We start from the raw sequence: 121,896 nt of genomic DNA on the forward strand, positions 1-121,896 counted from the left end.
GACATCAGAAACACAGGGCAACCGCAAGATCACCCACAGCATGCGTTTCTCAGGACACACGGCCACTGTCACAGCATGCGTGCAGTGCTCACCTGCAACCCGAATTCAGACCCAAATACAAAGAAAGGCTCTTTCACCCTCAGATCCAGGTCTTACTATAGAGAGGCTGTCACAATGAAAGTTTCACGAGATTTTATCTTGGAATTTTCTGCCTATAAATAATCTCTCGGCCACACGCTCAGAATCCTGGCAGTCATGTTGCCCCTGTCCCTACGTGTCTTTGCTTGCTCAGTCTCTCTCAGGCTCGTTTGCCCTCAGATCCCGGGTCTTACTATAAAGAGGCTGTCACAATGAAAGTTTCACGAGATTTTATCTTGGAATTTTCTGCCTATAAATAATCCCATGAGGGGGCTGGAGAGATGGCTCGGCGGTTAAGAGCATGGCCTGCTCTTCTAAAGGTCCAAAGGTTCCCAGCAACCACATGGTGGCTCACAACCATCTCTAATGAGGACTGGTGCCCTCTTCTGGCCTGCAGGCATACACACAGACAGAATATTGTATACATAATAAATAAATATTTAAAAAAATAATCCCACGAGCACGTACATGGTTTCCCTCAGCCACACGCTCAGAATCCTGGCGGTCATGTTGCCCCTGTCCCTACGTGTCTTTGCTTGCTCAGTCTCTCTCAGGCATCTCTCCTCTTCACTCTACATGTTCCAGTGTCTGTGTGGTGGTCCATGTGGCTGTCTCACATACCCTGGCCATTTCTGACTTCCTCACCACCGGGGGCTCTCCTGTACGATGAGGTACCATCCTGTGTCTGCAGGAACATCCCTGGAAGGGGGCTTGCTGCCTAAATCACTGTGTGTCTTGTAAACACATGTAGAGATTGACAAACACCCTTCCTAGAAGAGTACAGCTGGTTTAATTTCCCAACAAGAATAAGGGGAGTCTGGGTCTAGGGGTAGCGCTGTCAGAAGGCTCATGCAGTGTTTCACATGGCTAATACGTCCTGAGAATTTCCTTCCTGTGTACATGCCTGTTGTTCTTCACGCCGATGTGTGGATGAGAACAGTAAAGTCCCCATTACTTAGAAGTCCTTGTGTGACTGAGTGCGTGTGTGTGTGTGTGTGTGTGTGTGTGTGTGTGTGTTATGATTTGTTTTGAGAGCAGGTCTAGCTATATAACTCAGGCTGGCCTCAAGTTCAAGTTCCCCCTGCTTTTGTCCCCAAGCGACAGGATTCCAGGTCCATTTCACAGACATTCTGCATAAAAATTCAACAAAGCATGCCTTTACTCTCATAAGAGACAGAGGTAGATGGATCTCTGTGAATTCAAGGCCAGCCTTGATGTGGGAGTGATTTCTTATTAATAAAGAAACTGCCTAGACCCATTTGATAGGCCAACCCTTAGGTAGGCGGAGTAAACAGAACGGAATGCTGGGAGAAAGAAGCTGAGTCAGGGAGTCGCCATGATTCTCCCACTCCAGACAGACACAGGTTAAGATCATTCCTGGTAAGCCAACTCATGGGCTACACAGATTAATAGAAATGGGTTAAATCAATATGTAAAAGCTAGCCAATAAGAAACTAAAACTAATGGGTCAGGCAGTGTTTAAAAGAATACAGTTTCCGTGTAATTATTTCGGGTAAAGCTAGCCGGGTGGCAGGACACAGCCCGCCGCTCCGTATTTCAACAGAATGGCGCCCAACGTGGGGCTAAATCCACTTAAAAACCTGAGAGGGCTTAAAAATAAGGGAGAGAAACTTTAACACAGATTTTTGCTGTTTGTTGGTGGCGTGCTGTAGAGAGATTTCCTGATTCGGCAACAGCAGCAGAAAAAAAAGCTGTGTCATTTTAAAGTGCGGCTTCTTGGGACTGTGCTGCCAATGCAAACTCTGGCTTTAAAGCATTTCAATGGATTTTATGGGACTGGATGTTTGTGTTCCCGCTTGGGATCGGAAGGAGATTGCTCTCAGCGCTCCCCGCCTACACCTGGTTGTTTTGAGAGCAGGTCTAGCTATATAACTCAGGCTGGCCTCAAGTTCAAGTTCCCCCTGCTTTTGTCCCCAAGCGACAGGATTCCAGGTCCATTTCACAGACATTCTGCATAAAAATTCAACAAAGCATGCCTTTACTCTCATAAGAGACAGAGGTAGATGGATCTCTGTGAATTCAAGGCCAGCCTTGTCTATATAGGGGCTCCAGTCTAGCCAGAACTACATTAGTAAGACCCTGTCTTAAAACAACAAAATATAATAACAAAAAAAAAAAGAAAAACACGGACTAGCCGATAACACCGGGGGCTGGAGGCAGGAATGATACTTACATTCAGAGTGGTCTGCGCTTTCAGTGCAGGACCCACGACAGGCTTGTCCTCAGCCTGCACTGTCACCTGGTATGTGCCTTGGAGAGTGGAATCAAGGTTGGTCACCAGCCTGTGAGAGGTGGCAAGACACAGCTTTATTCTGTAACCCAGCATGGGTCCTCACGCTCTCTGGAAATCAACCCGTACACTAGGGTGGAGACCCGGCCTGAGGCTGCGCTCCCCACTCCTCCCCTCCCAACCCACCCAGGGATCCATCACCACATTACTGGATGTTGCCGGTGTACAGGTCCGCTTCCACTGAGCGAGTAATCCGGAAGACCTGGACAGGGCTGGTGACCCCGTTCTTGGAGACAAAATCTGCACTCGGGATGGAGAATTCGATGATCTTATTGTCTTGTGAGTCCTCATCTCTGGCCTGGGAGCAAGAGTGAATATCGGAGTAAGGCTGGGAAAGGCCTCTCCATTCCCACAGTGACCGGAAGCCACAGCCGCCACTCAAAGCACAGGATTTTTTATTTTTTTAATAGGGTCTCACTACGTAGTCCTGACTGTCCTGGAACTCACTATTTAAGCCAAAATGGCCTTGAACCTTCTGTGATCCTCCTGCCTCTGCCTCAGAAGTGCTGGGACTACAGAAGTCTACACCACACCTGGCTAAGCTTTTAAAAGACAAAGTTCACTGTACATCCACATTTGCCCAAAGACCTTCTCATGCACCCCAACATAACTGCTCACCACCAAAAGTCCTCCTATACTGAAACCTGCCTCACTCTTCTCTACCTGACTGCCAAGCATCTACACACCTACTCCCAAACACAGCCACGCTCAGCTTCTGAGCTCCTATCATGTATATCCTCTTTAAAGCCCTCGTTTGGGGCTGATTAATATGAGCCTACATTCCCTAGTGGACCAAATCTGAACAAAGAAGAGAGACAAACATTCTAATTCCTTTAAAAAGAAAGCAACAGAGAGCTGGGTGTGGTGGCGCACGCTTTTAATCCCTGCACTCAGAAGGCAGAGGCAGGTAGATCTCTATGAGTTTGAGGCCAGCCAAGACTGTTACACAGAGAAACCCTGTCTCAAACACACCACACACACACACACACACACACACACACACACACACACGAATGCAATAGGTCCATAGGGCTTCAGGCTATGAAAAGGAGTTAGTTTTAAAAAACACCAGTTTGACCAAGAAGAGATTCAGTCAGTAAATCGCTCGCCCTGCAGGCACAAGGCCTGACCTACTTTTGTGAACCAGAACCCTCATAACAGACCAGATACCATGGGATGTGCTTGTAATCCCAGCACTGGGGAGGTGGGGATGGGTGCATCCCTGGGGCCTGTCAACCTACTAGGCAAGCTCTAGGCCACTCAGAGATCCTATCTCAAAAAAAAAAAAAAAAGAGTAGCTCCTAAGGAACAATGTCCTACATTGTTTTTAGCACACACACACACACACACTACCCATATCACATACATGCATATGTTTATATACACAGATACACATATATGTATACACACATGTATACATGCATACCCACGCACACTACCCATAACACATACATGCAAATATGCATATACACAGATACAAACACACACACGTATACACACATTCATACCCACACACACATACACAAGCATGTACACCCACCCACACATGTGTACCTGCACACACACACACACACACACACACACACACACACACACAAGAAAACAATTCAAAACCATGACTAAATCAGGACATTGGCAAACAGTTGACTAAGGACTGGAGATTAACTGTGGTTTTTCTTTTAACAATCTTTTTTTTTAATTTTACATACCAATCCCAGTTCTCTCTCTCTCCCCTACTCCTGCTCCCCCCACCCTGTGTTAAATTTTGAAAGAACCTAGAAGGAAAAATTGCTGTCCCAGGAGAAGCGCTGTCCTGAGGACACCCTCAGCTCTGCACGGGAAAGGCCAGGTCATTCCAAGCCTGGGGTACATCATCCATGTAGTGTTAGCCAGGAGCCACCAGCCTCGTATCAAAGAGGGAAACTGAGCTGGGCACAGTGGCTTATTCGCTTAATCTCAGTACCACAGAAGCAGAGGCAGGCAGATTTGGGCCAAGCCTGGTCTACATAGTGAGATCCAAAATAGCCAAGGCTGCAAAGCCAGACCCTGTCTCGAAACACACACCACACACACACACACACACACACACACACACACACACAGGAAACTTAATCCCAGAGAAGCAAGGCAGTTCCAGCCCCAGGGCTTCACCCCACATGGCCTAGCCACCTTCTAGTCACGGCTGACATCCATCACCGTAACAAATTGAAAGCATTGCTATAATTGTGCTCAGGAAGCTATTTAAGCAGAAGAAACCCTTTTAATTTACAGTCGGCTATGGGTTCTCGATCGCACTCGAGAATTCTGGCGTCGTCAGGAAATCTAGCTTACAAATGGCATTTCTGGTCATGAAATTTTTATGACTACTAAATTGAACAATTAGCAGAATGGAGGCGCATCGACTGGGCCAGCACTGCTACAGCTCAGGTTTTGTGTCAGCCGGTGCTGAGCCCATCAGATCTAGGGCTGAGACACCTTAGGGGCAGGTGAGAGTCCCGAAGGCCTTAGTCCTCTCTGCTGCAGTTACTGTGGCCGGTACGACTAGACCTGGCAACTCACCTGGACATAAGCCACCGTCTGGCTGGGCAGCACGAGCTCCGGGATGATCACTGCAAATGTGAGCAGGAACAGGTCAGCACGGCGGGGACAGCGCCACCTGGCCCTGCACTGCTGAGTCCACACCACAAGCCCGGCCCCAATCCCTCTACAACAGTGGCCATTGCCACTGTTCCTGAGGCTGTTGTAGGCAAGGCATCCGTCCCCATTGTACATATAGGGAGATCGAGGCTCGGAGAGGAAAGGCCTGCCTTAGAGCCAGCCAACAGCTGATCCAGAACTGTAATGAAGACTCAGATGTCCCTTCTAGCCTCAAGCTGGGGCAGAAGTGGGCTGGACCCCATTGTCGCCTAGAGAGCTTTTCTTGGGGAGAGAGAGGGAGGGTATCTAAGGGTAATCCCAAGTAAGGAGGTGCGTGGATGTAGGACAGGGTGAAGATGGTGGCTTCACTCATTCACCAAAGGTCTGATGGTCAGGCAGGAAATAGGGAGCGTTGTCGTTCTTGTCCTCGATGTTGATGAGGAGGCTTCCTGAGGAGGATGAGATCATGTGGGTCAGAGTTCTGAGCAAAGTCCTCACCCAAAGAGCCTGGGTCTCAGCAGGCTTTCTCTGCCCCTGCTCTTCCTGTCCCATTGCACATCCTTGCTCCTCACCCAGGTGTCTCCACAGTCTCCTCTAGATCTCCTGTCCATTAATGTGGTCCCCACCCTCATGGAGGACAAACAACGGGTCAGAGCTATGCAAGAGTGGCAATCCAGGAGTGGTCTTGGTCTTCCCCAGCTGACCAAGGCATTTTATACATGGATGGGTGTCATTCAGTAGCAGCATAACTTAGCTGGTATAAGAAAGACCCGGGGCTCCATTCTCAACACACCTAAAAGTAAGTGTGGGGTGGGTGGAGGTGTGAGGGGGGGGTGTATGTGGTGGAAATATTATGCATGTTTTTCTATATTAATATCTAAGTGTGATGCACAATTTTAATGTCAGTCATTTAAACACTCACTCTGACACACAACTATAAATCTCAGCACTTGAGAGACTGATGCAGGAGGATTATAAATTTGAGGCCAGCCCGGGCCACAGAGTGAGACCCTGTCTCAACACACAAAATAAAAAAACTCCTACCCACTCTTTGCCTTGGCTGCTCCATCTTTAAGATGCCTGGGCATGACTAGCTCATGAACTGTACAGGAATGAAATGAGCAAATTCCCTAAGGTGTCTGGCACAGTTCCGTGCTGTGCTCACTGTTAACATGGCCCTTGTGCCCGTGTGGAGGTAGATGCGGCTGCAGCTGGCTCCGGGGTGCTGTCTCCTGTGTACTGTTTCACCAATGGCAGCCTTCAGCCGGTGCTTCCAGGCACCCCACTAAACACTCTCCACAACCTGCCTCTTGGCCACCCCTCCCCCGAACAGATGGAGAACAGAATCCCCAAGAGCACATGGCCAGTGACACAGCTGACAAGAGTTGATGTGGGTCCCTGCACCCTAAGCTGCAGCCCTGCAGGCCCTCTCACCATTGCTGCTGTATGCTTCAAAGCCGGAATCTGTGGTGAGGTCATGTGCCCGCACGACCAGTGTGACCAGATGACAAGCCTCATAATCGATGGCCTCACTCTGATTGACGTACACGGAGCCGTTGGAATCCACAGAGAACCAGCCGTGGCACACGCTGCCCACGTCAACGTTATCCTTGGTGCAGAGGACGTCCACTAGCTCTATGCTCAGCAAGGCCGCAGTGTCCACATCCTGGGCTTTCACCTGAGCTACCTGGCCATACTGGGAGCCATTCTCAGCCACAGATATGGCCTGGAGTGAGGCTGCAACCAGCGTAGGTGGTTCATCATTCACATCCACCACAGTTACCATGACATTTGCTGTGGAATTGAAGTCCTGGGGGCCTGGGTTCTCGGCGCTCACTGTCAGATTGAAGAATTTCTGTGCTTCGTAATCGAGGCTCACATCAGGGAGCAGCCAGATGGACCCCTCGGCACACCCTTGAGCCAGCACATTGCCTCGGACAATAAAGTTGCTGACACCAGTCCCAGACAGGCTGAAGCTGATGCGGTTGTTGGCTTCGGTCTGGTCAGCATCGCAGGCTTTCACAGTGCCCACAAACTCTCCTGTGTACGAAGGACAGAACTTGGAGGACCAGTCGTGCAAGTTTGGGCACTCCGGCTAGCCCTGTAATGGAGCTGTTAGCATGAGCCTTACTATTTGGTGTCAGAGATGGGATGTAAAGAGGCTCTGCTCTGGTGTACCCTTCCCCAAGGGTTGCTTCACAAAAGGATGACACCTGCATGTACCCAAGGTGCTAGGATACGTAATCCCCTGCCATCTGTACAGCCAGCCCATTGCTCAACTCCCTGGGCCCAAACCAGCCCAGAGGGCACATACCTGGATCCCTCTCCTTCACAAAGAATTCATAGGAGGACTGATTGAATATAGGCGGGTTGTCATTGATGTCCTAAAGGGAGAGGCAGATCTGAGTCCTAGGGACCTCGTAGCCCCAGGTTCACCCTCCCCAGAGCCATCTGAGAAGCCAGTAATGCCTCTATACAGATAGAGCCATCAATTCTGTGACCCTCAGTCTCCAGATTTGTCGACAGCCTTCAGAGAAGGTCAAGAAGTGGTCCTTCCGTTTGTCTGACTTCAGCCCAGAACCATAGTTACACCTCCCAGAACTATTACAGGTCCCTGGCTGTGTCCCCATCTGGTTTATCCTGAGGTCCCCTTTCTCAGTCCTGTGACATCAGCTCTGTGCCCAGTCTGAACTGGAATCTGAAGCCCTGGACACCTGATGCTTTCTGACCTTGCCTACCATGTACTGCCGGAGCCCTGCATCCCATCTTCTCCCTGTGTTGTCCTGTACTGGGGAGATGCTCTGGGTGCTCCAGCCCTTCTTAATTGCTGGCATACATGCAAGCTTTGATGGTCAGTTTTCTCTGCATAACCACAGAATGCAGACCTGGGAACAGAACCTAGTCCTTCGATAAGGTGCGCCTTCCCTACTCTTCCTCCCCGATCTTTCCCTTCCTTTTGTCTTTCTCTATCCCCTCTCTCCTCCTTCTCTCCTTCTTGCCATCCTTCTCCTTTGTCTTTTTCTGAGATAGAGCTATCATCATGTAATCCAAATCCTTCTGGAAGTGCAGAAGGGGCCTCTGCTGGCTGAGGTGCTTGGTCTGATGGGGACTCCTCAGACACACATCACTGATTTCTTGCACAAGGTTGCTGAATTCTCATGGTCATCCTGACTCACACGGAAGTGGCTAAGACATCAGCTCTGAGTCTATTCCTGCTCTGCCTCTCCTGTGGCTCTGGCTTCAGTGTCCTCGTCTGAAAGCAGGGGCAGCCTCTGACACAACAAGAATATGACGCTCTCCGGGGCAAAGGAACCCCTCCACTTCAGGAGGTGAAATTCTTCATTTTTCCTTTAGTGTTCTACAATGTCCTCAGGATGCCAGCAAGTCTTAAATCTATTCCGTGTCTTCACTGAGGTGACAAGGTCCACTGTGTATCCCAAGATGGACTAAAACCTCAGTTACCCTGCCTTAGTCTCTCAGGTATTGAGATCATAGGTGTGCACCACCATGCTTGGCCCCTGCTTTCTTAATAAAATGGTTGTCATCATCCCTATCTCTTGTGGAGGAGACACAGTTGGAGCCTGCTTCATCTGCCTTTAGTCTTGGCTTGGTGTTAGTCAGGAGGGTTCCAGGCAAGACTGGGCATTGAGCAACCTCCCTGGGTGACGACCCCTTCAGAACGTCTCCCTTCATTCATGTTGATTTCACCCCTCGTCTTTCTGACTTAAGGGCTAGGATTGGCAAGGTCTGCCCGGCTGAGTTCTCAGCCTCTCATTTACCATGCTGTACAAGGCAGGAAGTGTGATGTGTGCTAGAACCAGGGAGCTAGGCTGGGTGAGAGCACACTGCCTTACCTCCACAGTGATGGTGACATTGACATCAGTGCTGCGGGGAGGTTCGCCGCAGTCAGCCACACGCACAGTTAGTACAATTTGACCCTCCAGGGCAGGGTCAATGTCCTCTCGATCCAGGGGCTCCAGATTCCTGAGGACTCCTGTGTCAGGGTCTATGGAGAAGTTCTGGCTATAGGGCCCAGGCAGCAGGCTGAAGAGCAGGCGGCTGTTGTTAGTATCTGGCTGGTCATCATCATAGGCCTGTGAACACAGTTGGTCGTGAATCAGGTATCTCGGGCTCAGGCTCACCCCTCTCTCCCACCCTGGCCTAAGTTGCCATTGGCTGGAACCAGGGGGAGACAGGCCATGGCACCCTGCTGAGATATGGGATACAGCCAGCAGGAGCTCTCAGCCTCAGCCTTGAGCGTGTTCCATCTCCCAGATTACTGCTACATGTATGTTGCAAATCTGGGCCTGAGCTAGACCCTGGGAAGAGATCTGAAGAGGAGGTTCCCATAAAGCTGACGCTACAGAAAGGGGAATGGGGGCATATACAGAGACTTGACATTTCTTTTTAAATGTAAAAGTGTGAAACCAAGCCGGGCGGTGGTGGCGCATGCCTTTAATCCCAGCACTCGGGAGGCAGAGGCAGGCGAATCTCTGTGAGTTCGAGACCAGCCTGGTCTACAAGAGATAGTTCCAGGACAGGCTCCAAAACCACAGAGAAACCCTGTCTCGAAAAACCAAAAAACCAAAAAAAAAAAAAAAAAAAAGTGTGAAACCAAAAAAATGGCTGATTTCCCATGATTGCTGCAGCATGTATTATTTCTATTTCTCTCTGTGTGTCTGTCTTTCTATTCACACACACATACACACACACACATACACATACACACACACACAGTGTGTTATTTATTTTGAGACATGGTCTTATGTAGCCCAAGCTGACCTCACACTCAGTATGTAGCCAAGGATGACTTCAAGCTTCTGATCCTCCTGCCTCCACACTCAGAGGCCTGGGACTTCAGGCATGCACTGACGCACCATCCTGTCTATGTGGTATCAGGAACAGAACCCAGTGCTTTTGCGCAGGCTAGGCAAGCCCCCACCAACTGAATTACATCCCTAGCCCAGTACTATATATATTTCATTTTTAAAGATGAAAATATTTTTTTTATTTTATATGTGTGAATGTTTTGCCTCCACATATGTAAGTGTAGCATTTAGGTACAGTGCTCACAGAAGCCAAAAAAGGGCATCAGACCCCTGAAACTGGAGTAAAAAACAGTTGTGAGCCACCATGGGGATACTGGGTCCTCTCCAAGAGCAGACAGTGCACTTAACTGCTGAACCAACCCTCCCGCTCCCCACCCAAAATTTTTGAAACAGGGTCTCATTATGTATCCCTGACTGGCCTGGAACTCACAGAGATCTGCCTGCCGCTGCTTTTCAAAGGTGAAATCAAAATCAAAGTGTGCATTACCACATCTGGCTACAGTGCTGTACTTTTTCCACAGCTCATTCTTCATACCAAGGGTGTGTGTGTGTGTGTACAAATGCATGCTTGTCTTGTCCGGGCCCCAAGCATGCGGAACTACACTGGAATGAGCCTGCACAGAGGGCGCATGCTCTTCGTGACCCAATCTTGACCTGAGGTCTTCCACCTGACTCCCAGCCACGCTGTCACCCCTGCTCCCTTTGACAGCACAGACAACACCATCAGCAAAGGTCTGTGACTTGCTTAGCAGGAGGCCCAGGAACAGAGGACAGAGCGGATTTGCCTCTGAGCATTGGGGTTCAGCAGAGGACTCAGCAGGGGCTGGGATGGGAGCTATTCCTTGTCTTTCCGCCCTGCTCACCCTACATCATTGCCTTCGCTTCGGCTCTGTTGGGTCTCGCTCAGTAAATGCATCCTTCGTAAGCAGCCAGAGATGGCTCTTCCAAAGGCACAGCCTATCTGTCCCCATGAAGGGCCTCCGGACTTGGCCACTTAATCGGCCAAGCACTCCTCTGCCTCTATAAAGGTGCCACAGTTCTGGCAATCACAAATGTTTCTCCCACGAGACTCTTAAAGGCCAGGGCCAGAAGGAGCAAGTCCACTGAGATCAGGACTCGGGCCCGCCCCGCTGGCCAACTGTGCAACCACAGAAAGGCTTGACCTCGGAACATCTGCAGGGAGCCTCAGTCCCTGAGCGATAGAGGGACTAAGGCCGAGAGATGGCCTTCTGAGGAGCCTTCTCACAAGGGTCCATCTGGGTCATCCTGATGGAGAGATTCTCAGTCTCGCACCATGTAGGGTGGAGGGCTCCCCGTGCATCTCTGGAGCCATGACTGGGGTTTTACCATGTGACCCTGATAAGCTGGCCGCTGAGATGTCTGCTTTCAGCTTCGGCTCCCAGGGGCTGTGTTCCAACTGTGTTCTTTGGGTTCTGGGTCTTTTTTTGTTTTTTCTTTGTTTGTTTGTTTGTTTTTCAAGACAGGGTTTCTCTGTGGCTTTGGAGCCTGTCCTGGAACTAGCTCTGTAGACCATGCTGGTCTCGAACTCACAGAGATCCACCTGCCTCTGCCTCCCGAGTGCTGGGATTAAAGGCGTGCGCCACCACTGCCCGGCTGGGTTCTGGATCTTATTGCTGCCTTTGGACCTTTAATAACACCACCCATTTTTTTATTATTCGTTCTCTGTTTGGATCTTGGGCTTTGTGTTTGTTTTGTTTTTCTCAAAATAGGCTTTGTCTTTGTAGCCCTGACTATCTTGGAACTCGCTCTGTGGACCAGGCTGGCCTCAAACTCAGAGATCCCTCTGCCTTTGCCTCTGCCTCCTGAATGCTGGGGTATGCCCCACCATGCTGGCTTGGATCTTACCTTTTATGTAAGCCACATCAAATCTATTTGGGATGAGTGGGGAATTAAAGGGCAATTAGTCTGTGAGGCCTATTCCATGCCAGGCCTCTGCAGAGTTCCTCAGGCCCATTATCTCACGCCCCGCTGACCCTGTGAATAAGGACTATGACCTTTCATTTTCTAAGAGGAAATAGGAGCCCAGAGAGACTGAGTAACTTCCTCAGAGCCACACAGTAGAGCTCAGACTTCATACAGGGCCAGCACGGACCCCTCCCCCACTTCCCCACCAGGTCCAAGGTGGCTCTCACCTGGATGGTCACAGAGACATCGCTGTCCCCCTCTGGCACAAAGACGTTGTAGGAGCCTCGGACCACAGGTGTGTTGTCATTAATATCCAGCAGGGTGATCTGTAGTGTGGTAGTGCCAGACTGGTTCCCGCCGTCCGTGGCCTGCAGTGTGAGGTAGTACACCGCCTGCTTCTCCCGGTCCAGCCCCGTGCCATTTTTCACGGTCACGTTGCCTGAGTTTGGATCCACCTCAAACAGGTCATCTCTGCTCAGAGTGACCGGATTTAGCCAATAAAAAGACAGGTCATGCACTTACATTTGAACTTCAGATAAATGATAACACAGCCTTGAATGAATCTTGTGCCGTATTTCCAAGGGACTTCTGACTGTGGGCTGGTCACGCTGTGAGTACCCCAAAGCCTCCAGGTGTGGGACACTTGGTCCACGGTGTGGAATGATGTTAGGAGGTATAGGGGCCTCTGTGAGATGGGGCCTTTTGGGAGGTTGACCCTAGCCCCTTCCCTTCCTCTGAGTTCCTTTCTTGTCATATGAACTTTCCACCCCATACAGGGTCCCACCACATGATTTAAGATACTATGAAGTCCTCACATGGCACAGTGGATGGCATCCCATGCCTCTGGGCCTCCGGAACTAAATAAAACTTTCTCTTTATAAAGTACCCTGCCTCGGGCATTTTATTATAGTCACAGAAAATGAACCATTTTTTTAAAATAATTTTTCTGGAATGGACACACAACCAAGCACTTTGTGCTTTTGTGGGCTGCTCTGCTCTGCACTCTGCAGCTCTAGCCCCATGGGGAGGTAGAGAAGAGCCCCACCCTCCCATACCCCCCCCCCCCCGCACGTCTTGAGAGCTTACCCATTTCCAGCAAGCAGACTGTAGGTGATCCGACCCCATTCACCCATATCTGGGTCTGTAGCCTGTGGGGCAAAGATGGCAGGACACTGGAGACAGGGCCCTCTGTGGCAGCACACAGCTCATTCGCTAAGGCTGTTTGTTGTGCGCCCTGACTCCAAAGGCTCACTGCACATCTGCATTCACACCAGACACTCCACACACCCAGGTACACTCGTACATGTACGTGTGCTTGCCGGGACCCAATGGCATTGAATGGAACAGAGTCTGGGACGGTCTTAGATTGGCCTTTTTCATCATCTTCCTCCCAGCATGGTCCACCCAGTATCACTCACCTTGATACTGCTGGTGACCACATAACCTGTTGGACTGTGCTCTGGCACGGTGAGTTTGTACAAGTTCTGAGAGAACGTGGGCCTGTGGTCATTAATGTCTCTAAGATGGATGGTCACCGTGGCAACAGAGGAGTTATTGCTGACTGAGTCAGTGGCCACAACCTGCAGACAGGAGAACAAGTGGCAATACGGGGGCCTGATCGCTATGGCCTCTGAGCCCCACAACATCTTGGTGAGCCATACCTGCACCTCCATCACTTTCTTCTTCTCATAGTCCACCAGCGCTGAGTTTCTCACCACTACCTGCACACTGACAGACCCCGCTGCTCGCTCTGGGGACACGCTGAAGGCTTCAGCATCTTCGCCCTCCACTGACAGCAGGAAGGTACCATTATCGCCCTGTAAAGGAGGGTGGTACAGTAAAGATTGACCCCTTGCAACTGCTTACCCAACCTCCAAGCTCAGGCCTTCTGCAGAAACTCTGCCTCAGTGAGACCCACAAGGGGAGTCAGAAAAGGCAGAGACAATAATCCAGGCAAGAGAAGTTGGACCGGCTATTCAGCTCTATGGACGCAGTCTCAGAGGACTGCCCTGGGCACTGTGGGTCTCCAGGGCTGGAAGGAAAAGCCACACTCACCCCGCACCCATAATCAACCATCAACCTTCCTTACCCACCATCACTCGCCACCCACACCCGTCCAGGCCTGTTCCCTCCAGCACTGGCCACCGGCTTCACACCCCCACCAGCCTCATGTCACCACCTGGCCAACTCCACTCAACTCCACATCACCCAATCCCGTCAAGCCATGGTCTCACCCATCACTAGGACCACCTCTGTGGTGGTCCCTTCCCAGTTAATCACTCGGACCCCTTTAAACGTTCCAGCCACCCTTGCCTACCGCTCCCTTCTTCCCCAAACCACAGGCTGCCCAGAGCCGCCCACTGTTGCCTAGCACCTAACACCAACCTCCACTCCATGCTGCTTCTGCTCATGCCACCCAGCATTCCCCTGAACCCTGCCAAACAGTGCGCAACAGCCTCCGCTTTGCACACACACGGACTGGGGCCACCGTCATTACCACCACGTTTCTGCCTTCGTTCCCCGTGAACCCCACTCATCACCCTGCCACGTGCTCTGCAATCCACTGCTCATCTGGGTTCCACTCATCACCCACTCTCTTTCCCCCTCTGCCACTCCCTTCTCCCATCTGTGAGCCCCCCATCCTTCCTCCACCAGTGCCCCTCCCCCGCCCTGTGCACCTGCCTGGTCTGGGTCGTAGGCCACCATGGTCAGGTCATCAATGGGGATTCGGGCAGAGGTATGCTCATCCACGTAGCCTACAAAGTTGACTTGAGCCTCTTGGGGGCTAAAGGAGCAGTCGGGGAGGCTGCAGTTGTAAAATTCTGGCTTGTGGTCATTGACATCGGTCACCCTTATTGTGACCCATATGCTTGCGCTGGCCTCTTGCTCATGGATGTTAAGATTCTTCTCGGTGGCCTGAGGTACAAAACAGAAGCCAGAGGGTAGAACAGTGCTTAGAGAGTGAGCTCAAAGGTCAAGGGCCAGAGAAGAGGAGCCGTACTCACCGTCACTTGTATCTGTACCTCTTCGTTTTCATTCAGCAGCTGCTCTCTGTCCAGGGGTCCGCTGACCTTGATGACCCCATCTTCCCCAATGCTGAACCACCCGGACCTTGTGGAATCTAATAGGGAAGCACTTGCAGCAGCTGCTCCAGGGGATCTGATCACCCCACCCTCACCCCAGCCCTCTCTGGGGGATACCCCGGTTCTCACTGGTGATGTTGTAGGTCACAATGTCATTGATGCCTTTGTCGCCATCCACTGCCTCCACCTTCAGCACCGAGGTTCCCTGGAAGGAGGCTTGATGAAAGCCTGTGACCCTTTGCTTAGACACTCACCACTACCCAGCCCCCTCCCAGCCCCAGCACATACCAAGACCGCATCCTCAGCCACAGAGGCTGAGTAAAATTCCCGGACAAACTGGGGATCCAGGTCTGGTTCATCAAGCACTGAAATGGACAGGAAGACTGGCTGGGAGCATTGGATCTTTTGTTCATCATTCAACATGCCACCTGAGTCCTGTGGGCAAGAAGAGGCCTCCCGCGAGTCTGTGCCACAACCCTGAGACCCCCAGCTCTGCCTACACCCCAGAGGCTCCTAGCTCTGCCCACACTCCCTGGGCCCCCAGCTCTGCCTCCGGCCCCACTCACACAGGCCTTCAGCTGCAGCTGGTAGAAGGCACTCTTGCTGTTGTAGTTGAGGCTGCCATTCAACACAATGGAGCCATTGTCCAGGATACGGAAAAGATTCTTGCTGTCGTCGGTGCTGGGAATGACCTGTGACAGAGAACATTCAGGTGAGGCCAGCTCTGGATACCACTGCCCCTCACTCCTCACGAATCCTACACTGAGAGACAGAGGGTCAAAGCCTGGCTCTACCATTGGCCAGGAATGCATATGTTTCAGGGTCATGTAATCGCTGAGCCCCGGTTTCTCCCCTTGGCTGGTATGATCACTTCGGTGGGTTGGAAGTAAGTTTTTTGTTGGCATTCAGGAATGGTGGGGTCACTAGCAAACTGGCCTTCACAGAACACATGTGCTTCTATTGTCTGGGTGAGCTTGGGCTAGACCCAGGCCCTCTCTGTCTTGAGCTCTCCCGGAGCTGTGAATGCTTCAGCCTGTGAGAGGTCTTGACCGGGCTGTTGAAGGGGGTGGGAGCAAGGATTGGACCCTTCTTCGGCAGCAACTGGACAAAGTGAGACTTTCCTGAGGTGGTGGTGGGTGAGGTGGGCTGGAGGAGTGGAGGGGGTTAGGGAAGCAAGCCGAGGGTGGTCAGAGAAAAGCCCGGGAAACCAGAGCTATGATTGCCTGTGAAGATGCTGCCCCCTGGTGGACATGAGGCTCGGTGAGGCCAGCTCCCACCTGGATTCCCCGGGGACTCTCACACTCACCTTCTCTATGAAGTACCTCACTATACCGGCGGTCCCGGAGTCCTCGTCCTTAGCCACCACAGAGAATACCACAGAGCCGACTGGCAGGGTCTGTAAAAAGGGACTTTTCACCTGTGTGTCCATCCTATACCAACCCCGGGTTGGGCCTTCAGGGGGACATCAGACAGTTCAAATGGAACAGGCAGCACATGTCTTTAATCCCAGTACTCAGAAGGCAGAGGCAGGCAGATCTCTGAGTTTGAGGCTAGCCTGGTCTACAGAGTCAGTTCCAAGAAAGCCAGGGCTACACAGAGAAACTTTTTCTCGAGAAAAAAAAAAAGATGGGGCAGGCAACAGGACCCCCTTCTCCCAAATAACCCTGCCCTGCCCTGGAAAACCCTCCCCTACACAGCCTCATATCCCCAGAGCTGGTTTATACAGACTCTCAAGACCATAAGTAAAAAACCATTCTAGAACCCAGCCTGACTGCACAGTATCCCATGTGCTCCCTTTAGCCACAGCCTGAATCAAACTTCCTCACTCTTGGCTTCTGAAAGTTCCCCCATTCTTCCCAGAATGTGGTCCAAACTGTTTCGGTGGCCCTCAAAAGTCAGGTGGCTACCTGTCTCTGCCCCTCCCCGGCCTCTGCCTTCCAGCCTCTGAGGTCAGCCAGCCTTATCACTACCTGAGGACCTTTGCACGTGCTGTTTCCCAACCTGGAACATCTCTTCCCTGGAGATCCCCTGGTAGGCCCCTTGGTATCCAGGTCTCTCTCTGGAAGTCGCCTACTCGAAGCCAGAAGCAGCCCCTCCTGTGGGGAACTTTCTTCCACTCTTCCCTGTCTTGTCATTTTTGGAGTTTCACGTCTCTGAACTGTCCCTTGCAGTTTGTTTTCCCCACCTGTGCTCTAGACTGTGACACCTGGCGCATCACACCCAGGGGAGGCTTGCTCACCAGGTGGGGTGAGGACCCAGAACAGCGCCCAGCACGTGGGTGCTGGGTGGGGCCTGTCAGGCGGATCCTATGCCTGACCCCACTTTAAAGGTCTTCCCAACCACGTGGTCTGGGGATTCGGAGACAACACTTTGTTAGTAAAGGCGGTCCTGGGAACCTCCAGTGAAAACAGTTAAAGTGAAGGAGTCTGGCTGAGGAAAGGGCCACAGCACAGAGCAGCCGTTCCAGACCTCCGAACTGCTTCTAGGAGGAACACTTGGCACAGAGAGAGTAGCTGAAAGTCAGGTCTGTGCCTGTGGAAACAGAAATGGCTGGTCTTCCTGTTGAAGCCGCAGAGGTGGTGAGGTGTTAGCTTGGAGCCGGAGCTGCCCCTCCACACCTCAGGACAGAGGCAGCAAGGGAAGTAGAGACGACAGAGAGAGGGTGACCATCTAACCAGCTGACCCCTAGTTTTCCAGAACCATGAGAAACATGGCTCCCTCTGCTTCCTTTTCCGACTGAAAGAATCCGAGATGCTTGTAAACTGTGTCCCCATCACTCGGCCTCACACACATGTCATTCACGGAGCTCCCGAGACGGATGCTACACTCCCAGATGCCCTCCCCATGCCCTGTCCCACAAAGACTGTGAATACCTCATTGATGCTGGTGGAGAATTCAGAACCCTGAAAAACAGGTACGTTATCATTTCTGTCATCCACAATCACGCGTAGCTCCTTAGTCACCTGCAGATGAGAAAGCCCAGGTGAGGCCAGAAAATGGGGTTTAAGATGCCAGAAGACTGCTGGGGGGACACCATGCAGAACTCTGCTACCTCTCTCCTGGATGTACACTCCTCCCCATCCTCCCTCTACCACCTTCATGTATGGGCATGTGCACTAGAGTATATTTGTGTGTTCTAAATTAGTCAAATGTGAAGCTGCAGGCATGCTCCATATGACTGCTAACGAGATGTCCATCACAAGATGCAGCCCTTGGCACTGAGCCAAACTGTGAACTGACAACAGCTCTCCTCTTTTTACGTCGTTTAGACACAGCCTCGCCTAGCCTTAGACACACTATGTAGCCAAAGATGGACTTGAACTCTGGATCCTCCTGCCTCCACCTCCCAAACACTAAGAGTACAGATATGCACCACTACGCCTGACTTTAACAAGAAGAAGAAGAAGGGGGAGGAAGAGGAGGGCTGGGGGTGCCATTCAGAGAAAGAAAGAAAAAAGGGGTATATAGAGATTTGGAAAGACAATAGACACGTAGCCTAGAGGGATAACTCAGAGGTTAAGACCACTGTTGCTCCTCTAGAGGACCAGGGTCAGTACCCAGCACCCTGGTTCTCTGGTCCCCGAGGACCCAATTCCCTCTTCTGACCTCTGCAGGCAGCAGGCATGCACACGGTGACAGGCTTATACTCAAACAAAGCATTCACACACATAGAATAAAAACAAAACATTTTAAATCACTACTTATATTAATATAAACCCACACTGTAATTTTATAAATTGACAAGGTGAACACACAATTTTGAAAGTAATCAACACTGAAGTATTATCAGCTGGGGTACTCTCTGCTTGCCTGAAACAGACACATGATCAGAAGTGGACACTTGAGACCTTGTTTGTCCCACCCTCCGACCACCCCCTCCCCTCTCTCCTTTCAACTCACTGCAGTGTTGTGATTGTCATTTACGGAGATGGTGATCTGGAAGGAACGGAGAGTCTGGAGCAGCAAGGAGAAGAGGCTGCTGTCAGTGTGAGATCCCAGCCGTGCTCCCAGGACTCTGGCTCTAAGGACCGCCCTGCCCACTCCCTCTCTCCAGGCTTTCCCCACCCACCACTCTTTACCTCGAAGTCCAAAGGGCTGGCCAGCTTCACTTCCCCAGTGCTTGAGTTGACAGAGAAGAAATAGGCATAGGGGCCACTGATCCCATAGGTCAGCGGATCATTATCACTGTCAGTAGCCACCAACCAGAAGACCACGTCACCTGCAAATGAACACGGCTGCCCCAGGTCCATGGCCACCTCTGTTAAGGTGGTCTGGTCCAGCTGCCCACCGGGCAGAGATGCAGGTGCAACTTGAATCTGGGATTCTGATCCCACCCCCAATCACCATCCAGCCTCCCTTCCTGCCTCTGGGCACTGGGCTTTAGTGAGACCAGAAATACTGTGTAGTGTTCTGTGGAAGGAACACTGCACATTAAATGACTGCTTTTGAATTTTCTTCCTAAGGAAAGCAAAGAATTGTGTTTAATGACCATCTCCATGAGAAGAGAGACACTCTCTGGTTAGGAGATGCAGAGATGTTGAGAGATGGTTCTGCTGCCTAAGGAAAACATGGGAGGCAAGCCAGTGGGTGGGAATCTTGTCTGAGCGCCTCTGTCCTCCATAGCCTCGGAGTCAACCAATCACAGATGGGCTAGAACCCTCCTCAGAGGCCCAGATTGGTGGGTACTCAGGTCCCTCATGTAAGTGATGGAGCATTTGTGTCGAACCCAAGCCTGTCTCCCTGATTTCAATCGCCTCTAGATAACACCGGATATGGTGGCAGGGGTTGGGTTATAAAGTAAGGACAAGAACAAAAGCTACAACTATTTTAGCCTGTGGGGGCCAAAGCTGCAATGTGAAACTTCAGGTGCAGAGGGCTGACTGTCCATGTGATCAGACGTGGGTGGGGAGCCTCAGTCCCAGCACAGGGACCATTACTCACCCACTGGTAAGTCCTCTGATAGCAAAACTGATGTCATATTGCTCGCGAACCGTGGTGGCGTGTTGGCTGTCACTGTAGGGACACACAGCAGGGGACGTCTGTACACCTGCACCGCACCACCAGCTGGTCCTCTGCATGTCCACCCTTACCCTTACCGCCAGCCTTCAGCCCAGCCCACCCACATAGAACAAGACTCCTCTATAGCCCTCCCAGGGCCTATCTAGGATGGGCCATTCAAGCTGGGCACTTACTAGTGAGGGCTGGCCCCCACAAGGTGCTGCTGGGGTCCCCAATTTTTGATACTGCTCTCGTAGGGGAGGGAGGCACTCACCAGACAGCATGAAGGCAGGAAACAGGACACAGAGTGGCCACAGCCAGGCCATCTTGGAGGGACCTAAGAAAAAAATGTGTCAAGGAAAGGTGCCTGGGCACAGCCCGCCCTCCTGGTAAAGTCTGCTCGCCTAGGTCCAACCCTGAGCTATCAACGGCCTTCACTCTGAACATACACTTCACCCCAGAATTCAGCACCCACTGAGTGCCCGGCACAGTACTAAGTGCCTTGGGTGTGTGGTGGCCTTGTTTCTGTAAGCACAGGGTAGCTGCTAAGCACCGAGCTAAGTCAGTGGCATGCTTCAGGCCACACAGGACACTGACAAGACTTGCTTTGAACGCAGGTCTTTTTCACTCTGAAGTCTCAACTCTACCTCCCCTGACTCACACACAATGGCACCGTTCAGGATCAAGGGTTCAGAGGGCCAGGTGGGTAGAGAGAGGAGGAGGCAGGGGAAAGAAAGGCCAACTTGGCCATGAATCACATAGCTGATGTCTCTATCACACACTGGGGGAAACACCCCTTCATATCTCGGCTCTAGAACGGTCACATCCAATTTGTTCCTCCTCCATTCCACTCCACTGTGTCATATAGGCCACCTTCCCCTCCCGTACTCAGTGTCATTGGCCTCCTTTGATTCCCTCCAACTCAAACCTCCTCCCTGCTCTCAAGCAATCTCACCATACCCCGTGGCGGCTCCTGGTTACCAGAGTACAAATTCCATAACAGCGTCCAAGACTTCAGTAACCTCTTCAGGTTCATGACTAACATTCCCACAAGCCATGCTGGCCTACCATCCCTCTCCAGAGACATCGCCAACGCTGCTGCATGCTGCTCCATCCCCTGCATACGAAGCTTCTGCTTTCCCAGTCACTCGCCTGCTGGCCTCAAGGGTCACTTTCTGTCCCCACACCTCAGTGCTTTCAGAAGGAACTGACTCCTCCTCCCATCTGTGCTGACATAAGTGAATGAGCCCACCAATCCCAAGCTCCCTAAGGCTAACAGGGAACACTAGAAACTCAGCAGGGTTGTCAGTGCACCCCAGGACCTGAGTACAGCCCCTCTGGCCCTGGTTCCCTTGGGGGAGAAGGTTCAATGGCCTCTACACTGCAGGGCCAGCTCCCAGTAAGCACAGAATAAATGATAATGATTATTATTATGAAAGGAACTCATCTCTTGCCCCTTCACGATTGATATCACCACTCCTGGTCCCTTTCTTCCCCAAACTCTGCCATGGCACTTGGTGTCCACTCAACAGTCAAGTCTGGTCGCCACCTCTTTGTTGTCCACCAGTTCTGAAGCCCAGCACAAGCCTTCTATTTTGACTCAGATCCATCTTGCCTCAGTGTGGTGGTTTGCATAAGAATACCCCCCATAGCCAGGTGGTGGTGGCACAGGCCTTTAATCCCAGCACCCAGGAGGCAGAGACAGGCAGATTTCTGTGAGTTCAAGGCCAGCCTGGTCTACAAAGTGAGTTCCCAGGACATCCAGGACTACACAGAGAAACCCTGTCTCAAAAACAAAATTAAACAAAAAATAATAATAATAACAATAATAATGATAACCTCCATAGGCTCAGCTCTTTGAACGTTTAGTCACCAAAGAGTGGAACTATTTAAAAGGATTATAAAGATTAGGAGTAGGTGTAGCCTTGCTGGAGGAAGTGTGTCATTGGGAGTCAGCTTCAGGGTTACAGAAGTCCAAGCAGGCCCAGTGTCTTTCTTTTTCTGCCGACTGTGGATCAGGATGTAGAATTCTCCAGCACCTCGTCTGCCTGAGTGCCACCCTGCTCCCCACCATGATGACAATGAACTAAACTTCTGAAACTGTGAGCGAGCCCCCAATTAAATGTTTTCCTTTATAAGATTTGCCATGGTCATGGCATCTCTTCACAGCAATAGAACACTGACTAAGACACACAGTTTCCCCCAAACTGACAGAAGACACCGAAGTGTGGAGAAGTGGTGTCGGGGGCTGGGTCCTGGCATTTTAAATGCCTGCTGACATGTTCTGAGTGCCTGCGACATGAGCAGTGTCCCTACTTACTCCCTCAACAGGTACTGGCTGCCATCTACAGCCACCAGCTGCCAGACCTATTACAGCCCTGGCAGTACACAGCGAACAGGCAGGCAGGGGCTGGCCTTGCTCGGCTGAGGGCTGCCCAGACGTCTGCTCATCACCCACCATGAAGGAAGACAGCATGGGGGGCAGGTCAGGAGCAAAAGAAAGAGAAATTACTTTAGGTGATATGACAGACAAGCAGTTTTACTCATTTTTTTTTTTTGGCATTTCTCTCTGCAAGGAATGGAAACTGTATCTGCTTCCCTATCACCCTGGCTGGCCTGGAACTTGGTCTGTAGAGCAGCCTGGCTGTGAACTTGGAGCAATCCTCCTGCCTCTGTCTCCTGTGTACTGGCTGAATCGGGCGTGCTTTTCTGGAGTTTATGATGTTCTGACGTGTTTGGGGTGTGACCGGCTGGAAGAGACTGGAGCTAACTCCGGAGACAGCAAACAAGGCCTTCAGGCACGCCTTCCCGTACAAACCGAAGAATTCAGAGCCAGAGCCCCAAGCACCCGTCACTGTCTCACACTCACACCAAATCCAGGGCCATGTAACAAGCAGCTACGTGGTTATCCGTACATCCCAGAGTGCCCAGAGGTCACCGGCACACCCAGTCCTGACTGGCTGCACTCTGCCAGGCCTTCCTCCCGCCCCCTGCTTTCTGGCCCACCTGGGCACTACGGCAAGCTCCTCCTTTTTGGAACAGTGAGTGACCACATTTGCTTTCAACATTCTTGCTGTCTGCGTCATCACTCAGTCACCTCTTTATTGAGCTGTTAACATCCTGTGCTGCATACTTTTATGTCAACCTGACACCGGCTAAAGTCATCTGAGAGAAGAGAACCTCCCCTGAGAAAGTGTTTCCATAAGATTGACCTGTAGGGGACCTATGTGAGTTCGAGGCCAGTCTGGTCTACAAGAGCTAGTTCCAGGACAGCTACAGAGAAACCCTGTCTGGGGGTGGGGGGAGATTGGACTGTAGGGCATTTTCTTATTTTCTTAATTAGTGATTGATAGGGGAGGGCCCAGCCCATTGTGAGTGGTGTTATCCCTAAACTGGTGACCTTGGGTTCTATAAAAAACAGGCTGAGCAAGCCATGATAAGCAAGCCATTAAGCTGCACTCCTGCCGTTGAGTTCCTGTCCTGACTTCCTTCAATGATGAACAATGATTTGGAAGCATAAGCCAAATAGCATAAAAACCTTTCCTCCCAACTTGATTTTGGTCATGGTGTTTCATCACGGCAGCAGTAACCCTGACTCAGACACATCCCATGAGAACAATGACAACACCAGACAAGAGTGAGATCATCAGAACATGGCGCCAGTGATGCCTTCTGCTAAGGCTGCGAGACTGGCAGACTCCCCTTCTTGTCTTTCGAGCCAGGAATGAGCAGCTGTGCTGGAAGGGAGCCTGAGACAGCTCTGAGCAGTCTGTGAGAGAGGGGAGCAAGCCTCCAATGGCACTCCTGGGGGCACAGAGAAGGCACGGCTTGTTTGATAGTCAACACTCAGTAACCAGAAGCACAAGGAAACCATATTGAAACAGGCCTATTATGCCTGGGGATGCAAACCCACGCAGAGCCCTGCCCAGACTCAAGTTTGCTAAGCAGGATGATATGGTTGGGATTTTGTCATTAGTTGTGCTTTGTTTTGATAGCCTCTGTCTCTGGAGTTCTGGCGGGCTTGAAACTCTCTCTGTAGACCAGGCTAGCCTTGAACTCAGATCTACCTGCCCTGCCTCCGAAGTGCTGGGATTGAAGGTTGTTTTTAGATGTGAGGGTTTTTTATTTGTTTGTTTTGGGTTTTGGGGTTTTGTTGTTGCTGTTGAGACAGAGTCTCTACGCAGCTCTGGCTCCTGGAACTCTCTATGTAGACTATAATGGTCTCAAACTTATAGAGATCCACCTCCTCTAACCTCCCAAGTTCTGGGTGTGTGTGTGTGTGTGTGTGTGTGTGTGTGTGTATGTGTGTGTGTGTGTGTTTATGTGTATGTATGTTTCATGGGAGTCTCACCATGCTTCCCAGGCTGGGATCTTCCAGTCTCAGCCTCCCAAGTGCTGGGATTACAAGCATGTTTCATAACACATGGTCTTGATATTGCTCTTTGCTAGTAATCTCTGTGGCAGTGAGTCTTGCAGCCATAGATAGCCAGAATAGGAAGGGGAGAGCCCCAAGCAGGTGAAGAGTGGGCAGAGACCTGAGGGATCAGGGAGGCCTGTGTGAAGAGTGGAAGAGCCTTCTGCTTCGTGGGATGGCCCTGCTTTGGGTGGCCACTCCTCTGCCACCCTGGAACCCCACTGCAATGGCAGCAGGAATACTGGAAGCTAGCAAGCTGTTGGCATCATGTCACCTTATCAAGCCGGTGACACTTGAAACAGAGTAGGGGTTGGAGTGGAGTGCACCCCAGAAAGAAGACTCGAACCCCAGCAAGGCTGAAAGTTCCAGAGTTCCCTGAAAACAGAGGCACGGAGTGGTCTGAGAGAAGGGACATTTTGAGAGAGGCAATTGGACTTCCAGACTCCACTGCCTGCGCCAGCCTCTGCCCCAGGGAATGTGGTCCACTTCCACTGAGGTTGATCAGACAAGCTGGACCTGGGGACACTACAGAGGAGGGGGACCCATAGTGCAGAGGTGTGACAGGAAAGATTGCACCTTTAACAATGATGAAGTGACATTTCCACCAACAACCAGAAACTGACAGCTGAGAACATGGTGGGGACATGCGTCAGCTCAGTGACAGAGCTTGCCTAACTCGTATGAGGCCCTGGGTTTGCTCCAGCACAGCAAACAAAATAATAATGTAAAATTTTAAATGGCCTACCTAAAATGAAAAAAAAAATAAAACAAACACTAGATTCTAAAACGCATACAAGAGGGTCTCCATAGGATCACCTCATAGTGTGGCCTCCAGGTGACAGGTGTCACCCACAACCAGGGTTACCTAGATTCAGCCATAGTCACAGTGGTAGAGAAGCAGTCAAGCACAATAAAACACAGCTTCCCTGTCCCCCAGACTCCACAGTCACACACAGAACTGCAAACTCAAGCCAACAAGAGCATGGACCACCAACTCTGAAGACACAGAAAATGCAAGAGACCCAGGAAAATAATAATAATGGGTACCCCAACAGAGATACAAGAGGCTCTGTGAGGACCAACATCCAAGAAAGAAATATCTCAAAATTTGGGGCTCGCTTCTGGCATTTAGGATGTCGAGACTTTACCGCACAGGCCTGCTCCCACAGAGAATTACCCAGCCCCAGTTCAATAGTGCTGGAGTCATGAGCCCCTGAGGCTGCCAAGCTGTGAGCAAGAGGTGCACTCAATCCCATTATGACACACAAACTCCTAGATGAAGCCCCAAATACCATGAGCAGAGCTGAATCCTTGCTATACCTAATCTAAACTCCTACAGAATCATGAACATTAATAATAATAGATTGTTGTTTAAAGCCCTGTGCTCTGGAATGATTTATTATACAGTAGTGAGTGGCCAGAACACTATTTCTGCAAAATGCTGAAAACAAGTGATTTCCAACCTAGAATTCTGTCTATACCCACGAAAATCATTGGTCACACAGTCTTAGACTGAGCCCAGATTTTTACCTCTCCAGAATCAAGTAGAGGAGTCAGTCAGAGTCAGGAAACAGGGTGCTGGCCACAAGTGGGGAGGTAGCTGGTCATCAGTGCACCCTGAAGACTAGGGGCTCCCACATCCTGTGGGAGGGAGGGGTGCACCTCTGGCAGAGGGAAAGCATGGGCTTGTAATGCTAAGGAAACCAAGCAAACAAGACCAGTGAAGGGCCGGGCGGTGGTGGCGCACGCCTTTAATCCCAGCACTCGGGAGGCAGAGGCAGGCGGATCTCTGTGAGTTCGAGGCCAGCCTGGACTACAAGAGCTAGTTCCAGGACAGGAAAAGCTACAGAGAAACCCTGTCTCGAAAAACAAACAAACTAAATAAATAAATAAATAAAAAAGACCAGTGAAGGTGGGAGTGGAAGTCAGCCCTGGTGGGTGACTCGCTGCGCTGCTCTCCAGTGAGCCTGTGCTCTGCCCGGCTCTGCTCTGGGGCTGGTGTGATGCCAGCTCACATGCCCGCAGCTCTCAGGTGCTCCACAGATTTGGGTGCCTTCCTTTTGTGCCGGAGCTTGCACCCTCACCTCGCCTTTGCACTCTCACTGAAGTCACCATGGAGCTTGCGCTTGCTCCAGGACTCCATCCCCCATGCTCTGAGATTGAATGTAGAGACCAGAGCATAGCAACCAGGGCAGGGGCAAGGCTTGCTACAAATGAAGGCGAGGTCTGGGTTTGGGGCGATGGTGCGGGGTGGAGATGGCAGTGAGTGGATGGGAGTGGGGTCTAGGTGGAACGGATGGAGGTGGTGGTGTGATCATGGAGGTGGTGATGGTGGCAGGTGGATGGGAATGGCGGGCAGCAGGGGGTGAGGTATGTGCCCTGTGAAGAAGGTCCTGGAGCTTTCTTGCTGGCTGGGCACATGAAGACCTGACATCTCCATGGGGCTATCATCACCTTGAGCCTAACTCCTCTGTCTTTTCTTCAGTTCCTTTCCTTCTACTGGGAGTAAAGAAACAGCCACAGGCTGATCAGTCGCCAATGCAGGCATGCGCAGTTCATCCCGGCCACAAAGGTCATCTCAGCCAATCTCCCAAGAAGGAAGTTTCTCCACCCAGCTCAGCACAGGGAAGGGAGTTGGCGGTGAAGGGCAGTGCTGGGCTGGCCCTTTGCACCCGCTATCTTGTCCTTAGCAAAGAAGTTTGGAAGGAACCCACTACCATCCATACTAGGACCCAATCCAGTGGGGTAAGGAGTGTGTGCCCATAACTCCAGCTACTTGAAGGGCGAGGCACGAGGGTTGAGAGTCCAAGTTAGCCTGGAAACACGGGAGGACTGCACCTCAAGACAAAGTTTAAAAGGTCTGGAGCCACACATTAGTGGCATGCACAGGGCCCGGGGTTCCAAGCTCAGCAGGGGACAAATTTTCGTGCTCCCTTTTCAGGGCTTCGAGTGTCCCCTCTTCCTCCTTCCTCTTCTTTCTTCTTCCTCCTCCCCCCTCCTGTTCTGATGTACCACATTTTCCCCTAGGCTCTGCAGTAGCCCCAGAGAGGTGAAGCTGATGAAAAGAAACCAAGCTGGAACCTTCCTTCCTTCTCCATGGCCACCAAAGTCCACTCACAGCCCCACTCCTGTTCACTGTTCATCCAAGTTGCTCCCCCCTCCTCCCATCCCGTTCCCATAGTGTAACTCGGATGGTAGGGACCCACGTCTGCACACTTGCATGACATCTCCCCTGCCTGGTCACTAGCTCCTGGGAGGGAGTGCTGGCTCAGACACACCTATTTGCCCCTTGGAAATCTTAAACCTCTAGGGAAACTGGGTCTCCTGCCCAGCAATCCATAGCAGTCAGAGGCCATGCCCAGAGCTCCTTTGGGTCCTGCTCCCCACACTGCCTGAGTTGACCCTAGGTCTCATGGTCTCATCCCTATCTTTGTCACTATGACTTTTCACAGCCATAGTCATTGATCATAATGAGGCCAAAGTTCTGCAGTTTGCAGCATCCTCTCCTGGATTCTGTCACTTAAGAAAGATGTGTCATGAGATCAGTACCAAGTACCAGATGACCTGCGTCACCTCGATGGACATAGTCACTCCCAAGACCCGCCTGTCCAAGGCTCATACTGGCTATGGGACACGCTTCCTACCCTTGGCAAGCCAAGTCCTTAGAGGACCTGGGTCTCTTCCACAGGTGGCTTATGGTGTCCTGTCCACAGTCCACACCCTGCATGCTCACTCTAGATTTGCATGTGTCTCCTCTGCCCCCAAAGGCCCTCTGGTGTCCCTCACCACTGTGCAAGTTCCGTCTACCCTTCAAGGCTCAGGTCACAAATGGAGCCTCTGGGCCCCAGTCAGCGGACATTTGTTCCAGGACAGAAGGGAGAAGAAAGGGAGGGGAGGGGAGGTGCCTGCAGACTGGGACTAGGGAAATCTCCCTCCTTTTCTCTTGTGGAAAACCACACATCAGACTTGGGTGTGAAGTGAGACCCCTTTGATGTCACTATGCACCTGATACAGTCTGCTTCTCTAGATGGGAGGCTGGGCCTGGAACACAGCCAGTATCCCGTTACTCAGGAGGTGGGAGGCTCTCCAGTTCTACGCTAGCCTGAGCTACAAAGAACAAAACTGTAAAAGAGAAAATCAGGGAGGGAGAAGAAGATGGGGATGATGGAGATAGGGAGAGGAAGAAAGAACAGATCTAGACCCCAGAAATGCCAGGTTCTTGCTCCCATCTAGACCCCAGAAATCCCAGGTCCTTGTTCTCAATCTAGACCCCAGAAATCCCAGGTCCTTGCTCCCAAACTCCGTCCCACTCACTTGGGGCTGAGTAGGAGGCTCTCTACCACAGCAGGGTAGCTCTACGGTACAAACACTTCAAAGGAGCCAGTGGGGAAGCTTGCTCACTGCCATCATGAAGATGTGAGACCTGTCTAGGGTGAGAAGTGGGCCAAGTACCCTGATCTAATTATTATGAATTAATATGGATGTAGAAATGCTAAGCTGTACTTCATCAATCTATTCAATTAATTTGTGTCAGTTAAAAATATACAACTATCCATACTGTAAAGTGTCTGAGAAAAGGTCAGGAGCATTAGGGGCTCCCAGTCACCCTATGACCCTCAGAGCCAGGCCTGACCCGGCACGGGCTGCTCAGAGGGCGCTTTGGCCACACCTCACAAGACTCCAGGAAACCAAATGCTCTAGAATTCGATCCAGTGGGAGTGAGAACCTCATACCTACCGAGGACTTCTGGGAGGACTACAGGAGAACAGACCCCCTCCCCTGCTAAAAGCCCAGCCATGTTTCCCTACCCTACAGCTGCCCGACTCCTCCTCATCCCCAGCACAGCTCCCTAAGCCCTTTCACTTCCGCTTTCTCTCACTCCTTCCCACAGCTGCTCCCCAGGAAACAGCTATTGTTTAGTTATTGTTCACAACCCTAAAAAGAAATGCCAGTTCAGAGGGACAGCCAAGAACAAAGGAAAGAGGGTTAAATCCCAGCTGCAGGCAAGGTTGGACCCAGGTGCCCCTCTGATGACCCCACAAGGGTCACTCCTGATCCCACCAGCCCAGGCAAGTGGCCCAGCTGCAAAGATAGGGACCCAAGGATATTCTAACTTCCATTCCCCGGGGATACAGGCTTTCTGTAGCACCCGCCCCCGCCCCCCAGCTGCTTCTTCTGGAAGACAGGAATGGATCAGGTCCCAGGTCTGAATCCAGCATTTCATACACTGTCCAGCACCAGGCAAGCCTCCCTCTCCCTCAGCTTTGGTTCCCCTGCTAAGGAACAAGGTGAGGGTCAGGCTATGGCCTATGCTGATCAGAACATCAGTGTTCTCCGAAATTCTGCCTCAAGTCAGCCAGCAGGTAAGTCCTGTCTGAACAAGGGCTGGTGTGGCTGGGTCTCTACCCTGTTAACCAGCTACGGTTGGGGATAGTATGGTCAGTACTCCCAGAGGTGACCCAGCACTCGATGCCTGAATCTGTGAGGGACAGCCTCTATACTGCTGCCCTGCCTGCTTCATGAGCCCTTCAGGGGCTACTAGTAGTACCACGCCCACTCTACAGATGCAGAAACTGAGGCCCAAAAGCAGTCAGCAGCCCACTCAGAGAATGAATGGAACTGAGAGAAGATCTAGCCCAGCAGAACGGAGGCCGGCTCTCCCACTCAGGTCCAGAACCAGACTCAGCCCCTTCCTCCCTCCTTCTAGATAGCAGATGAGGTGGCTAATTCCCTTCCTAGGGGGATCCTTCCCCTCTGTCTTGAAGGATCCCTTTGGCTGCTCCAAATACCCCCAGTTACTTGGGAAGGCAGAACCGGGGGCTGCCACGGCCTGAAGAGGAGATCTCAGCCTTACACACTAGAAGAAACAGGCTGCGCAGGTGAGCTCACTGATTCAAGCCCATTTCTGCCCAACCCAGTAAAGTGGCTAGCGCCACAGTTAGCTCTGCCCGCTGGTGTTCCCCCACCCTCTGCCCTGTGCCAGATGGCCAGCGAATGATTCTGAAGCATCCAAGGCTTGCCTCAATCCCAAGGACCCCAGCTTACCCCTGGCTATGAGTCCCCGAAGCAGCTGAGCTGGATGGCCCCTACCTGTGCCCTGGAAGGGGCACACAGGCAGTGATGTGCACCAGTCACAGGTGGGCACCGTCTGGAGCCAGCAGCCACACAGCTGCAGACTTTGGCACCATCTCCACCTCCTCTGAACAATTATTAACCATGCAGAGACCACACCTCCTCAGAAGGCACTGGCTACAGCTGGAGCAGGCAAGGCCCCAGGACTGCAGTACTGGAGGGACAGGCAAGCCAACTGCTAGAGAAGGGGAACAGGCAGGTGCCCAGTCCAGGGTCCTGCTGCAAGCTGGAGATGGGGATGGGGATAGCCAAAGGGCCACCAGGACCTCCTGTTCTCTCCTGGCTGATCTTCAGTGGATGGAACCTGTGGAGAAGGTAGGTGGGGAGATGGGGGGGGGGGGGTGAGGGAACTTGTAATGATTCAACTATCAAGCACTGAGCCTCCAGGCCAACCCCTGAGGCTGGCATGAGGAGGCACCCTGCGGCTTGAATGAGGCTCTTCCAGCCTGGTATCTGTCCCTGCTAAGAAGGCCCTCATAGGGCAGGGCCAACACCGGGTGTAGTGGCCTATGCTCTTAATCCCAGTACTTAGAAGACCGAGGCAGGTAGATCCCTCTGAGTACTAGGCCAGGCTGGTCTACATAACAAGTTCCAGACCAAATATAGTAACATATCATCTCAAAGAAACAAAAACAAAGAAAAGAAAATTGAAGGACATTATCCAGGGGCTCCACCCACTCACAATGGTGGCCTCTGATAGTGGAACAGGTCCCCAAGTTCATTTCATCCTACTGCGCAACAGAAAGAGGCCTGCATCCCAGATCCCCAGCCTGCGTACCTCTTCCTAGCTGAGCAGCCTGGGGAAGCTCTGCTCCCTCTGGATCCTGCTGTGTCCGCTTTGAGAGTCCAGTCTGTGAGTGCCACGCTTCAGAGAGCACCAGATACACCAAAGGCTCATGGTTCTTTAAAGTCCTGGTGAAGGCTGTCCTCATGTCTCTGGGGAGAAGCTAGAATCTGCATTTATTGAGCACCTACTGTGTGCTTTACATTGTGTCTCATAGATGCTGGATGCCACAAGAATTAAGGGCCATGGCTGGGCATGGTGGTCGTGCCTTTAATCCCAGCAGTTGGGAGGCAGGAGAATTCAGTGACTTTGTGGCCAGCCTGGTCTACAAAGAAAGTTCCAGGACAGTCATAGCTCCTAGACAGAGAAACCCTGCCTTGAAAAACAAAACCAAAACAAAACAAATTAACAAAAAAAAAAAAAAAAAAAAAGAATTAAGGACCATGTTTGTGGTGTCCATCCCCAGAGGGAGCCTGAAGCCATGCCTGCTTCCCTTGACTGCTAGTGGCTGTGGGGAGCCCCCTGAGTCACAGGACAGAAAGTGCTACCCTATCTCTCCTGATTACTCCCCTTGGGCATCCTCCTCTATGCTTCTCCCTGCCCATGAAGCATCCTCATCTCCCAGTCATGGCTACCAATGTCCAAAGAGCCCAAGAGCCCTTGCCCAGGTAATAGTCCTCTAGTTTCCTGTAGGAAACACACTCCTCCATTCCATGCTGGGCATGTGGCTAAGGTCTAGGCAATCAGACTTAGAACCACAGCAAATGGACAGGTTCGCTTATAAGAATCAATGAGAAGCCGGGCGGTGGTGGCGCACGCCTTTAACCCCAGCACTTGGGAGGCAGAGGCAGATGGATCTCTGTGAGTTCCAGGCTAGCCTGGTCTACAAAAGATAGTTCCAAGCCGGGCGGTGGTGGCGCACGCCTTTAATCCCAGCACTCGGGAGGCAGAGGCAGGCGGATCGCTGTGAGTTCGAGGCCAGGCCAGCCTGGTCTACAAGAGCTAGTTCCAGGACAGGCTCCAAAATCACAGAGAAACCCTGTCTCGAAAAACCAAAAAAAAAAAAAAGATAGTTCCAGGACAGGCTCCAAAGCTACTGAGAAATCCTGTCTCAAAACAAACAAACAAAAAACCCTAATGATTGGTCTCAAACAAAAGACTTTGTTTGGCATGGTGGAAAGGATAGCGCCCCACACCCCCATGTTTGGAGTCTGGACTGTAAGAAAGTGACTAGGACACCATACAGCTGTTTTAATGTCAGCAGAGCAAGTAAAAGAGAATAACCCAAGACTAAGGAAAGCAGAGCTAAGAAACAAAAACACAGGCATGGTGGCAAAAGCCTTTAATCCCATTGCTCTGGAGACAGAGAACAAACAAACAGAAAGGAAATAGAAACAATGTATTCGTGACTTTGTGTTAGCCCTGGAGGCAGCCATGTCCCAAGTCATCCACTATAGGGTTCTTAACCTAACCCAAAGCATTGACTTTTTTCTTTGCTTTTGTTGATTTCATTCCTGCTCTGATTATATTCCCCTTAGAGGTTAGACGTCCTCTGTCCTTCCAACACCCCACCAGATGCAAGGGAAGGGTTAAGAGGCCAGAATTTGACTGCTAATCCTCTGGGAGAACTCCTCCTCCTGGTGACCTTAGCCCAGCCTACATGAAACCAGGAGAGAAATTACCCTGCCTGCTTTATAGGATGCTTTTGTTGTTGCTGTTGTCGTTTGTTTTTTTTTTTTTTGTTTTGTTTTGTTTTTTGTTTTTTTGAGTCAGGGGTTCTTTGTGTAGTCCTGGCTGTCCTAGAACTTGCTCAGTAGACTAGGCTGGCCTTGAATTTACAGAGATCCGCCTGTCTCTGCCTCCTGAGTGCTGGGATTAAAGGCATGCGCCACCACCACCTGGCACTAAGATTCTTCAGTGGTATCTCCCATAGGCAGGGAGGGCTCAGCAGATAAAGGAGCCTGCCACCAAGCCTGACAACCTGAATCTGATCCCTAGAGGCACATGAAGAAGGTACCACACTAAGAGAGACTTACATAGATATAATCTACATGGGAAGTAGAAAGTAGAAAAAGACAAAATCTCCTAAGTAAATTAGGAGCATGGGGACCTTGGGGGAGGATTGAAGAGGGGAGGGGAGAGGCAGGGAGGAGAGCAGAGAAAAATGTAGAGCTCAATAAATATCAATAAAATAAGATAAATTAAAAAAAGAAAGAGATCACACTCCTGTTATCTTCTGACCTCCACATATAAACTGTGGCACATGCGTGCGCCCCAAAGATATTAAAATAAAAATGTTTAAAAGAGTAAAGAGCTAAGACAGTACTGCTGGAGTGGGGCCTGGGGACTTTACAGACTCCCACTGCCTCCACTCACTGGGGCTCCGCAGCCTGAGCCAGAGTTTCCTGTCTTCTTACTACCAGTCAGTAGCCTGTTGCTGTAGGCAGAGCCCTGTCTGCTTCACATTCAATGGGGATGTGTCATGACCTTAGTGTAGGTGGACATTTTGACAGGGAAGTTTGATTCCCTAACCCTCTTCCCCAAATGTAAAACAAATTAAGATATATGCAGCTGTTTGTGCTGGCACGCAACCTTTAATCTCAGAACTTGGGAGGAAGAAACAGGCAGATCTCTTAGTTCAAGGCTAGCCTGGTCTACATAGTGAGTTCCAGGATAGCCAGGTTGACACGGAGAAACCTTATCTCTAAAAACAAACAAAAAGATGTGTATGCTATATAGTTGGATGAGGGAAGGGGGATCTATAATTGAATCTTGTCTACAAAATATGTCTTGAGGTTCTGGATAAAAGTAGTTCATAGCCTGGCAGTGGTGGCGCAAGCCTTTAATTCCAGCACTTGGGAGGCAGAGGTAGGTGGATCCCTGTGAGTTCAAGACCAGCCTGATCTATAGAGTGAGTTCCAGGATAGGCTCCAAAGCTACAGAGAAACACTGTCTCAAAACACCCCTGAAGAAGAGGAAGAGGAAGAGGAAGGAGGAGGAGGAGTCCATAAAAGAGGCTTCTGAGAGTCTTGGTAGACAAGACAAAAATAAAAACAGGATCCATCTATTTAAAAACATTTCTAAGGCCAGGCGTGATGACACACACTTTTAATCCAGGCATTAGAGGAAGGGAACAGAGGCAGGTAGAGCTCTGAGTCCTGGGTTAGCCTGGTCTAGAAACGGAGTTCCAAGCCAGCCAAGGCTCCGTAGTGAGACCATCTCAAACAACCAAACGTAAACATTTCTAAACCAGTAGTGCTGCAATCCTAGAATTCAGGAGACAGGGACAGGAGGATCTGGAGTTCAAAGTTATCCCTGACTACAGTCTGGTCTACACAGAGAGAATCTACAGACCGGCTCTGGAGCTACGCTGTGACTACAAGGTTCAGTACCCAGGAGGAGTTTTCTCTCTGAAGTGCTCCTGAGGACGCTGGGCAGGGCTGCACACCCCTGATAGGCTCTCTCCATGTGACATATCTAGACATCGGGCACCAGGCTATAGAGTCCATTAGGGTGGGGAAGCTAAATCACCTGGTCTGAACCGTGCTGATGTACATATGACTCTGCCTCGGCGGGCGCCAAGAACGACAGGGAAGCCACAGAGTGCAGCAGTGTCTAGGACTCAGTGAACACTGGCTTTCGTTGTGGTATGAGGCTGGTGGTTTTGTTATTGTTACAAGTGAAATCTCTTTTCCACAGCTCTAGGATAGCCCTTTCTTTTATTCCAGGTGGAAAGACAGAGATCCAAGGCCAGACTATCAGCCGAGGGTCATGTGGACATGCTAACACTATCAAGTCAACTATTGCCTAATTCTCTGACCACAGCTGGTGGATTCTGCACTGGGAATAAAAGAGACTAATTGTGGGCTGGTGGCCTGGGTGGTGGGAGGAAAGGCAGGTGACGTCACCAGAGGCCCCAGCTGTGCCTTAGACCTTGGGTCCAAGTACACCAGTCTGGTCTCTGTGCCCAACCCAACAGGGTGGACCTGGGACTCCTTCCTTGCTCTACAGCGGGGACAGCAGCTCTGAGTCATTACTCTGGCTGCCAGAAAGTGGACAAAGGCTAGATCTTTGCATAGCATCTGCATAAACCTGATAGGTCAATGGTACCCTTCCTATCTGTCACAAAGGCAGCCTGAGAATTTCACTGGGTTGTGGGCTGTGATGATCCAGGTTTGAATAACAGAGTCATGTCCAATGTCAGTGTCAGGGAATGGGAAGTATTAAGTGGGGCTAAGAGTCAATGATGACCAGGTCCTAAAGCCTTCTGGAAACTTACCATCTTAAGTTCTAGGGTCCTCCCTCAAGCCTTCGTCTGTAAACTGCAAATAAAGCCTGGCTCCAATACATGGCAATGTTGTAGGGACTAATAGTGTAATGTTTGAGAGCTCCAAACACAGCAAGTCACAGAGCAATGTTCACATGGGTAACGAGTATACACGAAGGTCCTTTGTAGCCACTGCGTTAGGGTTAGCTTTGAAAAAAAAATTGGGCATTGTGGAGCATGGCTTTAATCCCAGCACCAGGGAAGCAGAGGCAGATGGGTATCTGTGAGTTTGAGGCCAACCTGGTATACACTGCGAGTTCTGAAACAGAAAAAGCTATATAGAGACCCTGTCTCAAAACACAAAGCAAAATTAAAAAAGCTTCCTGTGGTCTCTCTTCCGTTGCACCCACCCTCTGTGCGCAGAAACTGGTCAAGGTGAAATCTAGTGGCCGCTTGTCCCAGATCAGCTGTAAGACACTGACTACAGTCAGTTTTCCTCTCAGTACTGCCTCAGGGGTGACTCAAAGGGCCACAGCAGACAAGAGGCTCCTTGGTGGAATGTGTTCACGCTTCCATGCCCCATCCTCCTAGATCGTTGCACTTTGCACGTACAAAGTTCCTTCGGTGCCTGTATGAGGGCACCAGCTCAGGTCACCCCCAGAATCAGCTTTCCAAACCACTCCTGGCCTCAGACCCTGGGTCCCTTCGAAGGAATACCTTCCCTTTAAAGCTCTCTCGTCAGGAGGAGGCCAACAAACAAGGCTTTTAAAGCCCCAGTTAACCCCGAGGAAAACCAACTGCACAGAGTCAACCAAGTCTTGGGCTGAGCTCCTAGAGCCTGTCCTGGCAACCCCCAGAGCGCAGTCTGCAGGAACTGCAACTTCCGACATGTTCGGCCGTACGGCCCGCTGGGAGTTGTAGTCCTTACGACCCTCTCCCCGTGCGCCTAAGGAACTGCTCCGGCACGATCTACTGCCGTATCTGGCGTCTTTGTCCTCTAAAGTGCCCTTGAAAGACCATAGAGTCGTATTTAACTTATTTTACAGGAAAGGAAATAGAGACCGCTCTAAAGCAGGGTCACAAAGGCACCAAGAGCGCGAACCTTCCCAATGCTTCGCCCGGGCCGCACGCCCCGCCTCCCCCCCTTCGTCCGCGATGGTGCGGCCCGGTAGGCCCATTGTTCTCCGCAGGGGGAACCGACGATCAGTTTGAGCGGTTCGCCCGCGCTGAGGGGCGTGTCCAGATTCCCCGGGCCGGTCCTCCCCCGCTCCGCGTTGGTGAGGCCCGACCAGCCCAGTGCGCCACCAAGCAGGGAGTTCACCGAGGGGGCGTGTCCGGACGCCCCGTCCAAGTCCTCCCCCTCGCCGCGATGGTACGGCCCGACGGGCCCATCGCCTGCGAGTGAGGCGGGGCGTGACAGTCTACTCGCTCGCGTTGTACCTGCGATCCCGGGAACACGCGTACCCAGACGCTCCGCCCCTGTCCCCCCTGTTCGCGATGGTGCGACCCGACAAGCCCATCGCGAGCTCTAGGGAGGGGGAGACGGCGAGCAGGGTCCACTGCGGGAGCAGGGGGAGGGCCGCGGCCGGCGGCTTGCGAGCCGCAGCCGGAGCGGGACCGGGCTTCTCCGGGAGCGACGCGCCGCCGCCTAGTGGGGGTGGAGCCCAGCCGTGGCCCCAGGTAACGCCCGGGCGCGGGCCGCTGTGGATGCGGCGGGAGGTGCGGTCCCTTCGGTGAGGCCTCGCCGGCCCCAGTCGCCGCTGCGGCCGGTCCGCTCGGTCCAAGTGCTAGGGCGCCCGGCTGGAGGAGTTTCTCCGAGCTCTGCGCTCGCCTGGTGGGGCTCCAGCGCGGATCCTGTGTCTTGTGGCCCCGTATGGGACCCTAACATTTCCCCCTTTGGCAGCCAGAGTGGCTGGAGGTCCAAGAAACAGCACTAACCCGGGCCCATCGCTGTATTAGTGATGTTCGAACCCCGAGAGGTCGAGAGTCGGTTTGCATCTTGCCCAGTCGAAAAGCGTTTCCTGTCCGAGCCCCACTAGGCTTGAGTGGAGCTGGTGCTGGGGGCCAGGGAGGAAAGGAATTGGGGGTGAGGGTACGAAACGTAAGGAAATGGGGTATTGGTCCTTATAGGCTCTGCACTCCTGTAGCCCCAAGTTTTCTTCTCAGTAGTGTAATGCTTTCGTTCCGACTGCAGATTGAGCGATTCCAGTGGTGAGATGTACGCAGTGTAGGGAGGGGTGAATGAGTTAAAAAAAAAAAAACCAACCAGCATACACCCAAAGTTCGCACATCCCACTGCAGACACAACCAGGGAATCACACCGTCAGTTGCATATCCACCGCGAGCCACCTAGGGAGGTAGGTACAGGTACTCTCGTCCTGTGGTTACCTCTGGACAAACAGCCTCTCACGGAGGTTAGGGAAGCCCGCAAGGTCACAGAGCCCCTAAGAGCCAGAGGAGCCTGCATCCAGCCATTAGTATAGTCCTGTCTTCTTTACATTCAGCAGGTGAACAGTGCCACAGTTATTGGCGTTGTCATTGACCCCATTTTACAGATGAGAGCCTAAGATGCAGAGAAGAGAAGTCACCCTGAGTGGTGCTCTCATGAGCACAAGACCCAGAATACATCTGCACGGACCCACACACTCTGCTCCTTGCCCATCTGCACAAATAATCGGTTATTTGGAGAGGCAAAGCTTGGGGTTAATCCTTGCCCCAACAGAGAGGATGTAAAACAGGCCTCTCAAAACTCTCCCTGGTGTACTAGGCTCTGGGCTCTAGTCTGATGCTTGGTGATACTTTGAGACGTCTGAGTCCCAAGCTGGCCATGGTGTGCTATGTGTCCCAAGGTCCCAATTGCGTGTTCCCTTAGTTTTGGGAAGGTTGTATCCTGCCTCTATGAATGAAGATTCTAGGAGCCAAGAAAGAAAGCAATGGAAGAAAGCCTCACTCAGAAGGGAGGCAGCCAGTCTTCTGGCTCTGATAGGAGGTGGGAACCCTGGCTTGGCAAGGCCCTCTTAGGAAAGAGTACTAGCACCTTCTTCCTGTTTCAGCTTGTCAGAGTACAGCTGGCATGCAGGAGAGGCTGAGGAGGAAGCTGGAATGCAACAGCAAGTGCTTGGCACTTGGATCCTGCTGCCCTCTCCCGCTCTCGTCTGCCACCTCAGGCACTTGCTAGGTCCTGAGCTGTGCTCTTCTTTTGCCCCAGGAACATCTGTACTTTTGATCATTGCAAAGTCTCGGGGATGTGTAAGGGTCATCTTTCACCTCGGTTGCCTCTTCTGTGCAGTGGGGCATTTGCTCTTCGCTCACAGAGATGATGAGGGTGAGCCGCCTGAGGACTGTGTACAGAGCCCCTTAGTGCTCACTGGAACTGAGGCAGCTTTCTGCAACCCACTGGGCCAGCCTTCCTGGTTCTGCGGTGAGTGCAGTTACTTCCTCTCTCTGAGAGTAAGCAATACCTAACTACTGGGGGATAGGCTGTCATAAGAGGCACACAATAGGTATGAGGGCCACACCCCACAGGGGATTGAGCTCTGATGAGGAAGAGGCACACAGAGGGCCACACTGGGATCCCAAGGCATAGGATTTTGAAGACTAGTCCAGATTGCTGTCTTCTATTGAAAATTTAGGAAACTTGGTAAAATTCTTCTCTCTTCTGCTGATACGATTTTGCGTATGGCCAAGAAAGATCTTCAGGTTTGGAGGTGTCTGGGGCATCTGTTCCTGGGGAGAGATTGACTGTGGGCTTCTAGGGCCAGGCCCAGACTGAGTAGATCAACAAAGAGGGTCCTGTATTGGGAAAGTGATTGCCTGGCCAAGTAGGGACAACCCAGAGTATCTTTGGCCATTTGTGGCTCACTGGGAGCCAGGTCACAGATGAATCTGAACCCTGCAGGAACTGCAGGATGGTCTCATGGAGATAGCCCTATCCACAGCATGATCATGGTTCTGTTGGGTCTGGGAAGCCAGAATAGACCTAACAGGCTAGGAAAGGCACAGGGGAGCTGTCTGGCTGTGTCTAGAGCTGTAAAGAATCTGCCAGACGTGGGTAGGTGATGTTGAAGACATACTAGGAAAAGAAAATGATACATGGGCCAGACTTGGGTTTAAAAGCCCATAACTGGATTGTGAATGGAGGGTAGATTTTTTTTTTTTTTGTTTCTGTGTATGAGCATGCACGCTCGCTGTCTGTTTGGTGAGTGCGTATGTGTGCTGATGTGTGAGGGTATGAGTTCAATCCTGGATGGCATTCGTCTGGCACTGTCCATCCTTTGTAAGACAGGGTTTGGAGCTAACCAGCTAGTCTTGGCTGGCTGGCTGGCTGGCTGGGTGCTGTCCAGAAAGCCCTGGGGAATCCACCTGTCTCCGTGTTTCTTTATGTGTATTGTGTGGATGGAACTCAGGTTCTCAAACTTGCCTGGCAAGTACTTTAGTGACAACTATCTCTGTAAGTCTCTGAGGGAAGAAAATAGTAATCTCTGCTCAGGCAAGTCAGTTCACTTCTAGGACCCTCAGCTCCTCACCCATACATCGAGGCAAAGGCATTCCTGTGGTGCCACATTCCTAGTAAAGGCTGGATTTCAGTACACTGCAAACAATGCCCCCTTTAGCCAGGAGGGGATTGTTGAATGAGACGGTGACTGTGACAGGGTTTTGTCTGATTCAATGATGCAGAGTAAAGGTCAGGGTCAGTTCAGCTCCTGTAACAGAGGAGGTGGGAGTGGAACCCTGAAAAGCAGGAAGGAGGAATTGATTTCTAGAAAAGGAAAGGCTCCTACAGCAGAAGGGGGCCAGGCACAGCTAGCCAGAAGGAAGACCATTGTGGTGCAGGAATGGTTAGAAGAGGGTAAGCCCAAGAGACTGATGGGGGGAGCTTACTAAGGTTGCCTCCAAGGCCAGTGTGCACTCGGTGGCAGAAGAGCCACTGCAGGCTCCTCCCATAGAAGCATCAGTCAGGGTACAGATGGAAGCATCTTTGAGCACGGGCAGGATTTCTAGCTGCTTGTGATTGATGGAGACAAGAATTGATAGGAGCAAACAGAGAACATCACTTTGCATGTCCACGCCTAAGTTCACGCGTATTTGTAGACAGCGTAGAATTCCAAGTTACATCTGTGCCACTGCGCCATTAACTTGATCTCCTGTTGCTTAGAGATCTGCAAATTGCCCCCAGGTGCCATCTTGTCATCATGCTGCTGGCTGCACATCCACAGTGTGATTAGTTGGTCTGAAGGACTTTCTAAGCCAAAGATTATTCCCCAGTTTCCTTCTGGAGTCTTTCCATTGGCTGCTTTTCCTGAGGAGAGATTTTCATTCTAAGGGAATGAAAATTTTAATGCCTTAAAATCGGGCTTATAAAGTACTAGAGAGGTAGCTCAGCAGTTAAGAGCACTCGCTGCTCTTACAGAAGACCAGGGTTCAGTTCCCAGCACCCACAGCAGTTGACTCACAACTACCTGTAACTCCAGTTCCAAGGAGTCCAATGACCTCCTCTGGACTCTACAGACAATGCCTGAACTGGGTGCACAAACATACACTTAGGTATACACTCATACATACACATAAAATAATAAAATCTTAAAAAAAAATAGACCTAAGATTTATTTTATGATTTTCAGCAAATTTTTCAATAGGTTGTTCTGCCTAGAATTTGTGTTTTGAGACAGGATTCCTGTGTAACCCTAGCTGTCCTGGAACTCAGTCCATAGACCAGGCTCAGAGATCCACCTGCCTCTGGCTCCCAAGTGCTGGAATTAAAAGAGTGCACCACCATCGCCCCGGCTCTGACTAGAATCTTTTAAAGCAATTATATAGTTATCAAGATTTAAAAATCTGGGGCTGGAGAGATAGATGGCTCAGAGGTTAAAAGCACTGGCTGCTCTCCCTGAGATCCTGAATTTAATTCCCACAACTGTCTGTAATGGGATCTTGCGCCCTCTTCTGGCCTGCAGGCATACATGCAGACGGAACACTGTAACACTGTATACATACTAATAAATCAATCTTTTTAAAAAATTAAAAATCTGAACCAGGAGAAGTAATGTATGCCTATAATTCCAGTACTTGGGAGGTAGATGCAAGAGGATCAGGAGTTTGAGGGTAGGCTGAGACATAAGACTGTCTAAAAACTAATAACAGAAAATTAAAATCTGCCCTCCTGAACAGATGCACCTTGTTAATTCCCGTATGCTTTCACAAATACTATATGCAGATACAATGGCCCACGAAACTAATGATACTGTTACATCTTGTTCAGCAAAATGGTTTCATTTTTTAAATACTTATGGGATGTATCCACTAAGTATAAAGTGAGTGCACCTGATCCTAGAGCCTGCTGCATAGGTTTAACAAATGTTGCCATTTTGTCCCGACATCTTGTTCTGGGTTGGTGGGCGTTGGAGGAGTCCAGTTCCTACAGACCATCCTTGTAGACACGTGCATTAGGTAATTCTGGTGTTCTGCAAACCCCGTCCCCACTTTGTCTGCCTGGGAGACATCCAAGGAGACTGAGCCACTACTTCAGCTTGGGTCCATGTCTCTGTTCTCTCGCGCTTCAGTTGTTAACTGGGTGTGTGACACGTTTGTTGTTTGGCTTTTGAAGACAAGGTCTTAGTACCCTTGGCTGGCCTGGAACTCGCTTTGTAGACCAGGCTGGCTTCGAAAGCTCGTCTCTGGTACCGCTTGTCAAACTGTTGGTAGGCCTAGAAAACTAACTTCCCTGGGTTGCTACAGCCAGCTCTTCCGACTTCAGCTCAACTAGAGCCTCCCCAATCCCTTTCCACCGCATCCCTCTCACCCCCAACCCCCACCCGACCCCCGGCTGCCCTGGGGACGGGGTTGCAAAGTGTTTCTATGACGTCAACATGCGCAGGGCCAATCCCCCCCCCGCCCGCCCAGGAAACGTTTAGTCGTTTGCATGGGGCGTCAGTCATTGGTCTCTTGGGCCTTCTGGGCTGTCGCAGCTTTTTAAAGGCACTGCATAACGGAACAGAAAGCGGGAGAGGCAGAGGCGCGGTGGGCTATGAGGTCATCGCCGGCCTGCGGGGCTCGGGAGTGACGTCACCTCCGGGAAGCGTGCCGGCCGGGGCTGAGGGCGGTCCTCTAACCGAGGCTGCGTGAGAGGCTGCGGGCCCCTCAGAGGCCGCGGCCCTAAGAAGGTAACTATGACAGTTTAGTGCGCGCCGTGGCCCCGAACTCGGGGGTGCCCCGTCCTTCACCTGCGACCTGGCCGTGGGGGCTTTCAACTATATGAGGTGGGGGCGAGGAGGCTTTTTTAACCCGGTTTTCAAGATGGCGACCCGCTAGTCACGTGCCGCTCGCAGAACGCGATTGGCCGGCGCGGTGTCGAGGGGCGGGGCCTGAGGCGGGGCGGGCACGGGCTCCTGCCGCTGCTGTTTGCTTGAGCGTCCTGGCGCGCCCCCGCGCTGCGCGTCCTCGCCGCTCTGAATGTTGTGAATCAAACGTGGGGCTGGTTCCATCCGGCCGCCGCGGACAGTTCTTAAAGGGCCAGCCCGCCGGATCGCACAGCTGCGTCCTGCGCCGCCCTCCTCTCGGGTCCGGGCCGGGGAAGCGGAAGACAGAGCAGGTTCGGGAAGGAGCCGGCGCTCCACCATCCGCACCCCGCATCGCGAACAAAGGAGCCCGCGTGTTGTGGGACGGCTGCCGGTGAGTCGGGCCAGGCCCCTAACTTCGGACCCGCACCCCGGAACTCTGACTCCCTCGGGGGCTCGCTGTGGTTTGCCGGCTTCGTGGGCGTCGATCCTGGGCTGTCGGGGTCTGCGCGACGACGGTGAGGCCCCCGGGCCAGGTGCTGCCTGGGGCTGCCTAGACTCGGCCAGGCCACCCCTCTGCGGAGCGCTGCGGTGGAGGGGAAGGAGTCACCCCCTCCCCCTGCAGCCGCCACTTCCTTTGTTGTTGCTTTTGTCTCACGCCGAGCACATGGTCCGGGATCCTCGGTTCTTAAAGTCACAGCGCTCTAGTCCTTGTGCTCCTGCCTGGCCTCGTCCCTCGGTGTTCCTCCGAGTGAGGCACTAAGGAGTAAGAGGGGGTCAGCGGAGTCTCTCCTGGGACAGGTGTGCATGCCTCGACCCCGGTCCCCAGGGAGGGACGGCTTTGGAAGCTTACTGGAACCCCACTGCCTGCGTCTGGCCTGTTTTAGGGAGGAGCTTGAACCTCGGGGACTTAGTTTTCCTCCCCCACTAATGTGAACATCTGGTTTCTCTGGCATTTTAGGGGCGCTCTGGGGGGATTTCGATCCCGGTTTTTATTTGTTGCAACTGAGACTTAGCGAAAACTAAAGGAGTTCTTTAACCAAGGTCACCCAGGGAGTCTAAACTGGCCAAGGTGTGGTGGTCCCACTCCAATGCCTCCGCGGTTTTCCTGCGAGTTGGGAAGCTCCTGCTTTAGAGTTGGGCCAGCGGGTCAGGGAGGGGGAGGTTGTCTTCCCGCCTAAGCCTAGTCTTGGTCTTGGGGGTCTAGCTTTGCTGGTCTGCTAGAAGAGAGCGTCTTTTTTGCAAACAGACTCCACGCCGGGGTCAAATATGTGCTTGGAACATTGTATTCGGCTGACAGGGTTGTGGACTCATGGGGGCAGGATCAGACTTAGGGGAGTTTACACAACTTCTTAAAGAGAACAGTGAAAGAGGTGTGGAAAGTAGTGTTGCTGGTTGACCTTGACTGTGTCACTAGGTCCAGCTCAGTCTCTTGCGCGGCTCCAGAACAGCTACTCACAGGTACTGAAAGAGACTGTGTCTGTGTGCCTCTAGAAGGAGTCTGGTTTTTCCTCTGGCCACTGTCATCTTGAGTGGACTAGGTCTGGGTCTAGGGAGCCAGCCAGGACCAGTTCTGTTCCCTGTGGTCCAGAGCAACTCTAACCGAAATGGGTGTGTCCCCTCTTTACCACTTTTGTTCCTGATAGGAATTACAGAATCCCCTTCCCTCCTGGGGCACGCGGCTGGAGCAGCGTGCTTCTGCATCTTCCAGCCCTTCCGGTACCTCGTGTTTGCCTAGGGTGGGAGTGCAGGGCAGTGTGTCTTTCTTTCTAGAAATGATTATTTACCCTACAGCTGGCATTCACTTTAAGGACTGATTCCTCTGTTGCCTTCAGCGTGGCCCTTGATGGTTCCCTGGGGAGATGATTCTCAAGTTGTTACCATTTTTCACAGAGGAGTCTGGGGTTCAGGTACCAGAAGCCATGGGCCTAAGATCCTGGCAAAAAGTTGGGGGTGTTGTTTGTTCGGGGGTGATGCTGTTACCTTTGGCACCATCATCCACTAAATGCCCTTCTGTCTGCTGGCTTGGGGTGGGCCAGGCATCTTGTTTCAGTGTTGGGGGTGGGTTACTCCTGGCCCTTGTTGGTGGCTGGCCTGGAATTAGGAAGTGAGAACCTATGTGTTAGGGTGTATATAGTTAGCCCCAGCCAGGGGTCACAAAGCCAGTGACCAAAGATAACCAGGTGCAGAGTGGACAGGATTCAGAGAGAAGACCCATTTTCTGATTGAGGAGGAGAGGTGCTCCATCCCCCTTTAAGTCTTATTTAGAGACTAGGATTTGTAGGGAATGATTTATAATCTCTCAGTCTTCACTCACTGGCCCCACCCTGTCGTCACTGCAAGACTGCTTTTACACAGACTGGGTAGTGTGGAGAAGGTGCTCTCCTGTGCAGAGTTCTGGGTAAAGGAAATGGTTCTTTGCATTTAGCTGGAATGACTAAGGTGCTTCACTGGCTTTACTGCCTTGCTGCGGCAGCAGGTGGCAACATTTGCAACTGGACATCAGACATGCATAGGTTTGTTGGTTGAAAAAGAGTAGAAAGGCCTCCTTGTGGCAGTAATGGCAAAGAACTGGCCCAGTGCAATAAACTCTGTAGTGTCTCAGGGCCCAATGGATTTTATTTTCTTTTTTCTTTTTTTAATATTTATTTATTATGTATACAATATTCTGTGTGTATGTCTGCAGGCCAGAAGAGGGCACCAGACCTCATTCCAGATGGTTGTGAGCCACCATGTGGTTGCTGGGAATTGAACTCAGAACCTTTGGTAGAGCAGGCAATGCTCTTAACCTCTGAGCTATCTCTCCAGCCTCCCGATGGATTTTAGAGTGTTCTTGCCAAGTCTTCATCCTGACTGAGTTAGTGGATGGAAGCCTGAGGTTTACCCTGCTTTCCCACCTGGTCCTCCTGTGACCCTAAAGAGGAGACCCTGCCCTGACCCATTCCTACTCATCTTCCTCTCAGATTCATCCTTTTTCAAAAGGCTCTGCTTCCCACATTGGGGTCTATATGGGGTCCCAGAGCAAGGACCTGGATCCTTGCCAGACCCAGCATGCTTGCTCCTGGCAAGTTTCTTTCCTGGGCCTAATGAAGCCTTGAGGTGGCCTTCACTGTCAGCAGCAAGATGGGGGGGGGGGGGGGTAGAGAAGCAGGCTTGAAGTTGCTCTATTTCCTAGCTTCAACATGTGTGTGGGACCTGGGGCAGTGAGTCTCTTCTGCCAAGTCTGCTACAAACTTTCCGTAATTAATGGGTGCTGTCCCAGCTGAGTGTGCCCCAGGGTGAAGGACGAAGGAGAGAAAATGGTGTCTGACCTTAGACCAAGAGTTTCCAAGGGTAGAAATGGGTCAGGCCATATTACCTAGCACTGGAGAATGAGTCCCAGGCCTTCTTCCTCTTTAGCCAGTCGTATAAAAGGGGAACCTGACTCTCCCACGAGCCCCATCTGCCTGGAGATGTAGTCCCTGACTGAGGCAAAGGAAGCTTCCTGCAGCCAGAGCCTCACTGGAGCCCCTGGTCCTGAAGCATACTGGTCTGGTCTCTGAATTTACTGTGTTCTAAGTTTTGATCCCACTTCCCAGAGCAGGAAGCTAGTCTAGCCTGTCAGCCCTGGACCCCAGGCTCTAGAGGAGGACCTGTCTAGTTTTTGTCTGCCTCACCATTCCTAATTGCACAAGCAGCTGGATTTTCCTATCCCTCTATGTCTTTCTCTACTTGCCTCCTAGGGTTGTGAGCCCCGGCCCAGCCCCTCCACCTCCCTGCTCCCCTGATGAGACCATGGGTTTTGGCAGTGACTAAGTGGCCACCCTCTGCCCCTGTGGGTCACTGGCGATTCTCTACAAGACCTAGCAGCAGTCCAGGCCAGCTCTGGGGAAGGTAGGAAGAAGTCTCCATCTCTATTCAAGGGCAGCCATCTTGGCTTGGGTTCATGGACAGAGGGGTGGGCCCTAGGGCCCTGAACTCTCTCGGCTTTCTAGTGTGGATTATGACCCTGTCTTCCCTCCCTGCATTATAAATGAGTGGCGCTCCTCTGTCCTGTTGGGGCTCCTCTGTGTGGTGCAGCCTTGGCCACGAGGGGCCCCTGGCCAGCCCACCTACCCAGGATGAGCACTTCCCCTCCCAGCAGCTGCTGCCCCGACCGTCACACCTCTCTGTAGAGGAGCACCGAGCCTCAGCTCCTGCCGGCAGGAGCCCACGAATGCTGCACCCGGCCACCCAGCAGAGCCCGTTCATGGTTGATCTCCACGAACAGGTAGGAAGGACAGCTCTTAGTTCGCCCACCCCCACCCCCAGCTTCTATCAAACTGATTTTTAAGAAACAGATTCTCGGGCTGGAGAAGTGGCTCAGAGGTTCAGCGTACTGGCTGCTCTTCCAGAGGTCCTGAGTTCAATTCCCAGCAACCACATAATGTCTCATAACCATCTGCGATGAGATCTGGTGCCCTCTTCTGGCATGGAGGTGTTCATGCAGGAGGAATATTGTATACATAATAAATAAATCTTGAAAAAAAAAAGAAAAAAAAAAGAAACAGATTCTCGCTTGCTGTACTTGGCCTGTTAGTCCACAGCAGGGGTGAAGGGAGGGTCTTCCCTGGGTGCCTACAAAGATTCATTAGGACACAAGTGCTGCACAACAGGGTCTCACTATGTGACCCTGGCTGGTCTGGAACTCTGGAAGTAGACCAGGCTGACCTCATGTCCCAGAGATCTGCCTGCCTCTTCTGCTTCCTGTGTGCTGGCATTATAGGCATTGCCTGGCCTTGTCCAGGACTCTTTCTCGAAAGGTTGCCCTCCCTACAGTGCCTGATGCTCTCTCCACAGGTGCACCAGGGGCCTGTCCCTCTGTCCTACACAGTTACCACAGTGACCACCCAAGGCTTCCCCTTGCCTACAAGCCAACACATCCCTGGCTGCAGTGCCCAGCAGCTCCCAGCATGCTCCGTGATGTTCAGTGGGCAGCACTACCCCCTCTGCTGCCTCCCACCTCCAGTGAGTAAATGCTTTCTTCTCCTGCCCCAGGTACATGCCACACTGTCCATCCCAGCAGGTATGAGCACAGGTGCCCTAGGAACTGAGTTAAATGCCTGTGCAGACTGTCAATGTATTAGTTTGGCCTTCCGGCCATGGCCCTTCCCAGAGTAATGTGTTTGTGTTCCCACAGAGGTATGTGGCAGTTTAGAGGTCAGGGACCTTTCTGTAACAGCGCCTGCTGTATACAACTGCAGTAGAGGCTGTGGGATGGCACCCTGCCTTGGCGGCCTAGGGCAGGGATGGGGCTTGCAAAGCCGCTGTAGCTCCTGGGTTTGTGTGTACAGTAAGAGCCGTTAGCTGGGGGTGTTCCCTGGCCTCCTTGGTGCATAGGCCCAGTTTTGCTCTCTCTCAGCAGCTGATCCAAGCATGTACCATGCAGCAGCTCCCTGTGCCCTACCATACCTACCCCCACCTCATCTCCAGTGACCACTACATTCTTCACCCCCCGCCACCGGCCCCACCGCCTCAACCTACCCACATGGCACCACTCGGGCAGTTTGTGTCCCTGCAAACCCAGCACCCACGTCTGGTGAGTTTGGGGAGATGAGGGGGAATGCAGAGTGGGAAAGGCAAGGATTTTATTGTAAGCAGCTGGCTGACCCATCCCTTCCTCTCCAGTCCCTGCAGCGTCTGGACAATGATATGGACCTTCGAGGGGATCAGCACCCCTTAGGTAGCTTCACTTACTCCACCTCTGCCACTGGCCCAGCCTTGTCACCCTCAGTGCCCCTTCACTACCTACCCCATGAGCCACTACACCAGGAGCTGTCCTTTGGTGTGGTAAGTGCCACCCCGTCCCTCTAGCTGGGCCTAGGGCAGCGAGCCGACCCGCCTCCAGTTGACCTGCTGCACCTGTTCCTGTTTGCAGCCATATTCCCACATGATGCCACGGAGACTGAGCACACAGAGATACCGTCTACAGCAGCCGCTGCCGCCACCGCCGCCGCCCCCACCACCACCACCATCTTATTACCCAAGCTTCCTCCCCTACTTCCTGTAAGTACCAGCGTAACTTCCCTAGAGCCATTAGGCCTTATTTTCTAGGACCCCATAGCTCTGGTCGCCCACCCACACAGTGGTTGACCCTGCCTCTCTTCCAGTGTGCTCGAACAAGCACCACCATCCTGATTTGACCCATGCAGAGCTCTGTACCTTGTTTGCATTTGGGGGTGGGGGTGCTTTGTGCCGTCTACCTCTGCTGACCTGCACTCTGGGGGCTCCCCTCTAGTTCAATGCTGCCAATGTCACCGACCACCATGGGCCCCACCATCAGCCTGGATCTGGATGTGGATGACGTGGAGATGGAGAACTATGAGGTCTGTGATGCCTGAGCTGGGAGGTGGAGTCTGGGAGACCTCCAGCTCTAGTGCTGCTGACCTCCCTTGCCTGGCTCTAGGCCCTCCTGAACCTGGCTGAGCGGCTGGGAGATGCCAAGCCCCGCGGCCTCACCAAAGCAGACATAGAGCAGCTGCCGTCATACCGCTTTAACCCTGACAGCCATCAGTCTGAGCAGACTCTGTGAGTGTTGCACCAGAACCTCTGGGAGGGTGCTCGCTGTCGGTGTGGGGGGGTGACACTGTGCTTCTCGTCAGGTGTGTGGTCTGCTTCAGTGACTTTGAGGTGCGGCAGCTGCTCCGAGTCCTGCCCTGCAACCATGAGTTCCATGCCAAGTGTGTTGACAAGTGGTTGAAGGTAAGGCAGCCTGAGCCCGCTCCCAGGTAGCCCTGGTGGTCAGGTGTGTAGAGTTTATCGAAGTCAAATAGGTGGGGTGGGAGGTCAGGAGAGCAATCTCTGATGTGTGGCTGTTCCTCCCAGGCCAACCGGACCTGTCCCATTTGCCGGGCCGATGCCTCCGAGGTGCCCAGGGAGGCTGAGTGAGGCTCCGCAGCCACCCACAAGAACCCTGCCCAAAGCTCCGGAAATGGGTGGGGGGAGGCAGGGAGTGGCCCAGGGAGAACTGTAAGGGAGGGGCCGGGCCTGTCTCAGCATTCCCACCTGCAACTTGAGAGCTGGTGCCAGGGTCAGCCCTGGAGAAGCCCCTGCAATAAGCCCCTGCGTTTGCCAAGCTCCAAAGACTCCTTCCCCAAACTGCCTGCCTGCCTGCCTGCCCGCCCGCCCGCCATGGAGCTGCCTGAGTGTCCCCAACTCAGTCTGCCTCTTAATTTGCCCTTGGGTCCTTCTTCCTGCTGGCTCTGGGAGGCAGGAGTCCATTCCCCAAGTGTGGTGGCTGGTGTGATCCCCACCCCCCAAAATGACCCTGGGTCAGCTGGTCTCTTGTACTGAAGAGAAGTACTCCCTGCACAGGTGGGACTGCCAGGTCTGTGGGCAGATGGGAGCCAGAGACCATTTCCTAAGGCCCAGGACGCCAGACAGACTTGGGCAGTCGGCTCTGCCTCCACTGCTGTGCAGTGTGGGTCTGACTCCCCAGGACCCCACCCCAGGCACAGCATTCCAGCCCACCCCAGGCTGGAGGGTATCCCAGCCACAGTCTTTGAGCAAATGGGATGGGGGCTCCAAGCTGAACACATTATGTTCCACAGGAGACAAGCCACAGTCTGGGCATGTCCTTGTGTTCCTGGTGAGTGCCCCCCCACCAGGGACAGTGTCAGACCCGTGCTTGATCTTCTCCCCCTCTGTCGTTTTGCATGAACGTGAGGAACAGCAGTTTTTGTTTATTCATTTGGCCCAAAATTGCGTGTAGGGGGTATGGATATTTAGAGGTGTTCGGGGGGGTTTTTTTGTTTTGTTTTTTTGTTTGTTTGGTTGGCTTTTTTTTTTTTTTTTTTTTTTTTTGATTTTCTTTTTCCTTCTTTGGTTTAATAGGAGTGGGGTGAGGGCATAGGGACCAACCGGGACCAAATGCCCAGGGGGCAGAGGAGGGTCAGGTTGTGCCGCACCAGGCCTTCATATGAGCGTGTGGCTGGGACTGCGCTGGGCGGCTGGAAGTCACAGGGCAGGGTTGGGGGTCTGTGCTCAGCTGATAACTGCCATGCACTGTACTGCACATGTCCCTAGAGCCTACCAGGGACCGATTGCTTTTCAGGGCATTTCCTCCAGCCAGGGGCTGTCTCCCACCTGCCTGGTTGAGTCTCCTCCTAGGAATCCCAATGAGGACAGAGATCAGGGAGGGCGTGAACCTCCACCTGGGGGCCCCTCCCAGTCTGATCCCTTGCCCTCCAAGGTCTGGAGGAGGCTGAGTTCCCTACTCCTCCTTCCAGGTCCCATTCTTTCCCTTTCCTACCCCTGTCTGGGGTTGCTGCCCTGAGTGAACGAACCGCGTGTGGGGCCGGCACATCCTAGCAGGCAGCCATTGGCGCCTGCTGCCTCAGGGATGCTCCAACCACCCTCGTTCTCCTCAGCAGCCCTGGCTCCCTGCCTCCCACAACCCATCCTGCCAGGGGGCCCATCGGCCTGGTCCCACCCCACAAGAACCCAAAGTCTTACTGTATATAACTCCAGGTGATGTTTCTATATTTATAGCAGTGTTGAAAATCCACGTTTTACACAGAACCACCTTATCCAACCCTTCCTCACCCCAACAAAAGGTTTTTAAACCCTTGTGGTTTCCTGGGGCAGCGGAATTGGCTCATGGATTGTGTTGGCTGCAGTGATGATTCCAGCGAGCAGCTACTGTGGGGAATACATGGTTTTCATTTGTATTTTTTGTTTTGTTTTGTTTTTTTAATCATTTAAGAAAGATTTACCAAACAATTACTTAGGATGTTTGTGATTTGCCAACCTTGCTGTAGATGCCATGTTACCAATGATTTCCTGTGGTGGGGGCTTGGCATTGTTTACTCTTTAGTTACCAACTTCTGGCCTCGGCATGACAGTGGGCACCTTCCCCCAGCACTGCTGGGCCCAGCGCCTGTGTTCTGTTGGAAAGGTTTTTATATTATATATATATATAAGTAATTACACACATATATATATATAAACACATGTGATTTGGGGGCCCTGTTCCTTGCACATCTTACAGTTACCTCATTTTTCCCATGTATGTATTTGAGAAAATGCTAATATATAGAGAAAATGGTTCTTAAAGCTTAAATGTGTGGTTTTTCCATCCCACTGGACTCACATTGGTTTGTAGCATTTAACATAACTAGTATGTTGTATTATATATGTGTATACGGATTGAAATTTTTAACAGATTTGTACTTTTTTTAAAATGAAAGTTGCTAGTTCTGCTTGACCAAGTAGTGCAATCATTATTTTTTTTAATATTGTTGCTGATTTCAGAGGGATATTCACTAATAAATGTATGATGTATACAAGTGCTGCCCAAGCCGCCTCTGGCCGCTCGTGTGTTCTTCCCATGAGAGGTAAAAAGTGAAGAGTACTGCGGGGGCGGGGGGGGGGGGTGCTGCCGAGGTGGTCACAGAGCACGTGGTCCCTGCTCTGGAACCATGAAGTTAGTCAACACTGTTGGCAAGTTACAAGAGTCCATCGAACTAGCACGAGGAGGTATCCATCCCTTAGTTGTCCTAGCTTGTAGATTCTTCCTGGCCTTCTGAGGTGAGCTCATGTATCCCATGCTTGCCTCAGATTTGCTGTGAAGTGTAGCATGGTTTCTAAATGGTTTTAATAATAAATTCCTGGAGTCCATTTATTTGGAGTGAAAGCTGAAAGATTGGAGAAGCAGAGCCGCTGGTGGTGTGTGTGCGTGTGTGTGTGTTTTGCAACAGGGTTGCTTTGGAGCCTGTCCTGGAACTAGCTCTTGTAGACCAGGCTGGCCTCAAACTTACAGAGATCCTCCTGCCTCTGCCTCCCGGGTGCTGGGATTAAAGGCGTGTGCCACCACCGTCCAGCTGAACCACTGGTTCTTACCTCTACAAAATCCTCAGACTGAATGGGGTGCATGTGTGTTGGGAGGTATCCTTTCTCTGCAAGTCCTCAGACAGAATGCCTTCCCTGTGAAACTTCAGACTGAATCTTCTGAGCTTCTGTCTCCTCCTGTTTTATATTCCTCTCTCCACCCAACCATATCACTCCTATCTCCACCTCCCTGGTGCTGGGATTAAAGGCCTGTGGTCCGAAGTGCTGGTGTCAAACGTGAAATCACTGCCTGTTTCTCTTTCAGACTGAATTAGTTTTGTGTACCCCAGGGTGACCTTGAACTCACAGAGATCCATTTGCCTCCCTAGTGCTGGGATTAAAGGTGTGTGCCACCACTGCCTGGCCTCCTATGGCTAACTAGTGGCTAGCTCCACTCTCCCATCTTCAGGCAAGCTTTATTTGTTAGATTACAAAAAAAAAATATCGCACATGGCTTCAGTGGGCATTGTGCCTACATGAACTGTAAAATCTCCAAGAGTTGATTCTTAGGGTGGCATGTCCTGTATTTACTTTGGCTCCAACCACATAGCATGCAGCACCCTAGGACGGGGTAGATCACATATTGGCAGCAGCTGTGTCCCCGTAGCCCTAGAGTCGTGAGAACTGAAAGTGGAAGTTTGTAAGCTCTGCAGGGCTGCAGAGAGCCCAAAGAAAATCACATTGTATCAAAAACAGTTCACCGCTCATGAACAAAAACAAAAAAGCTCAACTAGTCATAAGAAACCTCAGCAAGAGCCGGGCGATGGTGGCGCACGCCTTTAATCCCAGCACTCGGGAGGCAGAGGCAGGTGGATCTCTGTGAGTTTGAGACCAGCCTGGTCTACAGAGCTAGTTCCAGGACAGGCTCCAAAGCCACAGAGAAACCCTGTCTCGAAAAAACCAAAAAAAAAAAAAAGAAACCTCAGCAAGGGGGCTGGAGAGATGGCTCAGTGGTTAAGAGCATGGCGTGCTCTTCCAAAGGACCCGAGTTTGATTCCCAGCAATCACATGGTGGCTCACAATCATCTGTAATGAGGTCTGGTGTCCTCTTCTGGCCTACAGACATATGCAAACAGAATAGTGTGTCCATAATAAATAAATAAATATTAAAAAAAAAAAAAGAAAGAAAAACGTCAGCAAAAGACTCAGCTAAATCCCACTTAACAAAAGCCTGGGTGCTTCAAGAATCTATTGGACAAGAAAGGGACATCCAGGACTTGTAGCCCAGCTAATGAAAAAACTGAAAAAACCCATGCTGAGAAACAAGGTGGTGCTCTGTGCCTGGAGTTGAAGCCACTCTGGGGACTGACAATGATCCCAATTAGGATATATAACCAAAAAGAGGAAGGGAAAGAAGAGGGGGAAAAAGTGTTTCTAGAAGCTAACAAATACATGAAAGGAAAAAAAATATATATCCTAGGCCAGCCTCCAGCTTGCTAGATAGAGGTTGAGCTTAAACTTTTAATCCTCCTGCCTCCGGAGGGCCAGTACCAAAGGCATGTGCCACCACATGTCATCTGTGTAGTGCTTCGATTATGCTGGGCACTCAACTGAGCCAACCAGCCCAACCTGGACACATGAGAATATAATGGGAAATACCACTTCTAACCAGTCAAAAATGTGGGCCTGTAAAGATGACTCAGCAGTTGAGAGTGTTCCTCTTCCAGAGGACAAGAGTTTAATTCCCACGCAAGGGGTTCAAAACTGCCTGTCACTCTAGCCTCGAAGGCCCCCGTGCCTCTGGCCTCCACAAGCATCCATACACACAATTTTTTTTTTTTTTTTTTTTTTTTTTTGGTTTTTCGAGACAGGGTTTCTCTGTGGCTTTGGAGCCTGTCCTGGAACTAGCTCTTGTAGACCAGGCTGGTCTCGAACTCACAGAGATCCGCCTGCCTCTGCTGCCTGAGTGCTGGGATTAAAGGCATGCACCACCATCGCCCGGCCCATACACACAAAATTTAAAGGAAAATCTAAGACTTATATGTTGGAAACCATAAAAACTGTAGTATAGACAAGTACATAGCTGCTTATACACAAATCACACCCAAATAAATGAAAAGTATTCTTGGAATCCAACAGCCGGCTTCATACAATGTTGCGCTCCTCAAATCGATCCGTTTAGTGCAACTTAACCAAAATTTCAGGAAATTTTTTGGCCTTTTCTGAAATAGGAAAATAACAAAGGGGCTGGAGAGATGGCTCAGTGGTTAAGAGCATTGCCTGCTCTTCCAAAGGTCCTGAGTTCAATTCTCAGCAACCACATGGTGGCTCACAACCATCTGTAAAGAGGTCTGGCGCCCTCTTCTGGCCTTCAGGCATACAGACAGAATATTGTATACATAATAAATAAATAAATAAATAAAGAAAATAACAAAGGACCTAGAAAACAGTGGAAACAACTTTGCAGAACAAAAGTGGGTAGAGTCTGCCCAATGCACTACTCCATGCCAGGCTGCATCCACCAGGACCATGTAATTGGTCCTGCAAGATGGCCCCTCAAGTGAAGCCTGGCGACCTATGCTTGATCCTCAGGACTCAAAGTGGACAGAGAGAACTCTTGAGTTGTCCTCTGACCTCCACATTGTGCCATGTCACACATGCACGTAAAAAAGCAACATTATTACAGATTATACAACAAAAGGATCCAGAAGCTGGGGGCTGGAGTGATGGCTCCGTCTTCTAGAGTACGGGCTACTCTTACAACGGGCACAGGTTTGATTCCCAGCACCCATATGGTGAGACTGAAACACCAGTCCCATAGGGATAGAACACCCTCTTCTGGCCTCTGCAGGTACCAACCAGATGTGCACATCATGGCAGCCAGACATAACCACAGTCAAAACCAAACACTTTTGCTTGTTTTTAGGCAGTCCCATTGTGTTGCCCTGGCTGTCCTGTTACCATGTAGCCTGAGCTGGCCTCGAGTTCACAGAGGTCCATTTGTTTCTGCCTCTGGACTGCAGGGTTTAAAGGCTTGCACCACCAAATTAGCTTAAAATTAAAGCAAAAAGCCACCCAGAAGTCGGTCTACACAACTACAGTTGGCTTTACTAACAACGATGTTCCTCGGTTTGTACAGCAATAACACAGAGCAGATCATACATCTCAAGGGGAAACCAAAAAGCTAGAAAATTTTTAGCCCTGGATCTAGGGCTAAACAAAGTAGTTCTGGCTGTTACATCAAAATCAGTTATTAATATAAGACAGTAATTGGATAGCATCAAAATGGAAAAAAAAAACAACTTGCAAACTATCTGACAAAAGGACTCATTTCTCATATATAAAAGCAAAAGTTTGCCAGGCGGTGGTGACTCACGCCTTTAATCCCAGCACTTGGGAGGCAGAGGCAGGCATATCTCTGAGTTCAAGGCCAGCCTGGTTTACAGAGTGAGTTCCAGGACAGCCAGGGGTACATAGAGAAGCCCTGAGAAAGAGAGAAACCAAGTTAGTGGACTTATCAAAGGGTATTTTATATGCATATGAAAAAATGTTCAGGGCTGGAGAGATGGCTCAGAGGTTAAGAGCATTGCCTGCTCTTCCAAAGGTCCTGAGTTCAATTCCCAGCAACCATATGGTGGCTCACAACCATCTGTAATGGACTCTGGTGCCCTCTTCTGGCCTGCAGGGATACACACAGACAGAATATTGTATACATAATAAATAAATATTTAAAAAGAAAAAAGAAAAAATGTTCAATCCCATCAGCCATTACAGAAATTCAAATTAAAACATTACACTTACAAAAACAATGAAAACTAAAGGTTTCGGGGCTAGAGAGATGGCTCAGAGGTTAAGAGCACTGGCTGCTCTTCCAGAGGTCCTGAGTTCAATTCCCAGCAACCACATGGTGGCTCACAACCATCTGTACTGAGATCTGGTGCCCTGCTCTAGCGTGTGGGCATACATTGAGGCAGAATGTTGTATACATAATAAATAAATAAATAAATCTTTAAAAAAGAAAACTAAAGGTTTCTGTCTCAGGTCAACCCCCAGAACTTCACCAGACGCTGCAGCAGGAAAACTCAACAGAAATTTGTGGCCACTCTGGAAACCTGACAGCTGTAACACACTAATAGTTAACCCCCCTGGTGCTACCCAGAGTTCAGATCTGTTCTGTTTGAGTTACTCCCTTGTGCAGACCAGCTTTTCCTGTTTACAGGTGTTTACCCTGTTGAAGGTCAGTAACCCCAGTTAATAAGGTACCCGACTTGTACTTTCTTGTCTGCCAACTTCGTTCTTGGAGAGAGCCAAACAAGAACCTGGGTGAAGACAGGAGAATGGCCTTCACTGACTACTGAAGCCAATCACAAGGGTTACAAGATTGATTCTGTTTATCTAGCATTACAAAACAGAGATAGCATCAGAGAAACAGCAAACAAATTAGTATAGTGTGGGGTTCGGAGTAGGAAAGAGCAGCGTGTGGAAGGCCTTCGTGGTGGCAGAATGGTTCTGTGTCTCTGTGTGGATCTACGTGGGACAAAGGGGAAAGAGTCACGAGGATGTGCATGTGTGCTGTGCACAGGGGCTCATAGAAAACCTTTGAAAACTGCTGGGCAGTGGTGGCGCACGCCTTTAATCCCAGCACTTGGGAGGCAGAGGCAAATGGATCTCTGTGAGTTCGAGACCAGCCTGGTCTACAAGAGCTAGTTCCAGGACAGGCTGCAAAACCACAGAGAAACCCTGTCTCGGAAAAAAAAAAAAAAACAAACAAACTTTGAAAACTGCTGGGCGGTGGTGGTGCATGCCTTTATTCCCAGCACTCAGGAGGCAGAGGCAGGCAATTCTCTGCAAGTTCCAGACCAGTCTAGTATGCAGAGTGAGTTCCAAGACAACCAGGGCTACACAGAGGAAACCCTGTTTTGAAAAACCAAAAACACTGGGACTCAAACATAAGCTTCTTGCATTTTAACGCTCCCCCAGCAGGCTGCAGAGCATCCCTGGCCGCTCAGCCTGCCAGGTTCCATCAGAGAGGAGCTAGGCACATATCAGATACTTTTGAAATAGTTGTGCAATCCCTAGAACCCTGAAGTTATTTTGAAATAAGAAGCTGAGGACAGCTGAGCATGGTGGTCCAGTCTCACAGTCACCCATTTGGAAAGGTAACCCGGGAAGACTGCAGTGGGTTTGAGGCCAGGCTGGGCAGCATGAGTTCGGTCTCAAAGCCAAACAGCCTGTGAGAAACTATAAAGGCCCAGGGCAACAGGGCAAACTGGAATTACCACTTTAAGGTATGACATGGGCTTTTGGTTGCTACCTCTCAGAAGCTCTGCCTGCTTAGCAAGTCCAGTTGTATCTGGCCCATGGTGAGAGCATTGTTTGTCCTGTGAGCTCATCCTGTACCTTGGCAGGAAGAACATTCAGAGTTCTTAGGTCATAAGGATCATATAAAGGCCCAGGCATTCTCCAGGGGAACTTTGATTACCCTAACTCCTGGGGGAGTCTACTGAGCACTTGGCATATCATTTGTGTCAAATAAATGTATCCAACAAAACTAGATGACTTCTGCTTCAAGCCAACCGAGGCACAAAATCCTTACCTTTAGAAGCCAGGTTCTGAAGCAGAGGTTAAAATACACAAGCAGCCGGGTGGTGGTGGCGTCACCACACCTTATTCCCAGCACTCGGGAGGCAGACGCAGGTGGATCTCTGTGAGTTCGAGGCCAGCCTGGTCTTCAGAGTGAGTTCCAGGATAGCCAGGGCTACACAAAAACAACCTTGTCTGGAAAAACTAAAGCGCATGCACCCTTTCCCAAGTCCTGTTCCAATGGCCTCTCCTCCGTCCACTGGCTCTCACAGCACACCTGCAGAGGGCTGTCCTGTCACCTCGGCTCCTGCTGACAAGTGCCTACCTTAGAGCTAGAGCCACCACAGGCACCATAATCTCAGACCCCTAGCAAATGGGTCCAAAAAGGACAGTGTAGACATTTTCAGAACACATGGATTGAATAAACAAGCATTTTAAACGAGCCAACTACTAACCTGGGTGGTGGCAGCACATGCCTTTAATCCCAGCACTCCGGAGGCAGAGAAAGGTAGGTGGATCTCTGTGAGTTCGAGGCCAACCTGGTCTACAAGAGCTAGTTCCAGGTCAGGCTCCAAAGGTACAGGGAAACCCTGTTTTTGTTTTTGGTTTTTTTTTAAAAAAAACAAAAAAAAAACAAAAAAACAACCAAAACCGAGTGAACTGCTCAGAGAGAATGCACATGGGAAAGTTGACCTAGTCAGTTCCGGGGCCCCAGGGCCTTGGCCTCCTCTGTGGCTCAGGTGAAATGAGCAGTTACTTACCCATGACAATTATTACTGTTGTTTATTTGGGGTGTGATAATGTGGCAACCTGAGATAAATCTCTCATTGGCTGTTTCTATCCCAGATAAGAGCTCTGGTAGCAAAGTGCATTCTGGGACAGACCCTCAAAAGAAGCCAGCTCATTCCTGGGCGCTCATTCTGCACAACGACAGCACCCACATGCAGCTTACTGTATGTTACTACATTGGCTGAACAAGAACACTTATTTTTGCACATGTATAAATGCTTTCTGTGATATTTAACCACGGCATATATTCGCAGGGAAAAAAACTGAATGTAGGGATGTAACTCAGAGAGCTTCCTGGTAGTAGAGTCTTGAGTTCAATTCACATACAATGTTAAAAAAAAAAAAAAAAAGGTGGACCGCACACACCTTGTCCTAATAAGACCAGCTCGGGATACGCTCATAGCTGACCGGAAACGGGACGGGACATTAGAGAGGGAGTCTATGGGAAGTTTGAAAAACAAGGTTGAAGCATTGTGAGGGAGAAAACAACAGTCCTTTCTAGAGAGAAGAGAGTTGGTTCAGAATGTCAGCTTCACATGTCCTGGAGATGTCTGGGAAGAGGGAATCTTGGCTAAAAACTTTCCTCCATCAGCACCCTGTGACCATATCCGTGAGAGATTGTCTTGACAGTTGCTGTGGGAGGACCCAGCCCACTGTGGGCAGCACTACCGCTGGGCAGGTGAACCGGAACAGTATAAGAAAAGCAGCTGGAGCCAGGCAGTGGTGGTGCGAGCTCTGAGTTCAAGGCCAGCTTGGTCTACAGAGTGAGTTCCAGTACAGCCAGGGCTACACAAAGTAACCCTGTCTCGGACCCCCCCCCCAATTTAGCTAATACAGTTATTATATTGTCATTTCCATAGAAGTAGTTTTGGAAGCCGGGCAGTGGTGGCGCACGCCTTTAATCCCAGCACTCGGGAGGCAGAGGCAGGCGGATCTCTGTGAGTTCGAGACCAGCCTGGTCTACAGAGCTAGTTCCGGGACAGGCTCCAAAGCCACAGAGAAACCCTGTCTCAAAAAAAAAAAAAGAAGTAGTTTTGGAGCAAGAGCCCACAGAAAACCAAGTCCTGAAAGTTCTTCTCTGTCTTTCGTGTGTACACTTTGGCACAAGCATGTACACACACACACACACACACACACACACACACACTACAATAGAAATAAATGCTGGGGCTGGGGCTCAGAGGTTAAGAGCACTGGCTGCTCTTCCAGAGGAGCCAGCTCAATTCCCAGCACCCACATAGTGGCTCCCAACCCCCTGTAGCTGCAGGCCCAGGGCAGCTGACCCCCTCTTCTGACCTCCACAGGCACCAGACACATGTGCAGGCAAAACACTCATGGGCTTAAAATAATGAATCTTTAAAAACTTAAAAGAATGAATGTAGTAAGAAATGTTTTGTTTCATTGTGTAGCACTGGCTGTCCTGGAACTAGAAATACTTTTTAAAGTCCTGGTTTTCTATGTTTTTTTTTGGTACTGGGATGGAACCCTGGCCCTTGTGCACGCCACTACTGAGCACTCTGCCACTCAGCTATAACCTCAGCCTAAAAAAAGATTTTATGAGCAGTAAACAATTCACACAAATTATCCTCTGAGCTCCACCCACATAGTGTGGCATGATCCTCTCCATACACAAAGTAAATTAATAAATAAAATGTAGTAAAATTGATTAGAATATTAACAGCAGGCATCTCTGGTGAGTATGGGCATGGTATTATTTATTTTTATTTTATGTGTATTGGTATTTTGCCTGCAAGCAGAGTGTGGATGTTTTGTTTATTTGTTTGGATTTTTTTTTTTTTTTTGGTTTTTCGAGACAGGGTTTCTCTGTGGCTTTGGAGCCTGTCCTGGAACTAGCTCTTGTAGACCAGGCTGGTCTCGAACTCACAGAGATCCGCCTGCCTCTGCCTCCCGAGTGCTGGGATTAAAGGCGTGCGCCACCACAGCCTGGCTTATTTGGATTTTTGAGACAGTGTTTCTCTGTACAGACTTGGCTGTACTGGAACTCACTCTGAAATAGGTTGGCCTCGAACTCAGAGATCTGCCTGTCACTGCCTCCTGAATGCTGGGCTTAAAGGCATTCACCACCACATCTGGGCTTTTTTTTTAAGATTTATTTATTTATTTATTATGTATACAACCTTCCTTCCATGTATACTTGCATGCCAGAAGAGGGCACCAGATCTCATTACAGATGGTTGTGAGCCACCATGTGGTTGCTGGGAATTAAACTCAGGACCTCTGAAAGAGCAGTCAGTGCTCTTAACCTCTGAGCCATCTCTCCAGCCCCCTGGGTGCTTTTTTTTTTTTTTTTTTTTTGGCCAGGCTCTATGTAGCCTAGACTGCCTTCAAATTGCCTCTGCCTCAGTCTCCCCAGTGGTGTGGTTGCACACGTATGCCATTATCCCTGACTTTCTTGTTTTTGTGTACTTCCTGAATTTAACCATCATTTAAAAAAAAAGAACTAACGTGGATCTATGTTTGCCAGGCAGTGGTGGCACACACCTTTAATCCCAGCACTTGGGAGCCAGAGGCAGGAGGATCTCTGTGAGTTCAAGGCCAGTCAGGACAGCCAGGGCTACACAGAGAAACCTTGCCTGGAAAAAACAAAATAAATAAATAAATAATGAACAAACTAAGCAACCATAGTTAGAAAAACAATAATCTCTTCCTTTCCCATCTCCCCCACAGAGGCTGATAATTGCCCTGAAGGCTGAGGATGGAGTGCAATGGTACCGTCACATCACAGGTTCCAAATTCAGTCATCATCAACACACACCACTCAAAAGCAAACAAACCAAGAGCCCACACCACTGCCTACAGAAAAAGGCAGAGAGAGTGTGGTCCTCTCTCCTATGGTGAAAAGCAGTGTGATCCTCCCTCCTATGGTGAAAAGCAGTGTGGTCCTCCCTCCTATGGTGAAAAGCAGTGTGGTCCTCCCTCCTATGGTGAAAAGCAGTGTGGTCCTCTCTCCTATGGTGAAAAGCAGTGTGGTCCTCCCTCCTATGGTGAAAAGCAGTGTGGTCCTCTCTCCTATGGTGAAAAGCAGTGTGGTCCTCCCTCCTATGGTGAAAAGCAGTGTGGTCCTCCCTCCTACGGTGAAAGGCAGAGTGTGGTCCTCCCTCCTACGGTGAAAGGCAGAGTGTGGTCCTCCCTCCTACGGTGAAAGGCAGAGTGTGGTCCTCCCTCCTACGGTGAAAGGCAGAGTGTGGTCCTCCCTCCTACGGTGAAAGGCAGAGTGTGGTCCTCCCTCCTACGGTGAAAGGCAGAGTGTGGTCCTCCCTCCTACGGTGAAAGGCAGAGTGTGGTCCTCCCTCCTACGGTGAAAGGCAGAGTGTGGTCCTCCCTCCTATGGTGAAAGGCAGAGTGTGGTCCTCCCTCCTATGGTGAAAGGCAGAGGGAGGTCCTCTCCTAAGAGGCTACTAAGGAGCTGTACCCAAATAACATTGAGGTGACTGAAGTCCTCTAAATCTCCATTTTGGGCATATGCATCAACCTTTGTGCGGACTTAAAAATCTGGGTATTTATGCAAAGTATGTCTTATTAAAAAAATAGCCAAGGGCTGAATATTGTTCGACAGTTAAGGAGTGTTTACTATTCTTGTGTAGGACCTAGGTTTGAATCCTAGCACCTACATAGTGGCTCACAACTACCTATAATGCCTATAATTCCAGCTCCAGGTGATCGGATGCCCTCTTCTGATGTCCACAGGCTCCTGCATAAATCTTTACATACACTTTCACTTATACACACATTGAAAGAAAGACCCCCATCCAGCTTGCTAAGCAGCTTAGCACCAGATGAAAGACCCCCCGCCCAGCTTGTTAAACAACTTAGCACCGGTAACGCCATTTTACAAGGCTTGTACTGAATATTCAGGGTTCGAACAAAGGGCAGTTTAAAAGCTGCCAAAACGAGATAGAGACACCTGTGGCTGGGCCAGGGGAGGAACAGGGAATACCGAGAATGTGGCTGGGCGTTGTCTGTCCCAGGCGGGGAGGAACGGTGAATACCGAGAAAGACACCCTGTCTGCCCTAGATAAGAGCCAAGGCAGCCTATATCTGAATTCTCGGGAACTAGGGACCTTGTCCCAACCTGAACTCGGCCACATTCAAACTAACCAATAAAAACCCTGTAACTACGCTTCTCGCTTCTGTACCGCGCTTTTTGCTCCCCAAAACATATATAAACCCATTACCCCGACCTGGGGGCGCACAAGTCCTCCGAGAGACTTTGTCGCCCCAGGTACCTGTGTATCTGAATAAACCTCTTGCTGTTTGCATCCGTACAAGTGGTCTCGCTGTTCCTTGGGAAGGGTCTCCCCAGAGGAGAGACACTCTTGGAGGGTCTTTCAACATAATACATAAAAATAAAATTATCGGGCTGGAGAGATGGCTCAGAGGTTAAGAGCACTGACTGCTCTACCAGAGGTCCTGAGTTCGATTCCCAGCAACCACATGGTGGCTCACAGCCATCTGGAATGAGGTCTGGTGCCCTCCTCTGGCACGCAAGCATACTTGGAAGGAATGTTGTATACATAATAAATAAATAAATAAAATTTAAAAAAAAGAACATGGATTTGAACATGGATCCTCTTTGGTTTAAATATCTTAAAAAAATAAAAATAAAAAATAAAATTATCAAAAATACCAGCCAGGCATGATGGTGCATGCCTTCAATTCCAGAACTTGGGAGACTGAGGCAGAAGGATCTCTGTGTGAGGCCAGCCTGATCTACATAGGGAGCTCCAGAACAGCCTGAGCTACATAATAGAAAGCTCTTATCTCAAACAAACAAAACAACGGAAATGCCATACCTACAAGGCCTAGTATGCTTCCTTAGGTTTGGATTCCCAGCATCACAAGAAGAAAAGTCATGTGCTGAAGTGATGAATCTGTGCATAGGAGCACTGGCTGCTCTAAGAGAGGACCCAGATTTGCTCTTAGCACCCACCACCCATATAGGTGAACTGTCCATAACTCCAGTTCCAAAGCACCCAACACCCTCTTGCCTTTGAGGATATCAGGCACAGAAGTAGTGCACACACCAACATGCAGGCAAACATACATACACAATCTTAAAAAAAAAAAAGAGCAAGAGCAAAAATTTTAGGGAGAATGGCGGGTAACAGTCAGATGGGGACAAAGTGGTCCAAGTAGATGGCACGTGCCTCAGCCTTGTACTTCAGGACCATCCATCAGATGACAGAACAGATCCTGATTCCTGCTGACTGGTCATAGGGAACCAGGAGGCTTCTAAGACAGACAGCCTGTTTCTTGAGGGTCTGTGTAGCCCAGGGTGGGCTTACCTAAACCTTCCTGCCTCGGCCTTGAAAGTGCGGGTACTGGAGACATGGCCATGCCCAGCTTCCCACATGCAGGCTTCCTCTTACAGGGAAAGCAAGCCTAAATTGTTTAGGGGGGAGGGGTTTGAGACAGGGTTTCTCTGTGTAGCCTTGGCTGTCCTGGAACTCCCTCTGTAGACCAAGCTGGCCTCTAACTCAGAGATAACCTGCCTCTGCCTCCTGAGTGCTGGGATTAAAGGCGTGACACGCGCCACCACCTCCCAGCTGCAAACCTCCATTTACAGAAAAGAAACTTGGGGGTTGTTGAGTGTTACCCTGAGTTAGCAAAAGGGACATAAAGTATTCGGGTTGTGAAGGTTCATCAGGCATGGCAGCTGAGCTTCTAGGTGTGGAAGGGGCTTCAGCAGGGCCAGGGACCTGGCTCAGCAGGTAGAGGTGCTTGCTGCCAGCCCTGACATCAGTCAATCCCTAGTATTCACATGGGAGGAGAGAACTGACTCCTTCCTTCTGCCCCCTGACCACTTTATTCCCCAAATAAATGAAAATCTAACTTGTCTGGGTTTTTTTTTTTGTTTTTAAATATTTATTTATTATTTATACAATAGTCTGTGTGTATGCCGAAGGCCAGAAGAGGGCACCAGACCTTATTTCAGATGGTTGTGAGCCACCATGTGGTTTCTGGGAATTGAACTCAGGACCTTTGGAAGAGCAGGCAATGCTCTTAACCACTGAGCCATCTCTCCAGCCCTTGTCTTTGTTTTTTTTTTTTTTAAAGATTTATTTATTATGTATACAACTTTCTGCCTCCACACGCCAGAGGGCGCCAGATCTCTTTACAGATGGTTTGGAGCCACCATGTGGTTGCTGGGAATTGAACTCAGGATCTCTGGAAGAGCAGACAGTGCTCTTAACCACTGAGCCATCTCTCCAGCCCCCTTGTCTTTGTTTTTTAAAGCACACAGGAGTTTCAAAGGTGCTGCAAAGGAGCTATGTCAGAACCAGGCACTACCTGCCAACAAGCACTTTGCCCCAATCCCTTATTCATACTTGGTTGAGTCTGTCTCTATGAAGAAACCTCAGACCTCCATGCACACCGTGCCATTGTCTGCTACTGAGCTGTACTCCAGCCCACCCCAGAAAACTTTCACTGAGCAAACTACACATGCAGAAAACATTAGGGCCCTTAGCAAACACCTTCTGTACAGTATGTAGAAACTCACTCAGTCAAGCTAAAACGCTACTGCCAGGCCAGGCGTGGTGGTTCAGCCTTTAATACCAAGACTTGTTGATCTGAGTTCAAGGTCAGGGTTCCAGGTCAGCCAGGTGGTACACAGGGAGACCCTGTCTCAAGAAACAAAGTGCTACAGCCAGTCCACTTCATAGCTGCTGAAACCTCGGCCTAAAGAACTGAGATCATATGACCAGAATTATCGCCAAAGCCAGGACTTTAAACCACTTATGTCTGGCATCAGAGTTTAAATAGTCTGTTTCTGTTATTGCCACAATTTTTATAGGCAAACTTTCAATAAATTGTGAAATGTCCATTTTTAGTATCTTCTGGCCTTAGGTGAATAAAGTCTTGCCGTCTTAGTCTGGGCACAGGTTAAATTTATACTTACCGTGTACTTTAAAAAGATGGAGCAGTACACACATGTGATGCAGATATAAATGCAGGTAAAACACCCATACACATAAAAATTTTAAAGGCTAGAGAAATAAACCAACCCATCTTTGGAGACAGAAAGGTGACAAGGATCCTGGAATTCTCGGATGAGTTCCCTGCTCCAGGAAAGGGCAAGGAAGAGAAAGGCTGAGGCTTCAATGACAGCAGAAGCAAAAGTTGCCCCTGGAGGAGATTCTTTGCTAGACATTTCTGTGAGCAAAGCTCTGCTGGACAGGAACAGATAGCTACTCTTGCATGACAAAGCCCCTTCAAAATCCATTCCTCTGGGACAGGGGAGCAAACACTTTTTTTCATTTACTCTTCAAACTTCTCCCAAGTGAAGAGTCGTTAATTTCAGTTACAACTGGGGAAACTAAAGCTGCCTTTTGTCCCAGAGTTGGTAAGGGACAGCTGAAATCTGACGCAGCCCCTCTTCCTCCTCCTCCATTCGCTGTTCTTCACAGGGATACAGTGTATCCGTGTAAGGTCTCCCTTGATACTTTTCCATATTGCCTTTCCCCCTTCCCTTCACATGGGAAAGTGTCTAGACAGAAAGACCCACAGCTGGTTACGTATTTTTTTTTTTTGTTATAAAACCTTTAATGTTAACCTACAATACAATGTAAACCTTTATGAAAAAAATTTGAAGTACACTAGATTTCTTCAGGAAACTACTGTTAACTACGCAGGTGCAGTACAGGACGGGGCACTGCATCTTTTGTGGACAGATTTTCTGTTGCTGTGTTCTCAAGTCAAACCCTCCCCTCGTCAAACAGAAAACCCACCTAGCTGTAAGGTGGAAGTTCCCTGTTCAGCACCAGGCGACACCCTCTGATTTTGTGTTCTGGGAGCTACTTCTCAGTTTCTGAAACTCCTTTGTTGGCCTTGGCACCATTAGCAACATTCATAATAGCTGATAAGTTGGAAATTCTATACTTTTTTTTATAGACAAGAGTTCTCCTGCCATCTCTTTCTCTACTATCTTTTGGTGGAAGCAAGGAGAAAAAACAAAAACAACCCTATTTGCTGCAGACAACTCTTCAGAAGACCAGACTGGACCCACTGGGACTGCAGAATTTCAGCTCACTCAGGCATCGCTGCTTGGTCACCCCCATGGTCATTCAGCTGAGGCTACTTCCGTGGGGAGTAAGGGACAGAACTTGAAACAAGTGCTTCTATCATCCATAACTTGCCCAGAAGCAATTTAAACAAAAACAAAAGCTTGCCAGTCTCTTCAAGCTCACAGGTCTTAGAGAGTCAAAGATTCTACAGCCATGAGGGACAAAAGTCAAATTCATATTTCTTGTAGAAAGCGGGGAAATGGCACCCAGACAGAACTAGGAACAGCAAGAAAATGAACCGTCTTACAGATACCATAGAGCCACAGACCCGGGGTGGTGGTACTCACCCACTGTTTGAGAGCGGGAAGCAGGAAGGGCCCTTGCTTTAGTACTCTGGCACCTAGTTATCATTTTGTAGTTTTCAAAAGGCAAGAAGCATAGAATATATACATTACAGAATGAGATTAAGGGGGAAAATCAGAGCATCCTCAAGCAGGTGTGAGCAAGAGACTTCCACAGAACAGCTGCCTGTGTGCCAGGCAGACAGACAGCGACTACAAACTGAGAGGGAGGCTGCTCCAGGTGGAAAAGTCCCTCTGCATAGCTGTCACTGAGACAGACTTCATCTGAGGGCCATCCAGTCCCATCACTGCAGTTCTGGCATCAGGGGCGGTTTCTCACCTGCTATGGCAGACAGCAAACGGAGCTAATGTTTCCTAAGGTAGAATGTAGAGCACTGTGCTAAGGCCACAGGACATTCTGGCGTTTTCCAGGGACTCCGCAAGCCATCCTCACCACGCCTACTCTAACAGTGGAAGCCTAGGAGGGCCGTTGCTCTAGTTAGGAGGGGCTTCTGGAGGTGACAACACAAGCCATGCTTTCCCTTGACTGGAATGCCTTGTCTCGTGGTATATAACGACCACGGGGACTCTACGGGGGCTGCAGTGTGTCAGTCTGTTACCAGTGTAGCTAGCCCGCACTTAGGAATCCTTGTCAGTGTACACTGGCATGTGTTAATGCACAGCTTCACTATGTACCCACTACCACAGATGAGATGTTTAGAAGAAGGGGGAAAAAGCTCCTGTTGCTTCACCATGGCAAAGGAGGAAGGCTAGGAGCTGCCTCTGGTAAGCAGCCTCATCAGAAAGTGAATGTGCCCTTCTTCCCACGGCTCACACAGGCTGGGAAGTCACATTTCCCCTGTGGAGACAGGGTTTCACTTTGTAGCTCTGGCTGGACTGAAACTCAGAGATCCGCCTGCCTCTGCCTCCCAGAGCTGCAGTGTTTAAAACATCACTAACACACTTGCACTGAACAGGGCAGGTGGATGCGGGTGAATGGTGGCCCGAGGATTGGTCCCACTAGTCCTTTGGAAAGGCACCAAGCTTGTTGAGTTAGGAAAACTGGGAAAGAGCAGCACGTGCCAAGGGAACCAGACCCCTCACCACCACCTGGTACAGATGCCAAAGAAGAACTGCAGTTCTGTGTAAAGGTGAGTACACACACAGCCTCTGTGGGTCACAAACCCAGAATTCCTCTCATTGTTCGAAACAGGATACACAAGTGGCAGAACTGTACCAAATGACCTCTCTGGGAACATGAGAGGAGCAATGGCAGAAGTAAGCGCAAGGTAGCCCAGGGCACCTTTATTACACTACCTTGGGCTAAGGAACCCAGGGCATTGGCTCTTTACCAAATAAATTCAAGGAAAAAAAATACACCTAAGTCAGCCTCATTCCTTTGGTCATTATCATTACAAAACAAACAGAGACAGAGTTATTCGTAAACTGTGGGCAGTCTGTTCCATCCTCGCTTCCCCTCGTCCTCAGGAGATGCTGCTGTAGCTGGTTGGTGGAGGTTTCCATCTGTGTTTTCTATAAAAGCAAGAATGAATGAGAGACCGTAGGAATGTCTCCTTCCCCACTCGGGACAATGGATGGGTTGAGGGAGAAGTCTCTTCTCTGGAAGGTGTGTGGTGAGGCTGCGGGAAGGCGAGTCTGCCGAGCAGGTATGTTCACTGCTGACCTTGCACACGCACACAGGTTGTGACTTTTGCAGGCAGCATGGTTTCTGATCCTTCCTTAGGATGCAGCAGTTTTCTTAAAAAAAATATTGTATTATAATAATAATATTATGAATTTATCTCTTGTTCTCTTTGTTTTTCCATTTCTTTTAGGGATTGGGGTGGGAGGGAGGAGGCATAAAAGTGTCATTCGTCTGTCAGGTCCTGAACAAAGAGAACTTCTGTGTGGCCAAGTCCTGCCTCCTGCAGTGTGGGAGGGGTGGGCCATTCCTCTGAAGGGACACATGGCAGGACCCGTCTTGGGAAATTGGCTTCAATCTGAAACTTCTCAGGGCTTTCCTTCAAGGAGAATAAGAAGTCATGGATGACCTGCAGATGCCACACAGGAAACAAGGCAGTGAGAAGACACAGTGTCAAGTCACATGTCCCCAACCTTCCCCAGATGACCCAGCCCACAGCACTGTCAAGTCACAGGTCCCCCCACCTTCCCAGGATGACCCAGCACACAGCAGTCATATCACAATGGGATTCTACTGCAAGTAGGTTTAGTTCCCTGGAAAAATATGTGATAGCTCTTTTTAAGAATTCACCAGGCCAGGTGGTGGTGGCGCACACCTTTAATCCCAGCACTCCAGAAACAGAGGCGGGCGGATCTCTGTGAGTTTGTAGCTAGCCTGGTCTACAAGAGCTAGTTCCAGGACAGCAAGAGAAAACCTGTCTTGAAAAAACAAAAAGGGAGAGAGAGAGAGAGAGAGAGAGAGAAAGAGAGAAAGAGAGAAAGGCAAAATTCATCCAGTAATTCTATATATAGATGGCTGTATCTATAAACACTGCATTGTTATTATTTTATTATCTAGATTTTTATTATTTAATTATATCCATATTATTATATTTTGTATTATATATTTATATCATGCTATTTATTTTACTTATATATTAATTACTATTATTTTATTCATTGTTTTATTATGTCATTATTTGGGCCCCACTCAAACTGGTTTTGTTTTTCTAGGTAAACTGGTCTATGGTAGAATTGTATTGCATATTTCAGTCTTGTCCCTTGAGTCTCCTTTAGCCTGGAAGCAACTCTGTTACCCTGTGGAGTTCAGAGTCAGGCATCTCTGCAGAACGTCAAGCAAATAAAGGGCATCACTCAGGGCACTCATTTGGGCGGGGCAATCTTCCCTTTGTTCTACTGTTTATGATATTCACTCTGATCATGTGACTCAGGAGGTGCCTACCTGGTACCCCTCTGTAGGCATTCTCTAGCTGGTAGTGCTTCACAAGGAAGTACTCTGAAAAAGCCAAGGCATGTAGTTTTTCAGTCTTTTAAATGTGTTTATACTAATACAGGTTCCTCACTTCATATTTTAGCAAAAAAAAACAGTGAGAATAGGCTGAGTAGCAGCTGGGTCTCCATGTTTGAAAGGGAGTCAAATGTTTTTGTTTTTTTAATTTATTTTTTTTTCTTTAATTTTTTTTTTTTTTTTTTTTTTTTTTTTTTTTACTGTGCATTGGTGTTTGACCTGCATGTCTGTGTGAGAGAAATCATATCCACTGGAACTTGTGTTATAGACAGTTGTGAGCTGCCTTGTGAGTGCTGCGAATTGAACCCAGGTCCTCTGGAAGAGCAGTCAGTGCTCTAACTGCTGAGCCATCTCTCCAGAACCCAGTCAACTGCTTTAAAAAAACAAAATCTATTTTTTTAAAAATATTTATTTATTTATTTATTTATTATGTATGTATACAATATTCTGTTTTGCGTGTATGCCTGCAGGCCAGAAGAGGGCACCAGACCTCATTACAGATGGTTGTGAGCCACCATGTGGTTGCTGGGAATTGAACTCAGGACCTTTGGAAGAGCAGGCAATGCTCTTAACCTCTGAGCCATCTCTCCAGCGCCCAACAAAATCTATTTTAAAATGATGTGTATCTATGGTTGTCAGGGGCAGGGGTGGGAATACTGGATGGGTATATGCACGAGAGCAAGGCCATGGAAGGCGAGCGCTTGAGTCACAGGTGGTTGTGAACCAAACTCAGGTCCTCTGGATGAGAAACAAGTGCTTATAATAACTGAGCAGCCTCAACTGCTTTGTGACCACCCATAGGATCTAGGGATGACTTTCTCCTGTGGTTAGCCTTTTTATTTCTTTATGATAGGGTCTCATTGTGTTGGGACTGGCCTAGAATTCACCACATAGACCATGTAGATCTCAAACTCGTAGAGATCAGCCTGCTTCTGGGAGGCACATTTATGTTACCTAATTAAAAATTCTAGGGCTGGAGAGACGACTTAGTAGTTAAAAGAACTGGCTGTTTCTGAGGTCTTGAGTTCAATTCCCAGCACCCACATGGTGGCTCACAACTATCTATGACTGTAGTCTCATGTAATTCTCATGGAATCTGATGTCCTCTTCTGATGTGTAAATGTACATGCAGATAAAACATACATTAATCCCAGCACTGGGAAGGCAGAGACAGGCTGATCTCTGAGTTCAAGGCCAGTCTAGTCTATAAAGTGAGTTCTAGGACAGCCAAGCCTACAGAGAAACCCTGTCTCGAAAAAACAAAACAAACACACATATACATAAAATACATTAATCTTATTTTGGAGATTAAGGGCTAGAGTTGTAGCTCAATGTTGGAATGCCTGCTAGCATATGGGAGACCCTTAACTCCATCCCCAGCACTGAAAAAACACCCCCCCACCCCAAACGCTCTCCTCTCAATATAAATAAACACATAAATTGAGCTATTTCTTCTCTTCCAAGCCACCACCTCATTTTCACTCTGTTCTAGTCCTTTGGGTCTTGTTTTCTGTACTAACCACTTGTGTGTCTAGTTCCAAACACAATGTATTTAAAGTTTAAAGTTAAAGGGGTGGGGAGGCACCGTATCTAAGAGCTCAGCAGGTAAAGGTCCTTTTTTCCAAGCCAGAAGATTCCAACCCAAGAACCTACAGAGAGGAAGGGGATTGGACTCCCATAATGTGTCCTTCGATCTTCACCTGCACACCATAGCACACATGCAACAAACACACATATACAGCCTAAAACTGCATATATCATCTGGCTTAGGTGATCCTTACTGTTAGAGACTGTGAAAAATGGAACCGTCTCTCTACTCTGGTATCATTGGGTAACTTGAAAATGATCTTGACACTTTCAGGGTCATCTGGGGATGGCTCAGGAGGCAGGCATTCCAACTTTCTTTCCTTTTCCTCCTGTAAGTTCTAGAGAAACACAAAACAAAGGTAAGGTTATGGCTTAAGTAGGGAAACAAGAAACCAGGAATACAATGGCTATGTAGGTTTACTGCGCATAAGAAGAAAATCTAATGAACAATAAATGTAGGGAACTCTCCCGGGGGCTGGCAAGAGAGCTCAGCAGATAAAGGTGTGTGGGCCCTGAAGGTAGGAGCCTAAAAAGAGAGACCAAGTTCCATCCTCAGAAACTGTGTTATGGGTGGAAGGAGAGAATGACTCTCCAAAGTTGTCTTTTGACCTTCACAGAAGCACTGTGGCACTGTGTGCCAGCACTCACACATCACATATACACACCTAGACAAAATCTCATTGATTGACTGACTGACTGAAGCAGGTTCTCATGTAGCCTTCCTTGTCTGGCTTCAAACTGACAAAGATCCATCTGCTTCTGATTTCCAAGTGATGGAATTGAAGGAGTGTACCCACTACACCTGTGGATAAAATCATAAAAACAACCACTCCCCCTCCCCACAAAACCAACTTGGCAAGAAATGTGGAACAACGTTACTGTGCTCCCTGTATTGCTGTGTCTATGCATTTCAGTATTTGGAGGGAAAAGGATCCTGGCTGTAAGCAAACGACAATACATACTAAAAACACTGTGAACGAAATGCCAGTCTGCTAACACTGATATTGAGAACAAGTATGGGAAACAATTACCCATAATGCCAACTCAACTCTGCCTTCACACACAATGCCATGGGTGACAAAGTCTGGGCATGCTGGGAATGATAAGAACAGAGACATGGCTCACCTGCCGCCTCCTCTCCTCTGCCAGCTTCTGCTGCTGCACCTCCTCCTCCTTTCGGCGTTTCCTCTCTCGTTCCTCTCTCTTTTTCCTTTCTTTCTCCTGGTCTGCCCTGAGAGAAGCCAGGTAGGCTTCATCTTGTTGTTGTCTCAGCACTTGGGTCTGGTTCCTTTCTTCCCTATGGACAGATCAAAAACACCAAACACAACCCTTATTTGACAACTGTTTTAGTAACATGTCTTCCTCCTCCCTCACTCCTGTCCCCCTAGGCAAGTATAGTTCTTGACTGTGTTCCTCCCACTCCCGTCTTGAAGGCTAGCTGCTAGCTTGAGATCCTCCTGCTTCAACTTTTCAAGTACTGAGATTAGAGACATGCCCACATGTTTTTATTTAATTAAAAAAAAAATAATTTTTCTCTGAGACAGTGTCCTGGTTGCTACTATTTATTTACCTGTCAATTTGACTCAAGCTGAGAAGGGGAAGACACAACTGAGAGAATGCCTGGCTTATAGGAACTCAGGAGGCAGAGGCAGGAAGATCTCTGTGAGTTTGAAGCCAGCCTGGTCTACAGAGCAAGTGCCAGGACTCCACAAAAAAACCCTGTCTCAAAAAAAAAAGAGAGAGAGAGAGAGAGAGAGAGAGAGAACACACAGGTGCCCTTGAAGGTGTTTGATCTCCTAGAGCTGCAGTCCAGTCATGAGCTGACTGGACTTAAGAGCTGGGAATTGAAATGGGGTCCTCTGTGAAACAAGTACATGTTCTTTTTTTTTTTTTTTTTTTTTTAAATATTTATTTATTATGTATACAATAGTCTGTGTGTATGTCTGCAGGTCAGAAGAGGGCACCAGACCTCATTACAGATGGTTGTGAGCCACCATGTGGTTGCTGGGAATTGAACTCAGGACCTTTGGAAGAGCAGGCAATGCTCTTAACCACTGAGCCATCTCTCCAGCCCCAAGTACATGTTCTTAACCGCTGAGCCATCTCTTAGCCCCTACCTTATTTCTTCTTCTTTTTTTTTTTGTTTGTTTTTCAAGACAGGGTTTCTCTTTGTAGCCTGGCTGTCTGGTAACTTGCTCTGTAGATCAGGCTGGCCTTGAACTCACAAAGACCTGCCTGCCTCTGCCCCTCGAGGGCTGGGATTATTTATGTCTTTATCATGCTCCTGGGATGAAGTCTGCACTAGATCCTGAAAGGTCACAAAACAATCTCTCTAGAGTTCAAACAAGTGAAGCTGAGTGCTTCCCCGGGTTTGCTGAACTGCGCGAGTAAATGAATCAACATGCAAGCTGTGGGAGCCTTGAGAGACGGCTCTTAAAATACACGCGAAAGAAGGCAGCAGTCGCAATTGGAGTCCAAAGTGAAAAGGGGACAGCCTTGGAGCTTGCACTCTCAACAAGAGGGTCAGAATTGAATTGATTAGGCAGCTGTAGGTAGCTGCTGCAGAAGTAAGTGCTAGTCTGGCGTGTGGGCGAAACCACTTACACATTGGGTACCAGAAGTGATCTGTTTTGAGGATGGCCAGATAAGCAGACCCTTTGTTTGTTTTCTATTATAAGGCAGACAGAGGTGTGGACAGGTGTCTACAAAATTAAAAGTACTCTAGAACTATGACTGTTTTCAATTTCCTTGACTTCCCCATTACAAATTTTCTATAATTACTGTACAAAATTCAAGCAATGGGGGAGAAGGTATAACCAGTCCACCTTTTCACATTAAATCCTTTCTATAATGTTCAGCCTTCTAAACTATTCATCAACGTGAAGCAAAAGCTTAAAGTATGTAAAACAAGGGAAAGAAGTTTGTGGAGCTCAGGTCAGTCCTTCAAACACAATATCTGTCTCCTTTTAGAAAGGAACTCCCTGATACCTTTCTAGGCGTTCTGACACCAGGTAAGTCTGGTTTGCATCCATTATGAATGTCAGCTGGTTGATGAGGTCATCAGGTTGAATGAGGCCTTCTAGCCGTCCCACCACAGTCATACGGCGATCTTTCAACATAATCATAGCCAGGAAAGGGTAGGTATTCTCTCGTAAAGCCTGTGAAACTGACAAAAAGACCCAAGGGTAAGACGTGGGGATGAAACAGATCAACCACAGACTTTGCATACTGACAGAATGCCTTCATCTTGGCTGGAGTAAAAGATGGGTGTCATTTCTTCTCTGCCTAATTTTTTTCCTACTGGTTTCTTCTTAAAATTTTTGTAACTGCTAAAAAACACTTAAAGATTTATTTCTATTTTATGTAAAGCAGTGTTTTGTCTCCATGGATTAAAGGTGTGCACCACCATCACCCAGCTATTGGTCAGGATTTCTACACACACATATGCTGTCTTTTTGTCCTCATCTAATTTCTTCCTTACCTCATTTTCCTAACCTTTTTTCTCCCCTTAACAAGGCTAGTTTTTCTACTCCAATAGAATAAGAAGGTTGGTCTTTAAAGAACCAAGGATGTACTATAATGCAGCTGCACCTCTGTCCTAATGTTAGAAAGAAGACATTTTATAACTTTCTACAACAAGTATCCTTTGTGCCATCTATCTACGAGTCCCACAGAGCTAGAGTAGAATGGTAAAACACAAGCTGCAGAACATGCCAAATGTTCACAGAACATTTAGGAGTAAAGATTTAGAATCAAGATGCAAGACCAGGTGGTGATGGCACAAAAGTCCAGCACTTGGGAAGCAGAGGCAGGTGGATCTCTGAGTTCAAAGTCAGCCTGGTTTACAGAGTGAATTTCAGAACTGTTACCCAGAGAAACCCTGTCTCAAAAAAACAAACAAACAAACAAAAAACAAACAAATAGAAGAAGGGGAAAAGTACTAAGATGCAGGAGAAGCAGCTGCAGCATATTTGAACACTAGTCACAATCCTAAGGAAAAAGGTTACAGCCGGGCGGTGGTGGCGCACGCCTTTAATCCCAGCACTCGAGAGGCAGAGGCAGGCGGATCTCTGGGAGTTCGAGGCCAGCCTGGTCTACAAGAGCTAGTTCCGGGACAGGCACCAAAGCTACAGAGAAACCCTGTCTCGAAAAACCAAAAAAAAAAAAAAAAAAAGTTACAAAAGGACTGAGCTCTTTGTCTCTTCTGATGATTTCTATTTGGTTTCGTTTGTTTGTTTGTTTGTTTTTCGAGACAAGGTTTCTCTGTGTAACAATGCTGACTGTCTTGGAACTCACTCTGTAGACTAGGCTGGCCTCAAATTCACAGAGATCCCGTCTGTCTCTGCCTCTTGAGCGCTGGTATTAAAAGTGTACACCAAAAGCCAGGCAGTGGTGGCGCACATATTTAATCCCAGCACTCGAGAGGCAGAGGCAGGCAGATCTCTGTGAGTTCGAGGCCAACCTGGTCTATAAAAGCTAGTTCCAGGACAGGATCCAAACAAACAAACAAACAAACAAACAAAAAAGCGTGCACCACCACATCTGGCTGGCTTTCTTCTGACAGTTTTTAAGAAATATTTATCTTTATTAAGAATTACTGTCAGAAAGAGCTGAACTGCCTGCATCCATGGTCAGCATTCCAGCACTCAAACAAGACTCAAGAGTCTGCTGAAACCACAAAGAAGACAAATGTGCAGTAAAAGGACCGCTAGGATTAGAGGTGAGCTGCTGGGCAGGACTGATTTAAAATGAAAGTGTCTGGTGATGGTTAACTGTAAAGAATGGGCCTTAAAGTCTGTTAAATCCTGATCATGCTTCAGAATGTGCTAACTGTATGTTCTTGGAACTGTCTCATGTTAGTCTCTGAAACTGTTTCATAAAATCAAAGAAACAATACAATCTTCATCTCTTAGGACTACTGACAAAATTAAGATATAAATAAGAACTACAACCAGCATTGTATCTACCACAGAACAAACATCCAAGAAATGGCATGGCCCATTTTTCCAGACTTCCCCCAGGGTATTCTGATACTGTCAATGAGGCAAAAAACACCACTTACCCCTGTACCCCTCAGGTTTGTTTGTAGAACAAGCCCAAAAAAGCATCCTGCTGTTTATTAGTGAGACCACTTCAGGTGCACAGAGCGTGTTGCTATGGAACAGGATGAAAACAACATAAGAACATCTCACCAACTAGAAAGTGTCAGAAAAAAAGAAGGCAGAAAAGAAAGAAAATAACTCATCTACTTACCGGCAGAACTCATCGGAGTCCTGGTGATCATCTCCATGAAGATAAACCAAAAGAAACCGAAGTTCCCGCTTGGCATCGTTAAGTGCCTGCGACAGACATAAGATCACCACTCACTATTAAGATCCTGACTTTTATTTAGGTTAAACGTCCAAATGGATATAACTATGTACTAATCAACAATAGTGACCAGAAAGCTGGGGAGGGAAATGGGGGGAAAGAAAAGCAAGAGACTGAGTACTTCTCAGGCTTCTACCTTTACACCCACCCCTGGCATTTTCTCCCTATGAAAAGTCCAAGTCAACAAATTTTACTGAAAAAGGTTTTAGTGTTGTTAGATTTGCACTGCACCAGGCACAAGAGAGCAGAGAATGCAACACAGACAAGTCAGAGAAAGTCAGCTGTTTTAGGCTTAAAGATAAAAACAGGAGACTGTGACTATGTAAAAGATACTTTGCAGCTATAAAGTTCTTGTTAATAATAATAATAAAAAAAAGCTGCAAAAATCATTTGGATCCAACAGGAATGCAAGCAAGAATGAAGGACCAGGGCACCAAAGGCATTCGAGAGAGTGCAGGGTTTAGAAGATCTAAGACAAAGCCAGTGTCCACGAATCTTGTGCCATACATGGTATACGCTTGAGTCCTTCCGTTCCAATCTCCATTTTCTGAAGGGCTGATGGTAGTCTACCTCAAGATGATATAAAGAAGCACTTCTCCCCCTCATCCCTAAGCCCTAAGCCTGTACAACAGGTATGTAATGTTTACTGAGTAGGACAGCAGCAGCCACCAAGAATATAAACTGTGAGAAAAAGCAGAAGCAGGGGAAAAAAGCAGAAACAAAGTGAACCCCTTATCCTGGTAAGAATCAGAAATCCTAGACACTACTGAATAGTGTGAACTTTGAACTATGTCGACAGTGTTGATTATTTTTCTCTGACAAATTATATACACCTATCACCCAGTTTTCCTCCCTGAAAGGTTTCTGTGGCTTAGTTTGAATGAAATGAGCCACTTTAAGCCTATAGTCTAAATTCTATTCAATTCTATAAAGGATCGAAACAAATTCAGGTTTTTTCCTTCAAGCTGCATACTGTCTAATAACAGAGCAAAGACATGAACACAAACCACTATAAGGAGGAATGTAAAAGTGCTGCAAATTTCAAAGTAGAGGGATGGAAAACAAAGGGAAGGTCAGTACTTTAGAAAGCAAGGTAGGGCAAGACAGGGACAATGGAATGATTAGGAGAGGAAGGGCTGGTCTGAAGTGGGCAGGACCCATTAGTCATGGTGTTAGAAGGACACTCCAGGTGACAGGAACGACGTGCGAGGCACTGAGGCAGGGAAGTGTTCAGGGAAGGGTGTGGTTGGAACCCAGGGCGTGGGGAAACAAGTTATGCAAAAAGACATCAAAGAAGATTGGGATTAGATCAAGGAGGGCCTAGATAAAAGGTCTGGTCCTGTCCTTTTAAAAAAATTTCTCCTATAACCAATGAAGAGTTATGTAAGTCTTTTGATATCAGAGCGACATGATCAGAGCTACACTACACTTTCCTTTGAGAACAGAATCATAGTGTCAGGTTGGCATCTATTTGGTTTGTGGCACTGACCTGGCTGTACGTTCCCTGGTAGAAGACAGGGTGTGCCCTCCCATATTTCTCTTCAAAAGAGTGCATAAATGAAACAATGTCCCCAACAGGGTCAGTGACCCGGCTGCGAGGGTCAGGCCGTATAAAACGAAGAGCAAACCTGGGGAGGAAGGAATAAATATCACATGAATTGGCTTCCTGCAGTGCATATGGAGTGGGCCAGTTTGTACAGACGTTTATCACAGAGCCAGAGCCGTGGTAGCAAAGGGACGTGAATGGTCAGCGAGTGGGCCATCAGACCTGAGGGTAGACCTGGCTCACAGCCACAAAGCTGCCAAGTGTTCCACTAACTGCTCAAGAAGAATGCACACACTAGGACTATAACATTCCAACACTGGCCTAACCCACTGTGAGTGTTTTCTGCAGAAGGGCTGGGGAAGGAAGATCACAACCTTTGATACTGTCTAACATAGCAGCCACTAACTATTTATTTATGGCTATTATATATTTAAATACATTAAATTAAATATAGGTAAACTCAGTGCCTCAGTTACACCTCCGTGTTTCAAGTGCTCAACAGACATATGTGGTTAGTCATTTCCATACTCAACAACAGAGACAGATAATTTGTCTTAGTCAAAAAAAGTGCACGGGACAAACATTGCTCTAAAGTAGATGCCTCTTTCTGCATCTTCCTACTTGCAGCTTCCTCTCCTTTATGTTCTTCTGGGAGTCTGATTTTCTTAACTTACACTCTCAAGTTATCAACAGGGACTTCAAATCTAAACTCAGTCAGAACTTATTTGTTCTTCAAAGGAGCAGGTAAATTTGTTTCATGTGTCTGCACTAATGGCATCCATGGAAGGAGTCCTAAAACTGATACACATGTGGCTACTTTAGATTTAGGGATGCACAGCCTAATGGGCCTATACATCTATTCCTAAAAAGCCTAAGCTATCATACTGTACCTTACCCTTTCTTTATGCTTTGGGTTCCCACAGAAGGTAGTAGGGTGGGGGATGAAGTGGTACATTTCACATTAAGTTGCCTGAATGACACCATTGCATTAAAATTAGTAAAAACATGCCATGCATATTTTTCTAAGGAAAGCAAACAATATTCATTTACTTAAATTTTTAGCAAGAAAAAGATGACTACACTTTTTGCCTATTCTTAATAATTTAACAAATTCTCCATAATTTTTCCTAAGTCATCAAACCAAATTCATCAATATAAACATTCCAAGAAAATTAAAGACATAAAATGTAATTACTTCTATATATAAGGAAAAGTTACCAGTGCTTCAGAAGGCTGGTAGTTTGACTGTTTTTCTGGAAAGATTATTTTGGGTTATCTCTTTTTAAGTATCCAAATTCTAGGAAGGGTAAAGGCTTTAAGTCTACTGTTTCTCAGCCAGGCGGTGGTGGTGCACGCCTTTAATCCCAGCACTCGGGAGGCAGAGACAGGTGGATCTTTGTGAGTTCGAGGCCCGCCTGGTCTACAAGACCTAGTTCTAGGACAGGTCCCAAAGCTACAGAGAAGTCCTATCTCCAAAAAACAAAAGAAAGGAAGAAATATTGTCCCGAGAAAGTCTACTGTTTCTCAATACAATGTATTTCCACAGCTAATGTATTTAAGACATATGTGTCAACTCAGTTTTTATTGTGATTTTATCATTCCATATGCCCATTCCTGAATAAAACAGGGATGGGAAAACTACAAAGCAGGCAGTCATGAAGTTTGCATCAGTCGGGTGGTGGCACAAGTCTTTAATCCCAGCACTCAGGAGGCAGAGGCAGGTGGGTCTTTGAGTTCAAGGCCAGCTGGTCTATAGGAAGAGTTCCAGGATGGAGCTACACAGAAGGGCCAAAAAAAAAACAAACCAAAAACACCTTTGCTATAGAAAGGATCTCATTAAATGAGAGACCAAGGGGAAACTATTATTCATTCCCTGAACATCTGCAGTGGCTAGGTCCTTATTTCCAGCCTCTGCTACTCAGAACAGAGCAAAGCCACTGAATTTGGAAAGAGGCACTTTGTATACATTGTATTTCTAGCTCCATTTGTGGGCCTACATGTCATGCTCATTCATTCATACTCTCCCCATCCCTTCCCAAACTCAAAATCCTCTTGCCTCATTTTCAACAGGAGTATAGGTACGTGCTACCACGCCCAGCCTCCAGTGAACATTTGGTCTCTCACAAAGTCTGGGCGTAGCTCTAGAACATGTTCTGTGCTAAGTTTGATCTGCCAGAAGTCAGGTCACACTCAACATTTCCTAGCTCTGAACACACTATAGCTTCCCATGCTAAGTCCTTTGTATGGTACACAGAGAAAACTTGCTAGTGAAGGTATGAAACAAACTGGGTGTATACACGAAAGGGTGCCAGTGTTAACAACCTAAGCATTGCCAAAAGGGCAGAGGGAAATGTACAAAACACTGCCTAGAAAGATGCCAACAACCTATGGCAAAGTGGGTAGTCTCAGAGTAAGAAAATCTTCTGGGGCTGTGAACAGTCAGGTGGAGGAGAGGTGGTTTAGGGTAAAAGTTCCTGAGTATGAAGTTAGGAGATAGATAATGGTGGTTAGAAAGGAAAGGGCATGGTGATTAACTCAGGAATGTAGCGGTGACAAACATGGTGGGGGGAGGAAAAAGACCAACAAACACAGGCAGATTGATTTGATTCTTACAAACAATAGCCAGGACTAATTTAAAGTGATTTATAATACCTTCCACTATGCAACAATTTAAAACATTTTTTTTACTATAGAAAAAGAGTGTAGGAAGAATATTTAATCTGATAACAAACTGGCTAGTCAAAAATGATTGAGCATCAAGCTTACTCTAGTCTAAGTGGGCCTTAGACTAGACTTCAAAGCCTAGACTATGGCTAATAGCATATAAACACAGAGGTACATACCTAAATATATCAAGTATCGTGTAATAGGTAAACCGGAATGGAAGCATTATCAAGTAATAACCCCATCCAAGCAGCCCCTGAAATTCCAAAAACAAAGTTAGAGACCCCATTCTCTTCATGTCCAATACTTCAGAAAATGGCTAGTTCATATTTCCATGCCCCTCTCCCCACTATGGTGACCCTCTCTCAATAACACAGCGTCCTCTTCCTGGCAATCTCATCCTTAAATGCTACTGCTTTTGGTACTATTTCACCTAAGACTTTTGTTTTTTCCACAGAATTTCTGTCTTTAATTTCCATAACATTCTCCAGCAACTACTTACTTATACTTAACTGTCAACTTCAAGTTTCTCCCCACACAACACAATTCATTCTTTCCATCTTATATTTAAACATCGATATATGGCACACAGAAATATCAAGAGATAATTACTCTGGACATTTGTATACAACAATAAGTCTATTACCACAAGGGCAAATCCCTATAGCTACTAATCTTTGTAATAACACTAGTTAATCTTATCTTATTGCTGTTATCACAGGCAGGGCTTACTGTCAGACTGTGTTAACATGTCCTGTGTAATCATCGGAGTGAGATATAAACTGAACAGGGATCAGGGTCTCAATCACGAGGTGGGGCCAGTTCATGCTGAGAAAACATGGGGTATATAGAGAACTACTCCTTGAGTTATGTATTGTTCTAGGAAATCTGGAAGGGTTTTTGTTGTTGTTGTTTTGGGTTTTTTGTTTGTTTGTTTTGGGACAGGGTGTCTCTATGTAGTCCTGGCTATCCCAGAACTCACTATGTAGCCCAGGCTGGCCTGCTTCAGGCAGTTGAATGCTAGTATTTCAAGCGGGTATCTTTACCTAGGAGGTCTGAGGGCTCATCTAATTTAGTCTTCCCTTTATCTATGGCTTTGTTTTCTGTAGTTTCAGTTACCCTTAGACAACCGGGGTCTGAAAATATTAAAGGAAAATTCAAAAACTAAATACTTTGTAAGTTTTAAACTGCAAATTGAGCAGTGTGGTAACAGTGTGCCACGCTGTCCAGTCCCCTCAGGAAGTCTCTTCATCGTGACCTACACATGATACCTGCCTATCAGTCTCTTAGGAGCCACTCTGGTTAGATGTGTCAGGGTGTACTTGTGTTCAAGTAATCTTTATTTTACTTAAAAAGTGGCCTCTGAGCCGGGCGGTGGTGGCGCACGCCTTTAATCCCAGCACTTGGGGGGCAGAGGCAGGCGGATCTCTGTGAGTTTGAGACAAGCCTGGTCTACAAGAGCTAGTTCTTTTTTTTTTTTTTTTTTAGTTTTTCGAGACAGGGTTTCTCTGTAGCTTTGGAGCCTGTCCTGGCACTAGCTCTTGTAGACCAGGCTGGCCTCGAACTCACAGAGATCCGCCTGCCTCTGCCTCTCGAGTGCTGGGATTAAAGGCGTGCGCCACCACCGCCCGGCTACAAGAGCTAGTTCTAAAACAGGCTCGAAAACCACAGAGAAACCCTGTCTCGAAAAACCAAAAAAAAAAAAAAATTGGCCTCTGCTAGGCATGGTGGTGCACACTTTAAAGGCCTGCACTGGAGAGGCAGAGGCAGGTGGATCTTTGGTGTACACAGCAAGGGCAGGTAGGGCTATATAGCGAGATCCTGCCTCAAAATGACAAAGTGGCCCCAAAGTGATGATGCTGGAACTGATACAGAAAAGGGAGCCATGAAGTGATCGGCTTCAGTGAAAAGGTAAGTGAGACTGAAGCCACGGAATCATATGAGGCAGTTGCTAAGATCTACAATAACAACCAATCTTTAATTCATAAAACTGTGAAAGAAGGGCTGGAGAGATGGCTCAGAGGTTAAGAGCACTGGCTGCCCTTCCAGAGGTCCTGAGTTCAATTCCCAGCAACCACATGGTGGCTCACAGCCATCAGTACTGAGATCTGGCACCCTCCTCCGGCGTGCGGGCATACATGGAGGCAGAATGTTGTATACATAATAAATAAATCTAAAAAAAACAAAATAAAATAAAATAAATAAAACCGTGAAAGAAGAGAAGTCTTTGGTGGCTCTGCTGCTTGCTGCACCTTGAACAGCAAAAGTGACAGCAAATGCTTGACGAAGATGGAAAAAGCATGAAATAATCAAGCTCAGAAGTACTGGGAGTTTGGGGGATCTACTGAAGACATTGCAAGGGTATCCTCTATGGAAAAGTATAAATTAAACTTCACATTTATCTGGAAACATAGTTGTACTACATTGCTCAGGCTGGCCTCAAAGCTTGTGATCCTCCTGCCTCAGTAATCTTTTTTTGTGTGCCAGGGACTTGTGGAGGCTGGAAGAGGGCACTGGATACCCTGGGACTGGAGCTACAGACAGTTGTGAGTTACCACATGGGTGAAGGAATCCAAGCCAAGTCCTCTGGAAGAGCAGCCAACTGCTCTTGACTGCTGAGCCATCTCAGTAGTGCAGTATTTTTTCCCTCTGAGACAATGACTCATAAATAGAGCTAGGCAGTCCTTGAACTAGAGATCCTCCTACCTCAGCCTCCCAAGGGCTAGGATTACAGGCATGCAGTACCATCTAAAGTAATTTTGAAACGTTAAGTACTCCATACACACACATACAAAAGTATAATAATGGAGTAATAGTAATTGCTCTAAAATTGAAGTGTTTAAAAAGGTTTATTATTTTTGTTTTGTTCTTTTGTTTTTTTTTTAATTCTAAATGCACGTTCAAGGGGGTGAGTGTCATCACTGAAGGATAAGAAGGATAAGCTCAAGAAAGTTCTCTGGAGTTCATGATCAGTTATGTATCTAATTCCCTTAACAGACCATGAGAAATTGAACTGTAAATAGGAAAGCTAAGATGAAAAGATTCAAAGTTTGATGATAACCTGGACTACATAGTGAGATCCCGCCTCAAGACAAGACAAAACAAAAAAACACCAAAAAGGGAGGGAGGGAGGGAGGGAGGGAGGGAGGGAAGGAGGGAGGGAGGAAGGATCGATCAACAGGCAGAGGAACCTGCTGCCAAGCCTGACGACCTGAGTTGGATCTTTGTGACCCACAGTGGAAGGAGACAACTGACTTTGCAAGTTGTCCTCTGACCTTCACGTACACAAAATAAATAAAATGCAATAAAACAATGTTTATAAAAAAAAAAAAGGAAAGGGAGGGGAGGCACAGGCAGTGAAGGAAAGGAAGGCAGGGAAAGAATGAAAGAGGGAGGGAATGAATGGAAAGGGGCCTGCTATGGGATGTCTTGCCCTATGCTGTGAATGTGTGTTGCTATCATTGGTTGATAAATAAAACTGCTTTGGCCTATGTCAAAGCAGGACAGAGCCAGGCAGAAAATCCAAGCAGAGATACAGGAGATGCCAGTCAGCCGCCAAGGAAGAAAGACATATAGAAAATGAGGTAATGCCACATTCACGTGGCAATACTTGGATTAATAGAAATGAGTTAATTTAAATGTAAGAGCTAGCTAGTAATAAACCTGAGCCATTGGCCAAATATTTATAATTATTATTAAGCCTCTGGGTGATTATTTGGAGATGGCTGTTGGATGGGGCAGGACAGAGAAAAACCTCTAGTACAGATTAGGAAAGGAGGAACTGAATAGTAAATGAGTTCTTTCTTAACCTCTATACATCTTAGTGGCAGTCAACTGGAGCATTTTGAAACGCCCAAGAAACCTAAGTGAACTACCTCTTTGCTACCAGTCCTTCAGGATCATTTTCAAAACAATGACATAGAATTACCAAGGATTCTAAGCAGTTCCTTAAAAGTAGCTGAAGTCAAGTAAACTCAAGTCACAAGTTATCAGATTTTAATTTAATGGTGGGAAGTTTGCCAGCTATGGTAGGTTGTTGATGCAACAATTCCAGAACGCAAAGGAAGGCCAAGGCAGGAAGAATGTCCAAGGTTTGTGGCAGCCTGTCCTACACAGTGAGTTCCAATTCAGCCTGGGCTACAGTGAGCTGCCAATCAGTCTGGGTTATTTAGTGAGCTCCTGTCCACATGAGGCTATATAATTGATGATTTCTAGTCCAGCCTGGGCTATACTGAGTCAACAGTCTGAGCCACAGAGTAAAATCATGTCTCCAAACAAAACACACACACACACACACACACACACACACACACACACACACAGAGAGAGAAAGAAAGAGACGGAGAGAGGAAGGGAGGGAAGGAGGGAGGGAGGGAGGGAGACAGACAGAGAGAGAGGGAGAGAGGGAGGGAGGGAGACAGAGAGAGAGGGAGAGAGGGAGAAAGCGGGACTGAAGAGATGACTCAGTAGTCAAGAGCACTTACTGCTCTTACAAAGGACCCAGGTTTGGTTCCCAACACCCACATGGTGGCTCACAACAGCCCATCTCCAGTTCCCAGGAATGCAGAGCCTCTTCAGGCTTCCATGGGCTCCTGTAGGCATGTGGGCACAGACACAGGCTCAGAAGCAGCTCTATTCAGGCTGCAGCAAACATTTCAAAAGGAAGCTACTCAAAACAAGTAAAGAACAGAAAAATAGTTCCTATAAAAAAAATCTAGAGAAACTGATGAACCCAGTAAGTCTGCCAAGGGCCCATAGCTAACAAGTTTAGACTGTCAACATTTCTTTTGCTCTATCACACAAAGATAACAAAACCAAATGGGTGAAATCATTTTTAAAAAAAAAAGAGGGGGGATATTCTAGCTATAAAACTTGCCCTTGGTTGTGGTCTCGAGACAACATAGCTGTAGATCCTGTGATCAGCTGTATTAACCTGTAGGGGTCGGGATGGAGGTGGATTGAAAACACTCGGTACACCCTCTTGCTCATTCAGTCTGTCCTGGACTGCAGCCTGAGACGGAAAACAGAAAAGAATACAGAATGTCAGTAATGCTCAAATCCGCCCAAGAGGAAACTACTGCTTGGTGACTCAAAAAAAGGGTGAACATTACATGAAGGTCACTTGATGAATACATGCCAAGGGACCTTTATCCTGCTATGCTACGGGACAATAAAAATTCTCACATGGTGTTACAGGCAACTTGTCTTGAAGCCACATTTACATAGCAAGCACATTATTACTATTAATATGTGTTATTCAGAAGGGCTGAACTATAATGTGTTTTACCTACTATCCCAGGAAAAGCAGTACACAGAATACAGTGTGGACAGCACCTCCAGAGCTGTGCAGTGGGCAGTACTGATTGTTAGTATCTGATAGTATTGGCAAAGAGTATATAGTCTGCAGCTCCACAGCCCAGAAAGAGACTAACTTATACGCTTTACATGTTTTCTCTCACCATGACCACATTCCCTCCTCTTTGGTCTCCATCCAGGAAAGGGCGGGTCTTCCATGAATATCAATAAACACAAGCTTTAGATTCTTTATGTGCAAAATTGAAGGAAATTTAATGCTTAGAATTTTTATTAAGAAAAGGATGCTTAAAAAAAAGTATAAAAGTCTCCAAAGTGGGAGGAATTTGAAAGGAGGGTCAGCTTAATCTGAAAATCTGAATATTTAGGGCTTGGGATGGAGCCCAGCTGACTGAGTGTTTGCTTACATGTATGAGGCAGAAACCATTGCTTTAATTCCAGAACTCAGGAGGTGAAGAAGGGGGATCAAAAGTTTGTGGTCATCTTGGGCTATGTAAGGAGAATGAGTCTAGCTGTGGCTAGAGATTCTGTCTCAAAAACAGAACAAAACAAAATCACCAAGGGAAAAAAAATCTGAATATTTAGGCTTTTTTTAAAAACAAAACAAACTTTCATTCTCTAAATTCTGTCTCTGAAAACAGTTTTCTGTCCCAGTTTTGTGACAAATTGGCCACACACAGAGATATCTGGTTCACCTCTCAATGCTCTACTCAGACTGATGGGAGTACCCCTTTGTTACTATCAGTGGGCTGGCTCCACCTAACAGTCTTAGGGGAAAATGTGACAATGCCGGAGACCAGCTGTGTGACTTAGGGTTGGTACTTTGGATAACTGGGTGTTTGTCAACTTGGAGGCTGCATTTGACCATATGGGCAGCCAATCAAATCAATTATGTCTAGATTAAAAAAAAAAACCCAAACCAAACCAAACAAACAAAAAAACCAAAAACCAAAACCAAAGCCAAAAATAAACCCCCAAAGTCGGGTGGCTATGGCACATGCCTTTAATCCCAGCACTCTGGAGACAGAGGCAGGCGGATCTCTGTGAGTTTGAGGCCAGTCTGGTCTACAAGAACTAGCTAGTTTGGAACCGGACAGGTTCCAAAGCTAGAGATGCCCTGTCTCAAAAAACAAAAACAAACCAAAACAAAAAACCGACAAATCAAAAAACAAAACAAAAAACTCAACAAAACCACAAGAAAAAAACCCTAAAAAAACAAAACCCAATCTGGACACTTCGTTAAGGCATGTATGTGCCTCACACAATCGCCCATATGTACAAGGAAGGTGTGCATTCTGATTTCACAGAAGATGGATACACACATTTCTTATGTGGGAAACCTTTGAGACCCTATTCCGAGTCTCTTAGCTAGTATCTTATCAGAAACTATTATGAGGAGTATGGAACCTTTCCAGTGTGTCTCTAGTGAACATTAAGCCTGAAGGTCACTGTAAAATGCCTTTGAACTCACAGCTAGTGTTGAAGAAAGAGTGGTCTTTGGGAGGGCTGTGCTGTCTTCTAAACTTGAGACCTGGATTTAACCTTTTGTTTGATTAATTTCAGGCAGTCAAATCACACTCAGTGGGAAAAAATAACCTTTCCAGTTTGGCAAAGTTGGCTCAGTGGGTTTCTTAATTAGCTTTTTATCAACTTGATTCAGGCTAGGGTCATCTGTGAAGAGGGAACCTCTATTGAGAAAACACCTCCATGAGACAAGTCTGAGGTGCATTTTCTTGATTAATGATTGATGTGAGTGGGCCCAACTCACTCACCCCTGGGTAGGTGGTTCTGGATAATATAGGAAAGCAGGCAGAGCAAGTAATGAGGAGCAAGCCAGTGAGCAGCACTCCTTCACAGCCTCTACCTCAGTTCGGCCTTGAGTTCTCGGTCAACTTCCCTCAGTGACAGACTGTGATGTGGCACTGTAGAGCGAAGTGATTTTTTTCTTCCAAATTGCTTTGCTGATGTGATGGTATTTTTATCACAGCAACAGAAACTCTAACTAAGCCAGTAAGTAAAAGAGCTTGCTGCCAAGCTTCACTTTTCTGGGTTTGATCACCAGGACTCATGTGGGAGAAGGTAAAACAGAGAAAAAGAAGAAAGTCTGGAAGGACACACACTAAAGCACTGTGCTTTTTCTAGAAAGCGTAAGAATTTTGTATTTAAACTTTTATAGACATATTTTATTTCTGTAATTGGAAAAAGACAGAGAGTACCATTAGGAAGTAAATCTTTCCAGCCACATTTAAGCTATACAAAGTAATCTCACCAAATAAGCAGGAATAAAAAAAAGGGGGTGTAAATCTTTAGCTCACAAAATATTCACTCTTTGGAGAGCACATACCTGTCAACAGTGGTTACCCCTAGGAAAGAAGGAAATAGGGAACAAGATAGGACATGCAAGCAACTTACAAACCGTTTTATTCACATCTGAGGAGCAGAAATTTGAAGCTGTATTACAGAACACTTCAGGGTTAGGAGTTGGATGGGAGGTCCAGGACTGCCCTATTTTCTTCCTCCTTCCCTCCCTCCGAGACAAACAGGGCTTGAACTGATCTTCCTGCCTTAGCCTCCCCAGCGCTGGTATCTAGGTGTCGCCATGCCTAGTTTATCCCTCCCCCAAGTATATTTATTTTTCTTCAAGATTTATTTATTTAGTTTACAGTATTCTGTCTGCATGTATGCCTACAGGCCAGAAGAGGGCACCAGATTTTCTTACAGATGGTTGTGAGCCACCATGTGGTTGCTGGGAATTAAACTCAGAACCTCTGGAAGAACAATCAGTGCTCTTAACCTCTGAGCCATCTCTCCAGCCCTTAAAGTATCTTTATTGTTAAGATGTCAGCAGAAAATTATTAAAAAGACCCAGATACCTAAATGACTAATATGAAAAGGATAAACAAAATTATGCCAAAGAAAAAAATAAAACTTTTGTGTGTGTGTGTGTGTGTACATGCTCGTGTGCATGCTGAAGTCAGCGACGACCTCCATGTCATCCTGCAGTGCTTTCCATTCTGTTTGAGAGGATCTCTTTTAGCCAGTATATATAAGCTGCTAATATGCTAGAAGTAGTAAGCAGATATCTATTTCTTACTAATCTACTTCTTTATTTTGAGGCAGGGTTTCTCTGTGTAGTCCTGGCCATCCTGGAATTTGCTTGGTGGACCAGGCTGGTCTCAAACTCAGATCCACTGACCTCTGCCTCCCAATTGCTGGGATCAAAGGTGTGAGCCACCACAGCCTAGCATCAAGAATATAAAGGTGGGGGTGGGGTGGCGCATGCCTTTAACACCCCCCCACACACACATACACTCAGGAAGCAAAGGCAGGAGGATACCTGTGAGTTCAAGGCCAGCCTGGTCTACAGAGTGAGTTCTAGGACAGGCTCTAAAGCTACAGAAAAACCCTGTCTTGAAGAAAAACAAAACAAAACAAACAACCCTGTCTTCAAAAAAGAAGTATAATGAATCTCATAGGCATGGTGGAGAGAGCACTTGCTGCCAGGATGACATAAGGAGAGGCAATAGATGAATGGAATTATTTTCATAGTTTCTATGTGTGTATTTTAAATACAAAGAAGCTATACTTCTAATATCAAACACCAGCAGACCCTCCTATGGGGAGAAGGGCGCTGTAGCAGCGGGACTGTTTTGAGGGAGTGGGTGCCCATACCTCCATATTCCAGTTATGCTGCTCCAAAGCAAGGCGACACTGCTCCATGGACTCTATGCCAGTCAGATCCTGAAGGGAAGGTGAAGCACAGGTTACTATGGGGCTGAGTAGAGTGCTTGTCTAGTTTAGCATGAAGAAACCAGGTATGGCAGCACACGCATGTACAAGCACCTGGAAGGTGCAGGAAGGGTCACTGTTGGCCACAAGGGATGCTGCTGAGATAGACCATTTAGTAACATGTTTGCCCCGCACATACAAGGACGTGAGCCTATGCACCCGTGGACCACGGAGTACCAGAAAGTGCCTCTGTACAGGGAGCATACCTGGCTTTCTAGGTTCCTTTCTCACTACTTCCCTTCAGGGATCCAATACGCAGCAGTTCATATGCACATCAAAAGCCTGAAAGTCCCACAGTGGTAAGCCCTTCAACACGCTACATACAGAAGCCACATCCCCCTTCTTCGTAGACCTTTCTTTCAGTCAACAGATGCTTTACTTCAGAGGACCATAAAGATGAGGTAAGGTAGAATTCCTAATTAATGCAAGCACAGAGACAGTGATTTATCTCAACCAGAATGATAAGTCAAAACAAAGTTTCTTGCCTTGACTGTGTACTCTGTACCCAAGAACAAAATGTTTAATTCTAGAATTTAGTTTCCTTTATGTACAATGTTTAATCTGGATTTAATCTGGATTAGATATCCTTTCCAGACTTTTGTGTGTTTGAGTGTTCTGCCTGCATTTTGTGCAATACATGTGCAACTGTGCCCTTGGAGGATGGAAACAGTGGAGCCATCATGTGGTGCTGGGAATCTAACTTGGCTCCTCTGGGAAAGCAGGCAGTGTTTCTAACCCGTCACCTCTCCAGTCCCCTTTCCAAATGTAACAAACGAAACTCCAAAACTTTGTTCATCCCTTTTACCTTTATTTTTTAAGACAAGTCTCAATGACCTTGAAGTGCACAGGTTGCGAGGCTCCCCCAGCACTGCAGTTACAGGGGTTACATTAAAAGCCACCCTCTGGCTTTTACTATGGAGTTTGGGATCTGAACTCAGATTCTCATGCTTGTGCAGCAGGCATTAAGCCACCTGAGCCATCTCATCACAACCATCTGAAATACCGTATAATAGCTTCACTGGCCTAGGAAGTTATGTCTGAGGACCGCCTGGGCTATCTAACAAGTCTCCTCTCCCCCACCCCCCAAATCTTAAAATTTCCCCCTCAGACAGAAACAATGGCTAAATGGTTAAGAAGCATTTACTGCTCTTGCAGAGAACCTCAGTTCAGCTCCCAGCACCCATAAAGGTGGCAATCACCTGTAACTCCAGCCAGCTTCAGGGAGAGTCAATGCCTCTGCCCTCCATGGATACTTACACTCACATGCATCTATCTACACATTATCAAAAACAAAAATAATCTTTAAAAAGTATATATACAAGCCGGGCACAGTAGTGCACACCTTTAATCTCTGCCTCTGGAGGCAGAGGCAAGTAAATTTCTGTGAGTTCAAGGCCAGCCTGGTCTACAAAGTGAAACATGTTTCTAATAATAATATTATATTTGTGTGCACACAAATGAAATCTTATTTTTTCTTTTTGAGACAAGGTTTCTTTGTGTAGTCCTGATTGTCTTAAACTCACTCTGCCAACCAGGCTGTCCTCGAACTCAGAGATCCACCTATCTCTGCCTCCCAAGTGCTGGGATTAAAGGTGTGCACCACCACACCATGTTCAAATTAAATCTTTTAAATATGTCATTATAATTAACTGTGATAAATATACCACATTAAGACTGTTAAACAGTAAACACTGTGTAGGGAACATGGGAATTTTATGTATTATCAGTGTAATTTTGTATAAATCTAAGTATTTAAAGGTAAAAGGGCTGGCAATGTAGGTCAGTGGTAGAGCACCGCTTTAGTAAGCTCAAGACCCTGGGATCACCCTAGGATGAGCTTGCAAGTTGGCAAACAAAGCAGGCATAGCAGGGTCATCTAAGGGCAGTTTTCTCAGTCTTACCCACCTTTAAGAAGCATTTTTTTGTGTTATGCTGGGGAAAGAACCCAAGAAACAAGGCTGTACCGCTAGACCACATTCCCAAAACTCAAGAGACTTTTTAAACCTACAGATGCCTAGACCTCCCACTCCAGGCAGTTTAATCAAATTCTCTGAAGGTGAGGCATAGGCAAAGGCTTCATTCACTCATTTACTCACTCATTCATTTATTTATGAGGCGGGTCCAGCTGTCCTAGAACTCACACTGTAGACCAGCCTAGCCTCAAACTAAGAGATCCATCTGTCTCTGCCTCCTGAGTGCTGGGGTTAAAAATGTGTGAGACCACTGCCAGGCTGCTTATTTATTTACTTACATGCATTTATTTATTCATTCATTTATTTATTTATGGGCAGTCTTTGTAGTCTTGTCTGACCTGTAGCTCGCTTTGTAGACCAAGATGGCCTTGAACTCCCATAGCGCCTTCCTCTGGTTGTTTTACTGTAGAGGTGGCGAGTTTCCACTAGATTCTACTGCAAAATTACTGAGAATCACTAACTCCAAAGCTTTAAATTCTGAATGCTGAGCTGGGCATAGTGGAACATGCCTTTAATCCCAGCACCCAGGAGGCAGAGGCAGGCGGATCTCTGAGTTCAAGGCCAGCCTGGTCCATTGTTCCAGGACAGCTAGGGCTACATAGTTAGACCCTGTCTTGAAACAAAACAAACAAACAAAAACCAAAAAGCAACCCCCTTCATCTAAATGCTGTGGGTATGACGATTATATGTGCCTATGTACACCATTTAAAATTATTCTGGGGCTGGGCATGCAGCTCAGTAGAGTGCCTGCCTCATACAAAATATAAAAACCAGGTGGCACATGCTTTTAATCCCAGCATTGGGGAGGCAGAAACAGGTGGAACTCTGTGAGTTCAAAGGTAGCACTGTCTACAGAGTGAATTCCAGTACAGTCAGGGTTACACAGAGAAACCTGTCTGAGGAGGGGGGTAACCAACCCAACCCAAAAAAACAAAACAGTACTCAAATCTGGGCATAGTGGTTTAAGATTGCAAATTTAGGGCCAGACTAGGCCACTGGGTGAATTCTAGGACAACTTTAGCTACACTGTGAGACCCGATCACAAACATTTTGATCATCAGCTCTCACCCTGTGGGTCGAGGACCCCTTTGGGGAGGGGGGTGTGTCAAATGATCCTTTCACAAGGGTCGCCTAAGACCATCAGAAAACACAGATATTTACATTACAATTCATAACAGCAGCAAAATTACAGTTATGAAGTAGCAACAAAAATAATTTTATAGGGGGGCTGGAGAGATGGCTCAATGGTTAAGAGCATTGCCTCGTCTTCCAAAGGGCCTGAGTTCAATTTCCAGCAACCATATGGTGGCTCACAACCATCTAATGAGGTCTGGTGCCCTCTTCTGGCCTGTAGGCATACATGCAGACAGAATATTGTATACATAATAAATAAACAAATAAATATTAAAAAAAATAATAATTTAATAGTTGGGGGTCACCATAACATGAAGAACTATTATCAAAGTGTTGCAGCATTAAGAAGGTTGAGAACCCCTGACCTTGACAAGCTTTCTGCTTTTTTACCCCTTTAGGAATATGCACATTCTAAAACCTTGAGGGATATTTCCAAAGCCAATGTGAAGGCTTCATAAAGACTATTTCAGTTTACACGGTAAAGCTGGTTTCCAGGGCAAGTCAAAAGTTACCTTATTCCCATTCACTGTCAACAAGTATTTTCCAATGCCAGAGGGGAGGAGAGTTTTCCCAGAAGAGACCCCTTGGTTTTGATACCACATGTGCTGTCTTGGCAGAAACAAGCTTGGCTATCATGCATGTCGTGGCCCACAGTTTGATGGTGCAGTCCATCATGGCATGGACGTGGAGAGAACAGTGTCGAGCAGCTACTCATCACATGGCAAGCACTACCAGGAAGCAGAGAGGAAGATGAACTCTCCTGCTCACTGGTCCTTCTCCTTATCCAGCCAGGACTCCAGCCCACAGGATGGTGCTGGTCACTTCTAGGGCGGGCCTTCCCATGATAATTAACCCAATCTAGATAAACCCTCACATACAAGGCCAAAAATCTGGTTCCATGGTGATTCTAAAGCTCATCAAGATGACAGTCAAGAAAACCATCACAGAAGTGAAACAGAAATAAGTAATGCTAGACTTAATAGCCTCAGAGATTTCCAGTTCCTTTCAAAGTAAATTTAAAACAAGATTATAATTTAATCTTCTAAAAAGATTTATTTTTGTTTATGTGCATGTGTCTGTAGACTCCATTTGTGTGATGGACAGAAGAGGGTGTCAGATTCCCCTGGAAGGAAGTGACAAACGGCTAGGAACTAATCTCAGGTCTTCTAGAAGAGAAGCAAGTGCCCTTAACCACTGACCATTTCTCCAGCCCAACCTATCATTTTTGTTTTTTAAAGCAATTTTTTTTTTTAGTGATGGGGGGTTGAATCCAGGACCTCACACAGGCTCACTGTACCCTCAGCCCTGCAGTGTTGGGGGGTTGAATCCAGGACCTCACACAGGCTCACTACATCCTCAGCCCTGCAGTGTTGGGGGGTTGAATCCAGGACCTCACACAGGCTCACTACACCCTCAGCCCTGCAGTGTTGGGGGGTTGAATCCAGGACCTCACACAGGCTCACTGTACCCTCAACCCTGCAGTGTTGGGGGGTTGAATCCAGGACCTCACACAGGCTCACTACACCCTCAGCCCTGCTTGCAGTGTAAAGTCATTCTTTAGAAAATGAATGACTCAGCCCTGTAGTAGCAGCGGAGGCAGCAGCAGCATTCATACCTTTAATCCCAACACTCACAAGATAGAGGCAGGTGGATCTCTGAGTTTAACGTCAGTCTAGTCTACAGAATGAGTTCCAGGACAGCCAGGGCTACACAGAGAAACCCTGTCTCAAAAAGCAAAAATCAAACAAAAAGGCCAGGCAATGGTTGGTGCACATCTTTAATCCCAGCATTGGGGAAGCAAAAGCAGATGGATCGCTGTAAATTCAAGGCCAGCCTGCTCTATAGAGCGAATTCCAGGACAGCCAGGATTACAAAGAGAAATCTTGTCTCGAAAAAAAAAAAACAAAACAAACCAAAAAAATTAAAAAAAGGAAATATAATTAATGACTTTTATACTACCCTGACAGCTTTCATTTCTTTTTTTCCTATTCTCATTCTCTCTTTCTCTCTGCTCATATATAGGTGTGTGTGTGTGTGTGTGTGTGTGTGTCCGTGGGGGGGGGGGAGCCGCAGGACGAACCTAGGTATTTTCCTCAGTAGTCACTCACCTTATTTATTTGTTGCTTTTCTGTTTTTTTTTTAATTTTTTTTTAGATTTATTTATTTATTATGTATACAACATTCTGCCCGCACGCCAGAGGAGGGTGCCAGATCTCAGTACAGATGGTTGTGAGCCACCATGTGGTTGCTGGGAATTGAACTCAGGACCTCTGGAAGAGCAGCCAGTGCTCTTATCCTCTGAGCCATCTCTCCAGCCCTTTGTTGCTTTTCTGAAACAGGGTGCTAGACTTAAAGGCACGTGCCACTACCGCAAGGCTTCCTCGTTTCTTATACATCATTCTTAATAGTTTTGTTTCTACTGTGTCAGAAATTATTTTGGCTATCTTCACTATATTGAATAATTCTATGAGAAAAATAATACCATCATGCCATGGCCACCATGAGTTAAAAGATCTGCATATGGAATCAGTGAACGATAGAAGCAAAATCTGCAAGTTCCTAACTGGTCTGCTCCTCAGAGTGAACCTGGCTAACATTCAGATGCACTGACATCCATGTGACTTGAGACAACACTGGAAGGAACAGGTGCAATTGGAACAAAGGCTAATTTACATTTTTTGTTTGTGTGCCTAGTATTTAATGGCTGAGCCACCTCTCCAGCCCACAAAGGCTAACTTTATCACTATGGTTCCTTCTCCCACTAATCTCTTGCCATAAGGCGAATGTCAGCAATCGTTGCCACACCCCTTCAGGCCTGCCCATCTGAGTATGTCTTACTCCCCTACTTCTCAGACACAATACTCTTCCATGAAGTGACCTCCCAATGATTTAGGAGAGGCATTCAGATAGAGTAAATTTACACAAAAGTGTAACCGATGACAGCATTAGAGAGAGATGGGTAATATTTATTGTTGGGAACCCTCCTGCATTCCAATCACAAGTACTGTGTAGAGGGACATTAGAAGAGTGTGAACTTCTTTCCTCCATCCAACCCTATGCTAACTTCTATCTAGTCAGAAGTTAAAGGGATGCTGATCACTTGGAAAACAAATACTTATGATTGCTGATCTAGCTCTTAGAGTATAATTCAAGGAGGAAAGCACAACAGGCTGAGCGTGTAACAATTTAACCAGGTGTCTTAATGAACTATTTGGATTGGATTGAGAAATCAATTGGCCTTCCTGTTCGCTTTCCACATCGCAAGTGTTGGTAATAACACACTCAGCATCTAAGTGCTCTATGCTCCAACTGGCTTGCTAAAGCTTTTATTTTAAGCTATTCCGAGAGTAAAACTTGGCAAACAAAACAAACTACTACAACAACAACCAAAACCAGGTAACCTTGGTTTTCTCCTTCCCACCAGACAAGGCAGGTTTGCTTACTTGTAATTTAAAGTGATGGCTACTAGGCTGAGCTGTAACTAAAGCTCCTAAGAGATCTATTGCCTACATTTAATTCTCATCTCCTAAATTAAACAGCAGCAATTGCCATTTACTAAGCACGGACATTAGGTGATAAGTAAGCACTGTGTACGTGAAAGCCCTCATTTTTAGCAATGAGAAAGCCAAGTATCCAAAGGTCACTGACTGGTCAACAGTCCTTGATAGCAGTGAAAACTAGAACCAACTTCCAATGTCCAGGTTCTCTTATGCAACAGTGTCTCCTAGTATTAGATTCTCATGTTTGAAAACAAGTTCCCAATTCTTAATTCAAAAAATTTAAATGTTAATTGAAAATAAAATTTGGCTGAGTGGTGGTGGGGAAAGCCTTTAATCTCAGCAAAGGCAGAGACAGGTAGATCTCTGAGTTCTACAGAACAAGTTCCAGGACAGTTAGCACTGTTACACAGAGAAACCCTGTCTCAAAAACAAAACAAAACAAAAACAACAATAACAACAAAAAAGTGTTCTTAACTGCTGAGCCACTTAACTGCTCTGCCTCTGGAGGCAGAGATCCACCTGCCTCTGCCTCCTGAGTGCTGGGACTAAACCACTGTCTGACTAAAAAATCTTTTTTATTTATTTTTTTAAAAATATTTACTGATTTATTATATATACAATATTCTGTCTGTGTGTATGTGTGAAGGACAGAAGAGTGCACCAGACCTCATCACAGATGGTTGTGAGCCACCATGTGGTTGCTGGGAATTGAACTCAGGACCTTTGGAAGAGCAGGCAATGCTGTTTGTTAACCTCTGAGCCATCTCTCCAGCCCCCTAAAAAACCTTCTTTAAAAAGAACACTATTAGCCAGTCATGATGGCACACATCTTTAATCCCAGAACTCAGAAGACAGAGGCAGGCAGATCTCTTGAATTCTAGGCCAGCCATAGTAATACAGTGAGATTGTGCCTCAAAAAAAAAAACAAAAAAACAAATCAACAACAACAACAACAACAGAAAAACCACCATTAACATCCTTTAAGTTTTTTTTTTTTTTTAAGAATCAGATTGGAAATCACCAGTTAGTCCTTTAGATGTTAAGCCAAATGCCAAATGTCAATCAAGAAACAATTGTATGTATTCATAGTGGCTTCTTAAATATATGAGCCCAGTGGCAGCAAACACAGGTGGATCTCAATGAGTTCAAGGCCAGCTGGGTCTACAAAGCAAGTTCCAGGACAGCCAAGGACTGTTACACAGAGAAACCCCATCTCGAAAAACAAAACAAACAAAAAACAACAACAACAAAAATGAAGGGGCTGGGAAAATGGCTCAGCAAATGAGAGCACTATCTGCTCTCAATTCTAGAGGACCCGAGTTCAATTCCCAGCACTCACACAGTGGCTCACACCTGTCTGTCCAGTTCCAGGGCTTCTGACACCCTCATACAGACATACATGCAGGCAAAACACCAATGAGATCAAATAAAAACAATTTTTAAAAAATACTACATGAATACTGGGAGTATTGCTCAGTGTTCACTTAGCATGTATATTTCTCTCTTTCTCACACACACATGCATGCACATACGTTTCCAGAAATAAATCTACTCCATTCTTAATACTAGGCAGAATAAGTGGTTGAACTTATTTACAAAGTCTGAGGACACTGGAGTCCTCAACACTTCCAACCATTTCATAGATTAGTAATTGTAGCCATCTTTTTTTATTTTTTTTATTTATTTTTTTAAAAATATTTATTACGTATACAATATTCTGTCAGTGTGTATACCTGCAGGCCAAAAGAGGGCACTAGATCTCATTACAGATGGTTGTGAGCCACCATGTGATTGCCAGGAATTGAACTCAGGACCTTTGGAAGATCAGGCAATGCTCTTAACCACTGAGCCAACTCTCCAGCCCCTGTAGCCATCTTTTTTTAGGTTCAGCTTTCTCACTGGCAACACATCAACAAAAAGAGACTCATCTCTGGGCTCAGAGTGTAGATCAACTCAACAGTTTGAGATGGCAAAGATGTAGCACAAAGGCATTGTAAGTGTGGGGAGAGGGGCCTGGACTTGCTTAGGATGCAAGTGCTGCAGACCATTTTGGGGAAAGTCAAAATTATCTTTCGCTTAATTCCTACTCTAGTATCTTTTCATTTTAGGTATTTTACCAAAATGAAAAGCAAATGCACAGAGATCTTGGCCCAATTCCTCTAAATATGGGTCTTCCGCTCAGAATCAAAAGTAACCCCAGAGCCTAGCCTACCCTACTTTCAACCTCTGCTTCTGCGAAAATATGCTTCTATGTGTTCCAAAATAAGCTTTTAAAATTAAAGTGAAAAAAACTTTTTAACCTTTAAGTATACAGGTGTTTTGACTGCATGCCTGTCTGTGCACCATGTCTACGCAAGGCCCACAAGGGCTATAAGGTCTCAAATCCCTAGGGACAGATGGCTGTGAGCTACCTTATGGGTGCTGGGAATTAAACCCAGGTCTTCTGGAAGGCATCAGTGTTCATACCATCTCTCCTGATCCAAAACATTAATATTTAATAATGAATACTTTTAATCCTAAAACTGGGTTTAATTCTATACATGCAACAAGTATCAGCTACACCTTTGTGTTACATTCTTGTTGCTGTGACCAAACACCAGACAAAAAAACAAGGGAGTTTAATGTGTCTCATGGTTTTTTGTTTTTGTTTTTTTTTCCGAGACAGGGTTTCTCTGTGGTTTTGGAGCCTGTCCTGGAACTAGCTCTTGTAGACCAGGCTGGTCTCGAACTCACAGAGATTCGCCTGCCTCTGCCTCCCGAGTGCTGGGATTAAAGGCGTGCGCCACCACCGCCCAGCTATGTGTCTCATGGTTTGTGGGGACACAGCCCATCACGGCAAAGAAGTCACATTGCATCGGTAGTCAGGAGAAACAAACTGATGCGCAGCTGGCTTCCTCTCTCTCTTTTCATTCAGCCTGGGACCCGTGCTATGACCCTTTCCTTCTCAGTTAAATCTCCCTGGAAATGCCTCAAGGACAAACTTTGGAGGTGTGTTTCCTAGGTGATCCCAAATATAGTCAAACTGATCATAAACAGTAAGAATCACAAGTCCATCTTTTGTCAACTTGACAGTCAAACACATCGCTTTAAATAATAATAACACTCTACTTTAGTCCCTAGAGTTCATGCTTGCCTCTAATGCAAAACGCGCTTAAGAGGCTGGAGGGACGGCTCAACAGTTAAAAGCCCTCACTGTTCTCGCAGAGGACCTGAGCTCCATTACCCACAAACACATGGCAGCTCTCAATCCTGTAACTCCAGTTTTCAAAGGATCCAATGCCCTCTTCTGACCTCCATGGGCACCATGTTATGCCATAGGATGACACAATGTACAGGCTCCAGGTAGTACAGGTCTTACAAACTTGGACTTCTCAACCCTTAGGACTATAAGAAACAAATCTTTGTTCCTTATAAATAACCCATCTTGAGTATTCTGTTGTAGAACAAAATGTACTGATGCATGGTACAGTCTCAGCCTCTCTAGGGTAGCAACATCCTCTTTTATCCTTGACTTGTCTGAATATTTTCTTCACCTTCCTGGTCTAACTAAACTTTCCTTATCCAAGGACACTCGTTCCTTGGAGCCTTTCTCCCACATTTTCTCTACCCTGTGGACGTGGAAATGAGACAACGGTGTTCTTTGTTATTCTCTTCTCCTCTCTTTATAAGTCTATCTTCAGGAACTTCACGTGTAGGATTAGAACTCTGCTGTATTTTCTGTCTTTAAACTGCCACACAGGGAAAGGGTAGCTCAGCGATGGAGCACTTGCCTGGAATGTTTAAGCCCCTGCTTCTCTATTCAGCATTGGAAGGACAAGAACACCACCCAAAACACCAAAACCCAACTTGCCACATAGCTATTTCTAACAGCCCTACTTGCCCGCAGTTTAAAACAAATAAATAGGAGCCAGAAAAGCGGTGCCAGTGACGAGCGAGCAGGATCAGAGCTAGACTCCAGGTCAAACCTCAATTCCAGTTGGCTAAGTCATCTATGGAGCCTGGTCAACTAACCAACAACAGAACTTACCTCATTTGTTTAACTGGAACCTTGGTCAAAGTAAATTTAATAATGTTCAAGCAACATCATATTATACTTTTAAATCTCAAGATGTAATCAGAACATTAGTCAATTCCCTTCCATAAACTGTTGTTTACTCCAAATCATTGTCTCTAATTCTCCAAATTTTTAGATCACAGATCTCTATCACTATCTCCAACTCTATTGCTGTAATGGGATTTTTACTATTTACATAATTATTCTAATATAGTCTGTATTCTATATCCACAAGTTCAATTAGATCAAAACATTTAGGAGCCAAATATAATGGCATGTGCCTATAATCCCAGCAATCTGTGCCTGGGAAGCAGAAGCAGAAATTCTGCCAGCTAGAAGCCATCCTAGGCTACAAAGCAAGACCTTGTTACAGGAGTGAGGTGTTGCAGAATATTTGTTTAACTAAATAAAGATGTGTTGCCATTTTACATTGCTTGCCTAAGGCATCTGATTGGTCTAATAAAAAGCTGAATGGCTAATAGTGAGGGAGGAGGTGTAGGCAGAACTTCTGGGCAGGGAGAGTAAGCAGGAAAAGAAATTTAGGCTCCAAGGAAGAAAGAAAAGAGACATCAGGAGCAGCCAGATAGAGGAAGCAGGAAAGTAGGACACACAGAATGAGAGGTAAAAAGCCCCAAGGCCAAACAGATGAACAGAAACAAGTTAAGTTAAGCTATAAGCACTAGTGAGACAAGACGAAGCTAAGGCCAAGCATTCACAATTGATAATAAGTCTGTCTTCACTTGGGAGCTGGTTGGCAATCCAAAGAAAATACCAACTTCAGTGAGGGGCTGAGGATGTGAAGCCCTGGGCTGACCCCCAACACTGCACCTCCCCCCAAAAAGGAAAAAAAAAAAACCAAACATGTACATGTAAACATTTTTGGCTCGTTATTTCTTAAACAATACAACTATCTCTGTAACATTTATTATTATATTATAGAGTATATAAGGTGTGTTTAGATTATATACCAACACTACCGTTTTATATAAGAAACTTGAGCAACTTCAGAATTTGGGGCCAGTGGGAACTCCTGAGAGCAGCCCACCTCAGGCACTAACAGATACCTGCCTATAAGGCCTCCATCGACCTCTGGGTAAGAGATCAGCTAAATTCATTTCGGGTAAGTCACAATCCTCAGCATACAATAGCCGCAAAGCTCTTCACAGTCTAGGGACTTTTACCCAAGTGAGAAATTCCCTTAAGTGAAAGCCCTCCCTCCAAGTTCCCAAATTTCTCCATTGTGCTAAACACCTAACGTTCCTCACTGTTTCATTTGCTGACTCCAGCAGTCTCTTCCAGGGAGGGAGGAGGGAGGATGGGGTGCCAGCAGGACTAGCACTGTGCTGACTGTGCTACTGTATCCAGTGCCTGCCACTATGGCTGTGTGCACAAGGATACATTGCAGCATTACTTGTGGTAACGGGGTGTGTGTGTGTGTGTGTGTGATGGAGACATGATTGTCCATGTCATGTGGCACACGCAGCACTGGGAGGTGGTAGCAGGTGGCTCTCTCTAAGTTCAGGCCAGTATAGTATATACAGCCAAGTTCTAGGTCAGCCAGCTACTCTATAACATGCCGAGACCTTGTCTCAAATTGATTAATAAATTAAAAATAATGCTTAACATTCAGGTATTTAATATTTGCCAATACTTCAGCTATATTAACATTTAAATATTAAAGCAACCCTGTGAGGTGGATACATTAATCCACAAAGAACCTATGCCACAGAGACAAATTAAATGATAACTTGCCCAGAGCTGAAGGTTAGTAACTGGAGAAGGTAGAACTTGAATCCAGGCAGCCTTATTCCAGAATCAGTCCTCAAAAGAATCATTTACACACTGCTGACTGTCACAGTACACACATGTCCCTGTAAGAGAAAGACACTCTTTCGCCCAATGAGAATGGAAACTATAACCAGTCAGTTAACTGCAAGCCCACTGAACGAATCAAACATCCCATACATTGTTGTACGTCATCTTAACAAGCACACACACCCAGGCAGCAATCTTCTGATCAACAGAACAAGCCCACTGGCATTCTTGGACTTTTCCAGCAAAAGCATATTGTATTTATTTTAAGAAGAATGCAACCTTAAACATCTGGCAAACAATCAGTATATAATCCCTTATCTCAGTCACTTCCCTCATGTCATTTAGTTATTTTGTCTAAAACTAACTGAATAACAATTTTTACCTGGTAACTTGTCCCCGTAAACTTTAAAAAAGAAGGGTGTATTTTTAAAATCTATACTTGAACTGGGGAGACAGTGCCACAGTTAAAGCACTGTCATGCAAATGAGGACTGGAGCTTGGATCCCCAGAAACCTACATAAATGCCAGGTGGACACAGAGGTCACTTGTAGTTCTAGCCCCAGAAAGCATAGACAAGGACTCCCAGAGCAAGCAGCATAGCAAGACCAGCCTTATCATTGAGCTGTGAGTTTCACTGAGAGACCTTGCAACAAGGAGTTAGGTATAACAGCAACTGATAATGATTTCCAGGATCAATCTATCTCAGACCTCCACACGCATGCGCACCCCCCCCCACACACACATAGGAAAAGAAAAGTGTGCAATTACATGTACACACAATTAGAGAGAAAAACAAACTGGGCTACTAAGAGCACTTGTTCTCGCAGAGGACCTGGTGTGGATTTGCAGCATCCACAATTATCTATCACTCCAGTTCCAAAATACAAGAGTGAGACACGCATGTGAGCAAAACACTCATACACATAAAGTAAAATTTAAAAAGATCTAAAGAATACTTTTTTAAAAAATAGGTAAGAACTAGACCTCAGAAAAGAGGCTATCTCTCACACTCAGTGAAGTGAAGAGTAAGGTAAGATCGTTTCTAAATTAAGTATTTGTAGATATAAAAGGAAAAGGGACATAAAGATATACAACAATCCCCAATGTTTTATTTGATGACATGCATACTGTCTAGGATATTCCATACATTGCTTGGTAGGTTTGTTTTTGTTTTTTTAAGTAAAAGTAAATCAAGTTTGGAAGGCAGAGGTAGACAGATTGCTCCAAGTTCAAGGCCAGCTTGGTGCCAGACAGGGTCTCATAGTGAGACCCAGACTCAAAAATAAAACAAAACAAGCCAGGCGGTGGTGGTGCACGCCTTTAATCCCAGCACTCAGGAAGGCAGAGACAGGTGGATCTCTGTGAGTTTGAGGCCAGATTGGTCTACAAAGTGAGTTCCAGGACAGCCACAACTACACAGAGAAACCATCTCAAAAAAAAAAAACAAACCAAAACAAAAAAACAGAAGTCCATACAACAAGTTAAATGTGGTGGTGCACTCCTATAATCCCAGCTCACTGTAGGCAGAGGCAGGATGAGTTCAAAGATGATCTGGACTATATTGTGAGACTTACCCCAAAAAGAAAATGGGGAGGTAAGGGTGGAGTGGAGGAGGGCTAAACAAAACTAAGGATGTATACAAAGTCCTTATGGAAACTCACTAGTTTATTAAGCAAACTAAAAAAATAAAATTAAAGGGGGAGGGGGAGGAGAAGAGATAGTTTCACAATTAAGATCATATACACTTCTCTTGCAGAGATCCAAAATTCAATTCCCAGTAGCCACATCAGTCTGCTCACAACCAAGGATCTAGAGCTACAGGAAGTTGTTTTTTGTTGCCCACCAAAACTAGATAGCAAGATCCTATTGCCAAAAACACAACACACTTTGATTACAGGACAGAGAAATGAAACTGGATTGTGGTCAGAAAACGTCCTCCTTACTGCCTATCCCCGGTGCCAGAAGATGCTATGCAGGTCACTGGGGGGTGGGGGTGGGGTGGAGTGGAGTGGTCTTAACTCAGTGCTGAACTTTGTGTGCTACAATGCTAACTTGCCAGGCAGGCAAGGTATGACCACTGATGCAATAGAGGCACGACTGTTTGACGGTATCCAACTACTTCCTAACTGGGTCTGAGACCTACCCCACAGGAGGAAGGCCATCCCTGGTACTGCAAATCTGCCCAAAGCCCGCTTCAGATCACTCGCTCGAGCAGGGACCCTACTACTGTCGTTCCACTAAATGGCATGCATGCTGTCCAACTGCCTTTAAATGTCTGTTTATATCTATAGATTGGTGCAGCTCTCAGCCCTGGCCAGGGAAGCTTCTTTCTGAAATGGGCAGCAGTTCATACAGAGACCCATAACTGTCAAAGGGTCGAGAATAATTGACTATTGAGTGCTCAGCTCTAAATAGGACATTCATATCAACTCCCCCACAGGGCTCAGGGAACACTGCAGAAGGAGCTTCCAGAAGGACTGTTAAAAGCTGAAGAGTGGGGGCTGGAGAGATGGCTCAGAGGTTAAGAGCACCGGCTGCTCTTCCAGAGGTTCTGAGTTCAATTCCCAGCAACCACATGGTGGCTCACAACCATCTGTAATGAGATCTGGCGCCCTCCTCTGGCGTGCGAGCATACATTGAGGCAGAATATTGTATACATAATAAATAAATCTAAAAAAAAAAAGAGCTGAAGAGTGGTGTCGTCTGGATATGACGTGGCCTTTGCACTCATAAGCTCACTTCACCTATGACTACCAGCACAAAATCAAGTTCAGCTATGTCGCTATTACAGCCGGCAGTGATAACTGAACTTAGTGGGTTCTCACCACCAAGAAAGGGCATCAAGGTGGGAAGGGAATGTGTTTGGAGATATCTGGTTGAGATACACCCTATAGGCTAGGCAAGGTGGTACACACCTTTAATACCAGCACTCAGGAGGCAGAGGCCCTGGGATATCTGAGTTTGAGACCAGACTGTTCTACACAGTACCAGAACAACCAGTGCTACATAGAGAACTTGGCTTAAAAAACAAAAAAGATATTGTATACATGTATAAAACTGTCAAAGATTTTTTTAAAAAATATTTATTATGTATACAATATTCTGTCTGTATGTCTGCAGGTCAGAAGAGGGCACCAGACTTCATTACAGATGGTTGTGAGCCACCATGTGGTTGCCAGGAATTGAACTCAGGACCTTTGGAAGAGCAGGCAATGCTCTTAACCACTGAGCCATCTCTCCAGCCCCCTCAAAGATTTTTTTTTTTAAAAAATGGATACTGTACATCAGATAATATAGGGTTCCCATTTCTCCAAACACACACACAATGTGAGAACTCACCCAAGAGAGTAAACCTCACTAGCAACTTCCTTGGCCACGGTTAGATGAAGGGAGAAATCACAAAAATAGATCACTATTACTTTTTGTTAAGTGGATGAATGAAAATTATCACGTACTCACCACAACCCCAATTTCCAAATGGAAATTCCCAAAAATGACCTATAAATTTGTTTCTACAGCTCAGAGTCCAGGCTTTGATCTAAATAACTTAAAGAGAATGTGAGTTATATCCTGTTATCCACTTAGTTTTTTTTTTTCAGCCAGGTGTAGTGGACACCTGTCATCTCTATCCCCAAGTGGCAGCTGAGGTAAGCCTGGGCTACATAGGATACCCAGAGAAACCCTCTCTGAGAAACAAACAGGACTAAAGAGATGGCTCCGTGAGTAAACGCATTGTCTGACAAGCCTGATGACCTGGGGTCAATCCTTGGAACCCAGATGGCAAAAGGTTCAAACTGCCTCTCCCAAACTGTCTTTAGACTACCACGTTGTGTGTCATGTATGTGTAGCTCCACACTCACACAATTTAAATAAATAAAACATGATGAGTTCTTTAATTAAACAAAAAAGGGAGAAATGTTACATTCCTGTGCAAACAGAAAAGGATCACTTCCTCCTATAGGAAATGGTACATCTCCGCCTTTCCTTCTGACCAGGCCATTCCTGCCTCAGTGCTAAAACACCAGCCCAGAGGCAGTAAACTAAAGCACTGGAGAAGTCTGCACATTTGGAAATTTGGGGACACTGACTTCAATAAAAGTTATTTTCAACATACCTGCATTTGCTCTTTAAGTTTATACACCTATTATTTTCCAATAGAAATAACTCAAAACAGATGCCCACAGTATTTACTCAGCTGCCTCCAAAATAAACCAGAGCCATGAGAATTATACATACATACAAAACTTAAAAAAGATCAAAGGGACTGAGAAATATGATAAAATAGCCATAGAAAATTCTAATCCGGGGCTCGAAAGATGGCTCAAAGGTTAAGAGCACTGGCTGCTCTTCCAGAGGTCCTGAGTTCAATTCCCAGCAACCACATGGTGGCTCACAACCATCTACAATCTACAATGAGATCTGGTACCCTCTTCTGGCCTGCAGGCATATATACAGACAGAACATTGTATATATAATAAATAAACCTTTAAAAAAAAAAAGAAAATTCTAATCTGATCATATGTCATACACACACAAAACCAAACATAAGAAATCTCAGATTTCCTGAAATGTTTTATTTTTACTAATTCATTTATTTAGGCTTTTTAAGATCTCACCTGTAGGATAACCTGAAACTCACTACGTAGCCCAGGCTGGCCCTGAACCTACAGCAATCCTCTTTTTTTTTGGGGGGGGGGGGGAGTTCAAGATAGGGTTTCTCTGTGTATCCCTGACTGTACTAGAACTCGCTCTGTAGACCAGGCTGGCCTTCAACTCAGAGATCCACTTGCCTCTGCCTCTCGGTGCTAGGACTAAAAGGTGTGCCACCACTGCCCAACCTATAGCAATCCTCTTAACTTCTCAAGTGCCGGCACTGGGATTACAGGTGTGAACCACCATGCCTGGCACAACTGTAATAAGTGAAATGTGAGCAAATGCTGAGAACTAGCTGTCAGCAGTGCCAACCTGTTCTACTCTGATGCCTGTGGAGACTCTAAGCACACGACCTATATTGCTAGAGAAGCAAACCCAAACCTGTGCTGTTACTCTCCCTGTTTGCAGAACTGAGCACAGTATTGATGGGTCTCCAAACTGGCTCTAGTTTACCTTTCATTCTGGAGTCTATGTATTACAACAGACACAGCCACGCTTTCCCAAATCCACGTGAGCAGCCCATTTCCGCTGTGAACTTTCTCCTGCCCACTAGCTGCTGGAATTCTATTCAATGCTGCAAGGCACTGTGCTAAGAGCTCACCCTGTCAGTCGAGAGCTAGACCCACCAGAGTTCCACTAACGACTTCAGTCTTGAGCAAGTAATCAACAAATCTGTCTCTACCAGATACGACAGACACACCACCATTTGTATCTATGCTCTGTGTGGATTAAACATAACGGTTAATAGTAGGTAATGGCACAGTAGGAAACAAATCTTTCCTTCAACACCAATAAGTTAACTCTTCCCTAAACTCCAATAACAAAGACACAGACAGATAGACAGACAGACACAGACATAGCTCAGAGAGCTTTCTGGGAACTCCCATTATTCATGCTATGTATCTTGGCTGCAAGAATAGGATACAAACATGATACTTATGAATGAGAATTTTTTAACATATGCAAGGCATTATTTGTGAAAATTACCTGGCCTCTCACATCTATTTTCTTCAGTAATAAAAGAGCAGGAGTTAACCCCTTACAGTCCTCTGAAGAAGTTTAAGGCTATGTCTAACATGTACAAATGTCAAGCAATAGTTAAGAGCATTTGAAATGATAAATCTGATCCAGGCTTGCTTATGGAAATACACAAAATACAAAATTCATTTTCTGAATAAATTCAACTTCATAAACCTTGACATAAACTTAATCTTACAACAATATTATTAACCTGCTAGCCACCTCTCTTCTGACGATGTCCACTGAAGACAGGAGTTCCTTACGCATTTTATCTCACAAACACTGCCATATATTCACACACATACTGTATAACTCACATCCCATTTCACGGGTCCCATTTCACATGGGGCTTACCCCTAAGAGGTGTGAAGTGTAATCTGCCCGAATTTTTAAAAAAACCTGAAAGGAGTGAAAGCTGGTTCTTCATTCTTTAATCTGATGTCATCAATCTCTCTATTATAAGCTCCAGTCAAATGTCAACGATGCCTATGATAGTATTTTACCATTTATACACGCCCAACACATTGCTTTACACCCACACCCACACACAAGATAAACATCACAGCAGTTAGAGCCCACAGCACACTCTAATGCAGGCTGTACAGCAGAGACTTCAAAAGCCCATGAAAGGCTCAGAAAGCCCGTGCTTCTGTGACACCACCATTTATTAGCTGTGTGGCCTAGGCATGCTGTTTCCTTTTGTTTGGGAAATGGCTGGCCTCAAACTCGGAATCCTCCTGTTCCCACCTCCTGTCCGAAGAGATTAGTCTCGGGCCACATCCTGGTGTTACTTCTTACAATCCATACCCATGCTATGAGACAGGGACTGCCACAGCACGTATGCTGGGTGTTAGACAAGGTGACATGCTAAGTCTTAGCTAAAGTCCCACAGCATCATATTTAGGTGGGTAGTATTCTAACTAGCCGTGTCTGGCACTAAGATTTTTCATTTAAAAAAAAAAAACTGCTCAAAATAATTTTTTGGCACATATCCTATTAGGAAACAAGTTCTATAAACTTCAGTTCTACCTGAAGTTAAATGTTGATTAATAGCAACTGTTCAGGTGCATTTTACTGTTTACAGAGTCCTTTTAATACCTTGTAACATCCATACACACCAGTTTACCTCCAAAACAGCCTCGAGGGAACAGACATTCTGAAGTCTGTTTAAGAACTCAGGCAACTGGCCAATAGTGCCATGGTTACCACTACGGTGGTCTCCTTCGACCAGACCCTCCACCTCGGTTAAGGGTTTAGTGCCTTTTTTTAAAAAAACAAAAACAAAAACATAACATCCACTAATTGGAAGCCGAGTCCTGCAAGTTGCCACCCTCCTCAAGCATAGTCAGCAGTTCAGGAGAAAGCCGAAGGTAACAAATCCAGTCAGCAGCCATCGATGAGACTCAATGTTGCCGTGTTTTCCGTATGTGGCGTCCTCCCACATTCTAGGGCAGGTGCCAGGTCTGTGTGTAGGAGCTTCCTTCCCTATCACAGCCCTCAACACAAGATCTAGCAACCAAGAGACCCTCGGCAAACGTCTGTGAATAGCACCGGACGATGGTCGGCGGTCCAGACCCGCGAGCCGACGCGACTCTGCGCTGGGGATTTAGGATCTCGATGGGCGGAGAGGGTCTGGCGGGTGAGCCAGGCTGGCAAGGGCTGCGGACCCGCGCCGCTAAGGGAAACTACGGCAGCTGACCCACAGCGGGCGAGCCTGGCTGGCAGCGGTGGCTGGAAGGTTGGGTACCGACAGAGCTCGGGGGCCGGGGAAATCCGGGCAGTTGGCGTCTGGGGGGAGGGGGCCGCCCGCCGCTCTGAAAATGGGCCCAACCCCAACCTGAGGGTGATTGTGCGCTCCTCTAGGGCCCCAGTTCCCATCCCGCGGCGGCCTTTGCTGCACCGAGAATTCGCTGCTACCTGAAACTGCAGCAGCTTCTCGGTCTGCTCCTGAGTTAGATCCTGCTCCTCAGGCGCCGCCATTTTGCCGCCGCCTCTACGCTCCTGACCCGTCCGCACCGTCACCCGCCGGAAGTGATCTCAGGTGCAACCACTTCCGGTCCGAACCGCCGCCGGTACTCAACTGCGTCTGCGCGCGCTGGCTCCCATGCCCCTTCCCAATCCTGCCGCCAGAGGGCGACATTCTCGAGGCTATGCCGAACGATTCCGGAAACTGCCGAGGTAGTGAATCTAGCAAAAATCTGAGATTGCTGAAAAGATGTCAGAGCCCAAAGGGTCCCAATGTATCTCCAGTATCTCCGAAAAGTCCCGCAGTCTGGCTGCTTCTTAAACGGTTTCCAATCATTTCGGATATTCTTGAAGATTTCTCACGAAACTATTGCTCCGATTAAATAAAAAGGTTTGATGCTTAATCCTCTTCTAAATCTGGCTGCGTTAGCAGGGAAAACTGGGGAGGTTGCGGGGCCACTTGCTAGGAGTACTTGTGACGGGGCTAATGGTCCTCCCAGACCCTCGGGTGGGAGCTTTGGCCTCAACCGCAGGGCCTAGGTCACTCGCCCTTCATCCCTTTGACAGACCAAAGATAGATACTTGGACTAGGTCCTGGAGACTTGACTTTAAGTGTATTTGACACCTTTGCAAATGACAGACATCCTGGAGCAACCTACCTGGAACTCCGGGTTACTTTTTGTTGAATGTGATTAATTTACAGCCCCATTATGCCTCCAGGGCCAAACAGACACACTCTCATAATTCCAGCACTTGAGAGGCTAAGGCAGAAGGATCTCGAATTCAAGGCCAACCTGGCTACATAATGAGATCCTGTATTAAAACAACAATAACCATGGACTGGAGAGGATGGTTCAGAGGTTAAGAGCACTGACTGTTCTTACAGAGGTCCCGAGTTCAATTCCCAGCAACTACATGGTGGCTCACAACCATCTATAATGAGATCTGATGCCAGCACTATATACATAATTAATAAATAATTAAATAGATAAATAACAACTAAACGAACAATACCCAACCTCTGCTTCCATTTTTTCTAACCTTTAGTGCCTTCTAGAGTAATATACTGTCCAATAAAAAAATATGTGGACCACACATGCAATTTAAAACAGTAATCACTCTAGGGAGAAGTGAAATCCAGCTGATGGGAACATAAATTATTAATCCATTCACTATGGAAATCCGTTGAAAGATTTCGCTCAAAATTAAAACTAGAAGTATTACATAATCCAGCCACACTAGTTCTGGTATATATCTGCAAGAATCCAAGTTAGCTTACTATAGAAATGCCCATATTCTCTGGGCAATGGTGGTGCACACCTTTAATCCTAGCAGAGACAGGCAGATCTCTGTGAGTTCAAGACCAGCCTGGTCTACAAGAGCTAGTTCCAGAACAGGCTCCAAAGCTACAGAGAAACCCTGTCTCGAAAAACCAAAAAAAGAAAAAAAGAAGAAATGCCCATATTCCCATATTTACTGATGCACAATAAATTATGAATCAGCCATTCATCTATCTACCAATATCAATTCATTTCAATATTCATCTATTGGTGGATAGATGAGTGAATAAAGCAAATTCTGTATATAGCTGGGCATGGTGGTTAACACTTTTAATCCCAGTACTTGGTTGGCAGAGGCAGGTGGATCCCTGAGTTCTGGGCCAACCTGGTCTACAGAGCAAGTTTCAGAACAGTTAGGGCTACACAGAGAAACACTGTCTCAAAAAAAAATCTGTTTATATGTGTAAAATGGAATTTTATTCAGCTGTAAAGAAGAATGCACTTAAGTTGTCTGCAGGGAGAAGTGAAGGAAGCCATTTTCACAAAGTATCCTATATTTTCTGTCATATGTAGAACCTAAAGCTGAAAGGAAAAGGAAGATTAGCAGGGATGAAGGCCAGAATGTGGGGGAGGCCTTGCCAGCACTTATTCCCAGCACTTGGGAGGCAGAGGCAGTTATATCTGTGAGTTTGCAGCCAGTATGATCTACAGAGTGAGTTCCAGGACATTCAGGGCTACACAGAGAAACCTTGCCAGAAAAAGGAGGAGGGGGAAGAAGAAGGAAAAGAAAGAAAGAAAGAAAGAAAGAGAAAGAAAAGAAAGAAAGAAAGAAAGGAGATATGGAGGGAGAGAAAAGGAAGGGAAGGAGGGAGAGAGAGAGAGAGGGAGAGAGAGAGAGAGAGAGAGAGAGAGAGGAAGGAAGGAAAGAAGGAAGAGTACAGGCCCCACAGTGTTGGCCTGTAATACTAGCACTGAAAGGCAGAGACAGGCAGATCCCTGGAACTCATTGACCAACCAGCCTAGCCAAATTGTCTCAAATCTGGGACATAGCCCTGTCAGCCTGTCCAAAAAAAAGTAAGGTAGAAGGGCTGAAGAGCTGGCTCAGTAGTTAAGAGCCTTGCTGCTCTTGCAGAGGACCAGTGTTTGGTTCCCAGCACCTACATCAGACAACTCATGAACTCTGTAACTCCGGTTTCAGGTGATCTGATGCCCTCTGGCCTGCTGCTTGGGATTACACTTCCCTTCCATGATGGACTCTTGTCCCACAGGAACCACAAGTCAAATACACTTCTTCCTTCTGTGCGTTGCCTTGGGCATGGTATTTTATCACAGCAATGAGAACGTAACCAACATACATTTTTTTTAAATATTTATTTTATTTATTTATTATGTATACAATATTCTGTCTGTGTGTATGCCTGCAGGCCAGAAGAGGGCACCAAGCCTCACTACAGATGGTTGTGAGCCACCATGTGGTTGCCGGGAATTGAACTCAGGACCTTTGGAAGAGCAGGCAATGCTCTTAACCTCTGAGCCATCTCTCCAGCCCCCCAACATACATTTGTTAACCATGTTATTCTATAGATATTAGGAACTCATCCAAGAAATCAAGAAATAATTAGTGTTTGCTTTGAGAACAGACGTCATCAAAGGTAAATGGTGCATAGCTATTATCCTCCAAAAACACAGATAAATAGGAAATTAAATGGATTTCATCAACTCTCTAGAACTGTTTTTGGGGAGTGGTAGAGAGAGAGAGACGCAGGTGTCATTATATCCTTGGTTCCAGTCCTGCCTATGCCATACCAAGTCTTGTGAATTTCGTTTGTATTTGTTTGTCTAGTAACAAGGTTTGCCAATGCCTTGCAACTTTGCTTAGTTAGTCAGTTTTGTGTGTATGGGTGTTCTGCCTGCATGTGTGTGCCGCACCACTTTCATACCTGGTGCCCTCAGAGACTAGAAGAGGATATCACACACCCTGCAGTTCAATCGCAGAAGGCTATGTGCCCATACTGGGGTGATGGGAATCAAACCAAGGTCCTCTGGAAGAGCAGCCAGTATTCTTAACTGCTGAGCCATCTCTCCAGCCTCCCGTTTTAATGTTCATGTCTTAATCTTGTGCTGATGGAGGAAGGTCATTGGTTAAATAAAAAGAAATTGCTTGGCCCTCATTGGTTAGAAGATAGGTGGGAGGAATAAACAGAACAGAACGCTGGGAGGAAGAGGAAGTGAGCTGAGACTCCACAGCTCTCCTCTCGGGAGCAGATGCCTCAGAGAGACGTCATGCTCCCAGCTCCCAGGCAGACGCACGCGATGAAGCTCAGACCCAGGATGGACATAGGCTAGAATCTTCCCGGTAAGCGCACCTAGGGGCGCTACACAGATGATTAGAAATGGGCTAAATTAATATGTGAGAATTAGCCTAGAAGAGGCTAGATAGAAATGGGCCAAGCAGTGATTAAATGAATACAGTTTGTGTGTTGTTATTTCGGGCATAAGCTAGCCGGGTAGGCTGCCGGGGTGCTGGGAACGCAGCCCCGCCGCTCCTATTACTACATTGTGCTATCGATTTTTTACTTATTTATTTTATCTGTGCGGGTGTTTTGCCTGCATGAACGCATGCGCAGCATATTCATGCCTGGTGCTTGGGAGATCAGAAGAGGGCATCGGATTCTCTGGAGTGATGGGCGGTTACGAGTCACCACGTGGGTGCTGAGAATTGAAGCTAGATCCTCTGCAAGAGCAATGCATGTTCTTTTTTATTTTTATTTTGTTTATCAAGACAGGGTTTCTCTGTGGGGCAGTCCGGGAACTTACTTTGTAGACCAGGCTGGCCTTGAACTTACTGAGAGCCAGCCATCTGCCTCTGGCTCCCAAGTGCTGGGATTAAAGGTGTTCACTACCATGCCTGGCACAATAACACATGTTCTTAAATGCTGAGCCCACCTCTCCAATCTTACTATTTGGTTCCTGATGAAGAACAAATTCTGTCCCATATAGACATGGAAATCCTAAGATAAGTCCTCATTTTTTGAGTAGCTTATTTGTTTTGATAGAACAAATAAGGCTTGGAGGCTGAGTTCTGCTTTATGGAAGATATTTTGTATTAGGTGAGAACACAGCACTTTGACTGTTGAATACAACACATGGTGAAGCGTGTGTTGTTGTGAATAACTGTGCTCCACATAGACTCAAGGAGAATGGCACCATTAGGAGGTGTGGCTGGAGGAAGTGTGACACCATGGGGGTGGGCTTTGAGGTCTCAGGAGCGCAAGTCGATCTTTTCCCTGCTACCTGCAGACCAAGATGTAGACCGCTCAGCTCCTTCTCCAGCACTGAGTCTGCCTGCACTCCATGATGATAATAGACTAAACCTCTGAACTGTAAGACAGCCCCAATTAAATGTTTTTCTTTGTAAGAGGTGCCATGGTCATGGTATCTCTTCACAGAACTAGAAACCCTAACTAAGACACCATGTCAGCAATAGTTTTAATTTGGCTGTATGTTGAAGATCCTTAGGCTTCTGAGAAGGCTATTAGGATTGATAGAACAAATAAGGCTTGGAGGCTGAGTTCTGCTTTATGGAAGTCACAAAATCTATCTCATGATCTTCAAGAAGATCTGAGTACAAATATTGATGTCAGTCAGGTGTGGTGGCGCACACCTTTAATCCCAGGACTCTGGAGGCAGAGGCGGGAGGATCTCTGTGAGTCTGAAGCCAGCCTGATCTACACGATGAGTTCCAGGACAAACAGGGCTATGTGGAGATACGATACTCTATCTTAACCCCACCCACACCCACACACAGATGTCATCATTGCTTGACAGTGTGACTACAGCCAGGTAGCCAATTCCAATAAGCCTCGGTTTGCTCACCTTCGCCTATAAGTACACTGATATTATACCTGTCACGCAAGTCTGTGACAATGCTTAAATCGGAAGGCATCTGAAATGGCATTGGTGAGTGGGCGGGCAGATACCACACCATGCTGCTGTCACTACACCTGCCACCTTTGCAGGGGTTGGCTCTGTGCCACACCAGGGAGAGGCATTGTCAAAAGGCCTTCATTACAACACCTCAGTTGCAGAAGCTGTTTCTATGGCGACCGAGGTAGGGCAGATGATGGATCCACCTTTGCAATCCTTCACTTACAGGCAGGAATTTGCTGTTCTAGCGTTTGCTCTATCCATGCCTGAGACCAAAATCTTTTTTTTTATTTTTATTTTTTTTTAAGATTTATTTATTTATACAACATTCTGCCTCGATGTATGCCCGCACGTAAGAACATGGCGCCAGACCTCAGTACAGATGGTTGTGAGCCACCATGTGGTTGCTGGGAATTGAACTCAGGACCTCTGGAAAGAGCATCCAGTGCTCTTAACCTCTGAGCCATCTCTCCAGCCCCTGAGACCAAAGTCTACTGGAAACATTTGCTCAGGTTGTTTCTGCTATAGCTGCCGGCTGTAAGCTATAACGTAATGGGAACAGGAGTGATGGGCATCAGCTGTTCAGCCTGCTCTACAAGAAAGGAAAGCCCTTGAGCCTGTTGTCTCAACCCCGCAGGAGAGTCTTTATCAAGTTATATGGAGAATGGGGACTCGGACAAGGTAGGGCATAAAAATCCTCTGTCCGAGGGATCCCCAAGAATACCTGTAGCTCCTTTATATTTACAGACATAGACTTTTGTAGAACATTTTCATATATGATACCAACATGGTTGGGTGTCATGCATTTCTTACCAGACCATAATGCTTTGGAGAACTTTGCAGCTGCGCCTGCCTTTTCTCCACATTCCCTTAGTGCATCAGTATCTTTTAGAGGCTTTTCTAAGCCATGAAATAGATGTTAACGTTGCCATCTATGTAATGAAATCTTTTTGTAGAAGTGAGCAGGAAAACATAGTCCTGAGCCAGCATCCATGGCAAACAGAGGGACCGTGACGGTGGTGACAGTTCCTAATGAACGCAGACTGGTCCTGGGATCCATAGTCCTGAACCAGCATCCATGGCAACAGAGGGCCCGTGATGGTGGTGACTTCCTGATGAACGCAATCTGGTCCTGGGATCCGGAAGCTAAGCAATGGTTAAAAGCACTTGTTGCTCTTGCAGAGAACTTGAATTTTGTTCCTGGTACCTGCATAGTGGCTCACAATCATCTGGAATTCCACTGCCAGGTGATTCAGTATGCTCTTCTAGTCTCCGTGGGCACCAGTCACGCATGTGGTGCACATACATACTTGTGAGCAAATAATCATATATCTAAAAATAATAAATAAAATCTATTAATAAAAAAATAGCCCAGGCAGGGGTGACACACGCCTTTAATCCCAGCACTAAGGAGGCAGAGGCAGGCAGATCGCTGAGTTTGAGGCCAGCCTGGTCTATAAAGTTAGGTCTAGGACAGCCAGAGCTACACAGAGAAACCCTGTCTCAAAAAACCAAAATAATAACAATAATATAAGGGAAGCCAGGCGGTGGTGGCACATGCCTTTAATTCCAGCACTTGTGAGGCAGAGGCAGAAGGATCTCTGTGAGTTTGAGGTCAGTCTGGTCTACCAGAGCTAGTTCTAGGATAGGCTTCAAAGCTACAGCAAAACCCTGTCTTGAAAAACCAAAATAATAATAATAATAATGGGAATATCAATAAAGCACCAGGAAGTTCTACTCCAGCTTAGAAAGACCTGGGCCCACGAGTTGTTTGTGTCAAATGAGCAAGGTTGGGCGCAGTGCAATGGGGAGGACGACACTTGACGCTGCCTTATTTGCTCTCTGTACTCCACAGCCATTCTCTAGGTTTGGGCTGCGAGAATAATCTCCAACTTTGCTGATGCCTTGATGGTGTCTGTTGCTCTGTCACAGCCCCCAGGCTCTGTACTGTGTGAGGCTCTCAGGAGACCAAGGTGAGACGACAGCCTCAGGTTCCCGGCCATTTTGCCTATTTTATGCTCTACTATTCAGTGACATTCGGCAAACTGATATCCAGCTGTCTCTACTGACCTACTTAGTTTCCATTGTCAATTTGACACAACCTCGAGTTGCTTGAAAAGGGAGTCTCAGCTCTCAGGGACAGCCCAGATCAGATTGGCCTGTGGGTATGGCCAGTGGAAACTGTCTCTGTAGTTAATTGATAAGGAGGGCCCAGCGCACTGTGGTTAGCCCTGAGCTGTATAAGAAAGCCAGCCAGGCGGTGGTGGTGCACACCTTTAATCCCAGCACTTGGGAGGCAGAGGCTGGTGGATCTCAGTGAGTTCAAGGCCAGCCTGGTCTACAAGAGCTAGTCAGGTCCCAAAGCTACAGAGAAACCCTGTCTTGAAGAGGGGAAAAAAATCCTACTGTCTGGTCATCCCGAATGTAAGCCTTTTTTTTTTTTTTTTACAAGTTACCCACCATTTCCTGCTTCCTTAGTCATCAGGAAACATTAACTGACACTCTGTCTCTGTGAATCTGCCTATCCTGGATACTTGATATAAGTGGAATAATGCAATATGCTGGCTTTGTGCATTGCTTCTTTTACTTAACAAAATGTTTTCAAAGTTCAACTATATTGATGCATATGTCATAGCTTTTACAACTGAACAGCATTGTACTGTATGGTGGGGTCACTGTTTTCACCCGTTAATCAGTTAATGGAATCTTAACTGATTTTCACATTTGAATTACTTTGTTGTGTTTTGTTTTCTTTTTCTCTGACACAGGGGTCTTTATTGTGATAAACCAGTCTATCTTCAAACTCCTGATCCTTTAAACTCAGACCTCGGCTTGCCTGGCTCACGGGTGCATGCCACGATGCCTGGCTCACTCTTGCCTATCATTAATAGCCCTGCTGCGGATATTTGAATTTAACTTTGTTTGGAATAGTTGTTTCGATTCTTGTGCAGATTTGCCCAGGACTGAAGTTGCTGGGTCATCTGGTAATTCTATTTTTAACGTTTTGAAGAGACATCAGCTACATTTTTACATTCTACAGCCTGTAGTGGATCCAAGCTTTTGGTGTCCTTGTTAACACTTTTCCCTTAAAAAACAAAATATGTGCTATCGGAAGAGTGTGAAGTGGGATCTAATTGGGGTTTTGATTTGCATTTTCTGTAATGACTAATGATGCCAGGTTTCGCTTCATGTGACTGCTGGCCATTTGCACATTTTCCTTGTTTTGATTTTAAGACAAGGTCACACCATGTGGTCCAGGCTGGTCTTCAGTTTGTTCCCATACTGCCTTTGTTCCTGGTGCGATTATAGCTACATACTTCTATGCCAACCTCATTTGTATATATCTTTTGAGAGAAAAGATGAAATCTTTTAAAATTTAATTTAAAAAAGATTTAAAATCTTTTTTTTTTTGGGTGGAGGAGAAGCAGGGGAGTGGTGGTGTACGCCTTTAATGCCAGCACTTGGGAGGCAGGACAGGTGGATCTCTGTGAGTTAAAGGCTTGTCTGGTCTATAGAGCAAGTTCCAGGACATCAAGACTACAGAGAAAAGCCATGTCTTGAGAAACTAAAAATAAGTAAGTAAGTAAGTAAATAAATAAATCTTTTCTTTTGGTGGGGATGACAGAATCTTGATATGTTAGCTGGTTTGGACCTCCCACAATCAAACAATCCTCCTACTTAGACTTTTGGGTAGCTGGCACTTTAGGCTCAGCCATCTCACTTAAATGCCTACTAGTTCTTATTTTGGTGATACTGTGAACCAAATTCAGGGCCTTGGACAAACCATGCAAGTGTCAAACTCTCTTAGGGTTTCTATTACTGTGAAGAGTAACAGCAACCCTTATAAAGGAAAACTTTTAATTGGGTGGCTAACAGTTTCAGAATTTAGTACATAATCATTGTGGTGTGATATGGTGGTGTGCAGGCAGACATGGTGCTGGAGAAGGAGCTGGAAGTGGAGAAGGAACTACATCTTGATCCCACAGACAACAGGAAGTGATCTGAACTAGGTGTAACTTGAGCATAGGAGACCTCAAAGTGTTCTGCTTGCATGTATGCCTGCATACCAGAAGAGGGCACCAGATCTCATTATAGATGGTTGTGAGTCATCATGTAATTGCTGGAAATTACACGCCCCCATAGTGACACATTTCCTCCAACAAGGGCACACCTACTTTAATAAGGCCACACCTCCCAATAGTACCACTTCCTATGAGCTTACTGTGTATGTGTGGAAGGTGACAATTACATTCAAACTACCCACCAACACTGAACTGCACCTCCAGCCTTTGCCTCAAACATCTGAAGATACTGAAGAGTAGAGAAAGTTCCCTGCTTAACTCACTCATGTGTTCAGTAACCAAATACATAATAACAAAATAATAAAACTCTTGAGCCCAGCATGGTGTTACACATCTTTAACTCCAGCACTTGGGAAGCAGAGGCAGGCAGATCCCTGTGAATTTAAGGCCAGTCAGAGCTACCTAGTAAGGCCTTGTTTCAAACAACTAGTGAATTCAATAGGAAATAAAATCATTTTAAATTACAAAATAAAACCCTAGACCAATATCCCTTATTAAAATCAACGCGAGCTGGGCATAGTGGCATATGCCTTTAATCCTGGCACTCAGGAAGGCAGATCTGTATGAGTTCAAGGTCAGCTTGGTTTATATAATAAGTTCTAGGCCAACTAAGATTATGTAGTGAGATCTTGTCTCAAAACACAAAAGTAATAAATAAAATCAACACAAAAAAATCCTCCACAAAAACTCCATTTAACCAAGTTTAGCAGAACAACAAAAGGATTATACACCAGAAACAGGTGGGGGCTGCTCCTGGAATTCAAAGATGGCCCAACACATAAAAATCAACCAAGAAGTCAGGCAGAGTGGTGCACACTGGGAACCCTAGTGCTCAGAAGCCTGAAGCAGGACAGCCATGAGTTCAAATCAGACGGGACCTCACGGTGAGCACTAGACTGGTCTGGACAGAAAAGGTAAGTAATGCGAATGGGTGTCTTGTCCTGACCAGAATGCTCCTCTCTGTCCCTCTGCCCCCTGCCCACCATGAAGTGACCTTTGCCACACACTCTCTGCCATGATGGTGATGTTCTATCTCATGGGCAGGGGCTCAAAAGCAATGGAGTCATGACTGAAACCACAATGGTAGTAGTTTTCTGAGTATATTATCACAGTGGCAGAAAGGAATCAAGAGAGCAGTGAAAACTTGTGCGGTGACAACCAAAAGTGATCAAGAGAGAGCTGGAGAGTTGCGCGGTGACAACCAAAAATCACTGTTGATGGGAACCTCAGTTCAGTGAGAGACCCTGCTTCAAAGGAGTAGACAGAGGGCACATATGAAAACACACACACACACACACACACACATGAGTGAATGCACACACATGAATGTGCACACATGCAAATAAATAATGGTTCTTTTCCCAATGGTTTTTCAAGACAGGGTTTCTCTGTAGCCTGTCCTGGAACTCACTTCATAGACCAGGCTGGCCTGGAACTCACAGAGATCCACCTGCCTTTGCCTCCCAAGTGCTGGGATTAAAGGTGTGAGCCACCATTATCAGGCAGCACATGCTGCTCTCGCAGGAGACCTGAGTTCAGCTTTCAGCACCCACATCTGACAGTTCCGATCCTCTTGTAACTCCAGCTCCTATGTATCTGGAGCTTATATGTCTGGCTTCTGCAGGTAACCTCCACACACGTGTGCACACACACATAACTTAAAAAGTAATTTAAAAAAAGCATTCAGAAGGCAGAAGCAGGCAGGTTTCTGTGAGTTTGAGGTAGTCTGGCCTACATACCAGGCTCAAGGCCAGTCAGGGCTGCCTAGTGAGACCCTGACTCAAAGAAAAAAGAAGAAGAGGAGGAGGAGGAGGAGGAGGAGGAGGAGGAGGAGGAAGAGGAGGAGGAGGAGGAGGAGGAGGAGGAGAAGAAGAAGAAGAAGAAGAAGAAGAAGAAGAAGAAGAAGAAAGGAACAA

General features: G+C 47.3%; 3 protein-coding genes across 15 annotated transcripts in view; 1 reads left to right on the forward strand and 2 right to left on the reverse strand.

Moving 5' to 3' along the window:
* Positions 1 to 30,513, reverse strand: part of Cdhr2 (cadherin related family member 2) — a 35,571-nt gene extending 5,058 nt beyond the window's left edge. For both annotated transcript variants that reach the window (XM_041659952.1, XM_041659950.1), the window contains exons 1-23: positions 30,382 to 30,513; positions 20,197 to 20,259; positions 19,866 to 19,937; positions 19,004 to 19,143; positions 18,825 to 18,878; positions 17,798 to 17,887; positions 16,231 to 16,320; positions 15,491 to 15,616; positions 15,213 to 15,359; positions 15,054 to 15,129; positions 14,847 to 14,962; positions 14,524 to 14,757; positions 13,503 to 13,658; positions 13,260 to 13,421; positions 12,928 to 12,989; positions 12,069 to 12,312; positions 8,941 to 9,180; positions 7,401 to 7,470; positions 6,521 to 7,126; positions 5,464 to 5,535; positions 5,009 to 5,058; positions 2,599 to 2,747; positions 2,333 to 2,441 (exon numbers count right to left, since the gene is read on the reverse strand). In XM_041659952.1, coding sequence (XP_041515886.1) covers positions 2,333 to 2,441; positions 2,599 to 2,747; positions 5,009 to 5,058; positions 5,464 to 5,535; positions 6,521 to 7,126; positions 7,401 to 7,470; positions 8,941 to 9,180; positions 12,069 to 12,312; positions 12,928 to 12,989; positions 13,260 to 13,421; positions 13,503 to 13,658; positions 14,524 to 14,757; positions 14,847 to 14,962; positions 15,054 to 15,129; positions 15,213 to 15,359; positions 15,491 to 15,616; positions 16,231 to 16,320; positions 17,798 to 17,887; positions 18,825 to 18,878; positions 19,004 to 19,143; positions 19,866 to 19,937; positions 20,197 to 20,248 — 3,117 coding nt within the window. In that variant the 5' untranslated portion in view covers positions 20,249 to 20,259; positions 30,382 to 30,513. The remainder of the gene's footprint in view (positions 1 to 2,332; positions 2,442 to 2,598; positions 2,748 to 5,008; positions 5,059 to 5,463; positions 5,536 to 6,520; positions 7,127 to 7,400; positions 7,471 to 8,940; positions 9,181 to 12,068; positions 12,313 to 12,927; positions 12,990 to 13,259; positions 13,422 to 13,502; positions 13,659 to 14,523; positions 14,758 to 14,846; positions 14,963 to 15,053; positions 15,130 to 15,212; positions 15,360 to 15,490; positions 15,617 to 16,230; positions 16,321 to 17,797; positions 17,888 to 18,824; positions 18,879 to 19,003; positions 19,144 to 19,865; positions 19,938 to 20,196; positions 20,260 to 30,381) is intronic.
* A 6,460-nt stretch (positions 30,514 to 36,973) lies between these two features.
* Positions 36,974 to 52,098, forward strand: Rnf44 (ring finger protein 44). 9 transcript variants are annotated; one of them, XM_041660052.1, is made up of 11 exons: positions 37,063 to 37,199; positions 46,516 to 46,666; positions 46,811 to 47,042; positions 47,612 to 47,779; positions 48,174 to 48,350; positions 48,440 to 48,601; positions 48,690 to 48,817; positions 49,050 to 49,137; positions 49,218 to 49,339; positions 49,414 to 49,513; positions 49,637 to 52,098. In XM_041660052.1, exons 2-11 carry the CDS (start codon positions 46,560 to 46,562, stop codon positions 49,697 to 49,699), a joined length of 1,347 nt encoding a protein of 448 aa, XP_041515986.1. In that variant the 5' UTR covers positions 37,063 to 37,199; positions 46,516 to 46,559; the 3' UTR covers positions 49,700 to 52,098. The 9 variants fall into 9 exon arrangements, with proteins under 9 accessions (XP_041515990.1, XP_041515986.1, XP_041515989.1 ...); XM_041660055.1 differs by having other exon boundaries at positions 48,177 to 48,350; XM_041660057.1 differs by having other exon boundaries at positions 46,853 to 47,042.
* A 16,500-nt stretch (positions 52,099 to 68,598) lies between these two features.
* Positions 68,599 to 110,767, reverse strand: Faf2 (Fas associated factor family member 2). 4 transcript variants are annotated; one of them, XM_041659971.1, is made up of 12 exons: positions 110,644 to 110,696; positions 102,991 to 103,109; positions 90,461 to 90,529; positions 86,352 to 86,486; positions 81,655 to 81,731; positions 78,755 to 78,893; positions 77,149 to 77,234; positions 76,958 to 77,049; positions 74,884 to 75,061; positions 73,021 to 73,192; positions 72,090 to 72,233; positions 68,599 to 69,370 (listed from the first exon to the last, which is right to left on the reverse strand). In XM_041659971.1, exons 3-12 carry the CDS (start codon positions 90,506 to 90,508, stop codon positions 69,188 to 69,190), a joined length of 1,254 nt encoding a protein of 417 aa, XP_041515905.1. In that variant the 5' UTR covers positions 90,509 to 90,529; positions 102,991 to 103,109; positions 110,644 to 110,696; the 3' UTR covers positions 68,599 to 69,187. The 4 variants fall into 4 exon arrangements, with proteins under 4 accessions (XP_041515905.1, XP_041515904.1, XP_041515903.1 ...); XM_041659970.1 differs by lacking the exon at positions 102,991 to 103,109 and having other exon boundaries at positions 86,409 to 86,486; positions 110,644 to 110,767; XM_041659969.1 differs by lacking the exon at positions 102,991 to 103,109 and having other exon boundaries at positions 110,644 to 110,767.
* Positions 110,768 to 121,896: the final 11,129 nt, after the last annotated feature.

This window comes from Microtus oregoni, unplaced genomic scaffold, assembly GCF_018167655.1.
Source record: "Microtus oregoni isolate MIOR12 unplaced genomic scaffold, Mior012 000011F_ref0000422, whole genome shotgun sequence".
In the NCBI taxonomy this organism is placed as follows: domain Eukaryota; kingdom Metazoa; phylum Chordata; class Mammalia; order Rodentia; family Cricetidae; genus Microtus; species Microtus oregoni.

Coding starts and splice junctions, on each gene's coding strand:
- Rnf44 (XM_041660052.1), top strand. CDS start 46,560: ATGAGACCATGGGTTTTGGCAGTGACTAAGTGGCCACCCTCTGCCCCT. Junction 48,602..48,689: donor AGGAGCTGTCCTTTGGTGTG/GTAAGTGCCACC, acceptor TCCTGTTTGCAG/CCATATTCCCACATGATGCC. Junction 49,340..49,413: donor CATCAGTCTGAGCAGACTCT/GTGAGTGTTGCA, acceptor GCTTCTCGTCAG/GTGTGTGGTCTGCTTCAGTG.
- Faf2 (XM_041659969.1), bottom strand. CDS start 110,706: ATGGCGGCGCCTGAGGAGCAGGATCTAACTCAGGAGCAGACCGAGAAG. Junction 77,235..78,754: donor ACCAGGGAACGTACAGCCAG/GTCAGTGCCACA, acceptor TGTCTGTCGCAG/GCACTTAACGATGCCAAGCG. Junction 72,234..73,020: donor CAGAGGAGAGGAGGCGGCAG/GTGAGCCATGTC, acceptor GTGTTTCTCTAG/AACTTACAGGAGGAAAAGGA.